We start from the raw sequence: 144,179 nt of genomic DNA on the forward strand, positions 1-144,179 counted from the left end.
GCCTGTCAAAGAGGCCAAACGTCACAGATGATCGGTCAGAAGAGTCAAATGCCCCCCCCCCCCCCCCCGGGTTTAGCTGCCAGTCATCCCGTTTTCTACAGGTTATCCAGAGATTTAAAAACATTTAGCCACATAGAAATAACACGTGACCGACAGCGATGCGTAAAAAGACCATTTAGATCGATATTTTTAAGAGCTGTTTTTCACCAGAGCAACTTGCAGAAATAATTATGCTGTAAAATAAAGATGGACAGTGTGTGTGTGTGGGTGGGGGGGCTACAACGCACGGCCCCACTTGTAGCTCAGCCCTTCCCAATGTTACGCGCTGATCCTCCGCCCCCCCCCCCCCCGTCGTAACCCGCTTCCTCCGCGGCGTCGTTTGAGTCACGCAACGCGGCAGACCGTCCTTTCACTCTTTATTTTTCCAGCCCAGTTTGTAAACTTTCTTCAAAGCTTCATTTGTGACTGAATCACGCTCCCTTTAAATATGTTGAATGAAACGATGCGAGCTGTGAGGCTGACCGGCAGATTCCGCTTTAATATTGTTTCCACGGCTTAAGGGACATAAGAAGAAAAAACCTTTCAGATAACAATGACGTCACATCTTGTTTGTCACTTTATTATCATTATTTCACTCTGTCTGTCATTCTCTCTTAGGTTATGAGGGAGCTGAGGTAAACATGGAGCTTTTCTGGATTGTGTTATTTTCCAGCGTCTGCCCCCTCACCTTGGGCCAGGGGGTTTACGGTGAGGACATGATGCATGCTTTCCTGTTATTAGTACATCGCTGCCCTTAGTTCAGGCTGACTGAGCTGCGAGCGACGTTAATGGATTCAATGAATAGAGCTTAACTAAAGGCTTCTCTGTACCACGGATTGTCCGCGTTTCAGTACCAGGCAGTGTAAAAAACAGAAGTTCAAACTAATGGATAATAATTTCGGGGAGATCGACAGCAGCACATTAACTTGAAGATATATTATTACTTAGAATTCAGTGGAGGATTCTGGAACCACCCCCCCAGAACCACAGAGTAGGGGAAATCCGCCTTGATGTAAATCCAATACAAACTATGGGCTCTTTATTTGCATCGTACAGCAGAAAAGGCTTTGAACTATTGCTTTTAGGCTTATGGTTAAACTGAATTGTTTTCCCACTACGACTAACTGCACACTAGGACTGGTCAATATGATCAAAACCTGGCATTGCGTTGATCCCTCTGAAACCTAAGTGTGGAGAGAAGAATTAAAAATGTTTTTAGCATGTTTGACACAGTCACAATCACATCTGACAAACAACAAGTAGAAAAAAAATAAAACCACATCTGACCAGTAAACTTCAGTTCATCAAGCAGAGTCGATCTGTCACAGTCCAAGCACTGCGAGCATAACATGATGTGCTTGAGTAATGTGCCCCAGGTTTACTTGACATTATCCTGCAGTTTGACTAAATATGTTAATGCTGAAACAAGAATATGTTGTGGATCTCTGCACTAAACACACACACACACACACACACACACACACACACACACACACACACACACAATTTCGAGAGGTGGTTATTACAGTCAGAGATCCCTGACGTAAGGCTCTCTTTGTCAGCTTTAACAGGAGTCACGCTGTGCTTTGAGGATGAGGCAGAGATTCTGTCCCCTTCTTGAGTCTGATTCCCTGCACGCCCTCACTACAGAGGCTCACTTTCTCCAGCTACAGGCACCTGTCCACATGTGCATCCATCCTGTCCCTTTGGGCAAAGCAAACATGCAAACTGAGCTGTCAGCTTTGATACATTGATTCTGATCTTTGAAGGCATGTGGCAGCCATTGAGAACAAGGTCTGTTTCGTCATAGCAGCATAGAGAGCAGTTGTCGCAAAGAATCCCGCTGCCTGCCATCCCACTGAGGAATGCTGACAGTCTGTCATGTGTTGACGCATGTATGTCCATTTAGAAGCACTTGTAAACGACTCAGGCTTATACCACTACGGTGCTTCATGTGCAGGGTAAATTAGAACTTGCATGGATAAGCACAGTCGAAAATATTTTCTGGATATGTTTTCTTATGACCACAACGTGTAACCTTTTGGAAGCATCATGTTGCCGACCTAATAAATAATATAAAGCTTTTTTTTTCTGTTTTCATACAGACAGAACCATGTTTGTGTACTGTGACAGAACCAGGATGTGAGCTCAAGAAGTTTATTTTTTCTCACTATCTGTTTTTTTTTTACAGAAAGTGTCAAACATGTCCTTACAATGAAAATATTGTGCCATAGTTTTAGAACAAATCCTATTTGCTTATCTGCGATAATGCTTTGGCAGCAGGTGTGAGCCTTACAAATGTTGATAAAAGTTGTATTTGCCAATAATCCTTTTTGAAACCACTGCTGTTATAAAGTGTGGGATTCATTTCCTCACATTCAGGAGGGAAATTGGCAAAATACAGGAAGTTACTCCTTCATTTAGGGGATTTCTTTTAATGCAAATGTATTAATCTGTGTTAAGGAAAACATAAAATTTGTGTGCCAGGTGATAATTCAAGGTATAATTAATCATTATAATGAAGCTCTCAGTCAATCAATTCAAAGTAAAAGTCTTACGAGCGAGTTCGCTATTATCGCTGCCTGTTGAACCAATCAAATGATTTGTGTCCATGTCTGTGCTCATAGAAGTTGGAATTAAAATAAGATGTGGGTGGTGCATCAACCAAATATTGTATTCTAGGCCTGAAAGCGATATGGTTGATCAGTCATGCTATGTTTTTTAAATATCCATTTACAGAACAGATCCAGACTTGAGCCTGAGATTTTGAGAATGATTTTCAAAGCACATTCTTTGTAAGGTTGAATGGATGTGCTCCAAGGATTCAATCACGCTAACACAAACCACATATAACACGAAGTACAATGTAAATCCACATGCGAGTTTCCATAGCAACCAAAGCTTTCCTTTTCGTTAACAATAAAATACTAACAGTGTATATTTCTGTCTGATCACAGGGTTTTATAATACCTAATATATATATATATATCTTTTTTTATTGGCCAGGTATTTTATTTTTTTATCCGCAAATTCAAAAGTGAATTTTTTTTTATGAATAGCGTGCTGTGTGTGTGTCAGAAATCAATATAATATACAAACAAATGATCCCTCAACCTCGAGGATTTATTTTAATTGAAGGTGTATTCTGATTTGACCAAAGCACATTTTTACTGAGGTCGTCGTAGAGAGGAGCCAGTCTGCTTGAAAGAAAGTGTGACTGGTAGAAGTGACTAAAGTTCAAACTGTAACTTGTGAATGCTCCGTGGCAGTAAGAGCAAAGTTGTCCAAGTAACTGCCGAACAAGATGATGTAAGAACCTAACTGATGCAGAAGAGAGGAGAGTCTGGAGCTGTTGGACAGAATATCTGGCACCGACAATGGTGTGTGTGTGTGTGTGTGTGTGTAGCCAGCAGATCAGCAGACTGTCTGGAAGAGGTTTGGTTTGTAGCTTGCCTGCCTATAATCACAGAATGATGTGAGTTTTTTCATTATGAGTACATAATGTTCCTGCAGATTGCGTTTTTCAGCCAGTTGTATCTTCAGGCAGTGACTTTTCTGATCTAGTTCCAACACCTTGCAGTGTCCACACATTCAGTTTGATATTATGCATCCTTGTCTTTATTGATTTTTTCTATAATAACTTTCTGAAAGAGTGTTCTCTGCAGGGCGATTGTCATGTAGAATTTTGTGCATTTCTGCCTATTTTGCTGCCATACATATGCAGGAATGCAGCAGAGGAGTCAAGTACACCCAACCCCCCTGCTCTTACATTCTACATTATGTGTCTTATATGCAACAGCATCCATTCAATCTCTTCTGAGGGAGTAACAAAAAAAAATCCCCCAAAAGTTCTGGGAATCATTCTGGCTAATTTTCATAGGCCCAGGTTTCCCATGTGGCCTGTGTGTTGGTTGTGCGCAGCTGTGCGTACCTGTGCAGCAACCGTTTCATGTAAGTAAATCATCATCACTAAAAAGAGTCATTCAGTAGAACAAATCTTTTCACAATTTGCACAATTGCAGCAAGCAACACGAGGGGGGGGAAGGGAGCATATTGGGAAGAACGCCAACAAACCTGGCAAGCGTGTTCGCTGTCTATGCAGATACGCATTAAATGGTTTCCTTCACTTTGGAATTGTTTCTCACTTGCTCTAGTAGACAGATGCGACTCTCCGTCCGTCGGGAGCTGAGCAGCATAAGCGTGCATGATTAATGTCAGCGCTTTGGATGGCGGTGAGGTTCATTTACTGTGGACTTCTCTGGGGTGTGTCCGGACGCACGCATGTGAGCTCGTGGGCCACATGCCAGGTCTGAAGCGAGTTTGTGTGTTTGTGCATGCATGATTGTGTGAGTAGGCCTTATTTGTGCATTAGGTACACCTTTCTTCAGTGCAACAGTTTGCTGGTTCGACCGGGAAGCGGTGAAGTATTGGTTGGAGTTCTGTGAATTTTGATTGCCTGTCAAAAAGCTTCTAACACCTGTCGAGCAAGGAGACGGGAAAGCCAAGGAAGGTCAAGACTTTATTTCAAATATAAAAAAGAGAAGGGCTGCTTGTCTTGTTTATTTTTTTGATTTTTGATTGAGCATTTTATATAGATCTTAATTTAGAGCTTATACTCATCTACATTCCTGTTTTATAGCTGAACCAGTTAATTCTTTATATTCATTTCCATCCATTGATCATCCCTTAAGTACTGTTCCTATGAGTTTCATTCAAACTGGATATACTCTAATCCCAGGAATTACAAGCATAATGCGACACTCATATGTGCAAATGTACAACATGTTTAAGGATTAAGAGAAGTTCAGCGAGTTCGACAGAATGACTCAGTGGTTACAACATCAATCCACACAAAGTGTGCCGGAAAAGTGTCTTCTCATCGGTTTGGTGCCACATCATATTACACGGTGACGCAGCAGAGTTCTCGGACACCAAAGCATTGATTGCTTGATGCGTTCATATGAAACCATTATCGAGCTGCAGATGGAATCCAAACTGCATCAGCCGGTAATATAATGCATCATTATGTGTCTGTTAACAGGATATTTAAGGAGCTTAAATCAATGAGTTTGGTTAGGACTGCTTTATTTTTATAGATTTGAACAATGCTTATACAGCAGGAAAGCTGAGGCCTTGCTACTGGCCGCAGAACAAAGAGTCAGGAAGTAAAACAAAAAGTAAAATTTGCCTACATTGTGCACAAATTTTAATCTCTTTGAAGATATTGCCCAAGGAAGAATCAAAGCCACTTTATTTATTTATGATATTTTATTTATTTGAAGTCTGCATGCATGTGTGTGTGGACGAGCGCGTAACACTTGAGCGTCTCTTAATGTGGAGCTTAATGTAGTGCAGTACATTAGCCCACAGAGGCACATGGGTTGAACGCCTGTGACCAAGAAGGGGAACAATCCAGGTTTAGCTGGCCCGGCCACCAGTTTTGACTTTGACTCTTCCTCGGCTGCTTCAGCACTTTTTGTTTGTGTCTCTTTCATGTCTCTTGTTGCTCAGTTTATTTTGGATGCTGAATATTGCCCTTTACTAATAAGCATCCATAATTTATTTTGCGACTCTGATGTTATGGAGGGAATCGGAGACAGTGATAGAAAGAGACTGAAGCATTATACCAGAAATGCTGATAATATTTAACCTCCTATATCACACCTGCCAATCTCCACCCACTCTTTACCTCCTTGCTGTGTTTTGCTGCTCGCAACACTCGCAGGCGTGTGTGCGCAGACACCCACACTTACGCACACACTGCTCACCAATGCATCTTTCTGCTTTACAGACATCAATGTTGATCAGTAATGTCTGCACCTGTTGAATGAGTAATGCTGATTGGTGGTACCAATATGCTTTTTTCTCTCTGACTGATTACTTGATTGATAAATAAATGAATAGATTGATAGTTCAGTTTAGGAGACTCAATTCTACTTATCTGGGATCAAAAAAAGGATAAACAAAAATATATGGTTGTGTTTGGAGGCGTGAATACTGTTTGATGAAGAGTGCCAGAGGATAAGGTGTAAGCTAATCGGAAAGGAAAAGAGAAGCGATAATGGGTTGGCAGGAGAGGAGAAGAGAGTGAATGCCTTTACTGTGTGTAACATATCTTAGATTTTTAATTGTTTATTATAATTAAAATGGGAAATTAGACAATTGTGAACCACTTTACTCATTAGACTCAGGTGCTGTTGTCTGTCTGCTCCCTCTCCCCATCTCCTGTCCTCCGTCTCTGCTCATCTCTGCCAGTCTGTCTGATGTGATCCCTTCTGCTAAACATTTAGTCCACATGCCGTGATGATCTTGTCTCACTCCCATTTTTTGCCCTCGTATTAATGTGGACGGTAATGAGATGCTGTTACCTCTGTTTCCTTAATATTAAAAACATCACACCTTGACGCACACTAACCCACACAATTCAGTACACAACCTCCTTGTTTTGATACTCATCCCGTCCTCTCCTCTCCTCTCCTCTCCGACTGGATATAAAAGCCTAACAACATTTCTATTAACCCGCAGGTCAGTAGCAGAGCAATGGGCCTTTTGCCAAAGTGAAGTGTTGACTGTGTTTTACATTAGCCTATGCTACTTCGGGCTAAAGTATAAGAGTGGCAGGACAACAATAACGGAGGTCTGATTTATCACCCTGTTTCCCACCAGCTTCACTCTAAGCCCTTGGCAGGTGGAGGTGGGTATTCTGGCACTCTGGGGCTCTGATTGAGATAGTAATACATCGCCTTAGAAAGCATAGTCTGGCAAATCTTTATTTAATATATGTATATATACATTGTATGTGCTCATATGGAAGTGTAAGGAGACTTGCCATCCCTTAGCTCTGTTAATGTAGAAGCAGCAGCCGGCTACTCTACCTGACAGAAAGCTTTCTTTTTTACTCAGGATTAGTTTATCTGGGACAGTAAAGGGACAGATGTGTGAACGATTGCATCCGACTACATTCACTTCCTATTACAATGTGAGAAATGTGTTAAGCTACAGTTTGAAGGAACTGTTTGGCATTTTAGGAAACCTGTTTATTATCCGTGTTGTGGATATCTATGCGACACCATTGTTACGTCAGCACTCATAAATATGTACGCTCTTAATTGATAAATAGAGGGATTCATTTAGTATAATTGAGTCACATCTCCTATAATTGGAGTCTCACTCTTTTGGATAGCAAGTTTCTTCCTGATGCAGATCACTCACGCCCCCCCTCACACAAACACACACACACACACACACACACACACACACACACACACACACACACACCCACGCTACCCTTCTCATGCACATACAGACAATTGTGTGCATAAACGACACTGACTGCTTTTACCTTCTGCTGAACTCATAGATTATTGCCTCACTCTCACCCACTCTCATCTCTCCACTCCATAGAGAGATGAATAAAACAAAGAGGTCTACGCACACCTTTTTTGGAGGAGAGTGGTCCAGAGTATAACAGGATGATGTGGGTGCCCTGTGAAAAGTGATGGATAACAGTGCTTTTAAAATTAACTGGTTACATAACAAGAAAACAACCATTAAAAAGTAACGTATATTAAAGTGTCATCTGTTGAGTAACTTGTTATTCATGTTGAAAAATATCAAGAAAGAATATATCCTTACACATTCCATTATTTCACATGCAAATACAGCAATATAGAGTATCTATGTTAAAGGATGGGCAGCACGGTGGCGTAGTGGGTAGCGCTGTTGCCTCACAGCAAGAAGGTTTCGGCATACATTTGAAAAATCCTTTATGTGAAGAAACATATGAGTACCTTTCAGTACATCAACAATATCTTTCAACAAGTAATCAAATACTAGCAAGAACAGAGAATACAGAAATAAGCGGAATGTAATGTGAGTATTTTATCCCCAACATGCCCTGTAAGGAGGCATAACTGTCGATAATGATTCACTTTCCGCCCCTCGACTCCTGTCACGCTGACATTATCAAGCGCCTCTTACTCGCTCAGCGTCAGGAGGGAATATTCACAACTGTGTGCCAGTGTTGCTTGGCAAATTAATATAGAACGCATTAAAGCTTCAGAAGCAAAGCTGTTAGAGACTAAATGTGTTCCGTGTTGTCTGTTTACAGCTTTTGCACCAGTCTTGGTACTGGTCTTTTCAGAGTAAAGGAACACGGCTTCCAGTGTGTGTGTGTGTGTGTGTGTGTGTTTCTGCGTGTGTGCTCGCATGCATGGCCGTGAGAGGGAGGGGACATTTGGCATCTAACTTATTCATGAAGGCGACAGGACGCTTGCGAACTGCGGCGAGTACAGGGCTTACATCAGAGACCGTCTGCCTCCTCCTGCACTTCTTTCACACTGTCGCTCTCGCTCTTCTTCTTTGTCATCTATTTACCATTCTGTGGTTTGCCTGCTCTTTATTGGTAGTTTTATTTAAATCTTATATTAGATAATTGCAGATGAGTTTCTGTTTCTTTTTTTTTTTAGCAGCAATTTCAGAATCACTACTGAGTTTTTGTTTGTGGAGCAAACGTCTAGTGAAAATAGCTGTTGTCATATCAGTAATCCATCATCTGGGTGTTTGCATTGGTTAGGTTTAGGAACTTTACAAACCTTTCTCTGCCAGTGATGTAAGATGTACACTACACAGCGAAAATGGATACCACTGCCCAACGATGATTTTACTTACATTATATTGACCGTTTCTTTTATTGCCCAAGCATGTATGCATGTGCATGAAACCAATTCATGAGTGAAGAGAGACCATTTTTTTTGGTCAATGCAACAAACAATTGTTCCAAATGGTGTAAAAAAAATAAAATAAATCTCCACAAGGCTGGTTGGGATTTACTGGATGAGTGAATATGATTAACTGCTGACTTGATTTGTTGTACAAGTGTTTACAGTTGGAGGGAATCGCCTCACGGAGCTTTAAAATATTTGTAATATTGTTGACTATGTAATATGGTTTCAGATTCTACAATGATCTATGTATAGTGGCCGCCATTCTTGCCGCCTGTCACACCTTCAGCACGGCAAATGATCTGTCATTTCATAGGAAACCAGAACAGAACCACAGACTGCCAGGGAAAATCTTATCATGCAGATATATCCTCTGACTTAGAGAGTGGCAGGAAGCACAGACACACTGCCAAATCTACACATTTCATGGCTGCTCCTCCCATATTGTCTGCCTTTCCTGTAGTGCATGCTGAAAATCCCAAAACAGCAGCAGCTGTTCAACTAAACTTTTAGACAGCCGGAGCGGATCGGCTGTGGAAATCTGCTTCTACACATGCATGTACTCAAATAAATGAAGGGTGCATGCTGCTTGGAGATCTCACACTCATTGGTTTTCATTTACTGTACTTGCTCTCTGAAAGTTGGTTTCCTCCCTTTTCATATTTTCACGATGAGATTCTGGCCCTTTGAAATGTTTAGTTTGCTGCCCTCAGTCTCAGCTGGCTCAGAGACGATGGGGTATACCGTAATCTGTCGGATATGTTAAAAAGTCCTCATGTTGTCAGTGTAGCAATTTACCTGCCACCCACTACACATCCCGATCCCTCTCCTTCTCCTCCCTCATCCTGTCTTTACCCATTTACTAAACTTGTACCTGTCAAGAAAGATGTTCTTGTCATATTCCTCTCTTCCTCTCCTCTGTGATCCTCTTTCTTTCCAGCCACACAGCTAGCTTTTTCATGTGAAATTGGAGAAAATGTATCCATTCTCTTCATCCCACCCTTATTCCATCCTAATGTCCTCCCTTCATTCAAAGTATTTTCACAAAGAGATACCTCTTTAACTCTTTTTTCTTTAAATCACTCTTCTCCTTTGCTTCCTTCCCCCTCACTGTATCCTTCCTTCACCCTGCACCACTCTCCTCCAAAGCTCTGTCATCTTTTTCATATCATCCACCAATTCAGTGGCAAGCATCAGCCCACCTCTCCACTTACTGCATATAGCCAAAGTCATTGAAAGCTGCCGACCAGCTCTGGGAAGCAGGGAGGTGAGCTGACACTGGGGAACAAACAGAAAGCCGGGTCGAGCTACAACCTCAGGAAATGATTGTGAATCATCATGGCAAGAATGGTTTGATTCAGGAGGGTGAACAGGCAGAAATAAGACAATTTTCATTGTGCATTACATCTTCTCTTTATTATATTTGACAATAGTTTAACCGAAGTACTCCCGCTTCTTGATCATGTACAGTACAACTGCCATGTTTTATATGGTATCATTTAAACATTCATCCGTTGGTTTTAGGAAACCTTTCCTGTTCACTGCTTGTTTGCTTACTACTGCTCAGTGCACATTGAACTCAGGTTGAACACATTACATCACTTTTGCACTTCTAAAAGTAGTACTACTGAATATATGAATACGATTGGATGCAGAATGAGCTGCATGAAATCTGATAAGTGACCGAAAGTGATGCCACTTAAGTCAGACTCAGATTGTACTTCGTACAGAAAAATTTGATTACCTGAGTTTTGAAGCCTGCTCTTCATCCCAGTGCGCAGCTAGCAACTCAATGCCACATTAGCCTCTACTGAAGTAGCACACACTTATCTGAATATTGGTAATAGGGTTTCATACTAAACACAATTCCGTGTTTAGTAAGATATATATATAATCGTTTCATGTTTGGCATTGGCTCTGTATGCTTGAGAAAAGACATACCGGTATATAACTAGGAATAATCAGCAAGAAATAGTTTTCAGCTACAATAAAATGCTGTCCCAATGCAATAAAGGCTTTTATCAATCGAAATTAAGGCAATACAAACACATATCCTGTTACGAACTGAGCTAAGATATGGACCCAAAAATGGAGAGCAGACAAACTCGCAAATAGTTTTAAAATATATTAATGTAACATGACAGCAAAGAAAACCTTAATTAAAAAAATTAAAAGGTACTAGGAGATGGGCAGGTTTCCTATATAAGGTGAAACAGAAAAAAAACACTGCTAAACAAGGACAGGCTGGATATCCAGAAAAAACAAATGAATTAAAAGAAGAAGAGAAAAGAGTCACTGCACAGCGGTGCAGAAACAAACTGATGTCCCTGAATAAGTTCAGTGACATCAGTGTTTTTCACATTTGCAATGGCTGCAGTATAATAATAGAATAAAAAACCGATTCAGTGAGGAAAAAAACTAAATCAAATGAAAGCTGCTATTTTCATTTCTGTGATGCCTGTGGTTCAGTGAAGACCCATATTCCACATAAGACATAATTTCTCCAGACCTTTTTTCAATTGAGGAGGAGGTGATGTTATCAGGTAAATTTCTCACTTGCAATTTCAAAGAAACCAGAGATACACTCTCTAATAATTTGAAATGTCAGCTGATCTCACGGCCAGCCGTAATTCAGACAGACGCTAGAGTAGTTTCTCTGAGCAGCACTAATATTTAAGGGGATGATTTAGAAAGGAATAAAAGTAAAAAAAAAAGAAAATTACATGCAAAAATGAATCGACCTGTCGTTCTCTAACATGCGTCACCTCATTTACTTATCGACTTTCCAATTCAGGTATTAACATATCAGTGAGGCTATTGAAAACAAAATAATTTTTTACATTCAGTGGAATGATGTTGGTCTGGTGTATGAGAGCAGTGAAAAAGGACACACTGCAGAATGAAAGGGGCATATTAAAAAAAGAGACACTGTGAGACTGGCGTTGAAAAGGTCACGGCCAGATACAGAACAGCTGAAAGAAGAAAGTCTTCCCCAGAGACGAAGAGCCAGACCAACAAGGAGCTCTGCAGACAGACACAGGACGAGGGAATGACCTAAACTTTATTTGTTTTGGCTCCGATGAATTCATAAAAAGTTTGCTTTGGGAATCAAACTTTTGGGGTGGTGGAATCCAAACTCAATTAAAATCACAGTCAGACATATAAGATGGTTATTGGCATCCTAGAAGGTTTGGCACTGAATAAATAAATAAAAAATGACCATGACAATGTCCTGCAGTCAAAGGTGATAACTTAAAATGCCTTGGTCTGTTCCACCGATATATCAGGTTAATACAAATATAAATCAGCGTATAATTCCTTGTGAGAACCTGGAACCAGTAAATGGTCTTTTATTATGAAAAATAAACAAACAATTATCAAACATTTTAATGTTTAATTGTGGCGTCTGCTTGAAAAGTCAAGCAGTTCTAATCTTTTCCTCTGTTTATATATATATATATATATTTATCCCACATTGTTATTATTCTCTTACTTTTTTCTTTATATTCAAAGTCTTCATCCATTGCAACTTCATTCCTCATTCTTCCTCGTTTTTAATCTCTCTTCCTCACCCGCTCTATTCTCGCCTGCAGCACCCTGCAATGCAAACACAACCTGTTCTGAGAGGAAGTGAATTATTGAAGCTGCTGCTGCCATTGCGTCTCTGCAGAAGTGGGCCACAGAGGAAGGAGCGATATGGGGGGGGGGGGGGGATGCAAGAAATGGAGAGGATGGATTTGTAGGAACAAAGGCAGGAGGCGTTACAGGTGTAAAGAATCAGAGAAATATAGTTATGTTTACACCAACTCTAAAGTGTTTGGAGCTGTGTTCAGAGAGGGACAGCTGACAGCCGTATCGTCTAGCCCTACAGACGGACTAGTTCATTCTGACATGAGAAAACTCAACTCTGTGTCTCGGTAAGGTTGAAACTTTAGTATGTTTACACTTTTGAAGATTGTACATCCAGAAAACCTGTATTATTTACAGTATATCATTATAAACACAACATTATTCTTGTTGTAGTCAACATTTGTATCTTTACTGCTGGATATGTCTGGGACTGTCTCCACCGCTGTGCTCCTGGGTCAGGGACTTCCTCAGCAACCGGCCCCAGGTGGTGAGGATAGGAGACACCACATCCTCCCCTCTGATCCTGAACACTGGGACCCCCCAGGGTTGCGTTCTCAGCCCTGCTCTCTTCACCCTCTTCACCCACGACTGCTCTGCCATCCACTCCACAAACATGGTTGTGAAGTTTGCTGACGACACCACTGTGGTGGGTCACATCTCCAACAACGATGAGACCCACTACAGAGAGGAGGTCCAGAACCTGATGCTGTGGTGCTCGAGTAACAGCCTTGTTCTGAACACCAGCAAGACCAAGGAGGTCATAGTGGACTACAGGAGGTCCAGGAAGACTGAACACGCCCCCCTGTGCATACGAGGGGAAGCAGTGGAGCGTGTAGAGAACATTAAATTCCTGGGCATCCACATCTCCTCTGACCTCTCCTGGACACTCAACACCAGACACCTGGTGAAGAAGGCCCAGCAACGGCTCTTCTTCCTCAGGAAGCTGAAGCGGGCTGGACTCTCCTCTGCGTTGCTTGCAAACTTCTACCGGGCCACGATAGAGAGCATCCTGTGTCTCAGTGCGACCGTGTGGTACGGCAGCTGCACGGCGCAGGACAGGAAGGACCTATCACGGGTGGTGAGGACAGCTCAGGGGATTGTGGGTCACCGTCTGCCTGATTTGGACTCTGTTTACATCTCCAGAGTCCAGAGGAGGGCCAGACGCATCTCCACAGACCCCACCCACCCGGGCCACAGACTGTTTGTCCCGCTTCCATCAGGGAAGCGGTTCAGGACAATAAGAAGCAGCACTACGAGGCTCAGAAACAGCTTCTTCCCCCGAGCTGTGAAAGCAATCGTTCCCTTGTAGCGATCTGGGACACTTTATGCCCTGTTGCTGCTGCTGCTATTTTGCACTTTATGCCGGCCCTGTTGCTGCTGTTGCCATTTTGCACTACTGCCTGTGATTCTCACTCTCTCTGTGTGTATATATATTGTTTCTTAAGAGAGAGAATTTAGTTTGTCATGATGTGTGCCTTAAGCCGTGGGCCTTCTCACGATTTTATTATGCTCGCATAATGACAATAAAGTATCTTGAATCTTGAATCTTGAATCTTTACTGCCTTAATTTCGATTGATGTGTAATTGAACATTATTATTATTAAAATGTAGGTGGATGAAGAATTGAGGATGACTCCCATGATGGAATCAACTTTTTTCAGACCTACCCAGATGTGGGATGGATGTATCTGACAGCTAAACATATTACATTAGTGGAAATGTACATCACACCAGACGCAAAAGTTGCTTCAGCTCATGCAGCACTTTACACAATGCTTTTTTACTTAGTAGCCATTGTTGCAAGTCTACAGGTTATATTTTGGATAAGGCTTGATTGAATTGAAAAGGAACGTTGGTGCCTTGGTGGAGTTTGTGCAGTACTGAGTATGACACTAGGTCGTTTTATTATATTTAGAGTTCAAGGAAATTTACTCTCGTTAATATATAATGCTCTAAAGTAAAAAATAATCTCAATATTGACAAAATTAATATGATGATGAATGTGAAAAGAAGAAAAGGAAAAAAAAAGGAAAGAAAATTAACTAAACTAAAAATATTTTAAAAAACATGTAGAACATACATAAATACAAGAATTAAGTTTTGATCAGCAACAAACCATAAAAAACAAATTAGAACAATACTAACTGAAATGTAATTGCACTATATGCAATTTTGTGAATTAAGTGTTTTGTAATTTTGTTTTTTATATATAATTGTTTGAATGCATTGAGTTAACAGACATTAAAAATATTGGTGTGACGTCCTTCATAGTTTTCCCATGTAAACATCTCACCACATAGATACTGCATAAACCAATAGATGGATAGAAATGTTGGATTTCAATGAACTTTCATCTTCTTCTGGGATTCCAACTTCTCTAATTGCTGCTCTTTGTTTGGCAGTGAACACTTTGAATCCACGCCCGGGAAAATATGTTTTCATGGATGCCAAATTGAATTGTTGATGCATGAACGTGCATAAATGAGTTTCTGCACAGTATGGGTCCCTGCCAGATTGTCAATGAATGTGTTCATGAGCGTCCAAGGTGAACTTTCAGCTTTCGCTATTCTCCTTGAACATGAAAAGGGATTTTAAACTTGTTAGACATTTAACAATATTTTACATTAGAATGTATTTTTCGTTACACAGGGCGTGTAAATTTTACACCTCAGTCTTCCTCTCTTATACGTTCCATATACTGCTCTCCCCATTTCTGCCTGTAGTCTAGTAAAGTGATATGTGCAGAATCAAATGTGCTGAGGGCTCTCATCGTTGATTGATATCTGATCCTGGATTAATGAAGCATTCTTATGAACCTATCACATTCAACTCCTCCTGTAGCTTCTCCCTGTGGATTTACCGGTAATGTTATGTAAGGTTTTGCATTCTTCTATCAGGGATTGTTAATGATACTCCTCCATCCTTCACCTGTCATCTCAAGAGCTGATTGATCAATATGATAATGTGAGGATTGGGTATACGGCTGATGTCACTATTACGCTTTAGATGATGATGATCATTCTCGCAATATAATTAGTAGAACTAAGGATCCAGTGAGAACTAAAAGCCACTGAACAATTTTTTAAAATTCCTTTCTCAACTTGTATCGTTGGGTCGCGGCCCATGGCGTCAGCATTGTTTGTAGATAAAGAGAAGCACATGACAAACTACTCTAGCTAAAGAGAAAGAGAGAGAGAGAAAAAAGCCCCTTGATGGAACTCTAGTTGCCGATAACAGAAAATTGTCTTTGATTTTCCTTTTACTGTCTTCTCACGCTGTTCAAAGTTGAACTGGGACCGTTGTAAAGCAAACCACTGGGGATGTGCAAAGAACTGATCACAGAGCAGCCATTATCAGAATTGGCAGGAGTTGACATGGTCATGCAGAGATGTGCCGTCTTCCCTGCTGGCTGTCTTAAATAGCTAATCTTCTTTGGATATGCTTTCAAATTCTTTTTTAAAATACAGATTAAATAACGTTAGCAATGTATAATGCTGCTACACAATCACTCACATGGCATGCACTATAGGAAAACTCTTACCTTGAAACTTGATGGTACTGTAATCCTTCAACTTTTCCAGTGATCCCTATAAAATACTTCAAACAGAAACATCTGAATCACTTTGACTCTTTGACTGTTAACTGAGCACATGTCATATGTTTGTCCATGTCTATATCATTTTATTATTGTTTCACCACCCCCCCCCCCCCCCCCACTCCGCACACACATTCACTCATTTACCAGCTCTCTCGTTCTATAAAGTGAATTTTGAATTACCTGTGGTGAATGAGAACAGGGCAGTGCTCTGTTGTCTTCGACACTAGCCTCCTCTGTCTTCTCTGTTTCTACAGTCCGCATCCAGAACCTATGGCTCAGACATGTACAAGCACACTTCTGGTACAGTTAAAAGTCATTAACAAAATATTATTTATTTATAGTTTCCTACTGCACCTTCAGCCCCTTTTTGGCCACTGGGGTGCAGCAGAAACAAGGGCGGACCAAAGGCCGTTAATATATCAATATTCATTGCGTTTATATCCCAATTTTGTTTTTGACAAAAACATCACATTTCATCAGAAACTTCATCAAGAACCCCCCCCCCCCCCACACACACTTTTACATTCCTACATCTATAAGCTGAAGCACTACTGCTGTATAAAATGTGGGCTGTTGGTGAAAAGGCTTTGTTTGCCGATGAACAGGGGAAATTATACAGCCACAGCTTTCATGGTAAAAGTAAGTCCAAGTTAATGAATCCATTTGTCTGCCTGAATGATCTCTCTGTGTGAAAGTTATTAGCCTCTTGTCTCTGTGACCTTGACAATCACAAGTTAATTGCCATGGCAATGCAGGCCATTGTTTCAGTGAGGAGCGAACAGTGAATTTGGACAGAAGCATGTTGCTCACTCATACTACCAAACATTTGGAACCTTGGATATCCCTATATATTTTGGATATCATTAACTGTATTTGCTGATTGGTGGAGAATGTGGAAAGGAAGTGATGAATTGTGTGCAGGCGGGCTGGAACAGGTGGAGGAAAGTATCAGGTGTGCCCTGTGATAGGAGAGTGTCAGCGATGAAGGGAAAGGTCTACAAGGCAGTGGTGAGGAAAGCCACGATGTACGGCTGAGAGACAGTGGCTCTGAGGAAAAGACAGGAGGCGGAGCTAGAAGTGCAAGTATGAAGATGCTGAGGTTCTCCTTGGGAGTGACCAGGTTGGATAGAATTAGAAATAAGACGATAAGAGGGACAGTGAAGGTTAGACGTTTTGGAGATAATGTCAGAGAGGCCAGACTTTGATGGTTTGGACATGTCCAGAGGAGAGACGGGGACTATATCGGTAGAAGGATGCAGAGGATGGAACTGCCAGGGAACAGGGCTAGAGGACGACCCAGGAGAAGATACATGGACGTAGTGAGGGAGGACAGAGTGGCTGGTGTTGGGGCAGACGATGCAAAGGACAGGGTGAAGTGGAGAAAGTTAGTGTACTGTGGCGACCACTGATGGGACAAGCCCCCCCCCCCCCCCCCCCAAACTAACTGCATTTGCTGAAATGTTGTGAAGAGCCTTTTTTCAGCTTTTGTCCATTTAAATAAGGTTGAGGAGTGATAGAGTGACTGTGCTGAATTTAGTTGGTCTAAAAATGTTCATTTGAGGGATGTGTTGAACTACAGAGTCAGGGGAGACATAATTGCATCCTCCATTATCTTTTTTCACAGTAGATGTTGAATACCAAAACAAGACAGTTGTGTCATGCATCAATGTAATAGCCCTCTATTCTCAATTTTAACTGCACTGGAAACATTTTGACGAAAGGCCATGTCATCCACTGTTGTTGCCCTGACATAAATTATCCAAAATTATCACACTAAGTGATCCTACAATCTCCTCTTGAGGAAACCTGATTGTTTTGTCATTGTTTTCTTGACTTTAGTTTGTCAAAGCAAAGCAACTCAGCTAATTAGCACTTTGAAAGGGACTTTATCAGAAGCACTAATAAAAAAGAAAGTCATTAGGTAAAAGTCAGGCTCCACAGGGGGCTATGGAGAGAGAAGACACAAGCCCAATGCATGTGTATTGGAGTGTTATATAAATGAAATAAGGAAGCTGCTGGTTTATCTGTATCTGAGACACATAGTGCAGTTAAAACCAGAAGACCACCGCTTGCATATAATTTGGTTCACAAACAGCAGAAAATGTCAATTTAAATAGGACATTCAAGAGCATTCCATTATTTGTCAAAAGTGTCAAAACAAGAGTGAGGTTCTCAAAAGCTATCACAGATTTACGAGCGCAAAAAACAAATGTTGATGCAAAGAATGTGGATGGACTCAAAAGGAAATGATCATCCATCATTTTCAGTTACTGAATGTCGGTGGATGAATCATGCATCATCATTCCGTATCATTTCCACTTTCACCAGTTTTAATGACTCGGGCAGACAGCTAATATTGTAGCTTCGAGCAATGCTCAGAAGTGGATTTTATCCCGAAACGTAATGACTAATCATTTAGAGAGAATGACCTCACTGATGGTTGCGCTTTCCAGATGAGTTGCAAGAGAAGCCGAACTGGGAAATGGGCTGATGATGGGAGAGCATGAAATAGAGACCTGGAGAAAAGGGAAGAAAGTGAGAAAATGTAGAGGTGTAATAACTGTAGGCTATGGCACAGAGCCTGTAGGGACGGGTGGCAAAACTTGCATGTGAATATTGAATCATTTTATGGCATGTTAAGCATGTCTTCAGAGTAAGTGTGCTTAAAAATTAAAGCAGTGACAATGGTGCCTATTAATCAGTCTCTGCCATATTCAGCTCCCCACCACACCTCATGTTGCTTATTATTCAGCTTAGTAGAGCATTGCATAGTTTTATTTAAACCAACCCATATCCGTATTTATCCAGGAAGAATGTAATACTTTTCTAAAATGTGTAAAATGTGAAATACAAAGAACTTGAGTAAATCTGCTGCCATTTCAAAATGTACCCTAAAATAAAAGCCTGCCTGCTTCTGCTTCTGTTCTTCTCCACCTTGCGCTTCCTCCTCCCCACTGACTTTTGCTCCATCGCCTCTATTACACCCTCATTCTTTGCTTGTTTTTTTTTTAAACCTGTTGTTAAGTAGCCACTGTTAATCCAAATGTATTGTTTTCACAGGTCTTCGGCCAGCATGTGCACCATATGAGAGTACATCTTCTCGCTCCTTGGCTTACAGCCTAGTCGACTGTTGCAGCCAGCACAAACAACTATTATTTTCTGTGTGATTTATTTATGAATTAAGTCTTTTAACTTTTTGCTTATATCCATTTCCCAGGGAGGGAATGGTGGCAGGGGTGATTAATTGTGGATTGCAGTGCCCAGCAGAATAACTATCCCAGACACACACACACACATAGAGAGAGAGAGATAGAGAGAGACTCATATGTAGGTGTGCACATGGCATTATTACATACACATAGAGACATACACGTTGTGCAAGTAAGTTCACTTTAAGGACAAGGCTGCTGTTCCTTCAAACCTTTCAGTTTCCAACACAATGACAGCTTTGTGCAAATGTTTAATCATAGATTCAACACTTTCCATTTCATTTATTCAGCTACTGAAGCCCAGTTGCACAGTTGGCGTCGTCAGTGTGCAATAATGGGTGTTGTTGTACGGTCCAGCCTTGCCTTCATAAAGAAATATCATGTGTGTCTCATACCCAGGATAAGAAACTACTTCTGACATGAAGTGTGAACTGCCATTATGAACTTTTGCTTTGCCCGAACCTTTTCCATACTAATTATTGCTTCCCATAATCAGAGTACCGAAAGGCTTTCTCCCCCTTTAACTACATAATGCATGTCCCCCTGGGCTAAACTTTGTTTAGCGCTCATTCGTCATGGAGTAAATGTGATGAGTGTGCAAGTTGTGAAGAATGTACTCCAATCTCCTCATACTGCATCAAATCTTCATTATAGCTGTGCTACACTGGCACCGTACCACAGCAGACGAGGGAGAGAGGAAGGCTTCATCTTGGATCTTATTTGGAATGCTCAATTTCATTTCATTATGGATGGATGTATGGCATCCTAATATGTAGAGCGATAGAAGAGTTCCCAAAGAGGGGAAGTAATTTCCAAAATGTACCCATAATTGTTCTTCAGTGAAGATTGACAGTAAGTCATTCTGCATCATTTGTTGATGCCCGCTGGAGTGACAGATAGAATCATTTACTAACTCACTGAGACTCCTGAAGCAACATTCATCATATTTAAGAACTGTACTTTAATGTTGATAAATATTTGTGAAATAAGCAACACACTGTACAATATTGTGTCCACGCAGAGTTCATTTCACGATGGGATAGCGTTTCCATTATTTTTCATCACAAAACAGCAGTTTGGTCTTGTAGTATATTCTCTTTTGTTTTAAGAGTTATCAAACCAAAAACAACAGCATCCAGGAGCACCAGAATTTTCACAGATTTTGCCTGTAACGGGTTAATGGAAATAAAACAAATGAAAGAAGGGTATATAATTATTTTCTGCTCAGGTGTATAAAAAAATAAGAATAAAGGGAATACTAATCAGAAAGGGATACATGTATGACTTGACAAAACTTTATTTCTCTGTCTTGAACTGGGAAGTTTCAAATCAACTTAAAACTGACTAGACGTTTGAGTTTCTTGACAGCTCATCTGATAAAACTTTATAAAGTGTCATTGCACTTGAATCGTTTTGCTCATTATTATTTCTCGTATTCTAAGAACTGTACGCACAAATTACTTCTCCTCTGTCCCAATATATATGCAAAAATACTTCCCAGTTAAGTGCAAGTTAACACGCGAGTGCACACAAAGGCTTGTCGGGGGAGTCTGTTCTTAAGTACATATAATGCAGCTGTAAATAAACACAAAGGAATGACTTCACACTACTGTGTACAGGCGCGCACACACACACACACACACACACACACACACACACACAGGTCTTATGGATGGGCTTTAACTCTGAGTGCAGGTGAACTCAACTTTCCTCCTTGACGTTCCCTTTGGAAATTCATTACCTCTACTTGGTGCTGATCGATCCTGTTATATACACTGGGCCAAGCAGCTCCTAAATTATTCAGTCTGGTTAAATAGGGCTGTTCCATTATTCAGAAGTGTGGCACAGTGTAATTAATATTGTAGAGATATGTGACAGGCCGGGTGGCATTTAACTCAGTGACAGCACATTGTTCGCTCTCTGCTTTTGCTTTCTCTACTCCCCTTGTCCTCATCAGCTTCTTGGCTCTTTGGCTCTTTCTTTTCTGATTGGATTTTAATTTAAAATATTTCTGCTTTTTCACCTTTGCTCTTTAAAGTTTTATTTTGGTCTGTTTTGTATGTTTTAATTTTTTTGACTGTCTAATTTCCTTTTCTTTTCCATCAGTGTCTCATTCCTTTTCACTTCCTCTGATTGAGATGAAACTCAACCAGCACCTGGGAATTTCCTCGACAAGTTGTTTTGTTGTTTTGTGTGTGTGTCCATGTGTGTGTCCGTGTGTACATTATGAAATGTTGTGTTTTGTCATTGTGACATACTCTATTTCTCATCTTCGTCTCCAGTGACCTATATTGCGCTTCAGTTTCTTTAGAAGTGACAGAATATTTAGTCGGTAAAAGCAGAATATTTCAGCTTCTGTATTGCTGTACATACAGTTGAATTACTATATAAGATAAGAGTAGAAGGAATGCTTTTGACTTTACCGTGCCTCCTACTCATGGAAGCATCCTTGAGAAAGACCACATAATTTTTTTTTCATGCTTTATAAATAATTGCTTTTATATTCCTAATCTCTGTCTGCAGAGCACAGAGACGCAGAGATATTATTCTTTTTTTTTGCAGATATTATTCATTTTTAGTCCAATTAGTACTGCATAGCTGCTGCCTGTTCATTTTCAAACACTGCAAATTGATTGATAGTGTGAATGACCCTCGAAGATTTTAAGATCCAGATGTTATTCACATAATTAAAGAGTAAAATTGACAAATTTAATTTCATTTAATGTCATAATATGTTAAAAAAAATGGTAGTAGAAAAGTTCCTTTTTTCTTTTGGAGAACTCATCTAACACATGACTCGATGAAATCCATCCAAGGTTTTTTCCACAACATTTAATTCATTAAATTGCCAACGATACGTTACATAATATGGACTACTAGTGTTGCGTAGCAACCGCCTACCAGTGACTGCTGTAGCTGATTGACTATGACTACTAGACTATGAAAGAAGGGTTAAATTAAGTACACCAACCTCTGGCAGCTTGGCTGGAGTGAATATTTGGCATCTTTGTTTGATCACACATACTCACACTTTTGCATCACTTCACCATTAGGGTTAGGTAGAACATGCAGGTGCGCTCACACATGCAGCAGGAGAGAGACCTGAGTCCAAACAGGTGATATGTATGTATTATTAATACTCACACCTGTCAACTCATTTTATGAATCTGCCAAAAATGTGCAAAAATGAATCCTTTATTATTACAATTGTCAGCTCTGAATATTGCCCATAAGTTATGTAATAATGTAGAACAGCTGTTGGCCTATTTCAGTCCCGTGGTCAGTGCCACATACTTAACCGATAATTTGGTCAAACCAAACCAAACCAAACCAAAAGTATAAATAATGTTAAATTAGCAACAAACAACCAAATATAGAAGGGAAATTAATACAATTATTAATACTTAGTGATCCACATACACCCGCCCAGCCATACAGCCAAACGTTACGCCATCAACCCACATCATCATCCTCCACGCCTCAGTGAGTCAGAAATGTGCAAACATTGTGAGACTCACTGTCACTACAATAGCCTCTGGTGGCTGTTTTGCTTGAACACCAGCTGAGCTCAAATTTCAAAGCTGTAAGCAGCTGCACAATCAACCTGGAGATGAGCACTGTGCACCAATCAAAGAGCAATTTAACAGCTCACACCCCAGGATCATTGGGTTATGGGTACCTAAAATGCTTGCTGGGTTTTGACTTGACAGCGACACATGAATCTTTTCATCAGTTAACACTGATAAGCAACATGATCTGCCCTGTTTTAGTATTTTTTTGTTTTCTGTTAGTCAAACGTCGGCACTGTAAAGGTCGCTGTGCGTCTGATTCATTTGAATGGATTATCATGATCTTAAAACATTTGCTGATGTTGACATCAGTGGAATGAATCACATTGAATAGAAGTGCATGACTTCATTGAACCTGTGGTTGTGTGTACTTGGGAGTAAATAGACACACGCACACGGTTGATGTATGTGATGTCACTCACAGATCTGAGGTTTATCAAAAAGCCTCTTTGGCGTTGTCCTCCTCTTTTTCATACAACCAATTACAAGACATCTCCTCTGGTTCTCATCAACACTCCTCCACTCTTGTCAAAGCGCGCTTGACTAAACAGGGGAGAGGGGACTTCAAAAGACTCTGCAGTCTTACTTTCCCCCCAGTTCTGTCTTTCTGAAGGCCAGAATGAAACTACAGAGGCATAGGATAATAACAGCCTGGTGTATGTGTGTATGTGTGTCTGTGTGTATGCGATATACACATATGATATACTCAGACATGCACACTCTTCCATATATTATGCTTCTTATTGTTTGTTGATGAACATACACTTTTTTTGTGCTGGAAGTACAAAATTACTCTCCATTGACCAATTTTAAGGTATTTTTGTATTCATTAAATCCCTCTTGAAACATCTAGATCTCTTCTTCATGTGTGATCTTTCCCTACGAAGAATTATCTGCTCCTTGCTTCATATTTGAAGAGTTATTGAGAATAAAATGCAATACTTGCCTTATTAATCTTTTATGATGGTTTTAGCTAATGAACATTTTACTCACTCAATAAATAATCATCCTGACTTGGTGCACATAACAGCAATATATTAACATCAGCAGTGACGGAGAGGATTTGTAACGCGCTCCTTCAAATAGAACATTAGGTGGAGGTGAGAACAGGAGAGGAGGTCCATCAAGTAGCTGCCAAGCACATTTAGACACTCTGTTTTTAGTTGTTTTGCTATGCAATTTAAATGTTTCTACGTTTTGCTAATTAACATTTGCGTCTTTATCCTTTCATTGCCTTTGTCCGTTGGTTGTATCTTTCGTTCTGTTGTCAGTCTGTAATGCCAGAAGAATCCGGCATTCCTGAAAGTGTGCTTTTATAAGTATATCAATGTGAATCCAATTGCTAAAGGTTTGTTTTCATAGTTAAGGAATCTAAAAATATAAATGTAGGACAGTATTTTTGGTTTAAATCAGAGTATAGGGATACTGAGGTGCTCGGCGGAGGGCTGTGCTCTCCGCGTGCTTTTCTAGTTGAAGTAGAATTCATCAGCTGGCTAAATGGATGTTGAGTGACACTATCAATAAGCAAAGATTTGACAGGCTCACAGTAGGTTCCATTTAGGTTCTGAAGTAATTGCAGCACCACTAATTTTGCCCTTCTGCGGTGTTATCATTCAGTCTGCGGGGCTTCCTGCGCTTATTATCCATGAGAACAGAATATGGAGGAGGAGAATGGAATGGTCTTTCTCCATTCACCCATCGTGGTTTATTCCAGAACAAAAGTCTAATATTTAATAATAGTGTAATACTTTTTTAATGAAGATTTCTCCACAAAACAATGACGCAATTAAGTCATGCATTTTGTTATTGAAGGATCGTTGGTTTCTTCCATGGTCATTCTGGCAAGAGCAGGTGTTAAATACAATTCTATTACAGTAATGTTTTTTGAAACACAGCAACAAAGAACGGAAATTGTGCTCAATGTTATTTAGGAACTTTTAACTTGTGTGTGTGTTTTTTCTCTTTCTGTTAACAGAGTTAGGATTTTGTGTAGGACACGTCCTTTGTAGAACAGGGCGGCTGTGGCTCAGATGGTGGAGCCGGTTGTTCACTGATCAATAGATCAGCGGTTTGAATCCCAGCTCTGACTGTCCACATGTCAAAGTGTCCTTGGGCAAGACACTGAATGCTAAATTGCTCCCAGCGGGCCTTGCAAGGCAGCAGCAGAGCGTGAGTGTGAGGCTCTGTGAAGCGCTTTGGGCACCTTGAAGGTGTAGAAAGTGCTTTATAAGTGCAGTTCATTTACAGAGATACTATTTTTTTCTTGTTTTTAAATGTGACACTTTCTCAGTTACGCAGTTTGCAAAAATTAATCAGGACAAATGAAATAACTTCCCTATGCGTTCAGTGAAATGCACCTGTGGATACTGAATATTTCATGTTGTGGTTTTATCCTTTTTCCCTTTCCTGAACTCCTGCACTCAATGCTACTGCGGGACCGTTTCACTGGTGTCTCCCTCCCTCTCTACCTCATAATGCTTGTGTCTGTGACTCTTTGACTGTCTCCCTTTGTCTGTCTGTCGAGTTCAGTTTTCCAATTCCAGTCACTTTATTAGCTTGACTGTTAAAATGGATAGAATACATAATATCTTGCTTCTTCTTGTGAGGATCTTTCTCTACGCATGTTTGCGCATGCGGACACACACACACACACACACACACACACACACAGACATCTCTGTCTCTGACCTTTTTTTATTCATTCATTCATTCTCCTTTTCATTGACATCCTTTCTTAGTAACTCCTTCCTTCATCTGAACTGACCGCAAATGTCTGTTGCTCTGATCCAGTTTCTTTGGAGATGCCCTAATTTTTAGTTTCTTTTTTATCATATTCTCTGCCACTGTGTGTCAAGGGTACTTCTTTTTATTTGGTCCAGCATATATGTGCTTGTGTGCGGCATCAATGCAAGTTGGAGCATTATGGTTGAATACAATAAGGCCAGGATTGCAGGCAGGCAGACAGATGACACATGACTTCCATGCCACACCTCCTTATCTTCACTGCTCTCTTTCCTCCTAAATGCAGTGCTTTTCTCCTCTGCTCATATTCCTCGCAGTCGTCTGGGTGTTTTGTTTCTGTATTGTGACTTACTGTTGTCTCTCCTCTTCCCGCCATCACGGTGTAATCAACACAACTAGAGAGCAAAGAGATGCGTCACCGTCTATCCTCATCACGCTCACCCTGCTCCAGAGAGGCGCGTTGACTAGAATAACCATATGTTACACCTACGGTGGTTTGTGTGGCATTTGCCGCACAAATGCAGAAAACACACACTCTCACACACACATGCACACACACAAGAAAAAGAGCAAAACATTAGCTGCACCTGTGTAGCTGCTCACTCCCCTCTCTCTTCACTTTGCTCTCATTATATTTTCTTGCCATATGAGATCCCCGTATTACTTTGTGAGACCCAGAGGTAGTAGGAATGATGACGTGGAAAGTGAAAATCCTTTTCCCTTAACTTCAAAAGTTTCGACGAGGAGGCAGGACCTGTGAATCTGTACTGCTTCCTTCTAATCTTGCGTTTTGCTACCGCCCTCAAATATTCTCTTTCTTAATCATATGAAAGTGAATGGAGAGCAAAAACTCGATCATTCAATGGTATCTTGAATGTACCTTCATAGAAGGTCCTTGGAGAGGATCAGGCGAAGGCATTTCTTCCGAAACGGCATGGAAGTTAGGGTTGTGCCATAGAACGACACATGATTATAAGCAAAGCTTGGAGGATGAGTCTGATGCATCCTGGAATTTCCCCTCCGGTTTTGTGAATATTCATATTCACTTACTGAGCTGAATATCTCATGACAGCATCTCAGCTGTGTGTTGCCTGTACATTAGTTTTAGTATTCTGTGTGAAGGTTTTAATGAGCGTTTTACTTGTGTATGTTATATTATGTATGCTGTTACAAACCAGGTCTCACAGGAATGACAAAAGAGGGCTATGCACACAACAAAGCCAACACCCAGTAGTGTGTGTGCGTGCAATGCTGTACATTCACCTTCGGTCCAGCAGGAGGTTCTTATTTATTTATGTATTTCTTTCTTTCATGTGTATATATAAGCGTAATGTCCTATGCGCCTAATGAGAAACATTTAAGTCACATCACTAGATGAACATAGGACAGAAAAACATCTTGTTAATGAATTTGTTCAGCTGTGGTCCTCATCATTGTTTTAATTAGTCAAAGAAATCTGCATGATGTGTTTAGCGGCCCTTGAGTAGAACGCTGCTGTTTCATGCAGCACGGTGCTCCACTCAGAATGGTGTGTTTGTGTGTGCTTAGCTGTGAGCATGACTTTGTTAAACTCTAATCAAGATATCAATATGTGCAGCTAAAACTCTGACTGCACCCTGATGCATTGTTCATTGTAGAATTGGAGGAAATTGAGGATCTTGTTTCCTCCACTGACTACTTCAATATCAGTAATCTCTTTGTGATGATGATATAGTTTACCAGTCAAACTTTTGGATACGACTTTGCATTCATTCGAAGAGGAAGGCATGTCAACAACAGGCGTGTGTAGACAAGGAAGCTTTTTTATTTAGCACATCCACTTCCTGTCTGAGACAACATAGTAAACGACAGCAGCCTTCAGCTGATTAGTAGTTCACATACAAATGAACTAAAATATTTTGATTGTACAGATTTTATTTTGTACTATACTATAATATAAAGTTAATCATCTCCATAGCTTTCCCTCCAAAGGAACAAGGATATGTCATATTTGCCTCTCGCTATGCAGCTCGTCTTCATCTTCTTTTCCTTATTAGGTGTCACCACAATGAATTTTTCCAAACACATTGTTGATCTGACACAGGTTATAACCTGGATGTCCTCTTGATGCAACCACCCCCATTAATCCAGCCTAGAGAACAACACCATGAGTACTTGGGCTTGGAAGTGCTGACTAAAATGCGATCAGTGGTCATCTTTCTTTTCTTTTTGCTTTGGCGCCGTTATGCTGCCTGAACCACACGCTCTGGGACCAATTTGTGTTGAACAAGGTGATTAATGCTGCATTCCTCTAAACACTGCAACTGCCTGTCAACATTGCAGAGTGGCTCTTGAGACATGAAAGCAATCTACCTTCCAAACCAAAATGTTATTCATATCCAGCAATGCAGCACAGTTTTCGTGCATAATCAGTTTCGTTAACGTACAATAAAGTTTCATTGGATGCTTTATCATTTTTAAGGTGAAGATTGTCAGATGCAAATGCATTTGCAGAATTGGTTGGAGTTCAACTTCAAGTTATTCTCCTAAAATGCTCTCAGGTTCTGTGAAATAAACTGCTGTTGTGTTCTTTAACCTCAGCGTGCATTGGATGTGACAGGCTTTGTGAATAGAGCTCACCCAAAGTGAATGCTAAACACACATTTCTTTATTTTCTCCTCTTCTCCGTCCTTCCCTTACTCCCCATCACATGCTTTGGTCTCGTTCTCCTCCCCTCCACCATCTCTGCTAAAGATCTAAGGTGTTTTCATCTCTTTGTTAGATCTTTCCCTCACTCTATTTTCCTTAACTTTTCTTCCTGGTAAACCTCAAGTGTTGCAAGCACACCCTTGTGCAGGAAAGGAGTCATGTCTGACATTGACCTGCAGCTCACAATAGACCCACTCATGTTCCCAACCTGTGGCTTGTTGTCTTTTCTTTTCTTTTGTTACATATCACAAAGTCCATATATCAAATTATTCCTTTTTGTCTGACTGCAGACCTCAGCATTTAGCATTTCTTATAATTAGTAGGGGGTTTGGAAACTTAGAGACACTTCAACACCACTTTCATTAATGGTATGTTCTTTATTCTTTATTTAGTACGGTACGACAACGGAAATATGTTCGATGAGTGATCATCGGGCCGCTGAGGATCTCTCCCGCCGCCAACTACTCTCTTCTTCGAGAAGTTACAGAAAGCAAAGTTGCAATTATAAGCACAGCTAGTACACATTAAACACACGTACATAGGAATGACGATGGTGGCGGGAGTGCTTGTGACATTGAGAAAGACTGGCTGAACAAAGTGGAGCTCTTCTTTTCATCTTACGTCCTACTCAAACATTGCATTCCCTGTGCCTGCCAATCGTCTTTATGTCAAAGAGAACACTCACTGTCCTTGGTTATTAGGAATGCTGCAAGGAAGCTGATTTTATTATCTCTCTCCCTCGCTCACTCCTTTTTTCCATTTCTCTATTCTCTCACTCTTCATGACATTTTTTATATTTATTCCTCTGCTCTTCCAATCTAGTCTCTGCTCTTCAATAATCCCCCTTTACTAGTGTGTTTTTTCATCTGACATCTTTGTTGATCTCAAAGTCTCTTTTAAGCTATTGTGTCGAAAAACAAAAGCTCACTCACTTACAAACAGCGTTAACGCGTATGTATGCTGGGCATCGCAGGATGTATCAAGCACCATCAAACAAGCCCTGACACACCAATTTCACGATCCAGGAAAAGCCTTGCATCGGTGTGGATAAAGCATATAAATCAAGGCTCTTGTTGACTCTGGCTTTATGGAGTCAGCAATGTTATCATAGGAACTGTCAAATCAATGATAATTCACAGTGAAAGAAAAACACAGGACACCGACTTATATGGCAAGAAGCAAACGTAGAGATGATGCAGAGGCAGCATTCATTATTTGTAGCGATGTGTCCATACAACAATATATAAGATATACGTGAGGGATTTATCATATGCATAATTTCTAGACATTGGGATTATTTGATGTAGTGAGATAGGACAGATGGATCTTTTTTAAGGCTGTTTTTACTGTTTTTGATTCATGTTTCATGTCGTCCTGTGCATTGTGATTGTGTTACTGTTGTTGTTGTTGACCTCTGCTGCAAACCAAATTTCCCCTTGAGGGACAATAAAGCTCTGAACTGAACTGTGAATGAAGAAGATTTTACTTTTCTTGTTCGGTTTCCATTCTTTCACTTTGTCTGTCACAATTTTTTTTACATGGACCCCAGTCCATGAAAATTGGGATTATTATAATTATAAATGGACTGCACTTATATAGCACTTTTTTCCCTCACCTTTGCGGTGCTCAAAGCTCTTTACATGAGGCCTCACATTCACCCATTCACACACACATTCACACTCCAGTGGGCAGCTTGCTGCCATGCAAGGTGTTGCCAGACCCACTGGGATCAATTTGGGGTTCAGTGTCTTGCCCAAGGACACTTTAGCATGCAGACAGTCAGAGCTGGGATTCGAACCATCGATTTACAAGTCTTAATTTCTTTATTAACCTTTGTCTGTCTGCCTGGAGGAAAGATGTCTAAATGGGAGACTGTATTCAGATGTAGATAACCTAGAGAACAGAATGTAATTAGAGGACACACATACAAAAAAAATAGTAGCTTGCTGGTCTGGATTTGGATGTTTGCCATTGACTTCAAGAGCATTTAAAGGCATGTGGTATGGAAGATGTGTGAGGGAGGCTGCATCTGTGTAATGGTACAGTGAAATATTTTAGCGACTTTAAACACGGAATAGGATTTGAGGAAATAATTTGTCAAAAATCTATGTATCTTCTCCTTGTGCTTATATGATATGCAAGGAAATAGCAATTTACAGTTGATTGAAAGCGCCTTAAAGGTCACTGAAGATTAGTCCTTTCATTTGTAATGGGCATTACGCGGTCAGGTCAAAAGTTAAATCAATGTCCCAGACAGGTTTTTATATCTCAAGTTCCAATCGAGCCAAAATGAAAAGGACGAGGTCATGGCACCAAGCATTTGATCTTTCTCTATCCTGTCTGCACAGATGAATCCTGATAAAATGCTGCCGTCATGAGGTTTTTGTGTGTCTGTGTGTTTCTATGTCTGTGTGTGTACGATTATTCCTTCTTTGGGCCAAATGAAAACGTCCCTCTTTTGCAGTTAATCGATAAAGTCTGTGACTTTTCTCTAAGCAACCCACTCCCCCATCACTCGTCTTTTCTTTTCTTTTCTGGTCATGATGGGGAAAGGATCACATCAGCATGCGTGAGCAGTTCTCATATAGTAACTCAATCTTGTTTTGCGTGACTTCATATTCAACAGGAATCGTGATCTTCCTTGTGATTCCACCGGCAAAATACAGCACAACATAATACATAGAAGTCATGCACATGCACTCACATACACGCACACACACACACACACACACACACTGACATTGAGCAGCGCATGCATGTAAGCGCGGACTCACTCTTCAGCCTTAACCATGCACGCACTGCTCAGCACTCTGTCAAGCTGCCGCTTTGGTCTGACACCAGCTCTCCTGCCTCATCATTATTTTTGGTGAGAAATATCCTGTCCTGTCAACAACAACAAACATTGCAGGCGGTGACAAATCAATTAATCAGGCAAGGCATTTGCCAATACTTATGTTTCACTTACATCTAATGTGCATTGAATGTCTCAGAAAGTTTCCAATAGTGCACGGAAAACATTTTCCTTCAGCAGCTTCCCAAACAGTTTTGATAAATGAATCATCAGTCAGATAGATTGCTGTCAAAGCATCAAACAGCGTTCTTTGACTGATGTTTGTGCGCCACACTTTCATTGAATCGATGGACCTCAGGGCGTAGGGCTTTTGTATTTTCCCTCTGCTGCAGCCCCTGGCCTGATTTAGATCATTGATTCCTGCACTGCTCTGCTTCCTTGTGTTTTTGTTGATAATAATATAAAACTGGATCACAGCCCAAATCTGAAAATCATTGCATTATCATTATATGTCTTTAGACTGATGGTAGGGAAGTGCGGTGGCCTAGCGGTTAGCGCTGTTGCCTCACAGTAAGAAGGTTCTAGGTTTGATTGCTATCTGTGTGGAGTTGGTATGATCTCCCCGTGTCTGTGGGTTTTCTCCAGCTTCCTCCCACCTCCAAAAACATACAATTTAGGTGAATTGATCAGACTAAATTGTCCGTAGGTGTGAGTGTGTGCGTGAGTGGTTGTCTGTCTTCGCATGGCCCTGCAATGCGCTCTCAACACATGCAGGGTGTCCCTGCCTCTTGCCCGTAGTCAGATGGGATAGGCTCCAGTAACACCCGTGACCTGCAAGGCGGATAAAGCAGCTGTAGATGAGATGATTGAGGTAGTCTCATCCACAAGATGATAGCTGGATGGAAGGATGGATTGATGGTCAAAGTCAAAGGGGTTAGGGTCAAGGTTATAGCATTATTCCTCAATATGTATTCAGCCTAGCCGATGACATTTGTCTCCTTCTTTCTCTTTTCATTATCAATGCCATCTATTTCATTGCCTATATATAATATATACTATATATATAATGATCTCTTTTAAAGGACCTGATCAATTCCATGGAATTGTGCTCCCTACTTTCTATTCTCAGTCTCATTCTTTGTGAGGCTTTTCCTTGTCCACTTGTCTCTGCTTCAGCCTTGCTGATTTCTCCACATTTTTGTCCTCTCTCCTCCCTCGTTCTGTATTTTTTTTTTGTTCTGTTTCCTGCCACTCCATTTTTTTTCTTAACCTCATCCTCAGCCACTCTTTCCTGATTCTCTCCCTATTTTCTCTCCCTTGCCTTTATTTTTGCCTTCTCTCCCAGCCTCCCTTTCTGTAGTTGATCAGACAGCTGAAGCAGCCAAGCTGCCAGAGGCGAGAGCAGACAGAGGAGCGACTCTGTCCGACCTCACTCCCTCTCTGGAGAAGCAAACTAATGGAGATGCACTAATATACCATATGGAGATAATTATTAACCATTTATATTCGCTCTACATTTTCTGAATTAGTACATCTCTTGCTGTTACCCTGCATATTGTTTTTTTTTTTTTTTAGATTTTTTTCAAGGGTTACATTTTATTGATTTGCAACAGGGAATCTAGCCTAGAGGTTGTTATTTAAAAAAGTTATTTGGCAAAAGTCAGCACGCTGGGAAAATGTGGATATGGAATACAAATAAGACATGATCTTAAATACCACTGCAACTGTTCTCAATGCCCCTACAGCAAGGCATTTAACCCCAAACTGCCCCAGTGGATCTGTTCAGTGTCCATCATATAAAGAATGTAATTATACTGCCCAGCTCCCTGTGTGTGCGTGTGATCGAATGAGTACGTTCAGATAACCCATTTCATTAAAATTTTGATTAAGTGTGTGTTATTTTGTTAAATGATTGGAAGTCCTCTGGCTCATCTCGTGTAAGTTGCTTTCAATCTCCACACGTTTGTTTTTTCGATCGAGTCTTTGGTTTTTCTCTTTTTTACTCTTTCGTGAATGAGATGAATTATTTGTGGTAAAGTGGACATTTCATGAACAGATAAACGGGCACATTGGCTCTGTCCAATACCTTCAAGCAATAAGTTGTTCCAACATGTTCCATATAAGGGAACATTCATTAAAATATTCTGAGCCTACCTTTATTTTGAACTTATTTTGATGTCTGATGATGCTCTCTTCATTGCTATTTCTGCTTGAGTTGCATTTGAAGGTGAACAGCCTACCCACTTCCTTTCTGTCTTTTCAATGATAACAGTTGTAGAGCACTGTGAAGATATGTTCTCCCCATGAATCAATGCTAATCACGTCATTGTGATGCCTTCTCTGTACTTTTCCTCCTCTCCAGCTGTTTTTATTGCGCTGTTCCCTGCTTCCTCTTGTCTCACCTATTCATAGAGGAGGCAAAGCCATGTGAGGCAATATGCATTAAAGCTATCCCTCCTAATAGGTCGACCCAGAGCAAGCCAAATGTTGTACTCGTTGCTACTGCAAACGTCTATCAGCCTCTGTCATCTGCTGTTTCTGTAATTCTGTTACAGCAGGTACTTTTCTTTAGTGCTGCAAAGCAGCACTGAGCATTAGTTTCAAATATTTAAATCAAAACAATAATTTGAGACAAGATGCGTACATTGTCACACAATAAATCTTATTACCTAATAATTGGTTCTCAGGTGTTCTCTTTGTGTAAATCCTCTGAGGTCACTGAGAAAATGCGCTGAAATATTTGGCATTCTACTGACTGTTGATTTAGACTTTCAGAGGAATGAACTAAACTCTGCAACGTGACCATTCCTTTGACCCATGTTTCTTTATTCAATCACTCCAAATAATCTACAACATGAACTGGCAAAACTACAATAACATTCACTGTTTAAGCAAAAAAAAATAAAACAGCTATTTCATGTCTGCAATCTGCTTCTCAAGCTGCAGCGTTTTGAGGATTTTTGATATGTATCGCAGTGGCGATGCTGCAGCAGATGTCAAAACATGACAGTGGTGCTGATGGATGATTCAAGTTGATGTCGTCTCCTCCAACATCACTTTCCCATACTAGCAATACGATTCACCAGCATTCATCTCACTATATCTGACATGCCTCAAAGCTGGTATTGTATAGTTAGACACAAATTACTGCCAATACTTCAGTAACCCTATTTTGCACTTCACTTTTTGTAACTGCACATACAGCTACACAAAAAAGCAGTGTCCCATAGTGAATAATCCTTCCGCATTTTTAATGGGATTCGAATTTTAAAATGTTATAATGAATGCCTGACATACATAAAACTCTATAAATAAAGATAAGATATGTTTATTTTTCTTACTCAATGATACATGCACCAGAATTACAGATTCAAACACAATGCAATTCCCTTTATTTGTGCTGCAGAGATGATACTAACTGTGCGATGTGGTTTCTCTCCTTTTGTGTGTGTGTGTGTGTGTGTCAATATTCACATGGCTGAATGCCTACACCTGGATGTGTGCATGTTTGTGTGTGTGTCCATGTGATCACTCAGCTCAAGCCAACGCCCAGATCGTACACTCAGGTGCAGCGTGCAATGTCAAGGATGATAACATCAGTGAGAGAATCTACACAATCCAAGAAGGAGACACACTCGTGCTTCAGTGCATTGTTAAAGGACACCCGCGACCGCAGGTAAGCGCTCAAACAATCTGCACAATGTTTTCAAGTATGTTGATGCCCCTCCTGTGATCCACAAAGACTTTCACTGAGTGAGCTGAGCCCGAGGACACACCAGAGACACAATTGTGTTTACCAAAATATGTCGACAATAGAATATGCTATAATCAAGCTATTTCAAAATTGCAACTCTTGGCTGGATGGATTAAAAGAAAAGTAGAATAATAGTAATATGAAAATGATAGGTCGATTTTTTTTATTCTTAATAAAAATGTTATCTAAAATGTATGATGCGTGCTATCCATCTTCCCGCTAATCAAAATCCAGTGCGCTTCTTGGCAATAGTCTCATCAATGAGTCATGATCACACCCAATTCCATCTTCTATAATTTCCAGTTTGCAGACCTCTTGCTATATTGTAATATCTCTGTCTTTATTTTGCTGATATAAACATAGGAAAGCCCAAGGTCGTATCATACTGCTGAGGCTGACATAATGCATGAACACTTCCATAAATCTGCCAAAATCTCACATTGTTTGCACAGTGTGCTCGTTTTCACACCAGCACATTGGGACAAAACATGACTGAAGGCAACGGTGACACATTCTATAATTACCATCAGTTACCAAACAGACCCAGCCCTGGCTACCGTAGAATATAAATTATACATCCAAGAGGCATTAGTGAGTATTTATAATGTCACCATGCTTATATTTGTGCTGAAACACACAATATCCTTTACCATTTCCCTGTCAGTGACACAAGTATGGCCTGCTTTGGCATCTTTGTGTGGACATTGATATTAGTTGGCTTGGTGGCGTGAGTCTAATGTGTCTTCACTTACACATTCACAATATTTGATATATTATGTATATATATATATGTAGCTTTGCAGAAAGAACCAGCTCATATAAATGCTCAGGTAGTCATATGTTCAAACAAGCACAGGCACAGCAGTAGATTCAGCCAACTCTGGACACATCTGGGGTACTTGGTTGACCTCCAGCAAAACACTTTGGACCAGGGTCCGTGTGTGTGAGCTCACAGAGAGAGATGCAAAATAAACTGGGGGGGATTGCAGAAACATAGTGTGTATTCGTGTGGGAGGGTGTGAGGTGAGAAAAGCAGTGTTTCTCACAGGTGCATGTCCATTGGCATTACATCAACATGAATAAAACATTGCCTGTGTTTAGGACTTGTTTTCTTCTAGGTGTGTGCGTGTGTGTGCGACTTGACTTGTGTAGCTCTAAGTAACTGTTTCTGCAAAATTATTAAGTTGTGTGTAAGTGAAAGATCTAATTACGATGACAAACTTAACTTAACTTAACTCTCTCTCTCTCTCCCGCCCTCTCTCTCGCAAAATGTCCTCACTTTTCCAAATTGTCTTGATTCTGCTTTCATCCACTTTATGAATGCAGTATGGGTAGTAACACAGACATGTGCATCACATTTTCATATTCAACGCTCTAAAACAAATACATGCAAACTTAAAAAAAAAACTTTTAGTTGAGTGGAATGTTAATCATTGTCGAAACAAAGCCTGAAAAACAAACACTACACAAGTTCATTCCCCTGGAGCTGTTTATAGATGTAGGAAATTGTGTCAGTGATTGCTTGTTCTCCAGGTCGGAGGTGGGAGTGTATTTTGAATAATGATCACATTGGTCACATTGTCAGAATGTAAAATGTACATATAGCGCGTGTACAAGCAAGACTTACGCTGCCTCTGGCAAACAGACATTGGCTGCCTGATTATGAATGTGTGCCTGTCTGGGAGATATTGTGCATGTAGACACAGCACCAAAGCCAGACACAGACAAAAAATAGATATAAAAACAAAGATAGACATAGAAGAGTCCAAAGGCTTCATGTCCTTGGATATAAAAACTATGGTTAAGTGAACAGGGGAAATCTTTTAGGTGTACCACAATTTTAGATCCCCAATAAAAATAAAATTCCATGTATCCCTGAATTGTTTAAAAAAAAAAAAAATGCTCTTGGGAAAATAGACTCATCTGCAGATTTGATACTAGCACTAACACACAGAGATTAAAATCTCGTCTCAAAACCTTTCTTTTTAGATGGGCCTATTTACTCTGACTTCATTGTGTTTCATACTTGATGTTTGCTTTTAATGTAAGGTGTCCTTAGGTGTCATGAAAGGTGCAATAAAATGAATTGCTATTATTATTATTATTATTATTATTATTAAGATTGTTCCCAAAAAACCAGAGTCAAACAGAGGTTACATTCATCCTCTAAGCCTGTAAGGGTATCTCGGAAGGAATTAGAACAGAGTGTGTGTAAACAGCGAGTGCGCTGACCTCTGTCCCAGTGTGTTCTGCTTGAGTAGCAAACTGCAGAATTCGGTTTTTGCTCCCTTTGGGCTTACAGAGTTTCCACTGCACTCCGTTGGCTGTATTGATAACTTGATCCATACCACCCCAGCTCTCCTTCATCTACCCTTATAGATTTATATACCTCCTCTTCTTTACATACAAAGTGCTCAAGGTCTTTACTGATGTTTTTCACTGCTGTATTTATTGTGATTATTAACAATAATGTAACATCATGAAGGTTTACCTGTTTGTTGTTGTTTTGTTTGTTTGTCGAGTGTTCTTTTTGCTGCACATTCGGAATAGAGACAACCCTAAATCATTATCTGAGGGGCTATTGCTCAATGTCAAAACACTAGACTGACAGCTGATTTCGGCCCCCTTTCAAACTGCTGAACTCGCTGGCTCTGGATCTTGTAATAGTGTGTCGTTCAGACAGAGACAAATCTCCAGATCCTTTGAGATAATTTTATTGAGAGAACGGTCTCAGACAAAATTAATTATCTCTGTATTTGTCTGTTTGAAAAGTGGCTGGGGGAGATGTCCCATTTGATGGGTCTGCTTATGATGTATGAGTTCTGAATGGCAATGGATTCCTTTCTCTCTCTTTTTTTCCAGTTTTAGTCAAGGTCTATTACCAGGAAAGACTTTTCCACTCTTTTAATTACTTTTTTGATGCAAGGAACATTTTGCTTGGAAATTTTAATCTGCAAATTTCCATTCTGAGATGATGAAGACTTTACCATCCACCCGCTCACTCTGTCCTCACCTCACTCAGGAGGAGGATCCGGAATAGCCAAGTGAGTCCAGCCCAATAAATAGCTGCGCTGGTCCTCTTTGAATGTGTCTGATTGAGGATTTACCCTCCCCTTTATCAGGAGGAATTGTTTTCTTGGCCTGTGTTTCACAGGATTGGAAAAGGAGTTATTGCTCTAATCTAAAATAAAATAAAAGGAGAGAGAAATCTAATAATTTCTGTTTTTCCTTCTTTGTCTCTTTCTTTCTTTCATTTTGTCTTACTCTCTGTGTTTGTCAGAGATCTTTCATCAAATGGTTTTTCTCTTTTTGTTCAGGCTCTCTTTCAGACAAATATTTTGCCAACAATATTTTTGGGATACGAGCATTAATTTGAGGCACGAGCAACCAGAGTGCTGCGAGCGCTCCAAGCGCGCCTCACTTGATCAGTTCAGTTATTCACCACCTTCCATACTCTCATCTCCTGCACTTCTCCCATGTTGCGTTCTCATTATGTACATGATTTTGGCTGTATCTGTGCGTATTCCTCATCAGTAATTGGTCCAAAGATAGCGACTGGTAACAATGGCAGTGAGAAGAAAAACCCCATGATGACGATGGAGATGAAGCATTCAATTATCGATCAACATGACCATGGTGTCCGCATAAGTGATTTGGCACGCCAGATACGGGTGGAGTGCATCGACGATATGTACAATTCTCAAAAAGAAGGATGCTGTCAAGAACACAAAGCCTTTCAAAGGAATAGCTATTATGTGTAAGTTTATGTAAGGATACGTGTACGGTAGAAAGTGTCTACAAACCATCCAACAATCTGCAATTAGTATCTCGCATGCTGTTCTCCAGTCAAACATATGAATTATTTGACTCCTTGCAGAAATAAAGGAGACACAAAATGAAACGTTAGTGTTAGAGGTCACACAGAAGGTGCTTGTAAGAATGCTCAAGTTCACTCCAGTGACAGCAGAGCTTTAGCAAAGTACTGTCTTTTGCCCACAAAGCTTTCCTTGTTACACACACAAACACACACACACACACACAATCACTTCTTCAAGAACACAATAGGAGAGTAAATGGTTTTTCTGAAAGTGATTCCTACCTCCTTATTATTTATTCATGGGTCTTCTGGTCATTGCAACCTTGAGACTTGTGTGTGTGCATGTGTGTGTGATGCATACTATAAAAGAGAAAAAAGGTGGAGAGAGCCATAGAAGAGAAAAGTGGAGTGGCAGAGAAAATAAGGAGGGAAGGAGGAGGGAGGAATGGTGAGCGACGCGGGCTGCGGTCTGGAATATGGGTTTGGATTTCCGTCCTTGAGGGGAGAGTGGAATGCGATCGATAGTGAGACTGAAAGCAAGGCTGATCGGGTGGCGGCACAAGGCTGCACAGGCACTCAGCGGGAACATGACCTAGAGATATACAAGGTCACTGCCTGACCCCTAACAGGATGGTTGGATAAAGAGTATGGAAAAATGACGAACACTCAAATAGGATGAAGGCTGTGAGCCAGGTGACAGCTAGACATGCTGAAGTTTCAGGTGAAGTGCTTTTCATCCTCCTGGCAAAATGGAAATAGAATAGTGGGGGCAGTAAATATGTGACATAGACATGATAAAGGCGATGAGGCAGATTAATGTAGTAAAATATAAAGAACGTATTTGTCTGTTGACGTGGAAATCTTAGATGAGGGAAAAATAGTGAAAACAACCTTCAACTTTCTCTGATGCCCCTCAAGAAAAATGTGACTAAGCAGAATGAGAAAAAGCAGACCAAATGTATGGGCTCCAGCAGACACGTGACCTGCAAACAGGAAAGCTGAAGTGGATGGATGGATAATAATATGTTGGATGATGTAGTTATTTATTTTAGTACACGCTAAAAGCATGCCAGTGTTTTAGCTTTGGCTGCTTCGTCAAAATAAAGAGCATTGCAATACTCATGTCTCGAAGAAGGGAAAATGTGGATGACCTTTTCTAAATGTGCAGAGTAGAGGAGTGACCTGATTTGGTTAGCGGTCTCAGATGAGCAAAGCAGGATTGCACCACTTCAGTCACCTGAGCAGTAAAGGACAATTCAGAGTCAAAAATAGCTCCTAGCAGCAGAACGGAAAAGGCACCCAGTGTGGTGCAGATTAATAATGCTGCTTGTGCTGCTGGGGCCATAGTTGGAGCACCTGGACCAGTATTAGTATTTACTACAATCATTCATTACTGCTGATGCAAAACATGTTAGCAGCATCGGAAAAGTTAAACTACTGCAAGCAGTACTTCATTTATTAGGGAGTGACAGGGAGTGTGATGAGACATTCAAATCCTGTGTCACGTAAAGTATGTGGAGACCATCCACGAGTTAGCTTGTTGATTTAGTTGTTTGTTCTGGTTTGCTCATAAATGCATTAAAAATGTAAAGCTGCATACACGGCTGCAAATCTTTATGCTACATCACTGTTGCCATTGTGGTCTTGTCATAAACCTGAACTCTGAGATGTCTGTGCTTTTAAAAGATGCAAACATTTCTGAAATTGGTGGTTAATTGTGACTCAGATAAAGTATAGATCAAACGGTCTCTGGTACTCCCTTATGCTCTAAAGGCCAACAACCTTTATCAGTTCAATAGAACTCTTTGGCTGGTGATACTGCTATTAGTGTGGAACTTGGTGTTTGCTTGTGTAACAGTGCATCGGTACATGTTATGGAAAGTATCTCATAATCGTGAGTCATGTTTTATCAGCGTTTTTTATAATTAGTTCAGAGTTTCTGAGAAGCCGTCTCACTCTGTGCAGCTGGATTAGCCTTTGTGTGAACGACTGCCATCGCATTCACACAGAGCTTTGTGGTGGAAACAGAACACTACCACTGCACATTGCTATGTTATACAGAGATTTCAGGCACCGTTATTCACCATGGTCTGCCGTTAACTGTCAGTTGGGGAGTGTTGTGGTTTGATGGAAGATGGGCAGATCACACAGACCAACCATACACACAAGCTGCAGGCGCAGGGATGCAGAGAAAAAGTAGCTGGAATTCTCTTGCTTTGGTTTTCCAGTATATATTATATCAGTAATCCTTGTTCAATGCTATACACACTGTCAGGCCTTTCTTGAGTTCCTCTTTCCCTCATGTTTTAATCTCTGTGTCCTGGCTGCCTTCATGCTGCTGACGTCATCTTCCCTAATCGTGGACACACACAAAAAAATAGGCAGCGCAAATTCTGCTATCCCATTCCATTCCTTCTGGTAAATATTGATTGCTCATCGAAACTAACACACACATGTGCAGAGTGCATTTAGTATCGGAACACTCTAGACTGAGGCTCATAACTGAATTGTCATACTGCACACATTATCCAAGCTTACAGTCTAACGTTAGCAGTGATGCAGATCTGTGTTAGTAACTTCATGATTAATGAAGCTTAAACTGTGGTACATATTTTTTTTAAAGGATCATGGCTTTTTACTTAAATGCTGATGATGCCTCTGCTTCCTGTGTCTTAATCACAGTCTTCATCAAGTTACAAAGGCAGGAAGAAAGCTCCTGTATTATATGACCGGGGGGGGGGGGGGGGGGGCAGGGGGGGATTGCATGTTCAATATCAGCGAGTCGGTTTTATTGAACTGTGTGATGCACTGAGTAGCGGGATGTGTTGTAAGCAATAAAAAACAGAATGATGGCAGCTGTTGCTCAGGCTTATTCACACGAGCTGCATTAAATGATATGGAAAAGAGATTATTGAAGCGGCTTAAAGTAGTCCTCCCAATTTCCTGGAGTATTGATCACTTAAACAGTCTAAACAGGTCATGTTTAATAAATGTCCATGTTCCTCTTCCTCCTTGTTCTTACTTAACTGCCAATGACCTCTCCAAATAGTTGTCTAAATATTCTTTATATGCAGGTGAGGATATATGGAATTTTGAATATTACTCACTCTGGTTTCTTATTCATTTAATGACCCAGGTGTTCTTCCTCTCCTTTAGAATCCTTCAATCCTTCCTTCTCTCTTCTCAGTGACGCAGAGTAATTAGCTACAGATTTTCTGCACATCTTCTACTGTATGTTTTCAACACCTTGGGTTTTTAGGTGGTTGCTTGTGTAACTGTGTGTGTGGGGGTCTGAGTCTGAGCCAAGCAGAATTCCCAGATAACAGGATTACCACCTTAAGCTTATTCACAGTAAGTGAGCCATTCGGATGGATAAAGCCCTGTAGCACTGCCTCCGCTGGTGGTATATAAAGAAAAGAGCCATACAAATTGTCAAATCAAGCAAACTATTAATGGGAATGTAATATTCACAAAGGTTTATATAGGATTCAAACCTTTTGACTGCCTAAACAGCTGCAGTAAAGTTAAGCATTTCTAATGTCAAGCAAGACAACCAGGATGGTTTAATTTTTTGTAAAAAGATTAAACCATCCTGATGGGTCTCCTTCCTCCTGATTTGCTCCTAAATTTCTCGGGTAATTATAGACCGATGCATATAAATCATGTAGGGTGAAGACACCCATCTCACCACCAAATTTCATCAAGATTGGATCCAGAATGCCACTACAACTGATGCTGCTAATTGTGCCAAAATGTGTCTCATCTAAATCCATTAACTGAGTCACTGCCTTAATTTCGTTGGTGTGATGCAATCATGCAAGATACACAAAATTCAAAGATAAGGCAATACAATAATACCTGGTGAAGTTCAATGTGCTCCCAAAATTAATTAAATACCAGGCTTCAATTTGCAGCACGCCTTCAAGTCTATTTGTATGAAAGAGCGCAACGTGTTCAGCTCATTTTATGTCAGCATAAACTTATTATATTAAGGACAAGTTGTTGCTGTTAGTGGTTCTTTTAATGCAAAGAACGTAAAAAAAATTAAGACAAATGCTCAGTTGGAGGGATTTATTGAGGATATTGATCACGCAAAATACCACTAATGGAAAATTTACTAGCACACAGGGCCCTGGTCTGTATTTTAGTGCATTCTTTGTAAACCACAGATTGAATAGGATCTAATAGCACCAGCCCATAAAAAACCCAACCACAGTGCTCCCTCACTTCCTACTGCAACATTCATACAGGGGTGTTCCTTCTTTCCCTGCACTCTTTCCTTTTTCCCGTTGAAACATCTGTGTCCTAGACAGTACCGGTATGTGGCTTCCTGGCTGAATACAGAAACGGTGAAGAAAAGCTGCAACATTTCCCGTCAAGCCGGGTCTCTTGGGATCCCAAACCTTCTCTTCACTTTACACTTCTAACCAAATGTAAAAGCTATTATTACCGAAGGCTCTGACTCAACAAATGCATCTTCACCTTCATACGTGATTTCCTTTGTGTGTGACTTTTAAATGTCTTTAAATGGAAGTAAATTGTGACACAATCAGATAACAAGTGTATTTTGTTTGGGCTGGAGTGAGAAGTGAGGGAAAAAAGGAAGGGAACTGAAATCCATCCAGACAGGGATAAGATGAAGGGAAGAAAAACGACAGAGAGAGATATTCAGACCAAGCCATCGGGAGAGGAATAAAATAGAGCATCGTCACACATCTATTAAAGGAAGAGAGCAGAAAAAGGTACAGAGACAGAAAGAGGTCAGAGAAAGAAAGCGTAGGTGATGATTTTAAGAAGCTGGTGTCATGGGCAGATACAGCCTCCTCTGCCACCTGGACGTTATCTGCATTAGACACAATATCCCCTTTATGTGCAATATCGCCTCTCCCTATTCTGCTTCATCTGCCTCCCTGGTGGCGCGGCTCCCAGTGTGATGCATTTCTTCTCTCCCCATCACACACCTGTCAGTGATACTGTGCATATCATTCCCTCCTATTCTTGCGCTCGCTCCCTGAAATCCTCCATATCCAACTTACACATCTAACCATTTTTGTCTTGTATACCTATTTTATTCCTCTCTAACACACACTCACTGCTTTTCTGAGTTAACACATTTGATATCTCCTGTTGTACCGATACGCTTAGCTGTATTTTTGTAAGCCCATGGGCTACTTCCATTTTGATGGACTTTCTGGAATCTTTTGAGTGCAACAATCATTCTATTCTGTTCATAAAAAAAGAAAAACAAAATATCAGAAAACCTACAAAACCTACAGTATTTGCTTTTAACAGAAATGTATTTTGTCCCTCTTTCCAAAGCCCCATCACATAATCTTACCGTAAAAATTCTTTAATGTAATCTTAGTGTTGCTGATCCGATGAATGAAAATACAGTAGACAAAAACAGACAAAATGTTATTGGTGAGATTTTCACTCATCTTTTAATCTCTGAATATAGGGAATACAATCATGAGGGTTTCTCTCTCTCCATTTCTGTCATTTACGAAGCTTCACCTCCAACCCACACACACATGCACACACACACTAGACTCAACAAAACAGAGAGGCAGGGTTTGGTTCATTTCTCTCCTTGGCTGGTTTGATCAATTTCAGGCTGCATCCTGCAAATCCCTCCCACAAACAGAGCTGAATAAACAGACAGGGAGCGTTTACACAGTTCCTGATAATCTGCTAATCCATATATCCTGCTTTCTAACCTGCACACCACACTCTCACACTTACACACCAACATGTACATACTCTGGAAAACTGGAACAAAAGCTTGAAACACACTTCCACAATTACATTTTCCTTCATACACACACACAAAGATTTGCACACACTCAACCATACACATTTATACGCACACCCACTCTCACACAGCATATCAGTGACTTTTGCTCCTTTTCCTCTCTGACCTCAACGGGACATAGCTGAGTGGTCATTATCAACATCAATGAGACTGAGTTAATACGGATTAATGTACTGATCACACACAGTTGTGGACACACAGACACACACACACACTTGGTACAAGAAAAACATTTCGGTGTCAATGATTTTACAGGCTTTCATGAATCTCTGAAGTGTGTGTGTGTGTATGTGCGTACTTGCATTTGATTAGTCAACTGAGTATCATGTAGCTGTCAGCTGCGCTGCATTCACTCAGCTTGATGGGATAATTGAAGCGTGAAAAAGCCATATAGCATTTGTCAAAATTCATAGCGGTCTCTTAAGTGGAATTTAACATTGTGGACGCCATGAGCACAGCGCTTAGTGTCATTAACTTTCATTCTGTGGCGCAGACAGAGATGTTATCAATGAGAGAAAAGACAAACCTGCATTCATGATTTTGAGATGCAATTTATACAATTTAATGACCTGCCGAGTAAATTGAAAGCTTTCCTCAGTGTCATTGATGCACTCTTTCGTTACATCTTTCATCATTTAGCCGCATTTAAACAGCCACTGTCAGAAACACCATATCTGTGACAGGTCCTCGCTCAATGGGGAGTCAGGTACAAAGTTAAATGGTTTCTTTTTCCCCTCCGTTCTGATGCAATCTACGATCAGGAGGCACACAGGGTTTATCCTGAAAATTAAGTGTGCATATTTTACAAGGAGGAGTGAAGCAAAGAACTGAATCTGAGTTCCCGCTGAAATATGCTGCAATGCATCTGGTGTAATTCTAATCGTTGTCGTCTAGCACGGCCAGGATCGACAATAAGCATCCAGTTGAATTAAGCAGTTAGATGATGCTTATCAACATACTGAGTTTATTTATTTGGAGGTAACACCTCAAATGTCTTTCATTTACTCTGTTGCCAGCTGAACTTTGTTAAGCTTTGAATGATGTCACCTTACATTCATGCCAGCATTTTTGTCATTTACCCTTTTCTCCAGATACGATGGACAAAGACAGCAGGCAGTGCATCAGACAAGTTCCAGGAAACATCCATTTACAACGAGACGCTGCGCATCGAGGGCATCTTGAGGGTGCAGGGGGGTCGCTACTACTGCAAGGCTGACAATGGGGTGTTGGTGGCTGCCATCAAGTCCATCCGCGTAGATGTGCAATGTAAGTGGGCAGGGATAAAGACGTCCACTTCTAGACCACAAATGACTTTCACTGCAGCCATTCCCACTGTTAGAGAAAGCCAAGATAGATAGCGATGGAAAGATTACAGGAGGAAAGATTAAGGGTGGATTGGTTGTGTGATGAAATTTCAGGTGGGAATGGCTTCAAGGACTATCTGATGACTCATGGTGGAGATGATGAAAACATGGTAGGAGGAAGAGGATGGATCAAACAAAAATTGAGTGTTTGGAAAGTGTTTAAATACGAGGGACCAACACAAATTCTACTTGTGTTTGTGAATTCCTATGAAAAACCTATATTTGTGTACTCCACCAATGAGACAGATAAACAATTAAAAAAAACACTATTTTGTCAGATACTCCTTGAAAAAGTGAAGTCAAGCAATTTGTAACAGTTAGTCCAGGTGGTACGGGCTCCCTAACGCGTGCTCTCTCAAATAACGCTCAAAAAGTGAAAAGCTCATAAAATCACCAAAACCAGAAAGTTTGGTTTGAGCCCTGTCACATCCTCTGACGTGACAGGGCCTTCTCTAATTTGAAATCACATTGCTACTTGGCATATCACCATTTTTAAAGGTATTTCGAACCATCCTTGTGATTTTGAAGAGTCTGTGTTATTTGTGGCAATACAGACGGACAGCTGTGAGAAGCAGTGTTGCTCTGTAGGGGCCCCCGTGCTGCTGCTTGTTTCACTGCTCCACTGTCCCAGCGAGTTAGAGGCCAGGTCATGGTGACTGGTTGATGCACATGCAACTCAACGTCAATACTTTTATATTGCTTCTTTTCATTTGTCACTCCCTAAACATCCTCAACCATCCGTCACATCGGTTTATTGCACAGATAGTTCCTTCCTTCATTGATTCAATCATTTTAATGCTTGCTTTATAGACTCATAGAAAAAAGCTGATTTTCCAAGGGGCCTATAACACTAAACATCCATTACCTGCCTTTCATTTGATAGATTCAATTCTTTTTCTGCTCTGCTTTATGTGCAGTCAACTATCGCTTGTTTTAGGGAATCAAATTCCTTTCTCCAAATTATGCATTCACACACACACACACACACACACACACGCAGGCATGCTTGTCCAATCCCTCCAGGAATGATCCCTTACACATCCCCCTGCCTCAGCCTGTTAATGTGACTCTCCCTTTCCCCTTCTCTCCTTCCTCCTCCTCCCTCTCTTCTTTTAGCATTAGCTCTCCCTAGGCACTAGCTTGGCCTCTGCTGGGGAGCTGGTAATTGTAGGGGGCCTCAGTGGTAAACAGGAAGTATTGTGTGTGCAGTTGTGACAGGTTTGTGAAGCTAACCAGCTCCGACAGCGAATGCTTGTTCAATTCCCCATTCCCCATGCCGCGTTATACCCAGCGGAGGTCCGTCGCTCTTCCCATGCAGGACGACTTTAGTACGAGAACAATGTAACAATTAGCTCAACATACCAGTTAACAAAGGAAAAATGGAGTGATGGAAAGAGAAAGATCAGAGTAGAAGGAAAGCTTCATGCGCGTGAGGAGAGAGGGTTCCTAAGCATGGATAAGGAAGGAAGGGGACCAGCAAAAAGCCCCGTGGCAAAGAGTCCCTGAAGATGTCGCTTGAAGAGTTAGGACAACTGCAGACTTTAGATTCCATGAGTCAGAGGGACGGGGGAATGCCGCCATGCTTCCTACTGGCTGTGATTAGATGACTGTCAGCCTACATAGGGCTACAATGCGCCGGAACAACAATGAACCCCATTGTGCTCAGAATTATGCTATTATCAGACAAGTTTCATCCATTAAATGTAGTGGTCAGTACATTTCTTTGTAATCTATTTAGAAAAATAGAATTAGTTACATTTGTCACTTAAATGTGTGATACATTTAAGTGAATGTTTGTGATCAATGAATATTGGCTGATATATTGCCATCCAGTTAATATACAGTGAATATAATATTAACAATAATAAACTGTCAGTCAAAAAGGTGGACAGACAAATAGGAATATGAGTAAAGTGCAAATTAGGATAGGAAAGAAAAGCGATGCACATAATGAGGGAGATTCACTCATATGATTTTCAATTCGGATGCATCCAGCAGAGCTTCTGTTGAAGGAGAGGGCAGAACACGTTGTTACGCTCCGAGGGCACAACCACGAGATTCAGGTTTCTCTCTTTCACTCTATTTATTTTCCAATGTCTCACATTTTCTTTTGACTGATATGAACGAAAGGTGCTTTTTATATGCTCTCCTTATTTTCCCCTTCTCCCTCCATGATTCCTCCTTCTCTCATTGTGTCATCACCCCCCCCAGGGGTCTTCCCTTCCTGCCCTCCTCTTTGAACCATACACACCAGTGCATGATGAAGCTTTATGCGTCAGCTGAGGTTTATCTGCTCTCGGCTATGACGCTCGACCAAATACAGCAGCATCTGGCTTCAGGTTATTTCCACGGCATGCAAGAACGCATGTGCACTCACATATGTAGCACAGACACACACACACATACACACTATCTCTCCTTCCTCTGTCTCTCATTTATTATACTCTCTTTGTTTTAGTTTCTACACCCTTAGCTTTTAGTTAGTTATTAATTTAGCTTTTATTGATTTAAGAACCGTAGGAACAATTGTACAGAATAGGTGATAGAAGCCAAGTTGTTTTCCATATAAATGCACTTTTCTGTTTTCCAATTACACAAAAAGCACACAAAGCAACATTTCCATTAATCTACAGCCACTTAAACTGACATGCTCCATTTGACAAAACCCTTTTCTGCAAATAACCTTTCAACATTAGAACACTCTCACCTGTATCAATCAGCTGACCAATCACCTGGCACGCTAGCCACTGAGGCAGTGGGGCAGTGAGCTGGCGGGGTTTAACTTTGACTATAGCCTCTACTGAACGGGATGGACTTGGTTCAGAGACCCAAACAATGCGATTTGAGTGTAGATCAGATTACATGCCTATCACGTCCCCTCAGTGGACTCTCCTCCGGATGATGCGAGGTAAGTGGAATAAAACGTTTGGCTGGTTGTGGTGGTGAGAATTTTATTCATGTTGATGGTGAAGTTGTGACTGTGAGTGACATTCATGAAGATCATGTTTTCTGGTTTGTCTGTCTGGTAGAAGGCTCACCAAGAAGGTTATGGCACTTATAATGGATTTTAAGGGCTTTAATCTCTTCTTTATTTTTGATCCAGAAGATCTCTTAAAACGTATCCAATTACACATCATCACATCACATCACACCTTTACAATTAGCATCCTACCTGTCAATGGAAGAATGTGCAGTAATAATTATTTTTGACAGTGACACACACACACACACACACACAGCACAGAAACACACCATACATACATACATACATGTAAACATATTCAGAATTAGTTGTACTAATACAGAAAAAGGGTAAACTGCAAACAAGGGGAGCCAGGAACAGATCGTTTAAAGAAGGATTGACCTTTCAGTGGGATCAAGGCTGGAGCACAAGGTGAATCAGGCCGCCATTCTTGGTATGAGTCACACAGCGTTGGATCAATTCACACGTCGCCTTCTCTGCTCGTCGCTGTAGTTCATGCGTTTCTCCCTCTCTAACCTTCTCCGTTTACCAGCACTTGCTTCTCTGAGATACTTAAAGTTATTGATTATGTAGATATTTTTTTTATACATTATATAGTTTATATGGTTGTTCATTTTTGTTCCTACATCACAGTTGACCTTCACACCATAATACGATTCGGTCTGTAGCACACATTTAGAGCAAGTGCATTAGAAATGTTTCGGATGATGTCAAATCCTTGGTAATCCTCCTTGGCCTGGGGAAAATGGTGTACGCTCTGTTGATTTTCCCACACAGGCTAAAGCAATGTTTTATGTGCACATTGTGTGTCTGTGTGCATCTTCTTAGTGTTGCCCTTTCTACTTTGCTGTGTCTTAAATAATCAAATATTCTCTTTTACCTAATGCTTTTGAAAAAGCCAATGCTAGTCTGCCAGGGTTAGACGGCATCCTTTGTTTGTGATCGAGAATTTCTTGTATAGCTAGATTAAAAATAGAATGAAAGAGATCACTGAGGGCGCAGGGCTCTTTTTTTTCCTTCATACAAAAGAGAACTGTGGTCTATTTAAGCATGTCATCTGAAACAGTAAGCACATTATCAGGGTTTTGAAACAGGGACAGCGACAACAGCAGTCAACCGCAGCCATTACAGAATGAAACTGCAAGGCTGCACTTTTAATGTGTGACGTTCTTGGTTCTCCATAACGTTGGGCCAGAGTTCAGTAACATACCAAAGAGAAAAGTATTCAATATTTTGTTATATTGATTAATCTCTATTCTACTTCTGTACATAGTTGTTTTTATTATTATGAATTACTGTTTTGTATTTGATGTTTTTCTGTGATGATTACTATACATATTCAGATAAATAGTTCCCCTCATTAGAGGGAGAACGCAGCCTTTCCTCAGTTTATATGGAACGCAAAGCAGTGTTTGTGCTGTCCTGCTCTCTTAGTCCACCAGTTTATGCAGCATATAGATGCAACAGATGGCACATTAGCACTCACATTAGTCACAGACACATGCAAACCACACTGGCAGATAAATTAATGACAATGTGACATTTAAAAAAAATTGGACACAGAGGCGTTATGATTATTTATCACTTTCCCTTAATGTGTACTTCTGCATGCATATGACTTAAACTGCAAATCTAGTCTACTTTTGCAGCTTGTAGCTCTGTTTAATCCCAATATGGGATGTAGACACTGACAATCATGTACAAGGACATTGTTCTCATTGATCCGTGCTGACTATATTCTTGTTGAGTTTGACAGACAAATACGATTTATTCAAACATAAATTGTATTACATGATATGGTTTTTTTCTTTAAACCTCCCAAAAGTGATGAATATGAGCCCATCTGGAATTCTCATATTATACCCATGCATGGATTTCTTCCCACTGACAGTCACCATTAAGAGTGTATTATTAATATTGTTTATTATTACTTGATGTAGAGTTTTATGTGGTGAACAATAAAACGCAATAGATAAATCTGAGGGGGTTACACTTGAAAAGCTCAATCTCTGAGTGCCCTTAACATCGGAGTGTAAACTTTTGTGGTCATGAATAATAATTTAAAAAAAAATCATTTTCTCAGTGTTACCTCGATCACAGAAGGGTCTCTCATTGAAAACAGTGAATCCCTTTCAATCGTTTCTCAGTGTCAAACACTTTGAAAATAAGGCTGCTTTTTTGTCTGTTTTTTACATATCACTTGAGATCCACAATGGATGAATGCATTAATTACTTAATTAATGGCAAGGATTATTGATTAACATTTATCTATATATCTTCCTTCTTTACTGGTGTATTTCTTGAAAATAATTCTGGGGATTTGGTCGCTCTGTGGTGTGACTTTTGTGTGGTTTGTATTGCTAATGTTATTTTATGTGTGTCAAAGTCTGTCTAGACTTCCTTTTGAGTAGTTTCTCTTGTCAGAAGAAAAGAGTACTGCAAGCACCTAGCTCTAAGCCCTTAAGGAGGCCGGCAGTGCTTCAGACTTTCCCCAATAAATAAAAAATACAGACAAAGACAAGGCATTTGTTTTGAGAAGGGGAGGAGGATTTTGTAGGATTTGTTGTTTTGTATTCCTTTTACTTGGAATCAAATTGGATTTCAGTCTGTAAAATGCTGAAAGCTATAAATGCACATTGATGTCTTGCTAATACAAACCTCTGCCATTCAGATATTGAATTATCTTTTCCAATACTATTTCTAGTGCCGAGTGTTCACTAGGATACTCAGACTGAACATCCACACTATGATTTACTCTTTGGGAGCTGTCAGTATATAGATATCTGGAGCAGTCAGTACCAAAGACTATGAATTCATTTTTAAAAGTGAAAATAATACACATAAATGATACATAGCGCAAGTCACTTTAATATGGTGTTAATACTTTCAGGGTTTGGGTTCTGGCTGCTATTGGCCTCAGTCCAATGGAAGCACAGAGTTCCAAGAAGACACTTTGGATGAAACTGTCAACTAAATTGCATATATATATATATAAATATATTATATTATATGTTCACTCTTGGAAGGTATGAACTGAGCCCATTCAAATTTTAACATACAGTGTATGATCAATCAAATAAATGCTTTGTGTTTGTATTCAATGTGAAGGGATTTGCACTTCTGCATCCGTTTATTTAATATATTAGTAGGCAAATTTAATCTGAAAAGAAATCCATGCTATTTTCGTGTCACTGTAAACTGTCATTTTGCAAATATGATCATTATCACCTCCACTGCTGTCAGATTAACATCATATCTTTGTAAGATCCACTTACGAACTAATATAATTGAACATGAGGCGGATTTCATTACAATTCACATATATTCAGTCTTTCATTGGGCTGAGTGGGTTTGACTTAATCAGAAGATACAGCCCGTATTATATGTATGTATGCTCTCGGTGTTGCTGTGATCAGGTGCTGTCTAGACCTATTACTCCAAAAGAACCGGTTCCATACAGCAGCTTCTCTCATAATATCAAACCTAGTTAATCATTTTTTTCTATAAACTGAATATAGAAAGTGAGCCAGTACTGGCATTTTAAATAGGTAGCCTATTTTCATTTAAGTCAGGAGAATCTTGATTTGAAAGAGAGACTAGAAGAGTACAGTAATTCAATTGAATCAATTGATATACTGTCTGGTAGGAAAGAATGAACATGCATGTGAGGATTGCTGACCGAACCCCCTAGCCCTGTCTGTCTGTCTCTATGTAAAACACGAAGGTGGTACCCCCCACAAGTTCATTCTTTCTTTTCTTTGGTCTTTATTTTTTTTTTACATATACAATTTTACTATTAAGGTTATAAAGAGGAAGAAGTTGTCATATTTATAATAATAATAATACTTTTCTCAAAGTTATTTTTCTCAAAGTTATTCCGGCCTGTAATGATTCCCATGTTCTTGACATGTCTGTTTGCAATTTTGCATTAGTACAACACCTTTCTTATCAGACATCTGTGCAAGCCACTTAACCCCCACATGCTTCAGAGGAGGTGTTAAGAGGATTTGTGACTTTGCTTCCCATACATTTTAGGGCATTGCTTAAAAAGCATTCATAATTAACTAAGCTTGCCAGCTATAGCAGGATTTCATTTGACCTAAAATAGCCTCCAAAAGTCCGACAGTGCATTGCATTCCGTCTCTCACAGTGGAACGAGCTGGCTACCCAACCATTGTCTCACATCATTAGGCCTCATTAATTAGTACTTTGCTATGGTATAAATTCCCAGTGGAAGCTTGCTGACCTTGGAGTCATTTTCAGTGCTCAGAAGTGAAAGGCAGCCCTCGCCTGGGTGTGCTTATAATGGAAAAAAGACCTCTTCATGTTGTTATGTTTCTGTGTGTGCATGTCAGCATTAGCATTGTGTGGGCAGCTTTACTGTGTAAAGTGTCAGATACAGTACGTGTCTGTAGTAGCGTGTTACTCATGCTACTACTGGCAGCATGAGGTGGTACCTGCAGCCGGATTGTACAGGTAGCTCAGGTTAGCACAACCCAGCAGCAGTTCAGGCGTCCTCTCTGTGGCGCAAGGAAGACGACAAGGAGCACTGTTAGAGGCCTTCAGAAAAATTACAAATGGAAAAAAAAGAAGCCCTTAATCAATAAATAAAAACACCATTCTAGTTTCAGTGTACTCTGTGGAGATTCCTGTGTAAACAATGTAAGTAATTAATTGTTGATACTCAGCATTTCAGTGCAGCACCTTCACCATTGCACCTCAATTCATTCCTTCTTTTTAGTTTGAGTTCTGGCAGTGAAGCCATCCTCTTCTAAAACAAAAGTATCTGTCGAACGCATAGATTTAAATACAGGGGGTCGTCGACGCACGACCTATGCAACTCACGACTGTTCGACTGCACTCGTTCGTTGTTTTTCTGTCTGTTTACGAGGTGTTTTTGTCACATACCGAAACGCGAGCGGATCCAGTGTACGACAGTTTCTGCTGTCTCAACCACAATATCTACCAAGAAGAAATAGTCTCTTTCTTCTCCTCATTACGAATCATTATGCAGCATAATATACTTACGGTAATTTAACATGGGACGACTTACGACCAAATCGGCTTACGACCGATCCATCGGAACCAATTGTGGCCGTAAGTAGGCGACTACCTGAACACCTTTCAGGTATTTGAAGAGAAGTGATCATGCTCACATGCATAACTAACACTATTGTACAATGCAGGTGAAGGAGAAGAGTGCTCCTTCTGATATCCTGGAATGTCTTAGCCCTACTAATTAGGCCCCGGCTACATCTGTAAAGACAGCATGTACTATAAGATCTGTTGCTAATGGATCTTTACACTTCAGAGAGCCACCTTGGCCTAATTATTCTGTCTTCCTGCCAGACACTACAGCGGAGTGACTGGCTGGGTGAGTCGGATGATTTGATTGAGTCCTTAGCAGAACTTGTGCCTTCAAGCAAAATGCATCTTTTCCACTTAGACATGTCAATTTGCAAACAAGTCAAGTTGTGTCACCTTGAGTAGCATACAAAAATACCGAACAGACCTCTGCTGCACCTAATGGCTTTTCTCTGTCCAAAGAAATGTGGAACAAACCAGACATGGAAAAGCACTCATTGTGTATATTTTCCTTAATGTTTTTATAAGCTAAAACAATAGAATTGGAAATGCTTTTTTTGTAAACCTTTAAAATATCATGCTTGTGCTGGGATTATTTTCATGTTACAGAGAGCATAAGTACATGTGGTCATAAGACTTTACATTTCTCCGGTGAACAACATTTAGTTAGACGCTTGTGATATAAAATATTCAGAAGTGATATCTGTAAAAGAAAAAGCCTTCTTTCAGATGATAGTCCGCCACCCTCAGCCTGTAGGAACATTGAAATATAGTTGACGAGAAGTCCTCAGCCATCATCCTGCACACATTTTAACTTCAATTTAACATTTCTTTCGTGTGCCATTTTTTTTTTTTATTCAGTTCAGTATGCTATGTTAATTTAAAATGAGAAAATCCTAAATCCCATCAGAGCAGAGTATGCTGATTTAAATTAAACACTCCATAAGTGCCAACACAGATGCATAATTTATGACTAATAATTCCCATTTCCTTAAATATGAAAATTCAATGACTAATTTTAAGATTACTTTCTTTTCTATTTTGATTTTTCTTACTCAACAAAATACATGTTAATAATAGTATAAACATGTTGTGATCTGCTGTGAATAGAGTGAATGTGGAGAGTGGCATTAGATTCATAGCCTGAATTAGTATCCCAGTCTGATGCTGGTGTGTGTAATTAGAGGTCAGTCCTTTACTGCTAAAGGCTCTAATTCTTGCATTGCAAATGTGGTTAACCTGCTTCTCACTTAAAGCTACACTTATAGATTATTCTGCTTTGCATAATGGGGTTATGATGGGGTCAAAACTTTTAAGGTACGGCAACATAATTTTAGTGGAGGCTATGCTAATGACTTAAGTGGGCTCAATTTACTATAATGTTTTTGTCACTATTCTTTAGTGCTTCAATATTATTACTCATTTTTCCTTCTGCAAAATTAAGCTTTTACCTAATTAACTGTAGTGAATACATTCTAAATAATAAGCGGCATAATCACCATTTAGGTTTGAAACATCATAGAAGCCTGAGTTATAGGTCAGTCATACAGTGTGGTGGAAAATCAGCCTTCTTGTCTACATTATGGACAGTGCATAGTCGTGCTCCACACTGGAAGCTAAAGGTCCACACAAAAATGTTAGTATTACTATTGCACAACAGCACATGGAGTAAAGGGAAACCTATGAGGAAATTACTTATTTACGTAATCGACACAAATCACTTCAAGTACACTAAAACTTAAAGTGTGACACTGCTTCGGGGTTTCTCCAATAATGTAAATCAAGATCTGCCATCATGATCATTTATTGTTTGAGCAGATGTGAGCAATGTTTGTTGAACATAAATAAATAAACTTGACATATTCATGTCGCTTCAATCACAGTTAGTTAAGTGCTATTGAGAGAGGCCATTACAGCGCACTGACTGGCATTATAGATTTGGATCACTTAGATTCTGCTGTTTTGCAGCAATCTGACAAAGTTAGATGGTGCTTGAAATTTGGATGAACGAGACTCTATTTTGACAGTTTAATTGTAACGTGTCATATTAAACATATGTCTGCGAAATAATAGCAGCCTCATTTTGGTTTTGCTCATCATCTCCATCTGCTCATCCATCTGTCTTTACAAATACAGCTGATTTGCAGGCAACTATGAAACTTCTCAAGTTGCACTAATTGGCAACCTTGCCTTGTGTTAAAATGACCCAATTAACGCTGTGATGTTTCATTTTTTTAATATTCAAAGTGCTGTACCTGCTATAGGCACAGAATGTTTCTTTAGTAATTATCATTATATCAGTACCTCTTCACAAATGCTCACACATTAAATTACTGCTTATTTGTAAAACAAAAACATCATTAGGAATAAAACATAAACGTCTACAGTAAACGACTCCAGTCAGACATTTATAGTGGTAAAATATCTTTGGCCGGATTTAATTATTCCCTAAAGATTGCTGAAAGAATATTGGGAAGGGATTTGAACTAAACTTAAAAACTGTTTGAATGATTTGTTTGTTTTGTGCATCAAGTTTTTAGTTACTTCTCCAGGAGAGCAGCTTTTGCACAGAACCCTCCACATCCTCCAACCGCGTGTGGCGGTGCCCATTCTATCGCTGTCTGAAGCACTGTGACTTACTTCTATATAATTGTTCCGGCTGAATGGCCCCCAAGGGAGGCCTAATGGCCTCTCTCAATAGCGAGCTGGAGAAAGGAGGTAATTCTTTAATAATGATCTAAGTAACATGTTCACAGCAACAGCACAGTGGTTGTGATCTTTAAAGACTGGAGCCACGGTTGTGATGAGATGTTAGCAACATTGTGGTTCAATAAATACTAATTTAACTATAGGTTGAGTCTAAAAAACATTGGAGAGCACCAGACATAAAGAGACACATGTATGCAGTAAGGCGGCTCGGTGGCGCAGTGGTAAGCACCGTTGCCTCACAGCGAGATGGTCGCAGGTTCGTCTCCGGCTTGTGGCCATTCTGTGAGGAGTTTGCATGTTCTCCCCATGTCCGCGTGGGTTCTCTCCGGGTTCTCCGGCTTCCTCCCACCACCAAAAACATGCAGCCTAGGCTGATTGGTGACACTAAATTGCCCGTAGGTGTGAGTGTGTGTGTGGCTGGTTGTCTGTCTCTGTGTTGCCCTGCGATGAACTGGCGGCTTGTCCAGGGTGTCCCCTGCCTCTCGCCCATTGACTGCTGGGATTGGCTCCAGCTTGGCCCGCCACCCGATAACGGAATAAGCGGTTAGAAAATGAAATGAAATGAAATGTATACAGTATATGTATAAGTGGCACATGATATGTACATGTGTCCATGCAAAGAAAGCACACCCTTGCAGTTTCATTGCTGTGTCTGTGGAGTGTTTTGAGTCACTGATAACAGGTCGCAAGGGTTTCTATGACATTTTGTACTTGCTCACATCCCCAAACCTCCACCTCCATTTATCTCAGAAACTGGCACAGACAAACAGGCAAACGAAAGGCAGCGCATTACAATGGTAGAGGGGGGGATTTGAAAAAGAAGAGTGATGATATTTGATGTGGTGAAATTAGGGGAGAGACGTCCATTAAATAGGAAATTAGAAATGTAGACTGTAAAGTATGGATGGAGATAGATAAAACAAAAATAGATGGACATAAATGAGAGTGCCTGAAAACGGTAAAGAGTCCTGGTCAGAGGAGTGAATTTTTTTTATGGAAGTTCTTCCAGGCTTTTATATCATTTTGCTGGGTTTTCACAACAAGAAAACCGTTTCACAAATCAGAGAGGCCGACTGTTAGACAATGAGAGAAATACTGGGCCATAATATGTGAGGCTGTGATATCCTGATCAACACAAATATTCATCTGTTCATGTATGAAATACATTGAGCGTGTTTGTTGTGGCAAGAGCGGCCATTTATCAGAAGATGGTGGTTTCAGTCCTCAGTCACCCCAGGCCACATGCCAATGAATCCTTAAGCAGGATACTTAACCCCACCACCTCTTTCCGGTTGCCATAAGGGATTCCCACTGCTCCTCGGGGATGGGTCAGATGCAGAGAAGAATTTCCACTGTGGAGGATGAATAAATAAGTAAAATAAATTAGGAAAAATGCATTCTGTAGCAAGGCCAATGTACAGGCACAAGGAGCAGACACAGACAGATGCATGCTGACAGGAAACACGGTGAAGGATGTTTTGGTTATAAGCTGCCCTCCAGATCAAGAGGCCATACAACCCTTTCAATGCTGGGGTTCATCCGTTATTTATTGAATCTCTCTTCCCATTGGAGGTTGGTGTAGCTGACAACATTAGATGCTGACATTAGATTCAGTCAGATTAAAAGAACAGAACCCCAGAATAATAATTTAAATAATTATAACATACTTTCTAGCTGTATAATTTACCTAAATTTCTCAATCTTATGAGCAATTCAACCGGTGATCTTTGTTGAGAGACATTAAGGAGGATAATTTCACTTCATTTGTGATCCAAATTACCTCATGTTTTGCCGATTGCCTACTTTGAACCCAATTCAAGTGTGATAAAATGGCATTATGGTGATGCTGCGGTAATTAAGACTTCCAGCTGTCTTTTCAATATCCTCCAGTCAATATGCTGATCAGATTTCAGCTGGTCCCTTCTCACCCAGTTCTCATCAATTTACTGTCACTCGTGGACCCTCTGGGCCAATTATTGACAATGTGTTGGTGTGGGACGACAGTAAAACACGCTCTAATTTCAGTGTGCAAGGTTTGGTGTGGGAGATACATTGTGTTTGTTTAAAGCTGCAGCAGGTCCATTTCTGCAGGCTTTTGTAACAATAGGTAACTTACAGATAAATCCTGAACACATGTACTCTTCTCTTCTCATAGTTTGTCATGGCAAGAGGACATCTGTCTGACACATGAGTTGCTATGAGATGGAGGAGTGGGGCTATAAACCAAACAACTGACAGTGAACCTTTTCTTTTATTTCCTTTAATATTTTTTACTGCCCTCACAGGTATGGTGGTTCTTCAAATTAGCCAGTTCCCCTCAGCCAAAGGCCCCGATGGGCAGTATTTGTATTCATTAACGCCACAAGACCAGACAAATTCTAATGTTATTTTATGGTGATGGCATTTTTCATCAAGACATTCTCCAGTAATTTCCAACTTGGACTTTATGACTTTGCTCTTCCTCACTTTCACTGTTCAGACTTTTCTACCATCCATAGACACATATATCCATATCTTACTACAACTCTAACTTAACAATTTCACAATTTGCTTGTTCTGTGCTCTTTTCCAATTCTCCCTCCCTCCTTTCCTTTTCTCCTCCCTTCCCTCCCTCTCCAACATCTTCAGTTTTTCATTTATGGCCCATTGCAGTAGGCTGGTAATGGCAGAGTTATAAAGTATGGCCGGTGGTGCCTTCCGGCAGGATCAAATTCCATGTAGTGGCAGATAGGAAAAAAAATAAATGAGTATGGAGACAGTGAGGAAGAAAATAGAAAGGCAAATGTAAATGCATATGGTACATTTATTTATTTGTTTGTTTGTCATTGTTGTTGCTCTGCCAGTCTTTGTGTGAAAAGACAAAGTGAAGAGGAGAGACCGTGCAAGAAAACTGCCAGATATCTCAACAGATAAATATCTAATCAGTGGAGCAAGCAAACAATGCCAATGCCACCTGATCAGGCAATTACTTAGCACAGATCTGCTTCTTATCATCTGCAAGCAAGATATGTCACTTTCAGTCAGAGGCGAGATCTTGCTTGAAAGGAAAATGACTTGAGATACTGACGGGACTCAGCAGAGTCTGAGAAAAGAGAAATAAGGTAGAGAATAATGTGAAGTGGCAGAACAGAGGGAGTAAGCTGTAAAGGGACTTTGCCCTGTTTTTCTTTTTTAAATCACAGTGTAAATTATTTCCCTTGAGTGTTTTGTGCCACAGCGTCACGGACAAAAGCAGCTGAGAACCCAAATGCAGTAGTAGATGCAAAATCCAGAAACTGAGCTTTATTGTCAAAAACCTGGTAGTCAGTCCAAACCAGCAGACGAATCAGAAGAGCGTCAGGCAAAGGGAGGGTTCCAGATATCAGGCAAGGGTCAAAAACCGGGAAACCAAGACAGGCAGGCAGACAGGCGACATCGAAACCAGGCAGGGCAGATTATATGTGGTGTCCGGGATGATGACAGATTAGCTGCAGGTGAGTCTGGGAGCACAGGTGACCGGAATGAGCTGATTGCAGGAGGAGGATCTGGAAGACAGGAGAAGTTAATGCATGGAAAAGCATATGCCTGCCTGAAGCTGTGACACATAGATGAATTACTATACCATACCATTCATAATAACATGCCTAGAATACATCCTATCCATTAGATGTTGCAGTAGAGCATCAGCATCTCAGGACACTCAGAAAAATACAGGCTAGGTGACTGCAATTCCCAATTTAAATCCTTTTAAGAATATATACCTAATTGTGACATTTAGCTGTACAAATGAGAACGTTTATGAAGTGTGTCCTGCTTTGAAATGCCGGCTCTCACATTTCAGATCAAAATGCGATGCCTGTCATCAGCAATTTGTTACAAATATTATTTTTCTGCTGATGTCTTGTTTAAAATATTTTCTGAGGCATATTTTAGTGATTTTTCTTTTCTTTTCTGTAATACAAGAAAACTTAACAAGCAACAATGTTGGGCATAATGCCAGCAGAGACACAAACACATTGAAATTGTAAATAAAGCAGGAAATAAACCACAAAATAGTCCCACTAAAAATCAAACACCGATAACTACTGGGTGTGCTACCATAAACCCAAGGTGTTAAATTCAGTTTCAAGGGGCCAACTCAGCGCTTTGTGGTTGCAGGCAGAGGTTTGTGCTGCACAAATCACTCTGGAGAGAAGGCATTTACAATCTCACTCTCAAGCAGATGGAATCATTCGGTTGCCCAATAAGCTTTTGAAAGAGTTTTACTGTGAGCAGTAAAGCAGAGTTTTAGCTTTGTCTTCATTGTCAGGCCTCGCACTTCCCAAACTATCCCTGTCATTATTGATTACGAACCTGTGTGCACAACAAATTAACTGGTAATAAAATAAAAGCAAATAATATAAGTTTCTATCCCACAAGACACACATTTCAACATTTAGCCACAGCGAAAGAGTTAGAGGACACCTTTCTTTCAAAACGGGATTTCGGACTTTGACCTTTCAGGTAGGAAGTTTTAGGAAGGAGGAGGGCTGATTCTGATAGAACATGGATGCATCATATACATATTCATGCCGGCATCTTTACAATCTCCACATTTTCAAGGTTGGCACCCCAGATTAGTGTTGCCACTCTCGGCATCTGACCAAATGTGGGACATGGATGGTGACAATCTCCCCAGAATAAAACCATTTCAACTTTAACTTTGGAGTTTTATGGATCTTACATATTTGTAAGCCAAACAACAATGAAAGTGAAGTTCTGCCAGAATACCACTTTAGTGTCTGAGCGGGAATCGGCAGAAGTGGTGTAGAGGTGTTTTAATAAAAGCATTGTGCAGATTGCTCATGAGTCGAGTGATCGTCCCTTAACACAACACAATGAAACACATGCAACTATAAGAGCAGCGACACCCTATATTACTGTTTGTTCAGCGATATGTGTTTTCAATTGCTGTGTTCCACAGTGCCCTGCATGCCACAAAGCTAATTAAAGATGTCATATACCTTGTCATAAGAGAATACCTACCTACCATACACAGACTTTGCAAGGTCGTTCTCTCACATTATAGTTCAATGCAATATACTGTGTGTGGGTACGCGCACGTGTAAGACAAAAAGTGATGCTCTTATGACTGTATATACATTTGAACTGTTATAAATTGAATGTCATCACGTTCCTTTTATTAAAGCTGCCAGACAGTACTGTGAAGTAATGTTTTTAATGTGCAGCATGTCAAACCTAAGCTGTAATGCTATGGCCAAAGCATACAAGACCACAGCAGGATTTTGTATCGGAAGTCTTAACCCATCTTCATCTTCTATAGATTATATATATATACAAAAAATACCGCACAGAATTGAAAATGTAATAATTCTCAGGAATGTATCTGTGATAGGTCCATGTTTTCTGACAAAAACCTGCACACTGACACCACAACGCACCTTCTGTTTGTCATTGGTTTTTGTATGAGGGACCCAGTGCAGTCGAAAAATTGCATCGCTTATAAAGAGTACATTGGAGTTTAAATTAAAACCTCAATTAAATAAGAGGTTAATAATGCTGGAAAATTCTATATATTATTGTTCAAGCTCTTCTGCTTTTTTCCTCATTTGATTTGGCTTAAAATCTAAGCTACCAGTGAAGAAAGAAATACAGTATGTGAAGAGATTTTTGTTGATATTCTTTGAGAAACTGAGGAGAGAAAGCCAAACTAAATCAATCTTTACTCCACAACCTTGCATTTTAAACACAGGCAAAGTTCTCATTATTTCCAAATGTGGGCCTCGTGCATGTTTTATGCCCTCTTTAAGGCAACGTCTATGAGCAGAATGTTGAATAATTGAAGAGACGCAAAGCTGGATCAAACAGCAAGTCTGCCCCTGTTTGTGATTCTTGGTTTTCATTCTGCGCATGTGGCTGTGTGGATGAATTTTTGCACCGTAAAATAAATAAATAAGCCCCCGTCCCATTCGCTTCACACTCTGGTGCAAACTGTTGCAGTACACGCTGAAGGTCCAGGCTTAATGAGACCAGGACAACATCGTCATCATCGAGAAATGAATTGACTACTAATGTTGGATTCTGTTATGACATTTTGTGTCGGAAGTCTTAGCCCATCTTCCATCTTCTTCTTCGATAGATTATATATATATATATATATATATAGAGGGCAGTACCCTGGCGGTAGACCGGCCCCTCTCCAGTCCTCAGTCCGTATTTCTGTACCGTTCCTAACCCAAGACTCCATCCACTGAGCCACTGCTTCCCAATGCTAACGTACTAAATTATTTACTATGAAACATAAATATTATGCTTGTCCAACATCAGATTATCTGACTGTTTGCATTGCTGTATCTTAAAAGTTAGCATGCAAATGTATTGTACTAGAGCCCACATTATCTAGTCTAAAATATATGAGGATTTCATACTGTGTTTAGAAGACAACAGAGCTGGTCCAAGGAAGTGGAAGAATAAAAAAAAAAACAATAAGTCACATAAGTGTTCCAATAAAAACAATAAACAATGAACTTCACAGGGATCACAAAGTCCAGTCTCCAAGGTAAACATTCTGTGGTTATTGCGTCCACTTTTCTCAACTACCGAACTTGTGGTTATTATAACAACTAAAAACAGCAATTCTACCATTATAATAGCTGTCGTTACTGTGGTTGCACATATCTCTTTCTCTCTATCACCCCAACAGTTCAAATTAGAGGACTACCGACCCTGTGTCCTGGATCTGCTCAAGGTTCTGCCCGCTTGTAGCCAAGATTCAACAAGACCTGACAAAGAACTTCTAAGAATGTGTTTAATTACCTCACAGAACAAAACAGAGCAGGCTGTTTCCTCAACTAATTGCACTTCTCTTCCATAACCATTTTTGCTGACTGACTTTTGAGTCATCAGTGCCATCCTTTGGAAGAATCCATGCCAATGTAAAGAACACAGAAATATGTGGGCATTTTATCCTTCCCTGTTTCTCTACCTTACATAGATGCACATCTATTTTCTACCCATTATTCTGATTTTTCTTTTTTTGCAATGGTTTATGCAGTGACCTTTGGTGAATTACAATGAATAACCTGCAGTTCTGTCTATCAGGATAATATTAATGACTTATATCTTACATAATAGATGCAAACCATGAAATCACACAATCACATCTCCCCATCCGTCCATTCACACACACACGCTGCACCCTACCTCATTCTCCTCCACTGCCCGCTCACACTCAATTGAACCTGTCATCTTCTCTTTAGTCCCCTAATAGCCATCTACTCCCAGACAGCTATTAGAGTACAGGACATGTTATTGGAAATCAAAGAGGATTTGGAGTCCAGGGCATCCTCCTGCAGGTGAAAGCACCCAACAGAGGTCAACTTGTTATAAAAACACACTGTCAACCCTCACCCCCCCAGATGTATTGCCTCTGAGTAGACCTCTGTTTCCATCATCACTATGGCTGTGTTGGCTATATGTCTTGTATGGTTGTGAATAAGTGATTGAATGCAAGCATGTCAGAAGGATTTTATAGCAATTACTGCATGTATCCAAGTGATGTGTCTGTGAAAGAAAATCGATCCCTTTCTGATTTTATTCCACCAAGATAAAATATTTAGAACACGGAATAAAATCTATTTCTATGCATTCTCATCACTGACTTTATTGCATGTGTCAGCAGCATGATAATTCGATCTCCATCACTATAGTTTTCATTAAAAAAAGTCAAGTTGAGACTTCAGTGTGAAATTGTGATGTTATAGGAATAAGGTTGATGTTAGGGTTCTAGGTGTGTTAGACAGTTAAGCTGATAGCTTTCTAAATAACAAATAGCACGAGCTAGTTAACATTAACATTGTTCAGGCTGACACATATCTAGATGATGACATGAGAGTGGCTGGCGTTGGGGAGGACAATGCAAAGGACAGGACAAAGAGGAGAAGGTTGATTTGCTGTGCCGACCCCTGACGGGACAAGAGGAAATTACAATTGTAGTAGTAGTAGCAGAGCAAACATGCAAAACCTTGACCCGAACGCTCTAAGGGAGAACTGAATTGTTGTGTCAGCATCATTGTGTGGTATCCAAATGGAAAACAATGCCAGAATCCCAGTGGAACTTGAAATGTGGATGCATTAGACGTATATTAATAGCTGTGGTTAACAAAAGCAGCGCACTGATCTGCAATTGATCTAAGCTGTGTGCAAAGGCAGGACTTCGGGGAAATCAGAAGCTTCATTAAACTTTTATGTTGTATTTCTGTACACATGCATTTTCATCTGGTGTCTTTATTTACTAAAAGGCCCAAACTAAGTAAAGTTAGACTCTCTCTTGGATTGTAAAATGATGAATAATACAATTGGAATGTGGAAGATATTCACTGTTTATCAATTAACTCAAAAACGGAATATTTCAAATGTTTCCAGTGAGGTGATTGTTCTATGTTTATGTGTTGTTTCGTTTGGCTCTACAAAAGTGCCACCACTGTGTTAATATTTGCAGTTTGAATAAACTGTATTTTGCAATATTTAATATTTAGGCGGTGCTGCTGCTGCCTTCAATACCCTCATGGTCATGCATACAAACGTAAAGTGACAATTCAGTGTTTGACCATTTACTGTTCTGTGATGCTCTTAAGATATGCTGTATCTGTCTGTGTCTGCAGTGCCAATCTGTCACTACCACCTTCACTACATCACTAAATCCATGGTGTCACTACACAGACAGATAACAGACAGTCCCGTTCAGTCACTCTGACAGACACACATGCACACACCTACACACTCATACGCGTTTGTACATATTCACAAATTGAAGCATACAAAGCAGCTTATTCTCTTGCCAGATCTCTGTCACACACACGTGCACACATGGCAGAACCAGGAATTAAGAGGCAGATCATCTCCTAGTCTTTTAGAGAGACTGGTTGTTCCTCACCGTTTAGTTTTCTGCAGGCTGTTTTATCCCAAAATGTGGTTTATCATTTTATACATGAGGGTACATTTGGCGAGATGAAAATAATGAAAATAGGTGAGCACTTTGCCAAGCAAGAAATGAATCACAGAAAATCTCAAGCAAAGGCCACAGAAAAAAAAACCTTCATTGCATTGCCGTAGGTGCACTGCAAGTATATGAAGCTCAATGGTGTATTATGCTCCTAATATCATTGATGTATGCTAATAGCATAATTATCATGTCCACAGCAAATGATGGATCGAGAGAACAGATTATATTGACAAAACTATAAAGTTAAGCTACTAAAGACAGTTTTTGGTTGAAGTATTTAAATATATAATAATAAATTATATACATTTGTATGGAGAAAAATGCAGTAACTGAATTATGAATCAAAATGGTATTTGAACTGTAATAAACAATTGTTATAAACAATTGCAGATCGCTGTATCATCCCGTATGATAAGGTAACTCTTTCCATCACGCTGCCACTTGCATCTTAAGTGAAACAGGGTGGCACAGTGAGTAAGCACTGTTGCTTCACAGCAAGAAGGTCACATGTTCAAATCCAACTTGGATTTGGACGTGAGGAGTGTGCATGTTCTCTCCGTGTCGTGGGTTCTTCCTGGGTTCTCCGCCTTCCTCCCACCACCAAAGCCATGCAAATTAGGTGAATTGGTTACGGTAAATTGTCCGTAGGTGAGATTGTGTGCATGAACGATTGGCTGTCTGTGCGGCCCTGTGTTGAACTGGCGACTTGTCCAGGGTGTACCCCGCCTCTCAACTGTAGCAACCCTGTGCATTTTTTCAGCTGGTCAGTTTCTTCAGATCAGTCAGGTTGCCAGACTTATGCCAGGATGTTCTAAATGTCCAATGAACACCTAAATCGTAAACCACCAAACTGCTCTGATGCGATGCCGAGGAAACACATTCAGATGTAGCTCCAGATGTGTGTGTGTGACACAAACTCAGTGTGACAGCTCTGCCCTTTTCAACAACACTCTGAAGCATCTCAACCAACGATAGTTTAAATAAAACACCTCTTCTGTTCATTCTTTACAAGAGCTCTGCTTCACTTACAACTGATGTAAAAAAAAAAAGAGAAACAAGGCAACACTCCCATTTCCTCTCGATAGTATTCAGCAGGTCAAATATTGGAGAATGTAAGTGAGGAACAGGGGTAAGAAAGAAGGAGGAGGGAGGTGAGAGGGCAGAAGAGACTGTCCCGGTGTTGGGAGGAATTGTTTCCGTAATGTTTGAAGTCCACAACAATGAAATTAGGCTGCACACAAACACACTGCGCTACTTAACAGATAGAGCCAATGGGTGAGGAGGACAGGATAGAGAGGGAGGGACTGGGATTGTGACTGAAAGTGGCAGTGAATTTTGGAGAGATGGCAGAAACCAAGGTGGAGCAGCCTCCAGGTTTGTGACAGCAGCTGAACTCCACGGGAGGAAAAGGGAGATGATGCGCCCATGAAGGAAATGCGTAGTGAATGAAGCAAGTCAGGGAAGAAAAATATATATATAAACTTGCTTTGTTAGAGAGGAAGGAAGTGAGGCTTGGTTGCTTTTCGGAAGCTTTAGTAATCAAATGTTTAGATTTGTGAATGTAAACAAACATTTTTCATTTACGTCAGTCCTTCTCAGACATTAGTAATTTTCTAACTACACATGAAACAATGATGAGCTTATTAAACTGTTCTGTGTGGATTGCAGCATCGCCAGCGTTGCAGTAATATTTAACGCTTCGTCGTTTCGCTGTTTGGGTCCTTTGCTGTGCTTTGCAGACCTTGACACCCCCGTTCTGACCGTGCACCAGACCATTAGTGATGTGCGTGGCAGTTACTACCAGGAGAAGACGGTGTTCCTGCGCTGCACCGTCAACTCCAACCCTCCTGCACGATTCATCTGGAAACGGGGGAACATGCGCATCGAACAGAGCAAGGACAATGGCGTGGACATCTATGAACCGCTTTACACCCAGGTACGCATGAGTACACACCAGCAAAGACACACTGTCAGGTGTGCAGTGGCTTCCCGCTTTCTGCGCTTCTCTTTAAGAAGCACAAATTCCTCCCTGCTGAATTGAATCCTCATCCACTGAGCTTTTACTCTCATCCTGAGTCAAAGTTTTCACTCTGAATCTGTCTCTTGCTTTGACCCCCCCCCCCCCCCCTCCTACTGTTTGTGTCCTGTTATTTCACTGCATCCCCTGACTTTAAACTTAACTCCTCACGGCAGGGCTTTCTTTCAAGCCGGGTGTTGTGCCAAAATGCCAAAGAGGTATATGCAAGGATTTTTGCTCGAGTTTAAATTCATCATTTAACGACATCAGAGCGTGACTTTTTACCACCGTCGAGGAGGTTATGTTTTTGCCAGCATTGTTTGTTTTTTGTTTTTTGTCTGCCTGAATGTTAGCAACATAACTCAAAAAGTTACAGACGGATCTTCATGAAATGTACAGGAAATGTTGGGAATGTTAGGAGGAACAGATGAATTTTTGGTGATGATCCCCAAACATTTGATGTGATTTGTCAACACAATGACTGTGTATGTGGATGTGTGTGTGTCCAGCTCTGGGTTAGTGTGTGAGTTTTGAGCAATTCATCTGTTGAATAATAAAAAGCTGTACTCAGCATATATATGAAATACAGATCAGTAAACCTGCTCCATATTTCTCCAAAGTATATGTCAGCCACAAAGCAGAGTCCCTTGAGTTCAATAAGAGGCCAGCCGAGGTTTTCCAGCGTTGCCTCAGGCACTGCTAACCCATCACCTACTGCAGCAGGCAGACATTTATACAGATAGGAAGTCCTGATCTGAAAAATCACCAGTGATGTAGAGAGATATATGTTAGTATGTGTGTGTTTAAGACCATTGATGTTTATGGGAGAGACAAGCAGATTGCTACAGAGCAAGGCATCGTTTTATGAATGCCTTCACACCGCAAAAAGCAGCTCAGTTTCATTTTTATAATAGTCTGGTGTAGAAGCTTTTTGATTCATCACTCTTATTACTTCCCGTATAGATATCACATGTGTAAGTTGATAATCAGAACATGCAAACACAAATCTTGTTGTGGCTGTGGTTTGTGTTTCTGCGTGTCTGCGCATGCATGCAATGAACCTGTTAAGAACTGAAGTAGACTTTTAACTGGATTAAAAAAAAAAAAAGAACTGTCTCATGTATTTCTATGCAAGGCTGTTTTGGGTATATTATGTTGAGATGTATGAACATTCATGTGAAATATTTTTAAGACTGTAATAACATGATGTTTTGTCCCACCTAGGGTGAGACCAAGGTGCTGAAGCTGAAGAACCTCAGACCCAAGGACTTTGCTGACTACACATGCCAGGTTTCTGTCCGTAATGTGTGCAGCATCGAAGATAAGTCGGTCACCTTCAGGCTCACAAATGCCACAAGTACGTGCTTCATTTTTTAAAATACTAAATACAAACAAACGCTTTATTGCCTGCTTAGTCGCTCTGCCTCTGTGTGTCGGGGTCTTTGCTCTGGATGGTTGATCCTCTCTATATCACCGCCTCCCATACACTGCACGACACTATGTTTTAGGGCTCAGGTCAGGACTATCGGCTTTAATTCAGTTGTTACGCTCTCTGTTATCTTCCGTCACTCCACATACCAATCTGCACACGATTGATTAGCCACTCTACTCAACAAGTTATTGTCACTGATAAAACATACAAATAAAAATATCCTGATACATCACAGGAGAAAGCCAGATGCTTGCTGAGTATTTTGAGAGGCACGCCGTTCACTGAATCACCAGTGATACGAAAACTGAGTTACTTCCTCTGCACTGATCACAGAAACAACTGAGATTACTTACTTTACAGAATCCCCCCTCTCATATTTATAGTCCTCAACTCCAATGTCAGTCTGTCTGTCTGTGTGTGGATATGTGTGTTTGTGTCTTCTTGGACGATGTGCAAAACCATTGGACACAGAAATGTGAGAAGATAGCAGGATGTGGAATCTCTAACCAATTGGGGGGGAGAGAAGGGACGTGAACAAGAAGTTGAACAACTCCATATGTGTGATCTCAAGTGATCTCACACACAATAGATTATGGAGTCAATACATATTTTAAATAAAAACCCACTGCACATCTTTTCTCTGTGAAGAGAGGGCCTGAAAACTGTAGATTTGCACTAATAATAGAGATAGAGGAACGCTGCAATGATTGCTTTGACTGAAAGGATGTTTTAGGTTAGAAAAGCAGCCTTTCGGCCAAAACATCGCTGCTTTAAATTACCAAACTGGTTGTGAAAATGAAAGATTAACGTTCCCTGAAAGCTGTAGTTTGACATTTTGGGAATTACACTCATGCCCAGAGGAAGATGAAGTTTCTGTTCAGCCATTATTCTGCATGATAAATCCATGAAGGTGGAAACGACTATCTAGCCTGGCTCTGATCCACCCAGAAACCATGTCCACAATGAATAGCATGTGTAGTATAGTATGTTATGTTTTTAAATGGGTTTTATGCTTCAAAGAAATAGTCTGTCACACAACCATGTAGATTATTAAAACTAAAACTATTCCTTTGACTTTACTTTCTAAAAATACATACATTCAGCCATCAGGACAGCCCAGCAAATTCATAAAAGTGTCCTTGACCAGGGCACTAAAAACCCACCTGAATAGACAATTCATGCCCTGTTCTTTTACTCCTCATATTGGCGATGGCAGTAAGTGATTGTGCAGCTCGGAGGGTTTATTATGACCATTTTCGAAATATAAATCATTGTAAGAACTGCAATATTTAAGTTTGATCTTGGATATTTAACGTCACATTTCACATACTTTGTAAGTACCTACACAGTATATAGTACCACAGAGAACTAAATGAAAATGGAAATGCATCATCACCATAAATGTATTAATATTATCCCAGGAGAAAAAAAGGAAACTAAAAAAATAGATTTTGTTCTGTGTTAAAGTTGAGCATGAGGAATATGTGGTTGCACACTGACATAGAAAGAAGAGGAAAATAAGGACTGAGTGACTCAGACCGCAAATGAAAGATGGACACAGCTTACAAAAAAGAGAGTGAGGCAAATGAATCAGCTTCAGGTGAACACATTTTAGTTTAGATATGCTATTAACCGCTGCAGACAACACAGAGGACCAGATATAATTGATTATTACGAAAGAGAAACAGAGCAACCAAAATGAAATAAAAACAAGACAAGAACCTTGTGGAGGACTGGCCTGTATCATTCTTATCAAGCCTTCCTTCATCATTTTTTGCTCTGGAACATTTACACCAAACGTTTGTTTTTACTTTTGACATTTTTAATTTAAGTTTTTTTTTTGTGGTTTCCATGGAAACATGATTTTTATGGTCGATGGAGAACCAGTCATCCTCTTGATATATCCAAACGTACACACTACTGTAGGCTCAAATGGAAGATGTCAGATGCTGGTGCATTTATGAGGGTTAGGGTACAATTTTGGGGGGATGTCGTGGCGGAGGGGACATCTCTATTCCAGACGACTCTTAAAATTTCACACATGAATTACTCTTTTCCCGGTCTCCCCTCCGGCTCCTTTGGCTGATAATTGACCCCACTGCTCAGTCAATACGCACACACACAGACACACACAACCGTGACAACAATAATACTCTGCCTTTTACTGGCAAACAGGCTCAGAGACTTGCTAGAACAGCCAATCTGTCTGGACCGCACAGCCTCACAGAGTGATGGGAAACATATTGTTAAACAAACATTTCTCTCTTTCTCTCTTTCTATCTGCTTTTTTCCCCCTGTGTTGCTTTTTCTAACTGCATTGATACGTTTCCCCACACCATCCACCCAAGATTAAGAACTGGTGTCAATACAAGTCTACCGTCAATAATATAATGGTATACTGCAATCGAAGTATCACAGGTTAACATGAATATGTGGTTTTAAGTGGGCACACAATGTCAGCAAAATGAGTGGGTTGAAACCTTGAGAAAGAAAGATAGAGGAAATTTGAAAGAAAGAAAGAAACAGCTGATCGTAATCTCTAAAAATGCTTTTTATACAACTACTACTAAATGCTCAGAATATGTTAATTCATTAATCTACTTGAAGCCACGAGGATCGTAATTGACCTTTCCGTCTAATACACCCACATACCTTAGGTAGTAGACCAATCATGACGCTACACGTCATCTCTTGGCTCCACATTATCTGTTTATGTTCGCTTCCTCAGACAAACCAGCCTACTGTGCTTCGGGTTGCGTGGTGAAACATTGCAGCCACGGCTTGTGTAACAGCGATGACCGGTACGGTGGTACCCCGAACGACTGGAAGGAGGTGTCCGGTTTATTCACTTCCCTAAACCGACAAACAACTATGAGAAATGTCTGTATTGGATCAAGCGTTGTACACCCTGGTAAAGTCGTGAGGTCACCGCAAAAAATATTCACAATTATTCATAGTTTTGCTTAAGTTAGGTGTTTTATGGTGTGCTTGAACACCAGTGAATATATAGAATGTAGGAAGAGATAATGATACATAACAGTATAAAGGCATACAAGGATTCTAACAAAGTCTGCTACAGGAAATAATATGTTCCCCCCCAAACAAAATAACAATTTAATCTTAGAGAGTCACATCGATAGACTCAAATCTCCAAAATAAACAGACCAGACTGACGGGATTGGAAACAAGGAAAATAAAGAAAATAATATAGATACACAAAGGCCAGAGAGGGGGAGGAAAATGACAGATGGACACCGAGATAGAGAGGTTGTAAAATAGGAAAACAAATGCTGGCTTGCTGCTTTTTTTTTAATCTTCTTTGATATTCATTTAATGAGTGTTTTTTATTATTCTCCATTGAGCTCCTTTTTGTCCTTGTAGCATCAGTCACTGCTGAGATTAGATTCATCCAACTAGGTCATGGCATTACCGCTGATTCATTCCATGGGTACAAAGGGATTGATTGATTTTTATATCATAATCCCAACCTGGGATTTGAGTACAGGACCTCTGCCCCACCAGTAACTGCTGACAGCCAAATCCTCTTCCCACACCCAAAAGAAAACATTTAAAGTGGTGTCGTGCAGAAGTGAACAGAGGGAATTAGAAGAAGACATGGACATATGCAGGAATGGAGGAAAAACCGCATTAGATTGACAGTCACCACAAAATGTCAAATGTTTGAATCACTTTAATTATACAAATGCGTACACAACCTCCTTCCAGCAGGGTTCTGCTTCACACTTCACATCTTTAAACTTTTAATGCAATTCAAATCCTTCCTTCTGATGCATCTCCAATAATACATCTTTCAACATCACTCAATAACTATATAGGTCAAGGCTTACTTGATTATTTTTGTTACAGTAACTGATTGCAAGTGCCCCATAATCAATATACATGTACAGTACAAACATAACTAAACAAACAGACAAATAAATACAACATTTTGTGCACATTTTGGTCATAAATACCAAACTAATTATTACATTTAATTTTTCATTGAGACATCCAAAATCAAACTGATTTGTCTAAATCGACAGTTGAATGGAAAATCTTGTCAGCGTAATCCTTCTGACAGTCTATGCAGACAGAGTAGAACAGAAAAACAGGATGGTGTGTAAAGTCACACAAACTGAAGATACAGACGAGTTAAACTGACACAGAGAAAAGCAGGAGAGGGAGGGAGAACGAGAGACATTTGTTACCAGGTTGTAAACCGCTGTGCTGCACGCAAATCCCATTACTTTGGGAAGAGTGCTGACTGATCCCACGTTTCTGTCACCCACACATCCTCCGGAAATTGAAGCTATAATTCCCAAATCCTCAACCCCCCTGCTCCTTCTTCGTGCATTGTCATTGTCTTTTCTTTTTTTCCCTCTTTCTCTTCTGCTTTCTCTCCACTGAGCTTTTTGGACCTTGTTGGTGGAATTACATATTTAATTTCAGTTTTTCTTTATAAAGGTATAGTTATATAAAGCAAATTCTCACTCTCCAGTCAGAAGGAAAACCACATCAGCAACACACACACTTTTATTTTTTTCCCCCACCTTTAATAAAATACAAGTTTTTTTAATTTCTGATCCAATCCAGGACTTTGCTTTTCTCTATGCTCATAGACGTGTTACTTTGCTGGGACTCTAACAGACAAATTGCAAGGCTAAGCAGCTTCCACGGAGATTTGTTAAATACTTGAAGCTCTACACGGCTGCAGGGTTTCCTTCCCTATTGTTCTGATTTGATACAATCCAAGTGGACATTGCTATTTATATACTGATTACAGTTGCTACAGCAGTTAAAATTGTTGACAGATTGACAACAGTGTTGTTAGCTAAAGATATATCACATTAGTGTGTGATTTTGCATTTCCATTTGTCACACCCATCTAAGTGAATACATGTCTGTGTGTGCACAGCAGTGTGCATGACCCTTTTTTGTAGAGTAATTGTTGAGCTTCTCTGCATATCTTTCATTATGTTGATTGCAGTCTGTTAAAATAGAGATTAGATAAGAGGAGGCACTGCATATAATCTATTTGCGGAATGAAGTGTTAAATGGATGCTGTCCCTCAGGCTGATAAAAAACTATATCCACAGGTCAAAGAAAGTATGTACTCAAACGTGTACAGACTTTCTCTGACATAAAAAACTGTAAATACAAATTTGACAAGGAAAAGGAAAACTATTCAGAGAAAACTTGGAAACTCTGTGTGATGTTATGGATGAGTAGAAGTACACAGAATAGTATTTAACATTATATTCTGACTGGTCTTGTTTGTATCTTGGGAGAGTTGTGTTTTTATGCTTTACTTTATTACATATTTTGTTGACTGTTTGTTGTGAAGTGAGTTCAGTGCACGTAATCACAAAATAATAACAAAACAGAACCACACCTCCTTAATACACCCCACTTCAATAAACACAGGAAGCAACACCTACTACCCCACAAATAATTACAAATAAATATAATACCAAAAAAAAGAGATTCTATTTTTGGCTAAATGTAATTTCACTTTAACAAAGGAATTCCAAAGGAAGATTTTGTACAAGCATCTAAACCGATTAGTGAGTGAGTCTCTTTTATCCATTGAGGTGGAGTGAATTCACATTGGTAGTGAATAAAAGTAGATTTTTGCTGTTGTTATTTACCAACTTTTTCCAAACAATAGGAAAATATTGTAAAAAAAATTTGAACAGGTGTCATTTTTGTCACAAGTTTATTCTCTTAATGTTTCTGCCTTTCACCTCATTTACACCTTGTGGCAAGATATGAAAAACCTATTACAACCTTGCAGATAGGATTGACTGCCACCTAGCCTGCATGATGGGGAACAAAACGTGTTCAGTTTTACATTAAAAAGTATAACTTATGGACTTTGGAATAGGCTGTAAGGATATCTTGTTTAATTCTCCATATAAGCCAGTCCAACATGGGGAGATGAAAAGGGCGTTTTTTAAAAGTATTGTCACAACCAGAATCTAGCATTTAGGGATTTTACGTACACACACCCCAGTTGTAAGACGTGAGCTGCAGACAAATAGCATCAACTATGAAATTGTATCTGCACAGAAGTTGTTTTCCACTTCTAAAAGTTGTCTTCCCTCCCCAGCTCCCCCGGTGATCCGGCTGTCAGTAAACGACTCCGTGGTGGTGGATCCTGGACAGGATGTGTTCCTAACCTGTGAGATTACTGCAGGTTTTCCCCTCCCCAAAGTGACGTGGTCACGTTACCCCGGCCCGCTCCCCCTCAGCGCTCAAATTCGAGGACCGACGCTGATTTTGCGAGCCGTCACACCGACTGACGCAGGATTCTACAACTGCACGGCTGTCAACAATGTGGGAAACCCTGCTCGCAAGAACGTCAACCTCATTGTCAGGAGTAAGTGTGTGTTCTTGTTCCATAATGGCAAAGGAACAGATGGTGGGAGGTTTCTGGGTGAACATGTGCGTTTGGGGATTTGACATGCAAACTTGACATGCTATGTCAGTTGACAAAAAGAAAATGCTGTCATAATCCACTATCCTGGCTAAATTAGCAGCTTTATAACTAGTCTGCATCGAGTGATTGATTGAGTTAATTATTTAATTCATATTCATCCTGCAATGTGTTTTTTCCCCTTTTTATATCTGATGTAAACTCATGAAAAAGGCAGGCAGATTTCTTGAGACAAAGCTGTGCAAACACACACACACACACACACACCACATGTATATCTGGGTATTCCGAACCATATTTGATTGGACATGCTGTATTTTTCATTCCTTAAGTGCCATCTGTCCAGTCTTTGCTTGCATTAGTGTGCAAATATATTCATCTGTCTATGCAGTGCATGTGACTGTGCACCACGTGCGCAAGTTGATCCATCATTACGGAAAGTTGATGTGAATTTTGTCAGAATAGGCGGGTTATTAAGTAACTCTTTTTCTTATTCCCCTGCCATTAAAACAGAAGCTCTCCATTTTCCCTTCCCTCTGGCTATTTTCAGCCCCTTTAATCATCTTTATTCACTCCAATTAGTTAAACTGGAGTGGAAGCAATTAGTGAGTCTCTTCTCTTAGTTAACACTGTAGAGAACGTATGCTGGATGGGTTTCTGCTGTAAGCCTAATAGACCTGAACGCATCATCACACAGCACAGGTGGCACAATGGTTTTAATGAAAGACACACACACACACACGCACGCGCGCACACACTTCAATGTGTGCATAGAGATAAAGGTCTGCAGGCAGGCAGGCGTCACAGCTGTGCATGCACACAAATGCTCACACATCACACGCACATACATTTTCACACGAACAAGATAAAGAAGCGTGGCAACCATATGGTCACCACTTCACATCCATGGCTCCACCCAGGCATCTTGTTAACAAGCTTGAAAGTACTTTAAATCAAGCTCTCCTATCCTCCTCACTGCCTGTCTCTCTTTTGCGGGGAAAACAGAGAGCTGTTTTGTATTCAACACGGAAATCTGTTGGGGAAACGCAGCCTTTGAAAGTGAAAATTAAATGTGACAGTTTAAGAGCTAGTCTTTGTCCTTGATTTCCCCCCCCCCCCTCCTCCTCTTTATATGCCTGTTATTTTATTCTCTATCTTGTTTCTTTTGTCTCTCACTCCTTTACAGTTTGCCTTTTTCCTCCTTCTCCTTTCTTTATTCTGCAATTTATTTTTATTTTTTGCTTACTCTCTTTCTGACATTCTGTTCCTTTTTTACACACTGTCTTCCCCCTCCTATATCCAATGTATTTTTATTTTAATGTTTTTTTAAGCACTCTCATTGTTCCTCACCCACAATACAAATTCCTTCTTTCTGTTCTGAGAAATTTGAATTTTATTCGTGAATTGCAATAATCTTTACCAGCATTGAAGTTTCCACATATGTATGTCCCTTAGGAGTAATTTGTAACAAAAAGAGTAGAGAGATGAGGAATACATTTGTAGTACATGTAATTATTTGTCTGTTTGCACAGTATATGTTTTTGTGATGATGCCAGTCCCATATTCATTATTTAACCATCCATTTAACCCGTGTTTTAACCTTTCTTCTTTTGTCATCCTAACACTGCCACACACAGCAATGGGCAACTTGACCTTCCAGATTACACCAGACTCCAACAAGGACAGTGAGACTATCCAAATGGGTCGGGACCTCAAGCTGTCATGCCACGTTGATGCCACTCCGCAGGACAAGGTCAACTACACCTGGTACAAGAACGGCGCACCTGTCTTTAACTCAGATAGCCTCATTTTGCTGCGCAGTGACCCCGACATGGCATCCGGGACCAGCAGCTTGGAGATTGTGGATATGAAGTTCAGAGACTTAGCTACCTACAGTTGTGTTGCAAATTTCCCAGGGAGCAGGATCCCAGAGCTCCGTGTGGATGTCAATATCTCTCAGAACAGTGGTGAGGGTTTTCCTTTCTATAGTGAAATAAGTCAATAACAGAATAATCAAATGGACAATGATGGCTTCATAGATTTGTATTGGGCTGCAATAATTATATATATACATCTGCAAACATTTGAATTCTTTCTACATTTGTGCTCCTTCCAGTCTCGCCTCCAGTGCTGTCGGTTCCACCGGGAGGTCAGGCTGTCAGTGTGCGCGAGGGCGGTAATGCTGAGCTGGTGTGTTTGGTGGTAGATGGCAAACCCCGTCCACCTATACTGTGGTCTCGGGTAGAAAAGGACCTGCTAATGTCATCTGGAAAGACTGTCATGGAGACACCTGATGGCCGCTTGAGGCTAAAAAATGTCAGCCGGGACATGATGGGGCTGTATCGCTGCCAGACTGCCCCGTACAATGGCCTTAACATCAAACGCAGAGAGGCACAGGTCCAGCTCAATGTGCAGTGTAAGTGTGTATGTGTGCGTATGTTCACACAAAGTTAGCCATACATAATACTTTATCTCAAACAGCATGTGCATGTTCAGATTAATTGTTTTCCATGTTTTTTCTACTACCATCAAACAGGATAATTCAAATTTTCTATAATCCAAGGAAGGCAAACAAAAGTATTTCTGCCTTCCTATATAAAAATAAAGCAAGTGAAGCATAACATAACTACGTATCTAGCAAATACAGATGGAAAATACTGAACTCAAATGGAAAAATAAAGAAGAAAACAGTAAAGAAAATCGGTGCTCAATGGGTCATAAGAACTGTCTTTGTTTCTCCAGTGAGCTCTGAGATACAGACATTTGAACATAGTACATTTTTCCTTTTCCATCATACTGGCATACTTTTCACACTTTGCACACACTTACCCTAAAAGAATGAAAAGGGGCTATAATCTTATGTCTGTGTAAAAAGCAAGAGTGACATGAACTTAAGTGCAGCCTGAAGGCAGTTTTTGCTAAACCTATCCCTTCCACTCTGGTAGCACTCCACTGGGGTCAGTCATTATAAAACTCCCGGAGGATGAACTCTGAGAAAGGCTTAGGATCTATCTTGCTAATGTAATTCAATTTCAATACAGTCACCAGTTTCATGAGGTTACCTGCTTTGAATTTCTTCAACAATGCCTGAGTTTTGCCTTCGCTCGCAGCACCAAGGGAAGACGCCTCTGACTGTTCTGCCTGCAAACGGCTGAAAATAAGCAGCAGGGAAAGCATGACGTGAAAAATAGGTTTCATTTTGGGGAAACTCAACTAAAATTAACATATTTATGAGGTGCCAATTTTTTCTAATCAAATCATATAAAATCACTTTTCGCCCTGCATGTGTTTGCTGTTCACTTGTTGGTTTTGAGGACTCTCCAACTTTTAATTACTTTTGCTTGTATTTTGTAATATATCCAATTTCTTTTTATGTTTGAGTAAATAGAGATTACATATTCAGATTTTTTATAGAACGCATTCAAAAATAATCCTTAAAGGAGGCAACGTCTCAGTCAGAGCTTCTCCGTGTCACAAATACAGGAATCAGGAAGTTTCAGCATTGTTGTAGTTAAAGTTGGCACGAATTCAAGAGCCTTCATTGTTTCTAAAATGTGAAATATATTAAGGGTCTTCATGAATTTGTGGTTGTGTATTTCAAGGGTTTAGCTGTTGTCTTTTCATCCAGTGTTTGATTATAAAGAACAAAAGTCAGTTTGTTGAATCATAAATATCTGATAACTAAAACAATGAAACATTAAAAGGTTATTGAACAGGTCGCTAATGTAGTGTATGAAAGCCTGCACAGAAGTGGATTGCACTGATGAGTGCTTGGTATAATTTAGAATGTTGACAGTATTCCATTCAACCCTTTCTGCAAACTCCCAGTGTGGCTTTTTGCACAAAGTCAAAAGGCTATCGCTAATTAAAGTGAGGAATTGTGCAATATATCAGAAGAAACACGAAACATTACAACAGTACATTATATTGCAGTATACATTTTTCCTACATTTTCATTAAATGTTCTTTTATCTGCTTTTAGATTAGGAAATGTGCGCTTTGCGTCCAAATCTTGAAATAGGTATAGATTTTGATTATATTTGAGCTACAGTATATGATGCAACTATTCCATATTACATTTATTGTATTGACAGAAAAAAAGACAATTTCAAGAATATGAATTTCAAGAGAAAGCAAAACATTTCCATACTACAACTCTCCTCCCTTCTCCTCTCTTCTCAAATGATTCAGGGGCCTTATTAATGCAGGCAGGGCGGAAGGGCAGCACTCTGTGAGCTCTGCTGTCCACTCTGGCCAAGTCTGATTAATGGACCAGGTGGCCAACCCACTCTGGACAGAGTAAGAAGCAGAGGGATTGAGAAACAGAGAGGCTGGGTAAAGGGAGATGTCAAAACATCAAGCAGGGTTAAGGATGGCAGAGAACTGGAGGAGATTTGAATGACCGGGAGGTTAAAAGATGAATACAAGTAACATAGGAATATCCTATTCATAGCCCGTATGAACACGACTTTTGTTGTTGTTGTATCAGGTTTACAGTCATCAACGTGACTGTATTACTGCAAATGTAAGTGAACACATATTCTTACCACTCGCTCCTCTCCCACTTCTCCTCTACTGGTTTGCATCCCTTCTTTACATTCCCACTTTCTCACCGAGAAAAGTGGCTGTTCTTCCTCATTGCCATTCTCATCATCATCAATCAGCGAACTGCTGGCCATGAGAGAGGACCTCTCTCTGCCTTGTCATTCCCATTCTGCATCCTGCATCCTGCATTCACTCATCCTTTCTCCACTTCCCACACTCAATCATCGACTTCTCTCACTTTGCCCGTCATTTGTCTTCTTCGTTGTCTTCTCGTTCAAGTGCTGTTTTTCTCTACCTTGGTCCCATCCTACTTCTCCCACTCACCCGCTCCATCTCAGTCTCATGTAAATTGATTTTCTGTTTCTTTAATGTAAATACTTGGCTTGGTCAGTGTTGCATTCCTTGATGGAATCTATTTTGCATTCAATAAGACAAATAGTGTGTTTACATGGATACACGCTGACTATGAAGCTTTGCATTGCAATTTGATGCATCCAGTCCCAAATGACAAGTAGATAAATATAGAAATAAAACTCACGTGATTTGAAATGTTAGAATTCAAAGCAATCCCAAGGACAAGAAAAAGTGAAACCCATCATTAAGACATTTACAGAAATGGCTAAATATACATTCAGGGGATTGTAATAAATTATAATCCAAGTTATACTGAAAATGAAGTTGCTCACAAACCAACTCAAACTCTTTCTAATTCCAATTCTTTCTCCTTGTCTTTCACCACCTTTGTGCTTCAATTTGTCTTCTCTCTTTATCCTTGCCACCTGTTTCCAAAGTCAGTTTGCATATGTGTGTCTATAAGCAGTAACAGGGTATGTGGCCATCAGTCCATGGGTTTACAGTATGACCTTTGACTGCTCCGTGCTGTTGTGGCAACACAATCATTTGAAGTGGTCAAAAACACCCTGCAGTAATTCACAATTTAATTTCTATCAATCAGTGTTGAGGACTTTTTATATATGTTCCATCTGCATGTGTGGGGCATCAGATTATATAAAAAAAAACACAAAGCAAAGAAGTTGAATATTATGGTGGTTTCCAGTCTTTTTAGTATGCAGGTGCTTCCTCATGTTCCTCTGACTGGTGTACAAGCACAGAATAGTAATGTCTGGATTTGGTTTATATTTTTCCTATAGTGAAAATGAGTGGCAGTTCCGTCATTAGCATCTTGTCTAATCTTTCTTCAGAAGAACATTCAATCTTTGCAGTTAAGTACCGGTAAACTATGCTCTGGGTTATTGTTCTCTAAATAATGAAAATGATTGCAGTAATTTCCAAAATATAAGTATAACTAATACTTGTGCTACATAGCATTTTTTGTACAACTTGACAATTAAATGTAAAAAATATTGGCAGTTCAACAACTTCACACAATTGTAAAAATGCAAATCAGAAAGGCGTTAAAAAGAATTGTGTTATGAAAAGATTCAACAAAAAAACAAGCTAAAAAGATGGATTTAAGTGACATCAATATCAGGTAGTCTCCGTTCAGTGGCTCTAATTTCATGAACACTTCCTATCAGATTTTCCACATCAAAATGTGTCAGTCAGCTCCCTGTAATTATGGAAGGTCCTGGTTGAATGTCTGTCAATTATCATTTTCATTAGTGCTACGGAAGGTAACCCTGCCGAGAGATTTCCATATTGTATTCAGCACAATAACATCATATCTCTGTCTCAGTCGATGATTACTATGCTATCTGTCTGTCTCCGTCCCGGCTCCTTAATGTAGCTCATCATTTTTATCTGTCTAAATTCATAGCATGACACAAATCTGACTGTAATTATACCACTCTGTCTCGTCGTGCTCCTTCACCTCTAGAGGCCTTAACACAAGATCTCATCGCTGCTTTGACAGCGCTGTCATTAGCATCGTCTTTATTATCTACATGATTAGTCAGGGGTGAATAAGCTGGCTGGTGATTTGTTGCAGTCATTCTGTTGTGTTGCATCTCAGCTGACCCCAGGGCAACATCAGCTAGTCAGTCATTAACCGCAGAGCAGCACATGGCTGCTGATAGGTTAATCACAGCTGGTTAGGATAGTTAAGCGGCGGGGATTGGACTGTACCTCGAAGAGATGCTTGATCCCTGCTGGCAATAGCAGCTTCTCCTTGTCAGATCATTTCTCAAAACTGATGTTTACTGATGCTGAGAGGAATTTACGCAGAGAGGAATACAACAAGGACTATGTAGTGCGGAGGCACGTGAAGTTTTTTGCTGAAACTGAAGCTAATCAAAAATGACAACGGAATAAACACAATAAAACAACAAAAATATTATTTTGAATTATAAAACTAAAATATGTACTAAATTATTTATTTTTTAATTTGTTTAATCATTGATAATGCCAATATGTTTTTATTTACCGGTAGATGAATTCAATTAATGAGTCAATTCAGAGAGTAAAATGATTGATATGAAAACAAATCAATTCAATTAAAATCAGTCTTAACCAATTCTATTTAATAGCATTATGGTATTTAAAAATATTATAGCATTATGTGTATTTTTCCTTATTATGAAATGTTTATTCTTGTACTTTTCGCTGTTTGGAGAGCTTTGCAATGTCTTTGCACTTGTAATGACAATAAAGTCCTATTGCATTCTAACGCATTCACCGCATTAAATAAGGAATGAGTAAATGTAATGGTTAATGGATGGCATGTGATGCTATTTTTCTTCTGCACTTCATACACTTATATTAATTGACATAGAAGTATTGACTGGAAGAGCAACCATTAGGAAGCAATGGACACTCTGCGGCCACCGTTCATCTTGACCATGAACAATGCGGGTTTAACTAATTGGCAAACATTTGACCACAAATGGATTAAAGGCTGGTGCTCTCTCTACAGATCCTCCCATACTGGACCCAGTCTTCCAGGACTTGCGCGCTAGGAACTATCAGACGGTGACTCTGAGGTGTGCAATCCTGCGGTCAAACCCACCTCGCTTGACGGACATCCGTTGGTTCCGTAATGGCGACTTCATCCGCATGCCTATGCCTGAACTGAAGGAGACACCAGAGCTGAAGTTCAAGTTGGAACCCACCAACAATGGCTCTTATGAGTGCCGAGTCAGCAACAGTGCAGGAATATCAACATGCACATTTAATGTCTCTGGTGAGTGGACAAGAGACAATGCTTTGTTATACATCTGTGGAAAATAATCTACTTGCTCTCCTTCGATCCATTTTATATTCAGCGCGGCATTTACCTTTGTGTAAATGCTGTTTCGTCTTTCCCTTTAAATCACCCCACAGCACAACCATACAACGCTGAGTTCTACTTCGACACACCCAATCCAGTCCGCATCCAAAAAGGAAACAACTACTCCTACAACCTCCAGTGGACACAGAAAGATCCTGAGGCCACAGATCGTATCATTGGCTACTGGATTAATGTTCGGAAGGTGAGGCACACCTTTTCGGTTTATATATCAAACACACACACATATTTATGCATTTTATTAATGCATCCACCGTCTCTAGTGTATGTATTTGGAGAACATGCAGGTACAAGGCTGAACAAACAGGATCAAATATTCTTGATCAGTGCGGCGTTAACCAAGGCATGCTCCGGTCACCTACGTTTGTAAGATTCACCTTGACTGAATGGATTAATAACTTCTGTCAACAAGAACACACACGCACACACACACACACACACACAGGTCTGCATGTAGTGAAGCATGCAAAACAAACATGGGGCTTCATGAGCGTGGAGAGTGTCAAGCTTGTGTAGTGTATCAATAGAGAGCTGGACTGAATTATAACAGCGCTATAGCCGCATCCTCTATTCTTCTCCCCTCCTCTTTCCGACTCTGGAGTAATGCGGATTCTTTTATATCATCATTCTGATGTAAGTCTTACCCAGATTTCATGATGCCCTGCAGAAGCTTTTGTTTGCAAGACACTTTCAAAATGCCTCCAGCAAAATCAAAGATAATGCAAAAGAGAAAAAATGCAAACCAAACTTCTATCATGCAGTACTCAAAGCAAAGAAAATAACAGAATACTCAGTGCATGTACTTTTATTTTCCCCGACTTAAATAATCTCGTTGTCACTCGTATTTTGAAAGTTGGTTGTCCAAGTGTCTATCAGTGCCAGTACATCAATAAAGATGATAAAGACAGGCAGGTTCTTGAGAGTTTTGTCCTCACCTCTTCTTACACCCTTTCCAGTGATAGTCTTGACATCCCCTAAATATTCAACTTCATTGCAAACCCGTGAGATAAGGCAGGTGGATAAAGTGATTTTTATGGCTCTGCCTCTCTTCCCACAAGTAAAGTTATAAAGTTATGTTTTCAGTGACTTCACTGTTATTCAGTGACGTATTTGTTTGATCAGATGGACAATAATATATTTATATGTGATGTAAAATGAAAGCCAGACCTTCACTCTCAATGTCTCCCCCTGCAACCAGAAGAGAAAATTGGATGACATTTTTATGGGTTTTAATGTTTTATTTCACCCTCAAATATTTGACTTTCTCTAATATATGAGATTTAATTTTAACAAGCCTTTGGGGACTGTTAAATTGGCCATGAAGTCACAAAGTTGAGTTTTAATCAATGCGCATTGGAAAAACTGCCACTTATGTTTTCCTTAAGTGTATTAAAAACAAAAAAAAAAAAAAACTAACTACACATGCTTAGGGAGAGATGCATTTTTAAATGATGTAAATAACATAAACATACAACTATTTATTTTGGAAAACTTGTAGATAGGTCCTTAATCAGAGGCTGGAAACCTCTGACTACATCAGAAACACAACCAGAGGGATAATCGTGAATTATACACAACATGTTGGAGGTTCCTCCATTTATGTGTGAGACAGCAAAACAAGGAGTGCAGGGTCTGCCAGCTTGCTTTTGTGCACATGGATTGCTAATTCCTCTCCTTCTTCAAGGCTTGGCAGCTTACCTCATTAAGTGAGACTTAACAAGGAGACAGAAAATGAGCACTGGCCTTTCCAAGATTCATATTTGATTAGATGCCTCAGCTCTAAGACAAGTTTAACTCGGCTGCTCCCTTGTCCTCTGTTCCTCCACCACTAATTTGGTCTCTTCATCACACATGGGTTCCATTTCTTCTCATGTCCTCATCGCTTTCAGCCTTACTCCTCTCACCCTTACTTTCACTACCTCTCTCCCCTCTCCCTTTCCGTTGCATCAATTGAGTAATTTAATATTGGTTTTATTTTTATTTGTATTGTTAAATTTGTATTTTTAATTGTGGATGATTTATGTACGCATGACTTTCAACGGAAACAAGACCGCAAGGGCTTTTTTGAAATGCTCCTCTTAGACAGAATGTTTGACTTTATTTGTACTGTAATACATGCTACTGTGTGACTGTACTTGTACTCTAACATTCTATCTAATAAATATATTCATCATACGTATATATTCATCATCATCACTCAGGTCGCATGTTCTAAATGCAGACTTAATGGCATTTAGTGTTGGGTGAACCGTGACAACTGAAACAGTGCTGATGAATATAGTCGCTGTGGGTTGTTATGCTGACAGCCTTAAAATAATGAGCTGCATTAGGTGGCACTTAAGGATTTCTTAAATGATGTTAAATTTTAATTTGATTTCAAGGCTTTTTACCTGCATGTTTTTTTATGTGTGCATCACAGAGCAGCAAAACAGAGACAAGAGGGAGAGAAGAGAGGCAGAGGCTGAGAGTGCGCAAGGAAGTGAATGAAAGCTTTCAAAAGAGAGAAAAATAAGATGCAAATGAAAGAAAAACAGCAAACCTCAGTGGTCCTCTCAACTATTAAATAGAATAGGAGAACGTTCAAATGTAATACGATCTCAATTTCACAAGCCATCTATTTCTGCAACACTTTCTCCAGCTCACCCTCTTAACGATTTGACAGTCTATCTTTTTAACACATAGAAAACGATGTGGGAGCTCTCAGGGGAGATATGCAGGCACAGAAAGGAATAAAAGAGGGCTCAGATCAGTTCATATAGAGCATCGCTCTTCATCGTAGGCCTGAGCACATGGCTATAGCCATGTCTGCTTGCTTTTGGGTGCATTTCTCATGCAACACGTGAATATTAACGTGTCTTTGTAGCCACATCACATACATGTATGCCTCGCTTTCAATTGTATTAGAATGTGCACTTCTGTGTGTGTGTGGAAGGCATGGCTGTTTCTGTGACTCACTGCCAAGCTATGAAATCCCTTTTTACACTTCTTGATTTAGTTTTGTTCTCCCTGCAGGGGGGGTTCCCTGCGACCAAATTAATAGTGCTGACAGGCCTTCCTTTTTCATCAAGCTGTCCTTACATCGCTTTCTTTCCCTCACACCACAACTATCACCCCTTTTACTTCTTAAATTAATCCTTTGATTTGCGAGAGATCATTAACAAGTGAGAAAAATGTACCAAGTATTTTGTAGCTCACTTCAGAAATTATTATGTTTGCTATCTTATCAGCATTTTTAATAACTACGCAAAAATAGTGAGGAAAAAAAAAAGATTCTGCATTTACTCCATGGATTGCTTTTCGGATTGGTCATAAGGTCATAATTTCTATACGCCAGTCCATCAGGGTAATTCTGGGGAAACAACAGAACGCCCTCCTCCCTACAACTATGGGTGGCAAGGCCCTTAACCCCACCTGCTCTAGTTTCATTACATTTGAGTTTAGCTGTTCATCTGTAGTGCAGAAGAATTTGGACAAAAATGAGGCCTCCATAGTGATCTTAAACTAAATTGTGTGGCCACAGAAAAATAGAATCCTTCTACTGCAAAGTATACATACACATCTGTGTTTCTATTCATCTTAAATTGTCACTCTTTCCATTGTTCATATTTTTTTACATTTTCAGTGTCCACCTTTTCACCTTCTCTGTACATTGAATATAGTATCAGTGATGCGACACCCAGGGTCTTTGTGTGAAAAGTCATTCTCGATATTAAACATATTCATGATGAATTTGAGATGTGCATTAAATCAAATATATGAATAATTTATGTAGATAGGAAACCCCTCTTGTATTAATATTCAAATATGAAATGTTCTTCAAAACTTTGAAATTATATTCAAATGAGCACAAAGGGTTGTCCAGGCACAATCATACAGACACAGAGCTCACATGCACAGATAATGATTGTTCACATAAGCACATGCAGCATCAGGGAACTGCTGGATGACTCGAGAAAGAGGTCCATTAAAAGATAGCAAAATCTCACACTCCTTAGTGTTTGAACAAGACAACACTCATCCTGTCAATCCAAATCAAAAGCATCTCTCTCTCACACACACATATACACTTTCTTATATAAAATTGTATTATTAACTTTTTTTTCCCTATCACCCATCTCACAGGACTGAAACAAGTTTGTGCACATGTGTGAGTCTTGGCTGTGCAGGATGAAAGCACATTCAGCCCACTTCTGAAGCTCTGACTCCTCGGTGTTATTAACGTATCTCCCTTTGCTAACACAGTCTATGCATTTTTCATAAGGGCAGTTTTCTTCCCGCTATATTTCATATAATTATGCATATGCTGTATGAGCAGAGTAAATGTTTATCCAGATGAATCGTAATATAGGTCGGTGTTAGAGGGGACAGAATAAATACATTAATACAGTGGACCAAAACAATTTTTGGCAGCCACCCATTGTGCAAGTTATCCTACTTAAAACAATGAGAGAGGCCTGTAAATTTCATCACAGGTACGCTCCAACTGCGCGAGACAGAATGTTAAAAAATACAAAATAAAGGAAATGAAATTGTATGAATTTTCCCACCGCCGAGGCAAGGCAGAGGCTCCACTTTATATTTAACTTTATGTAGTCAGTTATGTTGAAAAAAATGTGGGAATACCCATGCAATCAATTTAAAATGGAACCCTATGGAGAAGGAAATGTGCATGTAGTTTATAATATCTTTCTTAAATTATGAGATGCACTCATCCAAAATTCAAACATTGCAGTCCAATAAATAAAATAAATACATTTGAGTTGAAGAATTATGGCTGTTCTACTGTGCTCTATCATTACTCTACATCTTTGCATGCTTGCTGACTGAGTCGGACTGGGAATGTTTTATTTGTTCAAATTTGGTATATCCTGGTGCACAGCTGTGTCTATAAATCAGTAAAACTGTTCTATGTACTATTCATTAAGCTTCTTTGGATCTTTCATGAAAAACTGTCATATATGTTTTGTTGCAATCCAAGTGATCAAACAACAAGGGAATTTATATAAATGTACACTCGTGGTGAATATGGAGTGCAGAGACTTTTAAGTACTTTGATTGCTCACTATGTTCTACAGACATTCACACACACACACAGACATAAAATAACACACTCACTCACATATGCATAAAACACTTCTGCTGCATGCATCGCCTGATAATAGAATGCTGTGGGTGTGCTAAGGTGTTATGGTGGAGTGGTTGACCTAATGCATTACATTCAGCTCACTGCCAGGTCTTTAAGTAGCTGGGATTAGGGGCAGATACACAGCTAATGGATCCTTCTGTATGTGGGTGGAATAACACATCAAAAGGTGTATTAAAAGTAGTGCTCACAAAAACACCTCTGATTTAACTTTAAAAAAAAAAGACAAGACAGCTGTACTGGATAAAATCTTAGCCACTTTTAATGTTTTGTTGATGATCAACCAACATATTTAATAGAGATTGGGATATTACTTTGGTAGGTTATGTAATATTTTATTGTAAATCATTGAATAGGGAAAGTGAAGGTAGTGTGTGTTCAGTTTGAATAATTAAAATGATATTTATTGAGTGGTGCAAATCATAAGTAAGCTGCATTAACGCTAGAATAAAAAGGTGTTGTTTTTGAGAGCAGGCAACATGCCATGATTCTTTCGACAGCCGTTTCAATTTGCGGTTTGGAGAATGATCAAATCCTAAAACAAATTATATTATGATATAGCGTGGCCTTGTTTGTCTATTATGTTATCTATTAGTCTATTATAAGTGCTGTTGTAGTAAAAACCCTCCAGATGTGAATAAGCTGAAGTTTTGACTTGCACTTACTAACAGTCTTAACATCTGGGCATCTCAACATGAACTGGTAAATCTGAGGGAAAGGTTGTGTAATACAAGTAGGGGAGGGAATAAAAAAAAGATGAGAGGCATGCCTGACGACAGACAGTGAGCCTCCACATGCGCCACTCACTGTTTTTCTGCCTCTCAGTCAAATGTGCAGCATTTGTCACCTTTTTTTTTAAATGCTAATTTGTGCGTATACATCTTAACATTCCCAGTTTGTACTTATATGTTTGTGTGTGTGTGTGTGTGTGTGTGTGTGTCTCTGTGTGTGTCTTTGCCTGTCCAAATCCAGAATAAGCAAAGCCTGCTGTCGAAACAAATAGACCTGAAGGGTAAAGAGCCAGAGAAGGGCGTGTTGCTGTCCCACACCATATCAGACTTAAGGATCCCTCTGCCCTACGAGGTCCGACTGGCCCCCATCACCACCTACAGCACTGGGGACTACATCAGTCGAATCATACAGTACTCAGAACGTGAGTTTAATAAAACAACAATAAAACATTCTGAATAAAGTACGATTAATATCAATATATGTTTTGTTTTGTTTATGTCTTTAAAAAAATGTAAACAAGTTGACATCTGAGTGTTAATCATCACTCCTTTCTTCCAGCCTACACCTACCCAAGGCCTTCAGGTAAGACTTACAGCCGTCCTCTGGCGTCTTACTTTGTCGAGCTTGTGGTTCGAGTCCTGATTGATGACAAGGCGGTGAAGTTAGGAAGAGGGTTGCATTTCAGCACTAGCTAATTTGTCGAAGGTCAAACGTGTTCAAGGTAAAGATTGCCTTGCCACACCCAAGCTTTGCTCGATACCCAAACAGGATAACAGTGAGATTTAAGAGAGCAACAGTTGTGAATGATGGTTCAAAATATTACAAGTATAAGTCGTAAATTAATATCCATCTCTCTGTTACCTTTTGCCCTAACCCTCCTTTACCCTGCCGCTCATCCTCTCGCTTGCCGTCACCCTTTCTATCGCAGCCAGTTGCATCTCGTCTATTTTCTTCAATAAGAGATACGCAGCAATTTTCTGGCAGGAGCGGCAGTTGGCTCCGCCAGGGTGAGACAATTAAAACAACAGCAGATTGGAACAGACTGCGAGAACAACAGTGCAAATTGAAAGCAGCGCATGTAGCGGAGCATTGTGTGAATAGTAATAGAGTGGCTTGCTGCAAGAAGCACAAAAGCCATTCTCATGGGGCGCATGAGCCACATGCATCTGTAGCAGGCTTTGTGAGCATCCAGGAAGACTCGACACTGAATTTGACAGCTTGGGTGTCTCCATAACTCTTGTGCTCGCCTGCTTGGATTTTCATTTGTTCAGTGAACCTGTGATATTTGCCAAAACGTCCAGATGGGCTAATGAAGGTGACACAACTGTAGAGGGAAGACTTAACAAGAGGCGTTAGCATCAAAGATACTGACAATGCCCTCACAAAGACATTTTAATGAATGTTTATCATGACCTAGAACTCAATTCTGGATTCTTCCCCCAGCTTTGTTGTGGCAGGCAAGTAAAATAAGTATGTTGGGAAATATGCTGTCCACAATAATGCATTTATTGACATAAGACTCAAAATAGCTTTTACTAAGAGCCGCCTTCCGTACACTTCCCCGACTAACACGTGCATCTCGCTCTCTCTCTCTCTTCAAATTGTTAAACTTTTGACAGTGGCGTTTTGTAGGTTACTGTTTTGTTTTCGAGCGCTGACGTGGCATCACCGACTTATAGTTTACTTGACTCTAAATTGTGTGTGTGGGGGAGGCAAATATCACACAGTGCATTGTATGTGAAATGCACCTGTAGTTTCACTTTGTAATCCCTGCCTCCTACATTATGCCGATCACTTTGTCAGTAATTGGCTGTCTGTTGTTCTGTTGTTCTTATTCATAATACATTTAGCTGATATTATTATTCAGCTTCTTTGCTGCCATGAATTTCCTGGGTGGTTAATTGTTTTCATAATACCTCGGCTCACCTTTACTTTGTGTCACCAGTTGGACCATTCATCTAATGTGTTTTTCTTGCTTGTTTTTCTGTCTCTCTCTCTCTCTCTCTCTCTCTCTCCCTCCGTCCCTCCCACACACATACACACACACACACACACACACACACACCACAGATCATGTTTGCGGCTTTGAAGATGATCGGATCTGCGGTTTCTCTCAGGACCGGAGTGATGTTTTTGATTGGACGAGGCAGAATCACCTGACGCAGAATCCCAAGCGGTCTGCCAATACCGGCCCTGAAACTGACCGCAGCGGAACAAAGGAGGGTGAGACAACTGTTGAATATTGTTAAGTTGAGATTCAGCTGTTTGCATTGTGGTGTAACAGAATATATAACAAACCAAAAATCAGAACCAAATAATTCAGTCGAATCTGTCTCGCATGTCTTTCTGGTTTCAGGGTATTACATGTACATTGAGGCATCACGGCCCCGTGTTCAAGGGGACAAGGCTCGTCTACTTTCACCACTTTTTAATGTGACCTCAGTCAGGGGTCCCAAGGGGTCCGGCAGAGTCCCATACTGTGTCTCCTTCTACTACCACATGAAGGGCAAACATATTGGTGAGTGCAATAGCAGAGTTTGATGCTCACGAGCACACACACACCTTGTCTAACAGATGGAAGCGTCCTTAGGAACAGTGACATGTAGCACATGTTGAGACTATGTTCACACTGATATACCCATCACAGTGTACTTATCACTGGGCAACTATCAAAAGCGGAATTAGCTGACTGTACCTTGTAAAACTTGACAGACATAACCATCGTTGTAAGTGTGTGTGAGGCTGTGTGTGTTAAGAAAAGAGGACATCACCAACAATCAGTTTCGATGCCGGAGTGTTTGCCTTTGTGTGTTTGGAGCTGGCTGAAGGGGGCATGTGGGTGTGTGATTTATTGTACTGGCAAGACACAATCAGTCATTTGAGGGAGCTGTTCATCATAATATGCTCTGTCACACTGGTGGAATGCATACGTCTTGTAGCCTGCACACCCACGTGCACACCATGCAGCCAAGGATTCCTACAAAAAAAACAAATATTAAAACTCGCAAGTAAATAAACGCGTTCCCACATTTATTCTCAGGGACATGCACATATGCATGCTCAACGGTGATTTATGTGTCCAAAGCACTAGCGTGCAAGCTTCAATGTAGCATTTGTTACAGTCTGACCTGCCTGTCTGCTGAGGATGCAATTGTTTATTAAGGGACACAGTGTTTCTCCACATTACTCAAATGGAGAGAATATGTCTACTTCTGATTAAAATTATAGGGCATTAGGTAGACAGTTTACTTAAAATAAATTAAAACTTAATTTAAAATGTACATTGTTTCCAAAATAATTCCTGGAAATTCATCTATTATTTTGTAATATAATAAATATACTGATCTTGCAATATAAAATGAATTGTCGTAGCTACCATTTGGTGTGGTGAGCTTTGTTTTGTTTGTTTGTTTCATTCATATGTGGTTTAACAGATGGAAGGGATGTGATAAATATATATATTCTTTATTATATCCCTTTATTCAGATCTACTAAAAAGTTTGAAAGGCTCTATCCTGCCACCTGCCCAACTCTCCAACAAAGCTTTATGAAAATCTGTTAAATACCTTTTGTGTAATCCTCCCTAAAAGTCAGACAAACAAACCAGCAGATGGAATTAAAAAATATAAGCTCATTTCTGGTGGAGGTAATGTTTGGAAAGAATATGTTTGTTTTCCTCTAATCGCTGTATATTTAATACACATTCACTTTGCTTTTTTCTTCCTCTCTCTACTCTGTTTTCCTTTTTCTTTTTTTAAATCACAATTTACAAGAGGTTATATTAATATATAGTAGATGCCATGAAGTTTGTTTAGAGGTCTTGTAGCACTGACACAAGACAAGACCACATCAGTCATACAGTGGCTCCTCACATTTAGCACATCCTGCTACCATTTAGGCCCAGCTCTGGAACACCCCCCCCCCCCCCCCCCCCTCAATTTACCATGTTGTTCCCTGAGTCTGTACCAATCTGTCATTGCTTTAATTGCCTTACCTTGGCAGATCTCACACTCCTGCCAGAGAGACACAGTGTGACTCTTAATGACCAAAAGAGACAAGATGAAGACAAGACAGAGGGTGTCGGTGAGAGGAGAGATGAGATGAGAAGAGCGAGGGGATTGGCAAACCTCTGAAATAAAGAAAAAAGAGAGTTAATGAAGTGAGTGAGTTAGGGTGGTCAGGGGGAAAAGGTTTTAAAAGGACTCTTCATGTTGAAAACCCTTAGATAGTTACACAATGTTGCAATTACACTGTCATGTCAATATAACATTTGTGAAAATCTATTCTTAGGATTCTTCAAGGTGAGGATAGGAGACTCTGTACATACTGAATGTACAGAGTCATACTGAATCTTAATTTATTCCTAATTATAAATGCAACATTTCTTTCAATGATTTAATTACTTTTTCCATATGCTACTCTTTAAGAAGGGTCTTTTTGAAACTTTAAACATTTAACATATTTTTTTCACATGTATTATTTAGACACATTTTCTTCCCTCCATGTTGAGAAGACAGTGTGATAGGGTGATTAAATAAGTGCCTTATGATGGACAAAATGTTGTGAAGTGTCCTCAACGGTGTCCTTTTAGTTGAGAAAATGTTGTTTAGGCCCTGCAGGGCAGAGCATTACATTTTCTCCATTTTTAGGATACCCATTTGTACACTTTGCCACCTTCTCTACCATAGAAGGCACCGCAAAGGGCACTTAACCGTGTTTTCTCCACTGGCAGGAACATTATAGTTTTGGATGAGGGTCTTCAATAAAAATAGAGGTCCAGTCCAGCAAAACCTGTCTCCACCCCCTGCTGAGGGCTGACCTGTAAGGTAGCAACAACACCCCCACCCCTGTTCAAAAAATAAATCAGCAAAGTATAAAACAGTTTTGTTGTAACATGTTTTTTGGGTTAACTAATTAAACTGTTTGTATTTTCTAAGACTTTCGTCTGCCTATGGGTTGCTTTGGAAGAAATATAATGAACTCAAACAGGCAAAATATAATAAATTATATGCAAGAAATTCTTAATCATCACATTTGTATTGTAAATATTTATTTTCAGTCTATAATATACGGTAATAACACTGTTAAAGTGAAACTAAATGAAATCACAATAAATTATGTATTTAGTTTTTTGCAAAGAAAGAAAATCAACACTACTCTAGTTGAAAACAAAGTAGCCAGTTCATCTAAAAGTAACAAAATCTGCCTTAAATCACCTCAAATCATCATGTTACGTCTTGGTTCACTAAAATGGTAACATAAATGGTTCCCTTCTCGCAGTTACACCGTTTTTGTGGCATACGGTTAATTACTACTTGTCTGCCCTGAAGCTTCTATCAAAGTCTATAGAGCAGCTGAAATATACTGTACACATCAGGCAACGAGGAAAACCATTTATATATCATATATAATCATTTATCTGTGTCACATTGCACACATTCACAGATGCACAATATATATAGGGTGCAGCACACAGTACCCATGCACCCTGTCTTTATATTTGTTTAAGAGACTGGTGGCTGGTTAATATTCCAATTAGGAGCTGGCTGGGGATCGTTAAGAAGATGAATGTTTCTCTCACCCCATAGAGCCCCGTGAGAAGAAGAGAGAGGAGAGAGAGAAGGAGAGAGACTTTTTGGACCGTTTCCTCATGGCTCAAATGGCTTCAGTGTTTTTGCACAATTTAGGAAAATTGATTCTATGCCCTTTTTCAATTCGAGTTACAAATGTTTATTTGAACTAAACCCCCAAAAAATCAGGTGGTAGTCGAGTCTGCACCGTAGGTTAAGAAAAAAAGCCATTTTAAAGGGGGATTTATCACCAAGTTTCCTCTTAGATCTTGTAACTTCTCTCAGCTTCCTGCGCAACTTTCTCTTTTCTTCATAATGATTGCTTTCACTTCACTTTGTTTATGCCGATATAAAAATAAAACATCCTGTGGACTGTCAGTCCAAGGAGCTTTACAGGTTTTCACAAATTTCACTCACACACAAACATAAATGAGCTATTCGCAGTAGTATATTAAAATGCAATTTGTTTTCCAATTCCTTTATAATTTATGACAGGTGATGTGAAATATGTGGCCCTGAATGCAACTCCAGTATTAAACTACACTCTGTTGTTTTATTTTGTATTTAATCATCATTGAAGAACACTACTGTAATACTACTGCTCAAATAGACTGCACATAAGTAGCACATTTCTACCATTTGCATACAGTGGCTAGCAAGCAAGGCAAGGTTCCGCCTGCTCATCTGGGCTGGATCTACATCTACCTGCAATAATACCATTAAAGAATAGTGATACAATAGAAATTATTGAAAATATGCTTTAACGAAGATACACCAAACTTATTTCCTTCCATTTTCTGGAATAAGTATGACTTTTGTGCCAAAGGATGCTGATGCAGTTGGAATAATTCAATTTATGCTGATCTGGATTGATCATAGGACCTCACAGCAAAAACGAACTCGCTAAAGTTAAGAATGTAAGACAAAGAAAACATGGATTATGCATACCGTCAGTCCTCCTGCAGAGCATGATTGAAACTTCTGTGATTTTTGCCCATTGGTTTTTGAGAGTGTGGATAGACAAAACTCCAATAGGATCTGACAAATATCCCCATAAAACCCCTTTGGCAGGGGCATAATGGAAAGGGCAACTTGAAGGTTGCCTTGTCAGTGCAGCTCTGGACATCTGTCAAAAGGCTGAACAGGATGTGTGTGTGTGTGTGTGTTTATTACATTTAAAACAAAAAACAAAACCTTAGAGCATGTCACTGTAACACTGTGAATTGGAATCAGTTTAACAGTACACATCTATCACAGTCTATTTTTTCAGTATGTTTGCTACATTTATTCATTCATGTATGCCACTTTCAATCCTAAAACATGATTCAATGGAATTGTGGTCGATTAAACAAAGTATTCACCCTTTGCATATTGTCAGTCCATTGACTAATTTCTAATGATATGTACTGTCTCTGTGTGGCCGTATGTGTGGATGCATGTGTCTTTTACTTTTCACAGGCACACTCAATGTGCTTTTGAGAGTGAGAAGTATTGCCTCTGTGGATTCGTTGGTTTGGATGAAGTCTGGTCATCAGGGCCCAGACTGGAAGAAAGCATTCTTTGACATCAGTCCCAGCGGACCCTTCCAGGTAAATGCTTGGTGATTGCTTTTCCTTCCAACTAAATAAGCAGCAAAAATAAGAGCAAACAGCAGTGAATATATTGTGTTCTTAAACCAGCAGTGTAATGGCACACTATAGTGTTTCCTGGCATTGTAGAAAAACATGAATACAGCAGAGCAGATTATGTAACCTAAACACCCCGTAAGGTGCAATACGAAGCTGAGCTGTGTTGTGTAACTTTACCTAAAGGTGTGATCTGGTCATCTGTGGAGAGCCAAACATGTTCATGTAATGTGCTCTGTACTGTTTGTTTGATGTCAAAATAATCGAGGTTCTGAATTGAATTCAGCCTCCAGCACTTTCCTCTTGAGGCTTCATTTCTTCCATGTGCCACCACTAGTGTCAGGCCTGATTTGACTTTTTCTACGAGAAGAACAAAATGAATTTCATGCCACCGTGCTCACCGTATTCAGAATTTCCTCATCTCTATGACCTGGATTCCGATAAAAGACTGAAGACGAGACAAATACTGATGAAAAAAGAGTTGTGCTTGGAATTAATAATGATTTTTTTAATGAAAATTCTCCATATTGATATTCTCTGGTTCTCTGGAGCTCTATATATCATTATATTTACATTTGAACTCAAACATACTCAGTCAACGCTCACACACACATGTCCGTCCTGTATAGTTTGCACCATCCTAGCTGCAGCAAAACGACAAATGCAAGTTCTCACAGAATTCGGCAACTGGAATCAATATAGCATCACATTATTCATCAAACCAAACAAAATTGTTTTATTATAGTTTTAATAAACTCACTGAAAAACAGATAATTTTAAATAAAAATGTGTGGACTGCTTTTTCTATGTTTTAAATAAATGCAGGTGCAGCATTTTACCATTTTAGTACTGAGAGAAGTATTGATAAATGAGAGCCTTTGAGTGAACATTCAGCTCATTTTCTGCTGAATGTCAGCAGCAACCATATCCACACAGTAACCAGAGGATTATTCGCTTCATCGAGAATGTGCTGATCTCAGAGTGGAAAGCAAGGTTTCACTCCAGTATGAATTATTCAGGAGCATGCATATGTACTGGGGCTCCCCACTGCCAAAGGAAACAAGGAATGTACATGTGTCGTTAGCAATCTTCTGTAGTTGAGACATATTAATGCACATATTGACGTTATGAAAGGGCATCAACCACATAAGAGAACATTTAAGCACACTTGAATCCAGTGCTTAATTTGTAAAGCAGCAGGTCCAGAGACTAAGAGTGGCTTTTACCTGTGATGTCATAAACCCATAGCGCTGGGAGCATGTTGGGCAATGCGTACTGTATGTCAATTATGTATGTGAAGCTGAAAGGAGAAATTAAACTACTGTTTAGTCGATCCCTGTGCACATGTTTAAAGTTCAGTTCAACATGGCTCCTGCTTTCACTTCTCTCTGAGACCTAATACAATGGGAGAAAATCGACAGCACACTCACACCCTCGCAATGTTGTAGCAGAATTATTCACTTTCCTTCCTTTAGGCACCAAACAGCATTAGATGTTTTCCAACATGCCCTACTGGTATACAGTATTGAGTTGTAGCATGAGTTGTCACCATCATCATACTTATCATCATTCTCATAATCAATAATCCACACTCACATACACCATGTGATCAAGAACGTGTTGGCAACTTCTGTGTTTAGAGGCAATGTTTTTTATATTTGTGCTGCTGCTATCAATCTCTACCCGAGAATATACTGTGTGTCCTTCCTATCATTCTCATGCCAGTGGCGGCTGCAGGTTTTTCAAAGAGGAAAATCTCATTGAACTAATGAAATTATATTAAGTTTTAACAAGTAAATGCTATGAATGTGCTTCATTTTCAGATCATTTACAAGAAATGAACAATGTAAATGCCAAGAAATGGGTTGTAGTTTGTCTTTCGACTTCACTTTGCATTGACTGAGCTCCCAATGGTGTATATCCCAAAATAGCTGTCAATCAAAGAGAAATTGATTCTGCCTCATCCCTATGGCCAATATATGGCTATTTAGAAATTAAAACCCTCCTAAGTTTTGCTCAATTCCCTGTCATATTTGATTTGTCTTTAAAAGGATATTCACGAATAACACACCCTTCAAACATGATTAACGTGAATATAAACCTTTTAAATGTATTTTTCATGTTTAGAATGATGTCCATCCTTCCCTAGTTTGAGCTGCGTAATATTTTTTATTTAATTTCACCAGAAGTTAAACATTTTATTGCACTGTGCACATTCAATAAGCAGTGAAATGAAATGATCTCACAGCTGCAACAGTAGAATTGTCTGTGTTTGAGGACTGGCTGTTGACAAATTGTCCTTTTGACAGTCGCGTGTGTCAGCTGTTCCCTGCTGGGATGAGTGTGAGTTCACTTGATGACTCAATCCTTCGAGAGACTGGACATGAGACTCACTTATTTGCAGCGGCCCGATGCTCACACATCGAACGTAATATAATTCTTGTGCCGTACTTGTTTTCACAAGCCTTTCCACACTTACTGTATCTAATCACGAGTGTCTGTACATGTGAGGCTGCACCTCAGGAAGCTTAAATCCAAACAAAGAGGGAAAGCAAGTTGATGGTTATTTTGTTTGCATGCCTCTCTCCTCTTCACTTTCTCTTTTGTAGCTTTCTTTCCAGCCCATGTTGGAACAGGCAGGCCCTTTGAGTCAATTCCTGCAATTCCACTTCAACTCTAAAGGCTGAAGACTAATAGCACTCAAATCAACGCACTCATTATAGAATCTTCTCCTAACCAAACTGCTCATAGACCCACTCTCTCTACATAGATTTGCATTATTACTACACGTAAAGATGGTTAGGTGTGTAAACATTGTCTGAGATTCAGTCACAGGCACCACTACAGTCAAACTCTTTTTTTAAGCATGCACACACACACCATCTCCTATCCCCCACAGCAATTAGCTATGACAGGTCAATTAACAGCCTTATTTATGAGCAGGGGATGCCTCCTAGTTGTAGCTGTAATGATTCCAGATACTCTGCACGTGCATGAGGGAAATAGAATCCATGATGAATGTGGGCTGAAAGCCTTGGCTGTGGGCTGCGCTTGCTCTTCATTAACTATGCCTCTGAAACACCATGTTTCTTTCACCATTAAAGGGAGAACTATGTCTGGAACAGTTGGCGTACTGAATGTTTAGCTTTCCTCTGTGATGTCAGACAGCGTAGAACTTACAGGACTCCAGGGTGTGACCAGGAATTTGTAAAATGGGCCTAGCATCAGCTTTGTTCATAAAAGCAAGCTGTCATTCAGCTTAAAGTATCCATGCAACATTTACATGATTTCCTAATTCAGTTGAATATCCATAGAGTTGCTTTCGAAGATAGTGTTTTTCTGAGTGGAGGAGCAACTGCATGCAGTTGATTTTATTTTATTTCTGCTTCATATTGAGAGTATGTCCATGGAGAAACACAAGCTTTCTAGTGCAGTGCACAGCTCGCTGCCTGCTTACACTGAAGGTCTTTGAGGTGCTGCCACTCGTCTCTGCATTTCCCCTTTCTTTATGCTCCATCCAGCAAAAGTAATAGTCCTTGCGAACAGCCTCCCGTCCTGCCTTTCAGAAAGAACCGCAGCCTAGCTGTTTGCTTGCAAGGCTTTAATTGTAAACAGTGGTGTAGTCAAGTAGTAAAGAAGCATTAGAATTTAGATTGTGTCCTGCCCGTTAGCCATAATTACTGCATAATGCCTGTGTATGATTCAATTGTAAATTGATGGAATGTGAGCTGCCACTTCCGTAACTTCCCTGCTCTTGACTCAGTCCCATTGCGTCTCCAGTGAAAATGTCATGTTTGAGCTCCCGAACGCATTGAAAAAAGAAACCCACTATTACATTGTCAATCAGGGTATCTGTCTTCCATGTAGTCACCATCTGTCTCAACTCAACAAGCTTGCAATTACATTCCTGTCTAAAATTAAAAATAATTAGAGCGAACAGGTTTTGTTGCTTTGACATATTTATAAACAACAATTAACATGTATACATACAATCAATGCAAAAAAAAAAAGGACTAACATGTTGTACTACGGTAGATTATGTGTGTACCCACTCGCTCCTCTGTGGATTATCCAGAGGCCATCTGTGTTCCTCGCAGTGATTTGGTGTCTAGGGGCTTGTTGGAAACCAGGCCAACCCACATTTGTGTCTATAATATTGCACCAAGACTGTTCTGGACCAATATTTCAAAACTGGCTTCATACATTTCTTGCCCCCCTGCTCTCTCTCTCTCACACACACACAGCATTTATCTCGTGGTTGTATCCCCTCTGGTATGTGGACAGCACATCAATGGGAACATTAAAGGTTACAAGGCTCAGAAAAAAGACACACTCACAACTCTAACCTGACACTTTATTGTACACGCTTTGATCCCACAGTCACACACACTCACACTCATATACAATCAGTGTGACACACTGCTATGACAAGAATCAAAAAATGAGGAGAAATCTACTCATAATTGCTTTGTGAAGCGATTTTGTGTCGTACTCTTCTGAAACTTCTTGCTGTTAAGTCGATAAATGTTATTAAATATCGGGGACATTTGAAATATACACAGCCTTATGTCCCATTACACAGATTTAACATTTTCATGACCCTTACAGTTCAGAGTTTTCTTGTTATCTAAATGTCAGTTGTGGTTTCATTACTTCTTTCGAGTGTTAACTATTTTTGAAAGTTTTTTTTTTACTAAAAAGCATTGTTCAATGCTGAATTTGTCCTTCACACAGTCTGGATTACCAACATGCTTCTCAGCCAAATGGTTAATCTCTATTCCAAAAGAACACAGCATACATGTCTCAAAGTAAACTCCTTAATCCACTGACAAAACCTCTCAGTCAGGAAGCAAGTAATGTCAGTCTGGACTCACTGAATAACAACAAAGAGCAAAACAGAAATTATATTTTTATCATGTTATATTTAAAGTTCAAATATTTTTTTTCCCAGATCGGTACTTCATTAAAGAATAAGAACCGTCTATTTTTTTGGTTGCACTAAATTATTGTATTTTGTATTGTATAGTCGCTGTGGCAAGAATGAAGATAAATAATAGTGATTAACAGTACCTGTGAAAAAATAAAAAAATTGTTGTTGAAGTCCACATGTTCATAAACATGCAGTACTTTCTGTCTTTGCTGACAATGCATCATTGGAAAAGTCTTTTAGAACACCTGACCAAACCTGACATGCTTAAGGGGAACTATCTCCACGCCCTGCATTCATTATGTGTTCGTAATTGAAAAATGGGTAGGATAAATTTAGTTTAGTGGATTAATTTAGTGGATTATGACTAAAATGATACTTAATGGATTTTGGTAACTGTGATCATTAAATGCATTTTTTTGTTAAAAACATTTAAAGATGATTCCCAGTCGGCTGCACATAGACTTCTGCTTTGACTAATGCATGTTTTGCAAATGAAATGAAATAAATAAATAAATAACAATAATAAGTGCATTGAAAAGACCTAATTTATATAAATATTGGAAGACTGTTTCAAATATTCTAGTCATTCTCAAGGTTTATTATCTCTGAGCAGTACTGAGGACACCAAGCAGGAATGGTTATTGTGGGGGCAATGTGAAAAGGCTAAACCTGATTTTATGAGCCTCTCCACAAGTAAACAGATATTATCATTATTTTGAGTCCCTGCGTTGCAGGATATTGCATTGCTTTGTTCTGTGTCAATCGGCTTGATATCTGAGGAAATAATGCCCCGCTCGGTGGCTTGATATCACGGTAGCTTCAAAGATATGCTTATCAAGGCCAAGTATTTTTCTCTTGGCTTCCTTCCCCCAATTGTATGTATGTATCATAATTATATACCCATCTGGCACCTTTGCTTTGACTTGTTTATTTCAGACATGTTTACAGGTGCTCAGAGTTAGGCATAGGTATTGTCAGCATGTATGTATGTATGTGTTGCTTATATGGATCATTTAGTGTTCTATTCTGGCTCTATTGGCGATGCTAATTTACCAGAAAGAAGATGGTTAAATACAGTGAAGAAACTGCAATGTAGCATAATTTATGTAATGCAATCCAGTTGACCACAGACCTTTGACTAATTAGCCTCCTCCTCCGAACCACTGAATTTCCTTCACAGGTACCCTCTAGGAAAAATCAAATAATCCTTTTGTACAAATGAGCCAAGCAGCTAAACACAACCAGCCTCTGCTGCTGTGCTTTGTTTTTGTTTTTTTAATCCCTCCTTATCGCAGAGGCAGTTTCAAGGTTCTTCTAATAATAGTTTTCGTTGTTTTTTTTAATTCATGAAATATATGGAATTATCTCATTCTATGATTGAATTAAAAGCAAGTTTGAACACAATGGTGCTTATTTCCCTCACCTTCATAAAAGTAATAAAATTGGCTCCATTTGGAGAGAAGGACAGCATCACGCTTTCAGAGATGAACAGAAAGCTCTGTATATTATTCCCTCTTACACCACACACATTTTATTGATGGGGTTTGGGTGCGCACAGAGGACAGGGGCACTTCACCCTCTAGTGAGTCTGTATACTTTCAGCATGTGCTTTCATACTGAAATGTTGGTTTAGCTTTGAATGGGTAACACTATGCTTTTACACAACATGTTGTCGTCTTTGACCTGAAACAGCTCTGGTTTCATGTAGTGCTCCGAATGGCCATGAGCACAGATGCAGCCGTTTCTCTGGCTCATACATATATGTTCATTTGAATCACTTTTTTTTTGTTGTTTTGCTGTTGCTGTCTTATGACTCTGGGACCCTTTAAAAGACAGGGAATAATTGACCATTTTAATAGCTATTAGGAATGTGAGGACAAAAAAGGGGCAAGCTGTTCTAGGTCTTCTCAAAGTGTAAGGCTAACCCTTATTATTATTACTAGCCAAAGCCCCCTCCTTGGACAATAAATTGGAGCATTTAACACTCCAGCTAAAAACCCAGTTGTAACAATGCATTAATGAGTATCTATTTTCACAGAGACATGTCTGCAAGAAAACATCCTAAACACAGCCATGCAGGGCTGGCTGGCTGTGTGTTTGTCTTTAGAATGAATGCTGCGTAAAATGCAGGCCATTTTATTTACTGGGGGGAATTCACCACTGTCATTGTTGTGGTAATATGTACCGGTATCATCCCCAACGCCAATGCTAATGAGGCGCTGCCCTCATGTTAACAATAGACGAAACATTGCTTTCTAGTAAAATAATATAATTCTGATGTGAAAACACATTCAAGTAGTCGTAGTCCAGTCAGAACCAACAGGGAAAAAACACACACCTAAATAACAAGCTGAGCAATATAACATCTGCATTTATTTAAAAAAAAAAAAAGATAATGGATTTACTAAAGCAGAGGCATATGCCAACTGTAACATTGGTGTTATAATGATAATCATCATTATATATTATATTATAATGATAATGTTGAAATGTTAAACCTGAAAAAGTTGTACAAGTGACATCTCCTGTACACCTATTATACCCATACAATGGGTGAATAACAGGGATTCTTTGCATTGTGTGTATATATATATATTATAGAAAATTTGAGGATGCCATGTTGTAACTGATGACGTGTCAGTTATTCCACCTCAGCTCCAGAGTTTTCCACAACACATTTACAAATCTCTCTCTATGCCGACACAGATTCGTGTACACAATTACACCGTTTTTCTCACAGGAAAACCCTTAAGAGATCAAATGCTGCAGGGTTGAAATCCTCTTCATGCATCATTACTCCAGAAGCATGTTGGATATTGTATCTAACATTAAACATTTTAAAGTCACAAGGCTTGCAGGAAAAGTCAATAACTGCAGTCATGAGAGCTATTTTTGTTATTATTTCTTGGAGAAACAAACCTCTCTCTTGTATATTTCATTTCTTCCTTCGTCTTATTCCAGAGAGAATACGCTTGGTTTTTGATTAGCTTGGTGCCTTAGCACACCACCGTAATTAGGCTGTCAATCAAAGCCAGATGGCTGGTGGCTACAACTGGGAAGCTGCCCGAAACATTTGCAGAGGAGTCTCCTGTTGTTGTTTTTTTACTGTGGGTCTGCAAATTATTATGGGTTAGTACTCTACTTCTAAATAGTCAATACTTCTTAATAGTGAACAATACCTGTGTATTGTTTCTGTGGTCTTTGCTTGATATAGTGTCAGTTTAAAATCCAGTGCTATTTACTCATTTCCTGTAGTTGGTTTAAGTTCTGATTGTGTTTTGTGCCAAGATTTGTTATTCATGAAATTCAAGTCTCTTATGTGCCATGGCTTTGGCTGTTTTTGACTGAACAGTTATATATGGTATACTATATACAGTAACAGTTATATACGGTATAGTGGTATACTATATACTCACCCAGAATTCATATGCCGTTTTGTTTCTTCCCAAAACAGATTGTCTTTGAAGGAATGAGAGGACCAAGTTTTGAGGGGGATATTGCTATTGATGACGTGTCCATCACCTTAGGGAAGTGCAAGCAGGGGAACACTGTAGCCAGCGCAGGTAAGACAGGTAAGATTTTTGTTTGGAGGGAAATATAAATCCAATAAATCCTCAAATATGCATCTGTGACTAGCAGCTTCATACCCTAAGGAGCGTGAGTGTATTGAAGTTACAATGAAGTCATTTTAAAATCAATTATTTGATACCTTTTGTGGTCTTTGTCAGATGTGGATAAAGTACTTGCTTAGAAGCTGACATAAAAACTAACTTAAAAAGAGCTGTGCTGAATTTTTTTTACATGGAATTAAATGTAATTAAATTTGGCGAGAAGTTGAAGGTGTGAAGGCAAGAGAACATCACAGGTCCTCGGAATAGAGGAGATTTTGTACGTCCCTATCTTTTTGTTTACTTCTCATTTCCTCTGTATTTTTATCCTCCAAGTTTCAGCACCCCACATAAGCTGCCTCCCCCACACCCGCCTTCATCACTTTTCCTTGACCTTTTGTTTCGTATCATCTCCCATTTATTATCTCTGTATTTCTGCACCCTCTTCTTATTATTTTAACGCTTCTGTTAATTTCACTTTATAGAGAAGACGAGAACGGAAAGAAAGACAGTGTGCAGTGATCGGGATTTTGAGAAAAAAAACATACATGAGTGAAGGAGAATGTACATCATGTGATGTGTTTATCCAGCAGTGGCGACACATCAGGTTATGAACAAAACATAATAATAGTGTGCTACATATGACTAATGTATGTGGCTGTGTACTTTGCCTCAAGGGTGAACTAGAAAGAGCGACAAAGAGCGCACATCCATTTAAGCATGTGAAGCGAGCCTATTACAACTGAAAAGGTTGAGGTGTGGTGAAGAGACACGGAGTGTGAAAAGGTCAAAGACAGCGATAGTGACCAAAGGTGTGTCTGAAAGTGTGCAAAAGAAACACAGAAAGAGGAAAGAAGAATCAGAGGGAAATGTATCCAAGAGACAAAAGAAAATAATCTGACACTAAAACCTGCCAGGAGTTTTGTCGCAATGTCAGACGTGCGCACACACACACACACAAACTACATTTCTCTTGACGGCCTTCATTGTATTCGTCATGGCTAGTGACTACATTATTTGACAGTTTGATATATATATATAGTTTTAATTACAATAGCGAAACCTTCATTAGTTTATAAGCTTAACTCACTTGCTTTAATTAATAAATATGCTATTTGTCTAGCTTTAAATATTACATCGCCATCCAAGCTGCTAAATTATGTATCACATTAAATTGGCTTCCACATTTATACATCAATGCCTTAATTTTAGCCAAATACACATTATACAGGAGTATAAAGTAACCAATGATTGGTTTGTACTATTCAGGAGACACAGGGTTGGCCAGCTGGTTGGCCAAATCTAAATCTAAGCCACTAGCTCGGTTTGACTTTGGTTTGTTTCATTGTGTTAGTGGAAACGTTTGTGAAAGGAAAGGTTGAACAAATGTTACAAATGAAATATGGACATTGGAAAACGTAACATCATTCTAAGCATTATTTTAGCTATTTTACCAGCATTCATTTTCATGTAAAGTTTTATATACCATGTCACTGTTTTGACTGAAGCTGATACATACTTGTGCCTACATATTGTGAAATGTGTTCACTGCAGTTAATTTAAAAGCTACGGGCTCCATTTATAGAAATGACATTGTGACTATTACACATAGTGCCTTTATAAACATGTCTTTGTAGAGAGATAATTCCACCTATCGATATATATAGAAATGCATAGAAGGAATTGATTTGAACACAAGAATAGATAGATAGAAAGAAAGCCCTTTCCCTTTGAGAATTTGCTGCTCCGCCCTGCATCTGTGTTAGGGATGAGTGCGTGTCTCAGGACTGTTTGGATTAATAAACAGTGAGTGATATTCTTGTTGGTTGCAATAGAACTGCAGCTCAGTGAGGCAGGTGGAGATGCTTCGCTTTATGAGTGAGTGGATTAAAATGTCTGGACAATGACATACATGGAAATGTCGACAACAACACACACATACAACAACACAAAATATACTGTACTGTATTTGCCCAGAGTAATCCAATATTTTTTTTTATCATTCGTAGATATGAAGCACTTACACACTATTGCTAAAGCAGTGAGAGAGAAGAGAGATTCACTTTACTCTTTTATGACCGTGCTATACTATCGATAATGTACAATGCATATCTCTGTGTGGCAGCTGAATATGGATTAACGCTTCATTATAAATATAGTATAGGTGATATGTAATCATATTGATCTTACAATACAGTATAATACCTAGACTCAACTGCAGCTTTGAAGATTTGTACATCCAGATTTTTGCTGGATGCATATATAAAATTGAAATTATATTATTTGTAGGTTAACAAAAGGAACAAGTGTTGTGGACATCGAATTCCACACAGATTTGATGTGGCAGTTATTTATATCAATCGATGTCTGTACTGCATCTTTTAAGAGAGCATACATAACCTGCAGAATCACATGTTGGTGATACGTGTCCATTAGTCGAAGCTGCCATGGCAAATCATTCTCTTAACTAATTTCCATTCACTCTGGGATGCATTTATAATGAATTTTGTATGTCCTCATTGCTGCAAACATTTACAAACTTAATTTCTGTCTTCAGCAGAGGGGAAAAGCTCAGTTTTCCACCATTGCCAAGGTTTTATCAACTTAGGCAGTAAATAGTTACAGCTAAGGCAAAATGGCCTCTTTGTATTGTTGTTGATTACACTCCGGTCTTAATAAATCCCTGCCACTATGATTGATTTCCCTGACAGAAGCATTTAAAGCTCGCAGCCTATCTGCTGCACTATTCTTTCTTGGAGCAATTAATAATAAAAAAATGTAAAGAAATGAAAGCAAATCAAAATATTTGTGATTTGATTTCAGTTTAAATCAAAGAGATGAAAAGCCATGCAAGTACATCTCTCTCTCTCTTTGGATATGTGTGTGAGTTCCATTTGATATAATGAGGACTTTGACTGACTTTGAAGGGCAGGTGCAAAAGCATTGGGAGAGCACTGGGGGAAAAGCACCAGTTTGGTAATTGGGCAACCAGAGCAGAGGGAAAATCTTGTGACCTTGTGTTCTGCTCACAAGTGTTTGCCTCATTCTCAGGTACAAACACAGATGGGGCGCAACACGCTCTGTTGTTCTCAAACTGAAACTGAAGCGCAGAACATGAAAAGAAAGCACTCACACCTGCGCTGATCACAGCAGTGAGAGCGTGACCTATGACAGCCAAGACTGTAAGGCAGACACGGCACCCATCTGGGAGAAAACAGACTCAGCGAAATAGGAGGATTTCACAAATGCTGATTGACAGCACCCTGTCCAGTGCAACAGGGCTCGGCATGTTGGGTCAGAGGGAATATGCTGGGTTGAGTGCCCCTTTCATAACCAAGGAAAACATCCCGGTGCTATTGCAGCTCTCTGCTCAGAGGTTCTAAATTAACTTATTACAAAACCTTGTGGGGTATTTCTCAGATTGAGTAAATTCGTCTCATGCCAGTGAGTCTCTGAACTACATCATACGCCTGCTTGTGTTATAGGCCACACTCTCTTTGCTAGTCACAAGCCACACATTCCTCTGAGCTGCCTCACTAATCCTTTTCACCTTCCATACGCTGCTTCTCATACATGTGACAAGCCACTGTATATCAGCCAGACAATAAAGGCTCCTGTTTATTTCTTTGCTTTTGGCTCAGATAACTAAATATGAATCTTAAGAATTAAAGATGAGACTGTTAAAAGCCTCACAATCACTCATCATACCCGTAATTTTAAAATCTATAATAAAAATGCATCAGTTGGAGAGCGAGTTAAGAACTTGTGTATCTAGAAACCTGGTCATGAATTATCCAATAAATATCAATTTGTGTATGCTAATAAGGCAACTTTTTTTTCTGTTTCTACAGTTCTAATTGGTGGATCAAACTCACTCCCATTGGCCAGCTGGCTGACTGTTGGCCTTGCCTCCTTCCTGTCGCTGCTTCACAGATGATGAGCACTACCATGACACCACCTGTCTGTTGTAACAGACACTACCTTGATTTGCATCATGTGCTCTCTCTTTTACCTGCCTCCCCGTCTGTCCTTCCTCACTTGTCTTTTTATTCTTCATGCATCTCATTCGTCCTTCTTGCTTATGTAATCAGCAAAACGAATACTCTCTAGTTTCTCCTGCTCTGCGCACCTTTCCCAGCCATGCACTCAATATAATAACTTATACTGTATTTGAAGTGAACATACTTAATGATTTGTGACAATGATATTTTATCCATGCCAGTGTTTCACTTTGTCGTCTATTCCTCCCCTTTTCATCTACCTTCTTTATCCATACGTGGATCCAAACGTGTATTGCCACTCCCTCGAACCACAATCCCCCCCCCCCCCATGGCACCTCCTCCTTATTCCCGAGACACGCCAAAGTGTCGGACACTCTACCAAAGATGACAAAGGACCTGAGGGAATTAAACAAGGAAACGGAGAGAAAACTAAGAAGGAAGAGAGAGGGGAAGTATCCTCCTTCACAGAGCTTGTCAACCCAAGCTTTGGGACCGTGTGTACGACGGAATGACAAAAATGACAAATGAAAAACTCAATGAATGAATGAATGAACAAATGAATGGCGGGGGACGGACAGACCAGAAATGGAGGCCAAGAGTGAAGGGTGCTCCTGGTAGCAACTCTTCTCACCTGCTTGCCACAAGAGATGAACCTCAGTGCGGATTATACGTGTACATTTATCTCTCTATATATTAAATATAAAAAAAAGTTTAAACTGAAACACAAGTAGAGCAGTGAAGGACTTTACAAAGTGGAATGAAAGAAGCACAACGTTTATACAATCTCTGCTGTTCCTTCTGGTTTTATTCTTCTTATTCTGTAATGTTGCAATTTGTCCTTGATTTATTCAATGTTTTTTTTATATATATATTTTGTTGTTGTTTTGTTTACAGCATTGTAAGGGGTCAATGGTACAGGATAATAAAGTATTATATAAATATTACTAGAGGAACTGAAGATGGTTTGTGATCCACAATCTGTATTGATTGTGAGGTGATCAATGCAAGGAAGAACCCTCAACTTTTCTTCACATGTACTGAACATGCACAGATTTGTGCTGCCATCACAGCTGGGCCCTCCGCTCACCCACCCCCTCAAACAACATCTCATCTGTGAATGGCACAGAAGAGAAAAACATGGATGGTAGGTGCAGTATTTGTTTTGGTTCCCTTGCCATGAATTTCATAACCACAGACAACATGCCAGAGATGTCTGGATTGATCAGCTACAACAGAATAAATGTACAAGTGTCGAAAGAGAAGCATGTTGTGGTCCAGGGTGCAGTAAGTTCTGTTGAACACTTTATTCTCCACAGGTTACTGAATGTCATATGAATTCCTTCTACACCTGAGTGAACCAGCGTTTCAGTGTCTGGCAGTTGGGCAGTGCGGTTGGCATATCAGAATTTCTGTCATTGATTAACATTGAATGACTACAGTGAAAACCATTTTCGTATATCACTAAGATATGATAGTTAAAGTTTAGCAATACTCATGTCTACAGATTCATATACAATATTTAATGATTTACAATTAAGATAGCAGTCTTAAAATATATGATACAGTCTTGTCCAAAACACACCATTAAGGATTCATGTCTTGTAATTTGTCATTAATGATCACTGTTCACAAACATCCTCTATTACATATTGTAGCCATTGTGCAGCATGTCTCAAGTCACAGCTGATATCTGTGTGTAAGTTGACCTCCTTCCTTACTATCTGCATTTCATGTCAATCAGTCCTTTCAGCACTACATGCGTGTTTGTCTTTGTTATAAGTCATTGTTTTGTTTTTATTTATTTTGGTTAACAGGTTTGTTATTGATTTATTTTTTTCTTTAATCATAAATAGTGCATAAATACATACATTGTGTGCCTTTTTGGGTTGCCCAGCTCGCTGTGAATAGCACTTAGGATAATTATGTGCGGATCCATGGCCCGTCAAAATTCTTTGAATGGAACTACAAACATACATGCATCAGAGCCTGACCATTGTCAATGAAAATGTACTGACATCCAATGAGAGCATCTGATGACAGGATGATGTAAATAATTTAATAATTTCCGATAAATGAAGCTGCATTATTCTACATGCAAACATAATGAAATATTAGGTTATGGCTTTTTTGGTCATTGGTCAATATATATATATTAATATATATTTTAAAAAAAATGGTTTTCGCATTCATTGCAAAACGGGCAATTCCAACAGCATCTACAGTATGGCTAAGGAGTTTATTTGCATGCAACACCTATATGGGTTTAAGTTGTATAATATCACCCATATTATTTAACAATTCATTACCCTTAAAAACAAAATAAATTTAGAAACATTAAGAATGGATGTGCATGTCATTTCATCATGCTAACTGTAAAGACTACCTTTAGCAATTGCTTTTGACATGCTAGAGTTCAGAGTTCAAAGACAATCAATAGGTGTGAGAGATGACACACACACACAATGAAGGTGTTTGATATGTTGTTACCATTTCTAAATCTGGCTGATGTATGAAGGGTGCATTATTTAAAAATACAATATCAATAATAACACAAGCAAAAATTCAAATGCATTAAACTCTCCAGTTACAAATCTGTTGTCTGGCATGGAAAAACATCAGCATAATAATTAGTATTGGAATATGTGACGTGACAATGTCAGCTCCCAAATTAATTTATTTAGTATTGTGATCTTTCTCTGTGGTGTTGATTTTATGCAATTGCACCACCAAACCCTTCTCTGGAATACACACCACAACACTTTCATAATTTCTTTGCAGATACAGTGTGTGTATGTGGGGAGATTTTTTTTTCAAATGGAAATGTTTTCAACCAAAGGGTTGCCATGAAAACATAGTCTTGAATGGCTCTCAGATGGCATAGTGTTGTATATTTGTCATGTACTCAAATATTTTAGATGAAAATATATTTGAAATATGACTGAACAGTTTAAATAAATATTAATGAAACAAAAAAATATTTATTGTCAAACTTGTATGAAAAAAAACTTTTGAAAATTCATGTTATCACAATTTTATTATTTTATGTTATATAAAAGTTATATATAAAAAAAACACACTTTAAGTAATGCCGGATTCTTCTGGATCTAGATCCATAGCTTATAAAGATACAACACATCCATTTGCCCACTACTAATTGCACAGACGACACATAGTATGGGAGAGCCTGAAAATACTGAGGAAGCAGAGAGAATTTTATGGCAGAGAACTGTCCAGAGAGTTGGGAACAAAGAGGCAGGAGCTGATTAGGTGAGATGTGTAACAGGTGCGTCACGTTCAGTTCAACGATGCCTCCGCAGCTGTGCAGGTGCAGAAATCAACCTGCAGAAATGTCACCAGAGCAACCCTCACTAATGGAGTTTTAATGTTAACTTATTGAGTGCCAGACATTTTCAGCTCAGCTATATGCTGAGTGGCCCAGTTTTCACGCATTGTTCTCCCATTTTCCAAAGCCAGCCCAGAGTTCAATGTCAGGGTTGGCAGTGAATGTGTGGCTTATAATGGATGTCTTTAGACATGAATGGCACTCAAAGAGTTTTATTTTTATTTTTCTTCCTGACCTCATTCAAGATCAGATCAAGAAGACATTTTGCATGATAGTTCATAGCGGACCCCTTTATGGCCGTGACGTTTAGTGAGTGAATTTAATGCATATTTTACAATATATATATATTTTAAAGCCTCCATTATAGGTGAATGGGAAAATCCGGATCCGATCTGCAGTACGGTAAATGTTGTGGTGAGATAGAGGTCTACCCTCTGGGTGGGGAATAATAAACCGAGATATTGAGGAACACATTTCAAGTTCAATTGACTGCAATGTTACAGAAATTTTCAAAGTGATCCAGAATCCAGGATCTCTTCTGGATCATCGCCAATTATTCAACTGTTCCTCATAAGATTCCCAACATGTTCTGAAAATTTCATCAAGATCAGATCTTTTTAAGTTATCTTGCTAACAGACAGACATTGGTGGTTGAGGTAATAATGAACCTGCAGCAGTCAATGAAAGTAAGATATTTTATTTTACTAATGAAAAAGAGTGTTTTTAGTAATTTATAAAAAAGAAATCTAACAAATTTCAGCACTTGTCTTTTAATGACTTCACTGCCAAACATTTCGGAAAGCATGTCGTAACTTCGTCTTTGCTAAACAAGTACATCACTAAGTGAAACCATCTGCAATTTGTTCTTACACTGTTTCTCACAACTCTTACAAGTGGTTACATGCAAAGCTGACATAGCAAGCCTTAAACATTAGAAACGGCCTCTTTTACCTTTTCATCTTCTCTCTTTTCATTCTCTCTCTTCCACTCGCTCAACTGGGCACAGAGGAGATGTGCAGATAGAGGTCTAATTAATGTGTGCTTTTTACTCTGAACTCTCTTTGTGGAGTGCAAAGTGGAGGGGTTTGAGCTGAACGGTTCAGAGCTGCTCTGCTCTGCATCATTTGTTGTCTGTGTCACTGGGGAGATGGGATTTTTGACTGAGCCTGACTCTAGTCATCTTGCACTTGTACAATGAGATGAGGAGGGCTTTGCTGCTGTGACTGTTGATTTGGAGATTAAACAGGGTTTACTCTTCAGAGGACCAAACGCCATTGCTTTTAGATGCTTACCCAGGATCAACGTGCATTTATGTTCGAAAAATCAATGCAGCAAGGATTGAAGTCCTTATATTCTTGTTTCCGATATATTTCGTCTTTTGCACTCCCTTGATTTATTTAATTTATTACATTATTAAGATACTGCAGCCATCTTAATTAGCAGGAACTCAGGATGAGATAAGCATCTGGTAATGGATGATGAGTGCAGTGACCATTATATTTACCTGAACTGTGAGCAAAAGTAATCTTTTGTTTTTCTGTCCATCTGCATTTTATATATGAATTCATATCACCCAAGAATATGAACCTGCATGGCACAACCTATTCCTATAAGGTTCTAATCATACACTGCAAAGTAAACACAAATGAATGAACAGAGAGGCAGACATTTAGCTATATACTGCAATCTGTAGTAACTGCAAACCAACTACAGTGCACTCCTGACCTTGAAAGGATTTCTCCAGTTCTCTGGTTTCTGCCTAAGACAAGACAAATATATGTGTGAGTCATTAAACCACAGATTTGATTACTGGCCAATTAGTCTCATTCCCACTCACCGCTTATCTGGTCCTGTGTTTGCACACTCTGTCCATAAATATGCTTATATTCATACACATGCATACAAAAACACAACTGTGCTTACTACTAAATCAGAACGAACTGTTTACTCTGCGAAAGCATGGAGCAGATAGGGAACATTGCACTAAGTATGCTTGCTCTATAATGCTGACAGAATGATAACAGTTAATGCAATCACCAATGTGCCTGTCTTATCTTTTAACTCTGTTATTGAAAGGTTGTTGGGAAAACTTTGAGGGCTAAGCTAGTACACGTGTGATTCACATCAATTTAACTACAGGGGAAATAAATCAGTGATCCATTAAAAACTAACAAGTCATTAAATTTCATTAAACGATTATAATTGAAGAAAACCAATTCTGTTATAGCTATGCCTCCTATTGTGGTCAAGAAGTCCTAGAATTAAGGTCACAGGCTTCAAATCACTCTTGTCCATCAGGAGCTTTCAGGTGCACCTGTGATGTTGGCCCTCACCTGAAGCTTGGGGATGGAGGTTATACGACAGTGGGCAGTTCCTTGCAGCTCAGGTAGATTGGGGGGCTCCAGAGAGTTAAGGTCATTAGTTGGGTTTAAGTCATTCCGTGTGTCCACTTTACCATTACATTTGCCAACTAAGGACACTGCTGTGGAACTGCACCAACAATTCCAATTCCAGTAATGCCACTGGGTGAGGGATACTCCTGTGCTGTAGGTCCCACTGTAATGAAGACTGGGATGTTTGACAAGGCCACAGAGTTTGTGGTTGAAGTTCCGTGATACTTGGCAGACCGTAGACGGATGAATACAAATAGTTTTGTAGACAGAGACAAATCTGAAAAACAAACTACTGAAAGTGTGGTGTCAAAAAACAACAACAACAAAGTGCAGATGGAAACAAAATAGAAATAAATCAACAAAACATTTAGAATTTAGTCAGAAATGTCCCCCTCTGGGTTGAATTGGTTCACCAGCCAATTACTTTTGGTGTGGACCAAAACATGCACAGAATAGGAAAGATTGGATTGTATTTACTGGCTCAGATTGCTTATTAAGTCTGTTGTCTATTGCCACACAGTAAACAAGTGCTGCTCGCTTGTTTAGCAGTGTAGATTGGGAGGGTGCTGATGAATTGAATGAACTCAGTTAGGCTGAGTTTCTTTGGCAGGAGAGTGCAGAGAGGATTCCAGCGGAACTCACACACACACAAATGTTTGCACAATGGAGAAGACAGAGGAGCCAGGCTGTATATTAGAGATTCAGAGACAAAGTCATGCTCACTGCAACACTGCAGTCTATGTGTAGGAAAAGATACACAGAGATGAAGGATAGAAAGATGGGGGGGGCAAACAACATCCAACACTTTAATTTACAAGGCCTCTCAAACACACTTAATACATTTGAAATGGTATCAACCGCAGCGGAGCGCAGCTTCAGAAAGCACTAAGGGCTCAAGGCGGATATTGCATGGAGCAAAGCAATGTATGTGCAGCACGACTTGAACAAGCATGCTGAACTATAACTGAGAATGAAATCTGTATAGTTGGAAATGTGCAAAAACTAGACACTACTCATAGCACAGACCTCTGCTAAAGCAACTTGGTTGTCCCTTTTTCATCATTGCAGCTATAGGCAACATTTCTCAAATTGTCTGGCCATTGCAACTCTTTGAACTAGAAAACCTAATTCTAGTACTGGGAATCATATAAATATAATTTCAATATTTCATGAGTGGCTGTTTCCTTCTTAATTTAACACTAACATTTGAATAACTTTTGAATCAAGACAGTTGCAGCTGAGGTGACTACATTTTAGTTATCGGGGGGGGCTATATATACACCTAAATATTGCACCGAAAACTAGACATTTGCAGCTAGAATAGTCATTTACCACATTAGCAATGTATAGAGTGTATTTCTGATTAGTTTAAAGTTATCTTCATTAAGAAACAGGGCTTTTCTTTCAAAAATAAGGGAGTTTCTAAGTCACCCCAAACCTTTGAACAGTAGTGTGTGTGTGTGTGTATATATATATATAGTAAAAGAGACTACTAACACAGTGGTAAACATGCATGCAGATTAATTTGAAATGTTTTGCTAGCATCAAATTCTAAATTAGGAAATATTTTTTACATATTTATATTGAATCAACATTTAAAATGCTGTCTGGGCAAAGTATTGCATTGTGTTCTTATTCATATTTTACACACCATTCCAACCCTTTTGGAGACAGGATAGTACAACCCTGGGATCAATAAAAGTATTATTTATATCTATTATCTGTCTAAGGGGAATTACACTAACAGCTAGAAAACTACTCAATCTGTTGTCAGTGACTGTTTTGACAAATTGATATAAACAGGTTCCAGCACGTTTTGTTGAGAGCAACGGAATACAAAGGTACACTTAGACAAGAACATTGTCACTCTCCACCCCCCCATCATTCTTTCGACTACTATGCTTCAGCTAATGGAGACTTCATCAGTGCGTGTATATGCTGACAAAATGAGACCGAGATCAACCTGTAAAATCTTGGACTCCACCGAAGCCCAGCGGGAATCATTTGATTCGAATCTGCATCTCACCGGTGAACATGAGAAGGAGAATGTGCTGTCTATCAGGATGTAGTAGAAAATGAGGCGAATTCAGATTTTCACCATGCTCTGTGAATGACTACTCTTAAAGACAATAGAGGGATGCTCTGAGAAAACGTGTTTGTGTGTATATACACACATGCTCATCTGCAAGGCTTTTCTTTTGGTTCTAACTACAGCAGACAGGTTAATGGTGTTGAATCTCACTTTTAATTTGCTTCCCATTAATCTCTTGCTCTCATTTGCCGTTACCTCTGCGCACACATGCTTAAATTGCCTTTAGAGCTAAATTGCGGTTTATTTCCACATCATGACAGAGAGATGCTGAGTTAATTACAGGGCACAAATGGGAAGGCAAGGAGAGAGAATGAATGGATAATGCATTCAGACATAAACTTGAAAAGCGGTTAGCTAATGCCTTAATGCTGTTTGGTGTGTTTTTTCCAGACGACACCAGTTTTGAGTTGAAATTATTGAAATAAAGATCTGATATTTACCATATGTAAAAAGATGCACATATCAGATGTTACCATTTCATTTGATTTCCAATCAGTGTTTGTGATTTAGTATTTGATTTAAATAACCTCAATAAATGTTACTTATTCAGTGTATATTCTTATTCCGAAAAAGTAATTAGTGCAGATACAGTATTCCTTGATAAAGAGCTGATAATAGTCTTGAGATAAGGGTCAGTTGTGGAATGAAAACAGTGACTAAACACACACTTGGAACTTGGTCATAAAAGAGCTTGAACACAAACTCCGGTGACCAGTGCTTCTTCCACATGGTGTCTGGGCTCACCCTTTGAAATGGGTGAGGCAGTCATTCTGGATGTTCCTCCACATGTTGAAGAATCAGCTGAGGTGGTTCAGTAAATTGGTTAGGATGCCCCCTGGACACCTCCTTAGAGAGGTATTCCAGGCAAGTCCACTCGGAGGAGAGCCTGGGATTTACTCTGGATGTGTTAGAGGGATTATATCAACTGCCTAGTTTGGGAAAACCTCCGGGTACCCCCAAACAATTTGGAAAAGACAATGCAATGTTTGGCTGTCTTTATTTATACTGCTGTATTTTCATTCAGGGAAAGAAGGCCAATTATTCCAGGTCTTGTTGAAGTGATCAATATTGCCCCATCACATCGCTACATGATGGACCTGGATGTCTCATCCTGTTCGTCTGTCTGTAAAGGCCGACAGTCTCTGCCAGATGAGACTGGCGATGTGAGGGACACATATGGACTTAGACTGCAAAATATCTGTCAACATTTTCAGTGCATTTGAACAGCCTGTGTGCTAGTTCTGTTTTTAAATAAGACTCATTCCAACATCTTTGTTGGCGCTGTCACTGAGAGAACCCATACACCCTGTAGTAGCAGAGAGATTCACTGCAACATTGAGCTTTAAAAATATTTATACGAAGCTCAAAGACGGCATGCTCTCTTTGGCAAGATCTGTTTACTTTTTCTTTCTGCATATTTATATTCATCTTAAGTACATTGCCCATTCTGGACAAATGAAATTCTAATTAATTCTAATGTAATTGCCAGTACATTTATGATACCCAATACACTTATAGCACCATATCACTTCCCCTGCACATGACTGCAACGTGGCAGTAAAAACCTGCGCTTTTAAGAGGTTAACACCAGTATTTTTCCTGTGCTCGCTTCTCTGTACAAGGCCTGCACATAATTAGACCTCTGATAGCAAGAGACTGTTTGGTGACAAGTCCTAGCTGACAAGATATTCATTATCCTCAGTTTTCTCCATGTTTGTGGCTTTATTATTCTTTAATCTCAAGATTAGGCACACACAGGACGCTTGATTTGCCCAACAACAGGCACAGTCATGAGGAGGCTGTTCTCCCTCTCTTCTGTCGGGGGAACACCTTCTAACTTATTTTCATTTCCAATGACGAGTGTTCAAGGAGGAAGGCAGGACTTCAGGGAAACAAGAGGCTTAATTGGCTGAGTTGATGGCAACACACTTAAAGTTAGAAGTGCATGAGGCATAGATCGTAGACCTGGGCCCGTTCCCAGGTGAGCGCTGTGCTAGAGGAGCTTTATAAGTCTCAAAGCAATTTGCTGTGAATAGAGAGAGGACTACAAAGAGGGAGTGAGAGGGAGAGAGAGCTTGGATAAAGAATGCCTTACCCTATAGCCAAACTACCGAATGCAAGATAATTAGGCCACATTGTGTGAAATGGTTCCCAGAACACAAGTGCTGCACACTCTGTGTGGTGACACTTCTTTCTTCCTTTCTTTTGTACTATTTTTAGAGAAATATTAAATATGGTGACTTACAGTTGTATTTCAACTTGCTCATTAACTTCAATCATTCGAGTTTCCCCTTTCACAAAACTGTTGCATTTTACAACTCACTTGTGATCTCAACAAATCTTATGGCTCCTCTCTGCTTTACATTAAAGACACATATGGATGCAAACCGAGCCGCCTTTACATACTGGGTTAAATTTATATGTATTTTGTTTTCAGGGTTTGCAGTTGCAGACAAAATGAGGCAAGAACTGCTGCAAATTGTTGGGGGCAATGGAGTTTCAATTAACTGTTACAACAAGTGTGTTTATACAGCACTGTGTAGAGTAGACAGTAGAGACACGCTCCCCCTGATTGCGCTCCGCACAACCAGCTCTCCCTTTGTCTCCTGCATGAGTTGAAGAAGAAGAGCAGAGTGGATAAAGTTTATTTTTTGTGGTAATGTTCCATCAAAAATTGCCAAAAATGGTTTTGTGTGTGCTTAAACGTGGACTCACGGGTTATCATGGAAGCGTGCATGCGCGCGTGCTCGCTATGAACGTACTTTTGCTTCCGGGTTTAGAGTGTTTCTGGCAGAGCAGTTTGAGACAGAAATGACGGACGCTGTCCTGCAGCATCTGTTTGCTATTCTGACCAAAGACTGGCACAGATATTTCATTTGAGTTTTTGTGAACTGCATTAACTTGTGGAAAAAGGATATAATATGTGACCTTTAAGCTTGCACAAATGCCATAAACAGTTGAAATCAGTTAAAAGTGTCAACAATTACCTTAATGAATTTGAGAAATCATTTATGCTGATTCAAAGTGTGTTGGCATGCAATTATTCACCATACATGAAAAACCTCTAAACTGAGAAGACCGACAGTCCAACATCACTTTAAAACATGAAAGTGAGTCTATCCAGAAAATTGCAGCAATTTTTTATGTATTTTCCAGAGCAGTTGCAAAAACCATCAAACGCTGTGATGAAACCGCCTCTCATGGAAACTGCTCCAGGAAAGGAAGACCAACACTTACCTTTGCTGCAGAGGAAAAGCTGATTAGATTTGCCATGTTTAAAAATCCCTAATTAACAGCACCTCAGTTTCAAACCTACATGAACACTTCTGAGTTGAACTGAGTAGACTCAGTGAATCGGGCCTTCACATTCAAATTACATCAAAGAAGACACAGTGAGGGAAGTGAATGAGGAAGAAAGACTTATTTGGGCTGAGGAAAAAGGAATCCTTAGTTAAATAGTGGAAATCTGTATCCTACCATCATTTTTCTTGAACAACATTAGCATGGAGACTTCTGGATCACGAGTCACAAAGTACAGCCCTCAATGAAAACCTCCATGTTAGCAAAGATGCAAAAGTGAACAGAGTGCAAGAAAGTTGCTGTGATTTTCTTTTTGTGTTGGAGCAAAATGGTGAAAAGTTAGCATCAAGAGGGGTGTTTTGCTGGTGTGTTTGTTAAGCATGTCCTGGAGCTGTTGAGAGCAGTGTACTGGGAAAATGGTGCATTATGGAAGAAGGGAGGGAAGTGGCAGAAGGGAGGGAGTAAGGGAGGGAGATCTTTGATGAGGCCCCGGGAGTGTCTCTAATGAGAAACGATGTGAGGGAGCTACTTCTTTTTTCCTATGCAAAAGGAGCTGTGCCACACTGCTATAATCAAACCAAAGACATAACCAACGGCCTTAATTAAAGAAACACAAAATCACCATCCTACTTCATGACTTCTGAAGTGCAAACTCCTGCAGGAAATCTCTGAGAGCAGGCTACTAAAGGCCTGTTTTGATGATTTATATTATATCATCCAATTGAAATTATTTTATTTTTATTTTTACATGGTAATGCTTTATTTTATACACTAATAGAAAAGGTCAGCCACAGATGTTGTGATTTTTCAGGTTAGGAAGATCAATAATCATTCATGTTAAATTTCAATTCTGAGTTGTTTCAAATTGCGTCATTGGTTTGAAAAACTCTAAGTGATGGGGAATTTACTTGTAAAGTACCATACAGAAAGTATACAATTTTGTATTTTGTTGTGCAACCAGTGAAATGAACAAAATGTTCATATTTGCTTCATTAATAAAAGGGTCATTGCTAACACAATATTATAATTGCAGAATCAACACTGGAATGTTTGCATGTGCATTAATTACATTGCAGGATGTAAAATGTCATCACCAAAAAACATCATGCTACAAATTCCTGAAAGAAAAAAAACATGTTTCGTAACAATTCCGTGAGTGATACTAAAGCGAAGTCTGTCGATAGAAAATCACACATGGATACACAGAGTACGTTTATAGTGAGTGACATGGAGACTCTGCATGCACACTGAGTTTGTCTCAGAGCTGTCAGTGTTGTTTGTTCAATCAAGGAGTGATGTGCCAGATAGGCCCTCATGTTCAGGAGTCTGCCGCTCCGGGGCCAGTTCATGGTAAGTCTGTGTCTGGAGGAGGAATAATCGGACTGGTGTGCGTTTCTCAGTTGGTTTCTCCAGATTTAGCACTCGGCTTTGTCAGCGCTGTCTTGTTGGGAGGTATTAATGTGTTTGAATATTCCTTACAAACTTCTCTTATCTGTTAAAACAATAACCATATTGTTATTTTGGCAGAAGCATTAATGGCTAACTCAGTGAGTGGGTAGACAACACGGCAGTTTTAGAGGGGGTGTATGTTTGAATGTCAGCCAATAAAACTATAAAAAATAAATTGTTTGGTTTACCTAACCATCATATTTATACTCTAATTAATATGCAGGAGATGGAAATGTTCTACAACTTGGTCTTTGTGTGATTGTCCACCATTATTTAGGTCACGCATCAGATGAACCAGACTAACTGCACCTTCCCTCTTACATTCGAAGATTTGATTTAGAGCTATTAAACCGCTGTGAATCAAATCAATTCGAGGCGTCTAAAAATTATCTGTAAAATGCATTCCATGATAACTGGTGGGAGAGGAGATAGCAGATTAAGTCTAAGGGATTTGTCAACAGTTCAACAGAAAGCCCCTGCCTTCTCTCAGTCTCGCTGTCTCTCCACCAATCTGTTCCTCCTCACACACAGCACATCATCACCAAACAACTTTCCAACTGACTGCATGTGTGTTCATGTGCGTATGCGTGCACATGTATTTGTGCTCACTGGTTATGTGACTTGTGTGTGAAGATCTGAAATAGGCCTTTAACTCCTCGCCTCAGTTGAATTGTGATTGGCAAGTCACCGATGCGTTTGTTCAGAAGGAGCAGCGCATGGACTTTATTTATAAGTAAAAGCAAAACTAGAAGTATGGGTAAGATGCTGAAAACAGAAACCATATGAAATCAATGTGTCACTCCTGGGAACTGCTAATTAAAAATCAATGCTTTTATGCAGCTTCATCAGCACACTCCATTTCACAGGCCACGTGCAGGTTGTTTTCTACAATATTTCATTGCATGTTGCATGCTAATGTGGATTACAATCCAAACATTTACCAGGAGAGACACCCTTTCATTTCACGCTGGGATGCTTTCTTGTGTTTATGAAGCGAGTGAATGTCTGGCAGTGCAATTAAACCAGGATGATGAGCTGTTTACCAAAATGCCAAAATATCTGCTTATTGATAAATGAAAGATGATAGTGAGAATCAATTTGTCTAACTCAAACAGGTTTGGCATTGAGTAATTATGTTAGCTACTGATTAAAACTTTACTCAGAAACCTGTCCAAGCTGAAACAGCAGGTTTGTATTTTACAAAAGTGTATAATGTGACAATGCATGATTAAAGTTTCCCAAATGTAATCAACCAAAAAACAGTGGTGGGTAGTTAAAGGATCCCTGCAAGCACACCGTATACAGTTAGGTGCGCTGAAAGAGAAATATGTTCCTGATCAATTTCAACGGTGTGTTATGATTAGGCATAATATACTTGCTATCATAAAACAAAAAACAAACGAAATTTAATAGAGTAAATTTTGTGTCTTGTGTCACAGAACATCTTGATGTTAAATTATGAGGTTACATTAGCCAACTTGTCCCCTGGCACTTGCACTGTTCCATCACGATAGTAATAGTAATAATTCACCCTGTCCTTCGCAACAGAAAATAGTGAAGCAATTAAATAGATTTGATCAGCTCTGATTCGTTACTTTGTGATCATGTTAATGGTAACAGTGTTGATCACAAGACAATGTTTAAGAATTTGAAAACATGCAACTCCAAACAATTTTGTCTGTTAAAACTTTGGTACAGTAAATAAAAAAAAAGAATTGACTTAGTAAGACCCTTAAAAAGAATGAGGTTTTCTGATCAATAAAGTCCTGGCAAACAGTGAAGTCACATTCATTAAGGCCTTTATAAAACACATATTTCTTCTATGGGTACTTCAGGTTCCTCCATTAAACTTGATTAATTAATTAACCTTGTGCTGGATTTAAATGACCTGCCTGAGATGGACACAGTGATAATGACCACCCATTCACTTAAAGCACAGAAATACACTGTGCCTTAAGAGGGCTGCTGGCAACACCTGAACAGTTTGACTGGAGCTGGAGGCCGAGGTGAGAAATTAACTTCCATCTGTGGACAGTATACAGTATATACATCTGAGGTCTCTCAGACATTTTATTATTTTATTTTTAATACTGTATATACCAGTTGTAACATATGTTTTGCGTCATATATATTGTACATTACAAAATGTAATATTTGGGTGGTCATAATTGAAAGCGGTTTTTAGGATATAAAATGGCTTACATGTTTTCAGGTGGAAAGGGAATATTTTAGGAATAAAAGAATGGAAAATAACTTCATGACTGATGACAAAATTCTTGTTCTTTCGGATTGTCCCGTCAGGGTTCACTACAGCAAATCAACTTTCTCCAATTCACCCTGTCCTCCCCAACATCAGCTACTTTTTTGTACGTCATAAACAAAGAACAAATGTTACAAGAGTGGCGACAATCTGTAAACTAAAACCAATGGTGAAAACTCTCTTGTGCTCTGCACCTTGATTAACTAGGAGTTATTTTAATGGTTGCATTTCTTTATTTTTTTTGTAGGAAAATGTAAATGTCTGTGCTATAAACTATAAATGTCTATGATGCCTGTATGCTTAATCACATTCTAGAACATGACACAAACAACAGTGATTCATTGGAATAATCACATCTGTGTTTAAAAAAAAAGTTGTATGGTTATGTAGTATAGTTTTGATGTGTGTTGTAAAATTTAGGCCAGTGGGATTGAATTTTCAAGGTGTGCTATGCAAAGGATTTTAAACATTAATACTTCCAATTCCATTTTTTTTAACCTTGCTGCATTTTCATAAATTCATCAGCACATGTGACAGATGCCTAAATGGAACACTTTTCACATGGATGCTTTTCTGTGTGGAAACACTGCGTGTGTTCATGTCCTCACAGACATACCCTGACTGAATAATGGCATTTACACAAAACAGAGTCGCTGAGGATACACACTCACAAATGTCACATTTCATGGGCACTCTCCATCTTGCAAACTTGATACATAAAACACTCCTACACAGGAAGCCAAGCTGTGTGTTAAGCAGCAGGACCCAGATGGCAGCCACCTGTTGTGTGCTGATGGGCTCTTGTGATGGCTTCGGACAGGAAATGCACTCACACACACACAGATGGTGACCCACTGAGAGATGGATGTGCTGACTATTGATTTGTTCAGATCATTGATTCACAACCTGGTCATATGACACTCTGGGAGCTGCATCTCCACTTGTATGCAGGTGGAGAGTTAAGCAAAGTTGGGACCACAACTGTCATTTTCTATAATATCTTGAAATTCTGGAACAAAAGGATTTCAATAGCACATACTTTCTTTTCCCCTCATTCATCATAATAATTGTTTAAATTCAATCCTTTTGTTAGTTGCAGCCATTTTGTATTTGCATCAGTATTGCATTAGTTCTTCTAAATATCTATTAAAGATGTATTATTTATTTTATTATTTTATGCTGTTGGAAAGTCATGGGACTTTAAATCCAAAACTTCAAAGGTCAAGCTCAATCTGACAATGTAATATTCTGTAAATAGCTAAACTTATACAAACTTATAACTCAAAGTTAAGGTACTATTCTGACATCCCAAGTAACAAACATACTTTGAAACACATCATGAATATACCACATGCTTTTTACATTTCCAGTTCGTCACCTTCCTGGTCCCCCTGTGGAAGAGTCTGCTTCTCACCCTGCGTAAACTGGAATTTTGAAATCACAGTGGGAGTAAATGATGGGGCGGATATGTTAATTTGCTGAGGCAATTAATGTTGAACACCCCAGAAGCCATTTTAGTTTCTTGGCTAATTAATTATGCACTTTGTACATACTAAAATATCCTTCAATGCTGAATAAAGTGACTAATTAGTACCGCCAACCTCCCCCCTCAAAAAATATTTTTTTTCCTTCTTTGGACCTTTAAATAGGACAAGTGCTGTAAATAAAGTGTGTAAAACCAAGCCAAGTTATCTTTTAACCCTGCTGTCATCCCTTGCTCATCCTTCATTCCTACATCTTACCTTCCTTTCATGGCTGTATAACCTTCTCTAAAAGCATACACAGGCATTTAAAGAGTTTATTATTAATGTGCTGGCACAATGTGCTCTTCAAACTGTCAACGTTAATCAGCAGACTTCCGTCCCTGTATCCAGAGGATGAAGCGAACACACTGCACTTCCTTGTCAGGTGTTGAATTACTTTATCTTAGTGCCTATTTGCGGCCTCCAAGGAAGACTTGTCACAGCTACCTTTGGAGCATCTCATTACTTATAAAGGTTATTCTAGGATGAAAGGTAAAGCCGGAGGAAGGAGAAATGGGGAAAATACTTTGCAAAAAATCAGATCATAGTATCTTCTCTTTTCAATTGACAACAAAACTTTGCTCTCTAATCTCACAAGTCAAAACTGAAAGTTTAACTTTCCATAATGAAAACTTTAAAATCTCTATTGTGTGGTACTTATACTATTTTATGTGCCTTTCATACTATATGCCTTGAGCATGAAGCACTTTGCAAGAGATGAATATATTGTACAATTTCATCTGCACCAAAGATTTGCACAATACATTTTTACTAATGGACCCTCACACCTTGAGCAGCACTCACCAGGAAGTAGAGCAAATTGTGTATGAAAGAACTTAAATAAAAAATAATTATATAAAATGCATGCTGGAATTGAGTTGGTTTCAGTAAATTGTCTAGAATTATAGCACTCACTGCAAACTAAAAAGAATAATAAAGTATACTGTGTCATTAAACTGGCCAGAAATATGTCTCACTACTGATACTACTGCATATATGGGCTGACCTGCTGTGAGTATTTTTGGCCAGTAATGGATACCGACACAGTCGTGGATATTGGGGTTAAGATTTGGCACATAAATGTTTTGTCATGGCCAGTTATGGTTCAGAGCCTTGCCTTTAGAAACAGCAAGCAACAGGTTAATAGAGTCCAGTGGGAGAAGAGAACCTGAGCACAGACTATGAGCAATTCGATTGCACTACGGGCACCAAAGGAACTATTGGGCCCATTTCTCACAAATTAAACGTTTTCTGAAAATGTTGACTGCAAATCAACATTTTAAAGAAAGCTAAATCAGGATAGCCCTGTGATGAGCTGGGGTGTACCCTGCCTCTCTCCCCATAGCAGGCTGGGATATACATTATTTGGTGGTGCATTGACACTGTAGCAGTCTCAAGCTAACAAGGAACACAATGATCAATTGAAGGAGGATACATATATTTCCAGTATTTACCATAGACAAAAAGCACTATCCAATATAACCTGAAAAAAAATGTCCTGGAGATGAAAATGCTATTTCTATTTTGAGATGTCGGTCTTCCCCTTCACTACACACTTGTGTGGTAGCTAGTCCAAAGAAAGACTGTTGTGGGTTGTTTCAGATATAGTTCTAGTAACTGTATCCAATGGAGTCTATGACAACAATGATGAACCCCCAGCATCTGGGGCTTACTCCTAAATGACAATGACAAATACCCATTGCAACTTTCGCGTTTTCCCCCCTCAATGATTCTAATCCTAAATTTAACTCAGGAACTAGTATGTCTTTAAAATATGGGTTAGTTATGGATTTTGTCCAGGTATGTGTTTCAGATGAGTTGGGTCTATATTTTCAAATATAGTTTCTTTACATTTGAAGTCATACAGGCAGCAGAGGTGTTGCCAGACAAAGACATATGAACTTTCACATTTATTTGCAATAATATTTCTACAGAAATCCCATTGGCATCCACTTCCCTTTTGTTGTGGGAATTTTTCTCTGCAGCCATATCCACTTGTCCGAAAGGTCATTGGGTCCTTTTTATAATGTGTGGATCAATAATGCAGGGCTTGAATCGTTTACTTGAGGGACTCTTGAGTAGGTGTGACTCTTTGTCACACCTACTTTGTCACACCTACTTTGGCCTCTTGTGACTAAGAGGCCAAAGGAGAGAGAAGACTATTTTTTTTGTCAGGTCAGTCCCAGGGATAACTCACTGCATTCGTGTTGGTAGACACATACACACACACACATGTCTATCTCTCTCTTTTCTTTTGGCCTCTAAATTTGCCCAAACAGAATTTGAGTTCAAGACCAGCATTAACACAGTGGGCCTATATTGTATATTGCACACATGCAAGTGTCATTTGTTCCCTTTCACTCTTTTTTTTATCTTTAATTACACCTGCCTTTTTAACTGTTCAATTCAATTTCTACACAAAATGCAACTGTAATTACGTTTTTGTTGTTGGGCCTTGTAACCTTGTACCAACCTTGTACCATATGATAAATCTGACCAAATAAAAACACTGGATACAATTTTAAATTTAAGTCCATGATGGCAGAAAATACTGAAGAGGTCAAGAGGTGCATGTCCAAATGATCATATGGAAAGTTCAGGGGTTGCCTCCACAAGTAACCCTGCCCAGAGCTTCACTTTGATGGGATTGTGTGTGTGTGTCCGTGTGTCAGAGGAATATGGCACCTGCTGATGAAGAAATCAAGTCAGAGAGACCACCCTCATTTACAAGCTGCCCTTCTACCCCAGGAGTCTTTGTCATCAATCTGTCATATTGGCTGCTGATCACTGCTCAATGCCCAAAGTCTGGTTAGAAATATGCTTCTGTCTGTTTGTCTGTATTTCTAGTGAGGTCACTCAAGCATTGCCTGTCCAGATTTGCCGGTTATCTCAGTTAAATAATTCTATAAATTGTCCTCCAAAACCTCAAATACATTCATTTCAGAGGTGATTTGTGTGTGTGTGTGTGTGTGTGTGTGTGCGATAGTCACAAATAATTATCTATTCTAGTTTTCTTTTGTTTAGTACATACAGACTTTTTTTTGTCTCCATGTTATGTGAATATCAATCAATCTATCATCAAAACTGACTTTAATGAAAGGAAAAATACCAACATGTTTTCATATCTTATATTTCATTTTGACCTATTATAGGAACAGTGTTAATGGTAACAATAGTTGCTCAAGTGGCCAAAGAAGACATAACAAGGTGGCAATTAATTTGCCTGAACTGTGAAAAGGAAGTAAAAAGGAACACAGTTATCATTACCTCTATTATTCAAAGCTTTGTTTTTCCTACTGTGATATGTCAAAATGTCCTCTGGGCATTTAGGTGGGGCATTATCTATTTTGCTCCACTGATAGTTTAGCCATGGCAAGCTCAATACATAAAATAACATAATACTGGAAAAAACACTTAAAATATATTAAAGTTAAAGGTCTTGTTTTCTGACAGAAGCAATTTCTGTTATTGGTTAGCCCCCATTAGGTGTAGCTGTGATACGTTCAAATGTACATTTATAACAACTAAAAATTAATTGATAGAGTTGTGAGCTGCCACGCTCTAACAACTCTAGTAATTATCAGCTACAACAGTACAAAACGGGTATCTAAACACCCACAAGACACAAGAAATGTACGGTTTACATCCAAAAGATATGAGAGAAAGCAGACATAGTATAGTGTCGTACATATGAAATACAATACATAACATAACTATTATATTCATTATATCATCATGTATTCTAATAATTCTTTGTGTATATGCATTTGCTGCTGACAGATATTTGAATTCAAGTGCATTAGACTTGTGCATAAAGTTCAAAAAACAATATCAAGTAGTCCCCAAATGATATCTGGGAAAGTATTCGCCACTGCTCTTTGTAAATTGCTTGCATAATCTCAAAAGTGGCTGCCAGTAAGTTGTAGATGTGTGATGTTATGTGATTCTACACCTGGGACACGATGTAGGGACTTTTGACTGAACCATCTAAAATATAAAATTGAATGTGCAGAGGGGGAGAGGGGCCTATGTGTCCTACGACACAAACCATATTCCACAGTGTAACTCTGTAGAGATAGGCCATATTGCCCCAACAAAGTATTACAATGCTTGTCTTCACACATTGAACAAAGCCAATGAAAGTAAATGTTTTGAGACAGCCAAAATGACGCCCCCACCTCAATTACACCATGCAGCCTAATGTGAATAAGGGTCAGAAGAGCAGTGAAGCAAACATTTCCCTGATGAATGGAAACAGATGGATGAGTCACCGAGCTACTGCCAAGAACTGAAGCAACAGAGGGAAAAGATGCATTCAAGCAGGACCCTCTTTTTTGTTGCTGATGCTTGGTGCTTTCATTCGCTGCTCAATATCACTTTTTTTCTCTTTGATTTTCATGCCAGGAAAATTATGTAGTTCTTTCTTTGTGCCAGTGTTGTTCTAACATGTCTGATAGCACTGCTGTCAGCTTGTACCTGTTGTGGAAGTCCCACAAGCACCCTATGGCCAAGCGCGGTTGGGTTTGGGTACACCGCATTTTCCAGATGTGCTCTGATCGGTGAATACCACTGGCTGATCCAGGAGCTGTCTAGGTGCCAATTGTTTTCAGCGGTACACAGCGGCGCTTCCCAATTTGATGGACTGTTGGCTAGAATCAGGGCAGGATTGCCCGGTTGGATGCCAACTACAGGTACTCCATCCCACCTGTGGAGGCCTGGACATTTGTCTCTGGTGAGAGGCTGTTTCCCTGTCCTCCATAACAGCACCCACTTCCCCGCAGACAGCAGCACTGAGCTTCAAGCAACTGGAGAGAGCAGAATGTCGCTGGATTTTGGATTTCTCATCTCAGGTTTCACTGTTGAGCCAAAGTCGCTCAGTGCCCAAGCTATTATCGCTTGAGTGATTTTTCACCCAATTACCCATTTGGATTGGGTGCCGTGTGTGCGTGTGTGTGTGTGTGTGTACAGGCCTTTATGTGTGTGAAATAATTGTGTGCTCATTTAATGTGAAAATAATTAGCCATTTGTTTGTCTGTTCTTATCAGAATTTTAGACACACAAGGGCAAACGGGCTGTGGTGAAAACACGCTTGATACAAAAGGAACACTCCAGTAGTTCCTACTTTCCTTGACTAAACTGCAAGAGGCCTTTCTGATAGATGATAATTTACTCAGAGGCCTGCATAGAATGTTTCATTAGTAAGTAATGTGTAGGCTCTACATTAAATATCTGTCCGTTTGTCAGTCTAGTATTTGTGGAAATAAAAGATAAATCTTGTTAAATAATAGTGTCATAAAAGGTGACTCTAAGGGAGGGAATAAGTGGTGCAGGAGAAAATCCTCCCCGGAGCATCATGAATTGGCTTCAGCTGAGTGAGTGCAGGGATTACTATGCAGCCTGAAATGGAGTGGCTGTTTAGACAGGGATCTCGTATTTAAACAGAGGGATTTCTCTGTCAGACCTCCATGTCTTCCTGAGACACACAATCACTTATGTTTCAGCATAAACTTCGGTGCCAACTCGGAGGAAATGTCGAGACGTAAGCCACAGACTATTTCCATTGTAATGGATTTCATTAACCAAAACATTCATTTATAGATGGATTGGTTTAAAAATTCAAAGCACATCATTTGTTCATATTCCTTTTATTTTGTCTGGTATCCAACTCTTCCGAACATCAAATCCCTAAATTATTTGAGTAAATTAGTTCTAAGAATTCACGCATGAAATAGGTGAAGCCAACACTAACAGCACGTCAATTAAATAATTGCTGGTGGAATAGATTCATTGTGTACATCTGATAGCCACTAGTTTGTTGACATTCACAGACAACAAAATCTCACACTCCCATGTTTCCTTGAGCAGGTTTTCAACAAGCTAATCAAATAACTTTCAGAGTCAGATGTTTTTCAAGGTTCAAGCTACATTTTAATTACCACTGAAGAAACACATGCATCACTGACTTGTCTTGTCTTTATTTTTCCATGGCTAAAAACAAGGGAAGCTGCTGTTTGTTCTCGAGTTAATAATTTGAAGTTTGGTGCTATTAATATGTGTAACATTTAATTAAGAACAGGATGTTGCAAGACCATATTGTGTCTTACACAGTAAAGCTGGCCTGTTTGCATGGTAGTGTGTCTGATTTTATGATGTTATATTTATGCATAGTTACCATGTATTTCTCCCACTTCCAAAGTACTAGAAGTGTTGGCTCAAATGCAATAAGCTTACAAGGATGATTTGTTGATGTGTGTACAGGCAAAGCAAGGAGGAAAGGCTCGATACATTGCTTTGGATGGCTAATTTTCTCAGCTCATTAAATATTGAGGCGGAGGCAGATTTGTGTGATTGCCAATATACAAGCTCCAGTGGTCTGTTCTGCCTCAAAGCCTGTGAAGTAAAAGAGAACACACACACACACGTCGTGATGCTTGTGTCATTTTTATGCGTTGTCTATAAGTCATGCAGCATCAAAAAGACGGTCAACCTCAACTCTGCTTAAACATTTGAAAACTGGTTTATCATCTAATGTTTAGTCACGTAAAACTAAAGCGATGAAGTTATTGTAGTGCCAGTTTGGCAAACTAGCAGTTAGTGAGTTAATCAGTTGAACCGAAATTAAATATCTCAACAATATGAATAAGAAAATGCACACAGTACCTTTAAAAAGAACGATGGAAAACTAAGCGTAAAGGCACCTATAATTCAGTGCTTGTACACAAATAATTACAAAGACGGTCGTTTCTCTTGGTTCAATGTTATACAAAAAGAAGCATGAAATCAGCTGTTCGGACGTTTCCCTGCCGTTTGTCAACAAGTCGGTCTCTATGCAACAAGAACGAACAGCATAGATTGTCTATGGATGGGAGGGGCACCCACTCTGCTGATAAAAAAACTATCCCCATTTGAGATGATGTCTCACTTGTAACCTTTTTTTAAACGTAGCTTTTTTAACACTATCCTAATGCATTTTAGCTTGTATACGAACTTGTATATGAACTTGTTCATATTTTTAACTATCTTATTAAACATACAAAAAATGAATTTTCGGATGTCTTTGAACCAAAGGCATAACACTGTTGCTATCTGACCTCTCTTCATACGTTCCTTCTGTGCACACACACAAACCTTTTTTTTTCTTTTTTGTATTGTTGCATATATGATAATTAGGGTGTTTCCTCCAATGACCTTCTAAAGTGCGATGTTGGTATGTAGCAATGGACAGCAGCATCACATGGGTATGCATATTACATCTGTACATTAGATACACACTCCCCGAGTATATCTCTATTTCAATGCAGAAACACCAATTCCCCACCACACCTTCTCAGATGGCCACTTAACCTCGATGAATTGGATACAAGTGCAATCTTGGCTATTGTCAGATGTAGTTTGGGGGCCATTTCTTAATGGTGAGCCCATTGCTCTCTGTCCTGTTTTCTCTCTTCAAGTCACTCTGTTCCTTATTGGATGCTGCTATATCCTCCTGCTGGAAAGAGAAATGTTTTTCCTGGGTACTTCAGGGCAGCATGAGGGATATTAAGTGCTATTGAAACAGGCGTACTTGCAAGAAAGAGTGCAAAGTAAATCAATAGTAAATAGAGATTCACACGATGACAACTTACAACTTTGAGGGGCAGCAGTACAAATGAGTCACTTCAAGCATCACAGTAGCATCTTACTCCTAAACAGAAACCCTATAGTTTAGGCTTTGGTCTCTTTTTATCAGCTCTTGCAGAATCCCTATGTCACCCCAAAACTGTCAAGTATATGACACCTTCTTAATAGAGAAAGAAAGAAGAAGAAAGTTTCCTTTATTAATCCTGGGTGGGGGAATTATTGATTATAAAAAAAAAAATTACACACACAAATTAATGGCAAACTGGCACATCTCCATCCAGCAGAGGAAATTAAGAATTTAATTTGATTAAAGGAGATGTCAAGAATCACGGAAAACGCCTGCCTCACCAGGTGATAACACCTGGATTATCTGATGTTACTGATGAATGGGGTTGAATCATCTAGTTCCCTCATTGACTTTCATCCCTCTGTTGGTTTGATGATTACAAGCGCAACAAGAACGTTACATTGTATGAACTACATTTAAAAGCAGGTGAAATCCTCTAGCCTCATCATGTTAGTGCATGTAATGTAATGTTAACGTCATGCCCCTCAGCTACATCCAACTGAAAATACGCTGCTAATGTACAGTAAATCTGTTATGGGCATCAGTACATCCCTACTTTGTGGAGTTGGGGGGGAAGCAATTACACCACAGATGGCTGCAGGGGGTAGCAAGATGCCTCTGTCTGTGCTCCAGGAGATGTCATTGGAGCAAAATGCTGATGATTGGTGGTTCCTGGCTGATGACCCTGTAGAGGACCCATGGGCACTGGGAGATGTGTACGTCCAAAGTCTGTATATTTATTGAACCTTTGGCAATGGTGCAGTTGGGAAGACTTGAGGACAGCCAGCAAAGACAAATTGGCCATGGTAAATACAATAACTTTGAGTGGATGGCTGCCCAACTCACTAGTCACTCAAAGGCCAACTATGCCCAACTATGAAGACAACAACGACAGGACAACCTGAAGGTGCTCCAATGGAAGATAGGCCAGATCACTTCTGTGGAAATGGACGATGAGACCAAGATATCATTTGGAAATGTTGATCTGAATGGGGAAATGTTATGTTGTTGAAGGCATTAAAGTTGAATAGCTTTATTGTGAACACCAGGAAGTGTTTTCCAACCAGTGTGTCCCAGTAAATCCAAGACAAACTAAAACCAATGGCACAGCCAGGATAAATGAGATAAAGTGGCCAAAAGCAAATGAAGCAAAGCCTTGGAAACAGGTCGCACGTAGACTCCAGGAGGGGGCTTTACATGAGGGGAGTGGAGTCCAGGCATAACCCATTTGAGGACAACCAATACCAGAAGTGCATAGACAGGATTGGTGAAAAGAAGGGCAAGAATGCACAAGAGATCAACTATTTGGTGAAAAAAAGTCCAAAAGATCCAGTTAAAGGCAATCAAAGCCTCATATATGTATTTCTTTTCATATTAATCCACATCTTTGTGTGTCTAACAACTCATAACTTTACAGAACTACTAGTCAGCATTGACTGTATCACAACGTTTCTTTATCAGTGACGGATGCAGATACATCTCCCACTGATGCTCTTCCACATTCACTCAAGCGCTCAAGGCCTTCAGCCTTTGAAGAATGTAATTAATCATTCTTGAGGAAAATTAATCAGTCTCCTAAAAATCACAGCTTTTGTGCTCGCTAGTAAGATGGTTTATCTGTAGTGCCAACATCCCAGTGACAACAGCTCTTCAATATTCTGCTGCTCCAGGCTGAATCAGAAATTAGGACGCATGCCAGATTCCTTTGGTAGAGGAGTGGAGTGAATAGTCATGGAAACGAGTATCTAGTACAGATTATCTAGTTTTAATGAGTGTCATCCGAGTGGAATGTGCCAATAGCTATTCATTGAGTAGCTGATTGATTGAAGTGTGTGTGTTGTTCTGTGACTGAAACTATGATAAGATGCCTCTATTTTCCCTGCGGAAAAACGCTCAACGGCACTTCAACATGTAGATGACATTAATGCATGAAAAATGAGCCAATACCTCACTCAGCTGGGAGCAGGAGGCTGACAGAGGATCAGGGAACACATTTACATGTTAGTCCTACAGGGTTTTATGCAATATTCAGCATGCATGCTATTTCAAAGCCAAACATGCACAGATAATACGCAGACAGCGAAAACACACACACACCTTAGACAATTGAAAACCACACAGATTGATGAAACAGCTTTTGATTGGCTTTGACCCTTTAAAAGCCAAATGACACTGGCCTTCCTCCATTTCCGAGCTTCTCTAATAATGCTGGTCTTACTCGTGCCTTATTGAGACCACTCGGGTCTTTGCTGCAAATAACAGACAACCTCAATCACATCCACGTCTTCATTTTCAGTTCCCTCTGCTTTAGGTGTAATTATTATTGCTCACCAGTGCTGCAAGTTTTTGAAGGGTCACCACAAAATGAGCCACAAAATAGATTTCACTGGATATAGACTGTTGTGAGAGGCCAGTTAAAGTTGAATGCTGCTGTTAGCAATATACACAACACAATGCTCTTTCCTGCTGAGTTGATTCTAAGCTTCTGGGCTGCATTTTAAATGTTGTGTTTTAGAAATGCTAGCAATCTCACTCCAGGAATATAATTATAGGCCGAGAGGATGAATCATGACCATTCAGGGTTGTAGTGCTGAAAATAAGAGGTGGACAAATGATTAAATACTGCAAAAAAACACTGTCATCCAGTCTCGACTGTACATGTCTGTTGTGCTACTGACCAAAATTTAGTTATACTAATGCAATAAATAAAAAAATTAAAAACTGGTTTATATTAACATGCTATTACTCACATGTAATTGGATACAGTGGCACATGATGACAATGAGAGGATCTCCACATAATGGAGAAACTATCTTGCCTATGTTGCCTCACAGCAAGAAGCTTTCCAGGTTTGATTCCTTTTGCTGCAGATTTTGTATTTTCCTTGTGCAGACTTTGTATTTTCCTTGTGTCTGTCGGGTTTCTCTTTGGTTTCTTCGGCTTCCTCCCACCTACAAAAAGCAGACATCTTATGTTGAATTGATCACTCAAAATGCTATGTAGGTATGATTGTGTGCAATTGTTTAAGGTTGTAAAACCCCTCACCACACACTTTATTTTGTCTTTGGTGTGGTCCCGCGATAAGCTGGCGTTTTGTCTGGGATGTACCCCGCCTCTCGCTCGTAGCCAGCTGGGATAGGCTCCAGCAGACCTGTGACCTGCAAGGCGGATAAGAAGCGGTAGATGAGATGATTGCAATCCATGTGAGCTAAAGTAATGTTCAACATTCACACCATTCACATTCTGCCAAGGTAAACCAGTCTTAACTGTTGACAAGTAAAATGTCAGGGTGCTCAAGCTCATTTCACAAAATAGTAATTCAACTGTAATTTAAGTGAATATTTCGATCAATTTGTTTCTTTCCTTATTGCTCATCGGGAAAGAAACAAAATTTTAGAAAATAAATTAGAAAACAAAAACAATCTGCTGGTTTAATTATAGATCCTGTGATGTTGCGAGTTTGTACTCTGAGTGACGCAATACATAAAACACATGGCCGGTAGTTATAGTATAGAGATATAGATGCAATGCCAAAATACATTTACATAGTTTAAATGAGGCAAATGGCTCACAATGTGAATGGTTTGTCATCTTGACAGTAAAACTCTATAAAGTTACAGTTTAAGGACAATTATTTAAAGAAGCCAGCATCAGGAATAAAACTTTCAGCTGTTATTGGAAGTAACAGATGGAATAAAATGACAATGGATAAGCAAGTGGGAAATAATGGACAAAAGGTGATGAAAAATTACAGCTGGCTATTATCCCAACAACACCTTTTATTATTTTTCATTATTTTTATTTTATGTAGTTGATCTTTATATTATTATTATCTTATTGTTGTTTTTAACCGTTTTCTTACCTTGTCGTAATAAAGTGACATTCTCCCCCCCCCCCCCCCCATCTTTCCTTTTTCACAACCTGTGAGTGTATTACTGGACAACTAAAAATGTAACCATGTCTGTAATTACGCATGTATTACACTCTCCAAATAGCTATGTGTTAAACAGCCATACGGTGTGTTTGATGTGCTCTAAATGACAATCCAGTCTATCTACAATGAGTTAACCCAGAAGGAGTTTCCCTTCACAAGCCTGCCAACTCCTCTCAGCTGGCCCCAATGGGTTATCAAAGCAGACACTTGGCAACCTACTTCCTGAAGCAAAACATCTGCCCATTCAGAGGCAATGGGACTAACGTCAGCCTCTATCATTCTTACGTTCAAAATGACCTTGGCATCAGCATATACAGCAATAACTGATGCATGGGTTTTAAGAGGGAGAAAATATAACTGCAAATCAATTTAAGTTTCGACACAGGACCTCCTGACAACCATTACCAAAACAAAGTCACCTTCAGATTGAGCAGAGGTAGCCATTACTTGTTTAACATGTGGGTTATTGATATTCTGTTCAGTTTTGACATGCTTGCTTGCGCTGCAAGTTTAACAATTTGGCTTCCAATTGAAAAATGGACACACACAAAGACACTCAAGAGATGCTTTAAAACATCTGGCATCTGTTTATCCTTCTGCCTGTCTATCTGTCAGTCTGTCTCATTCTCTCAAAAGACAATTGAACCAGAGACTGGAAATAGTGAATCTGGTGGTGGTGTGGGGAGCATGAAAATTCACAAGCGCCTGTTACGTTGGCAAAAATCCGGTTGTTTTTCAAAATAAAACACCTTTTAGATGCTAATAATCAATACAACGGAAATTGTATACATTAGTTATTCTTTCTGTGCGGCCCGGTACAAATGCCTCACGGACCGGTACCGGGCCTCGGCCCGGTAGGAAGGTCTGCTGCTCCGTTTGGAAGCCCCCCCTTTAATCTTCCAGTAATACACCTTAAATCATGATAAAGCAGCTCTGGTGGAGGTAAATCTTATAATCCAGGGTTGGTTGGTGGTGGAGGGAGGGCAGGCTTTCGTTACAGCTTGCGGATGAATTCAAGAAATGAGTCTGAGTGTGGATTTTAGGATTACAGCCTTGTAAGAGGTAACTCAAATGTTGAACATCTGTGAGTGTCCTTTTCAGATAAAAAAAAATTGTACTTCTCTTGCTTCCTCACACATCCATGCCACAAAGAAAAGACTAAAACACATTTTGGGGCCGAGGAGGTTGGATCCTAATGGAAAGGCATTTCAGCTACTGCCACACCTCATTGTCTATGTCGTTTTTCAGTTTTCCTTTTTTCCAACACTCACATCTCTAGAAGGACACATTACCGGTCGTCGTTTTTTTATTTTTAGAAAATAGCAAATTTCTCTTTCATCCCATGTCACGTTGGCATCTTGTATTCAGATATGGTGAAAAGAGATGTGAGGAAAGCTTTATGTGCAATTTTCTTTTTCATTACACTTGAGTGTAGGAATATTAACCAGTAACAGACCATCTTATCCGTGTGTTTTTTCCTGTCTAGAAATAATGTTACAGTTGAATGAATAATCACCTGATATATTACCCATGTTGAATGTTTTAATCTATTTTATGTATGAATATATGTTAAGAGCAATGGGTGGTATAAAGGATAAGTCAATAGAAAATAGATCTGCTCTAGAAGCATCCAGATCAACAAAGCAAAATCAAGTTAATTAACTATTGTTGGTGGCAATGAAAAATAATGTTAGCAATAACTTTTATTACTTGTAAATAGGTAGATGTTTTTCACTCTAGTGGCTACATGTAAGGTCAACATCAGGCATGTTAAGAATCATGAAATGATTCTAGTCTATCTTTCCAAATACTCGTGTTGGAAGAGAGATGATTTCACAATCACGACAAGAAAGAAAAAAAACAGTCCTAATCCAGCCTGATTGCACTGACTCAGTTGCTCATTTTTTATAGCTGGGGGGCTTTTTGGGGGCCTATTATTATCCATGAGCTGTGCCACTCACTGACACAAGCTGAAGGCTTGCCAATTAGCCTTTGGCCTGCAGACAGCAATGCTCTGGCTGTTGTGCTGTGGTGTGGTTATCTATAATAGCAAGCAGTGAAGCCCCCACTTAAGGTGTCAAGGGGCTATTTGTTTTCATGACAGGACACTGCTTATGAGCTATGACTGCTGGAGCACTACAGTTACAAACAAAGCACACTGGATGATAATGCACGATGTCAGTTAGCCCTTTTGTCAGTCATATCTTTGATATGCATGGTCTATATTGAGATTGTTTAAGCACTATTGATTTTCTCATATATATTGCGTTTATTAAAGTAAATATATCGACCTGCATTTTAAAGGTAAGAGAGAGACTACAATTTGAAAGTTAAATGCGTTGAGCTGAATCGGTGCAAAAATTATTTCTCATTTTAATCCAGTTTTGGTACAAAAAAAATGAAAAGAAGCTTACACCAAAGACAATTTGAGTAGGATTTGTGACTTTACTTTTTGCAAGTTAAGCCACATCAATTATTGCTGCATGCATTTTATGTATCCTGTTTGACCGAGTGATCTTAAATGAAAACCTGTCACCTGTTCCATAATCCCTGATGGGAGAGTACATTAAATGTTAATCCCACACTATTGGAAATTGTGACAATATTAGAAAGGACAGTTGGAAGAGAGGTGGAAGAAGAAGAGGAAGATTGATTTATTACAATGTTCTCTATTTCACTTTTTTCTCCGTGAGCTCATCCAGGCCATCAGAAGTGTGACGTTATTGGGGTCATCTTTGCCGTGGTCATCTGCTTCCACTGAGAATGTCTGTGATTAGCTTTGGATCACTGTACAATATCGCTCCCCTACGTGGCCAAATTGTATTCATTCGGCAGTTGTCTTACAATTAACAGCACCCAAGAAACAATTAGTGGCTGAAAGGCTGATAACTTGTGGCTCTGCAAACCAATTCTACCATCACTGAATTATTAGGCGGAACAGGCTGAGAGAGGCCATTTAAATTAGGACCCTGAATTGGGTAGAGAGGATAGAGATGAGTAAAGTAAAGTACAGCCAAATTTTATTTCCACAGTATTCATAATTTTTTCCGTTACTACTTACTTATCCTGTGTAGGGGTTGTGAAGGTAACCTATCCCAGCTGACTTTGGACAGAAGGCAGGGTACAAGTCACCAGCTCATCACAGGGTAAGATAGAAAGATGAACAATGAACTATATTGTATGAGAACCCAGAGAGAACCAGGACAGACTGTTTATACAGTGTAATGAACAATCACAACAAAATGGATCTCAAGGCGCTTTCCATAAAAGCAATTCTAGACTGCACTCCTTATTCTACAGAGTGCCGACTATACCCCCGTGAGCAACCCCTTGGTGGTGAGAAAAAGATGTATCATAACAGGCAGAATCCTTGGAGATATAACAGGCCGACATGAGAAGCTGAAAAAATGTAAAAAACAGCTTTAATGATAGAAATATTGCAAATAGTCACACCTGTAATGACTACTACAATAAAGGGAGTACAGGAAAGGAAAAAAGATTTTGGGCTTGTGCTTGTCCATACACTAACTTCCAGATCCTCCTCCTGCAATCAGCTCATTCCAGTCACCTGTGCTCCTAGGCACACCTGCAGCTAATCTCTCATCACCCCCTGACACTAAATAAACTCAGTTCAGACACCACACCCTTGCCAGGTTGTTTAGTGATGATTTCTATTTTTCAGCATTCCAGACTGGCCTCCCGTGTTTCGACACTGGCTGAGCCTTTGGATTTGTCTGCCTGTTCCTTCTGATTACCCGGTTTGTGAAGGGTCTCTGCCCCTATCTGGGTTTTGTCTGCTGTTTTGAACTGACTACCTGTTTTCTGATAATAAAGCTCATTGGATTGTCCCTCTTCTGTCACGCAATTGGGTTTTGCATTTCCTTGGTGCGTGAAGAGAAATGTGAGGCTGGTCTAACAGCGGGATACAATGGGAATATCAGGCAGGTTGGGATGTTGATTGCATGACAGATCAAGCAATGTTCTAAAGCATCCCACTGATGCAACACGCAAGTAGCTGCAGACAATGATGAACAGCTGTTGAGTAACATATTTCACATGAAAGGCCTGAAAGTAAAGAAGAGGAGATGAGGAAGAGGAGAACAACTAAGGAGAGAATAAATTTAGCATAGACTCTGAGATGTTAAATGTATTTTACAAGTTCACTCTTTCTCCGTAACAGCAAAATAGAAATTAATGACAGACTAGACCATATGTACTCTCATACATCTGTGTCCAATTACTATACTATAATATAAAGCAAAGACAATTTATTTTTTTTTGGTCTGTCTGCAATTCAATTATTGTGAAAACCATTCATCTGAAGAGATTCTACAACATTGGTGCAGCTTGATTATACAACACACACAATATTAATACATTTCTAACACACAAAGAGCGCCCTGTGCAGCGTCGCAGCTCTGTTGATACAGAGAGCTACCACGGGAAATGGTGGACGCAGCGTGGCAACGATTCAAGCAAGGCATGACAAACATGTATGGTAATAATGGAGGAAAAATGGAAGCTAAATATACCACTGAACAAAACTCTCTCTTCATGTACCGATGGGTACTTTCACACTTTGGCTGCTCTGCATTTACTAGGTGTGTTAATCAGAATCAGAATCAGAAGTGGTTTATTGCCATTGTCAGTGAGGGTTCACAGACTAGGAACGTTTCTCGGTGAAGTCGTGCTACATCTAACATTAAGGACAAAATACAAAGACCATACAAGTACAGACACATCAACAGCAGCCGGAGTGGTTACACAGATGTGTACTAGCAGCAGTAAACTAGCGTCATCACGCAGTGCAACCTTCTCTAATATGTCCATAAGTGTTATTGATGAAACCTTTGGCATTTCATGGTCAAAGTATTTGATGCGGATGCAGCTGTTTCCCTACATGAATGGAGTATAAATTAGCTGTGACATTTGCTATTGGATGTGGGATATGAGGCACAATTTACAATGGCAATGTAGTAGTACACATGTAATATGTTGTTAAAGTACTAACTTGTGCTTACTGTAGTGTGGTGGTAATGTATCAGGTGGCTGAAGCTTCTGTCACTTTACATTCTCATTCAAAATGTAAACGATGCATGGTTTAATGCTTGCTAAAGGATAAATTAATATTTCCCTCTCAACAATGCATCTAGTGCTTTTGCTTTTACAGTAACCAACAGCAGCAAGTAATGATCAGACTCAGACTTCTTCTGTAAATGGGGCGCTGTCATAACAGCAATTACCATGTTGTTCACTCTTCCATGTGACACTTCACAGCCGTAATTAGATTCCACCACCATTTTGTTGGGGAAATCCAGACATCTCAATCAGTTAAGTGTTGAAGGGAACATGCTGTAATTACTTGATAATAGACACTGCCCCATTAACCATGCCCTATTAGCATAAACAGGAGTTTGGCTGACCGTAAATCACAATGGCTTTTTCAAACTGCTAATTGTAATCTCGAATATTTTTTTGCTAAACATGTGCAGTTTTCACCGTCAAATTAAATTGATTTCCTTGTGTTTGTTTGTTCTTAAAAAGGTGTTAACCTACTGTGGTTTTATGGATGAAAAGACAATCCTGCTTCAGAATACAGCTGTTTGGATAATGGGTTCTCCAGTCCTTTAAATCAAAGAAAAACAACGAAAGCCTTGAGAAGCTCGTACTTATACTGTTACCACACTGCAACACATTCCCCTTTGAGATTAATTTATTTCTTCCTTTTTTTATAGGTGAGTTTTGTGCACAACATGAACATAACAGAGTATCATCTCCTATTGCCTTTAAAAGCCAGGTGCACCTGCACCTGGTGCATTGCTATTTAAACAGCGCCACTCATCTTGCTGAGGACAGGTGGCTTGTAGACCCTCTGCTTCCACCATTTCCCAAGTCTCTGTCCCATGCACAAAAGCAACTGAGCATTGTTTAACTAATGAGAAGGGGGAAGGTTGCTGCACATGCCTTTATGTGCAATAAGTTTAGTGCTTAGTGTCACTCTTTTTAAATGGCACATGGCACCCTGGGCGGGAAAATGGGAACTGCATCGGTCAGACACTTGCAAGATAGAGCCGTTTGTCTTAATCATGCTGTTCAGCACTGAAATCTAAATTCTCTTTAAAGGCCAGGTGCACATGCATCTGTCCTTTGCTATTTAATTCAGGGCTCTCGTGTCCGTGAGGAACAGCTTTGCGGTTCGGCGGTTGACCCTTTTCCTTCACTGTCTCTCAATCCTCTCTCCCCCAACAACAGTTTAATCTTAATCACATCGTTACTGTGAATGAGTCAATGTTCACGTGAGAAGAAAGAAGACAAGTGATCACTTTGTGTGTTATAGGCCTCATAATGCATGCAGATTGGGCAGGCAGTGTCCTTAAAGTGTAGCCACAAAGCCCTAGCGTCCCTGTGTACATGCATGAATGACTGTGAGTCTCCAGAGACCCTTTGTGTCCTGTTTTGTAAATGATCTCATAAATGTAAGAAATGACAAAGAGGCAGCTCTGATTCATCTTGTACAAATCAAAAGAAGTGAATGTTAACTTTGGGGGGTAAATTTTAACTACACATTTCCACTTCATTTCTACCTTCCTGCAGATCCATTTAGTTGACCATGCAGGTCTCGGATTCACCTCCCCCTCTGGGACAATCCTGAGTAAAGCTCACGGTAAGCTTATTTTAACAATGTTTGGATCCAACATTTTCTGTGTACCCCCGTGTCTTGCATGCAAGCTGAGTCAAAATAACAATGCTGGGAAACCAGGCAAATGCAATTTACTTTTAGAGCACTGTGGTGTCAGTAACATAACTGTGAAACAACAGCTCAAATTAAATCCGTTCTTTATGGTACTTTCTACCCTTACTTAGCTGTCAAACTATAAAATATATATATATTCTCTCTCTAACCACTGCTACCACTTCTTCACCTCTACTACAGAGGTCAGCCAATCTCCAATCAAACTATATGATTAAAATAATTTCCTTGATGTCATCAAATGCCAATCCTCATCTCCGGTACAAGAGGGAACATCTCATTCTAACAAATGAGTTGGTTCTAATACTCTTCCCCTGGTGTTCTGTGCAAAATATTTCCAATCTGGTCTCAATAAATACAATAATACTTCAAGAAGAAATGGATTTGTAGTTGGGTTTTTTTAAGCCACCACTCCTTCAATACTACAAACCTCATCTTCTTCCCAGCCTTTAGCCTTGATCTTATCAGAGATCAGCCACTGTGCATACCCCGAGTGTCTGTACTTGTCAATGATTCACTGAAATAAAGACTGCTAATAAATCCATCAAGGTGATCTGCTTCAAGATAAAAAGGTGGACCTTATCAATAATTGCTATGGGTGACAGCAAAAATCAATGAAACCCTTTTGTTTGATTGGAGGGAAGCTGATGGAAAAAACAAAATTTAAA

The 144,179-nt window shown here is 39.6% G+C and overlaps 1 protein-coding gene across 1 annotated transcript; it reads left to right on the forward strand.

The window, feature by feature from the left end:
• The first annotated feature begins 680 nt into the window (after positions 1-680).
• Positions 681-108,715, forward strand: LOC137893460 (MAM domain-containing glycosylphosphatidylinositol anchor protein 1). The gene is made up of 17 exons (XM_068738875.1): positions 681-747; positions 34,526-34,665; positions 45,464-45,638; positions 67,236-67,432; positions 68,738-68,870; positions 75,055-75,324; positions 77,019-77,348; positions 77,498-77,797; positions 82,799-83,065; positions 83,206-83,354; positions 89,286-89,466; positions 89,604-89,627; positions 91,116-91,268; positions 91,402-91,563; positions 96,074-96,204; positions 104,625-104,742; positions 108,630-108,715. The coding sequence occupies exons 1-17, from the start codon at positions 681-683 to the stop codon at positions 108,713-108,715; spliced, it is 2,883 nt and encodes a 960-aa protein (XP_068594976.1).
• Positions 108,716-144,179: the final 35,464 nt, after the last annotated feature.

This window comes from Brachionichthys hirsutus, chromosome 1 (assembly GCF_040956055.1).
Source record: "Brachionichthys hirsutus isolate HB-005 chromosome 1, CSIRO-AGI_Bhir_v1, whole genome shotgun sequence".
NCBI lineage: Eukaryota > Metazoa > Chordata > Actinopteri > Lophiiformes > Brachionichthyidae > Brachionichthys > Brachionichthys hirsutus.

What these genes read in the sequence shown, in the direction of transcription:
- LOC137893460 (XM_068738875.1), top strand. Translation starts at nt 681, where the DNA reads ATGGAGCTTTTCTGGATTGTGTTATTTTCCAGCGTCTGCCCCCTCACC. An exon ending in CATCCGCGTAGATGTGCAAT is followed by an intron (nt 45,639 to 67,235) that starts GTAAGTGGGCAG and finishes TGTGCTTTGCAG; the next exon opens with ACCTTGACACCCCCGTTCTG. An exon ending in ACTGGATTAATGTTCGGAAG is followed by an intron (nt 83,355 to 89,285) that starts GTGAGGCACACC and finishes GTCCAAATCCAG; the next exon opens with AATAAGCAAAGCCTGCTGTC.